Source organism: Podarcis vaucheri (assembly GCF_965113315.1).
Source record: "Podarcis vaucheri genome assembly, chromosome: W".
Taxonomy (NCBI): Eukaryota; Metazoa; Chordata; class Lepidosauria; order Squamata; family Lacertidae; genus Podarcis; species Podarcis vaucheri.
In genome coordinates, this window is record NC_138757.1 from 22,393,109 (window position 1) to 22,537,287 (window position 144,179).

Genomic DNA, 144,179 nt, shown 5'->3' on the forward strand with positions numbered 1-144,179 from the left:
GACAAAATTACTCTGTAGAGACCCTTTTCATAACCCACAAAAATTCCTCTAGCATTCTTTACTCCACCTGGAGCTTCAGTCTTTACATGAGACCCAAAAACCTTAAAATGGGCAACAGAAGGTTTTCTGTGGAATAGCTTTTCAAAAGGAGAACTTCCTAAATCTTTTGAAACCTTTCTCATCCAACTGTAACAAAAACACATTAACGACTCCGCCCAATACTCATGTGGCAAATGTGAACTCAGGAATTGCGCCTTCATGCCACTTTGCAATTCTTTGTTCACTTGCACACAGACACTTTTGTTCCATGCATCTGCTGAAAGAGCTGTCTTGTGCCTTATCCCTTTCTTATCCAGGAAATCCTGAAAATCCTGTAAAAGAAAAACTGGCTTTTCATCTGTGAAAAGACAATCAATGTTAGCATCATGAACATTTTTAACCTTGTCACAAAACTCTTTAAACATTTCTAAGGCTTCTTGTGGTTTCTGCAATATATATACCCACACATAATGAGAGAAATAATCCACACACACAAGATAATATCTTGCATTGCCTCTAGATGGTGCTAGAGGACCAATCACATCAGCATACACTCGCTGAAATGCCCTGTCAACCTCGGTCGCCTTCTTGACGTCCTTCGTCATACCTGCAAGAGAAATCATGTTAGATTCAGATGCATTACAATTTATGCAATCACTTTGATCAAAAGTCAACAAATACAGTCCATCTTTCTCTCTGGCAGAAAGATACAGCTCTCCATCTTTGAAGATTTTGCAGCTTTCTCTATCATAGGACAAAGTCAGTCCTTTCTTTGTGATCTGCGAAACACTCAGCAGATTGAACTTTAAATCAGGAACCAAATACACATTGTTAATAGTCAAGTTCAGACTCTCAAGATACACAGTTCCAAACCCGGTCGCTTTCAGCTCCTGGCCATTGGCCTGTTTCACAGTGAAGCTTTGCTTCTTAAACGTTGAAAACAGATCTCTGTGCGACGTCATGTGTTGCGTGCATCCCGTGTCAAGAACAAAAGTGTTCTCTGTTGAAAATGCGGCTTTTGTTGACAGCAATGCTTTTGCAGGTTTCACCAGGGACTTGGTACGACTTTTGCCTGACGCCTCAGGCTTTGCAGAGCTCCCCTTAGCTCCTTTCTGTTGACGTGGCTTCTTACAATTCCTCTGAAGGTGCCCAGTCTGTCCACAATTGAAACAACGGACAACGTTCAAAGCAACAGCCTGTTCTTCACTTGCAATAGCAGAGGGGGTGCTTGAACTCCGAGCTTCTCTCCCCCTGTCTTTGACATCTATTGCAGCCGTCCTCTTCCGGTTGTGAGCGACGCCATCGCAAGCGGGGATTGCTTCCAGGCGGAGAATCCCGGGTTTTTCGGAGGATTAAGGGGGTCTTTGGGCGCAGTGACCCCCCGAAGTAGTGTCTGGAGGGTGTACAGACACTCAGGCTCCCGCGGAGAGCCAAAACGCAGACCACCCGGCCGCCAGGTAACTCCACGGAGCGAAGAGAGCGGCGGGGAGGAGAAGCGGGCTAAGGGGAAGCCATAGCTAACTCCGGAAAACGAAGCCCCGAGCTTGCCGGGGGAGCTCACAATTCTCGAAACTAAGGAACCCGGGCTTAAAACAATTCCAGGACAAACCAGGGGAATTAAGGAAAGCACCGGTGGATTATATTTACTTACGAGACTAGCACTATCTCCAATCAATTTGTACGCATTGGGGAAGCAAAGTTGCCGAAAGTGAAAGTGTGTCGCCGCTAGCGGCTACAGTTTCTTTCCCCCCTCAAAGCTGCTACAAACTATCTGATACAAACTAACTCTTTGATTGAGAAAGAAGAACTTAAGCTAAAAGGGGGGAACGGAGGGTCAAGAGCTGGAATTCTAAGGTCCTTTTTGGAATTCTGAAAGAGGAAGCTGAAAAGAATAATTGCAACTCCTTTTTTTTTCTTCTCAACAAAAAGGCTGCGTAATAGAGGAAGTGCTTTTGACTCCATTACACGGTCAGTTTTTCGGGCTATTTCTGTTCCTGTCTTTGCCTTGCTCTGCAAAAATCTTTGTTTGGGTGCCTCTTATGTAACCCATTTGGATTTAATTCAAAGTACTGGTCTCTAAATGGCATCAGAGAATTGAGGAATTGGACAGGCAGCTGAAACCCTCATTTTCACTATACCACGGTTTTTTTCCTTTCCCCCCCTTTTTGGTAGTCTACCCAGTTAACTTCAGGAATCCAGGACACCCAGTGGCCAGAAGAGTAACTACAGCTAGGTTATATTTTTCTTCTCAATCAGTCTCAATCATCATATGTGTTTTATCTGACTCCTTTGTTTAAAGACTGAACTGGACTGAATAATTTTACAACTACTTTATAAACTTTACAAGGAATAGCCCAACTGGGGTAGAAGGTTATTATATATATACATATCTTTATTTTTTTTTCTTTTTCTTTTTCTTTTCCCTTTTGTTTTTGCTCCTTCAATTTTGGACTGGGGAAAGAGGACTTGAATTTTGAATCTGGAATCCTTTTTTTTTCTTTCTCTCTCTTTTCTTTCCTTCTTATTATTTATATATACCCATCTGAAATCCTTTACGGCATAACTGGACTATAATTGGAAAAACTACAATATCTAAAGGGACTAGCCTAATTGGTGGCAAGAAGATTTTTTGTTTCTGTTCCGTTCTCTTTCTCTGCTTTTTTCGCCCCCTCTTTTCTCCCTCTTCCCCTTCTCTCTGTGAAACTTTTTGGACGCAATTAGTACTTCACTTGCCATCTGTGCTCCATTTGACTCCCCGGTTGGGAGTCCGAACTAAACCAGGTTTTACAACTACTTTAAAAGAACTTATACGGACTCTCCAATTGGATTTGGGACTGGGAACTATATTACGAAGGTTGTAAGTGAATAAGGTGGGAACTGACATAAAATTGAATAATACTAGGGGGGTGCTAACCGCCGTTAAAGGTTATACTGGAAGGATGTCTCACGTGCCTAAGAAGGGTGCAGAGGGCGGGACACCAGGAGATAGGAGGGGATCTAAACCAGATGCAGATTTCAAGACAGAAATTTTGAAAATGTTTGCTGAAATTAGACAGAGTGAAAAGAATATGGAGGATAAATTGGAGCATGTGAATACAAGAATAGAACAGGTGGATACGAGAATTGGGAAAATGGACCAAAAGATAGAGGAAACTGTAAAAGAGCTAAGAGGTCAAATTAAAGATATTTCCAAAAGAACACAATCTCTGGAAGAAGGAATGAAAAAAACAAGAGCAGAAATGAAGGAAGTGAAACGGGAGGAAGAAAAACTAAAAGTAGGATTATCGGAAGTCAATAAAACACAAGAAGAATTATGGGACGCAATCGCGATGAATGAATTGAGGCAACGGGAGGTGAATCTTAGGTTGAGAGCAGTCCCTGAAATACAAGGTGAAAACATCAGAGAGAAACTGATAATAGAAATAGCACGATGGTTGGCAATACAAAAAGAAGAAGTAGAAAGATCGGTTCAAAACGCATTCAGAATAAGAACAAGAACAACTAGAATAAAGAAAACGCCGGGAGATTGTCTGATTACCTTTAAAGACAAAGATATGAGAAGCCTAATCCTACAAAAAAATAGAGAAAAAAGGCTAAATATTGGTGGGAATTACATAATCATTTTCAAAGATATTCCAGTAAGACTGTTGAAACGAAGAGACCCATATAAGCCATTGGTCCAAATTCTCAAGAAAAACAAGATTGAATTCAAATGGGAGTTCCCTCAAGGGATCTCATTTACCTACAAAAGCAAGAAACATAGACTTATCAACCCGGAGGAAACAAGTAAATTTCAGAGGCGATATAAGGAGTTGATGGTGGAGGAGGAAGAAGAAAGAGGAGCAGTAGGAGGAGTCGATCCACTGGAGAGGAGGTATTGGGCGGAAAAGGAAAGGGAAGACAGAGAACCGGAGGAGGAGGAGGAGGAGGAAGAGGAGGAGGAGGGAGAGGAACAGGAAGAAGCCGGACTATAATCAATTAGATAAATCAATTAGATAAACCAATTAGATAAATAACTTAATTTGGAAAAAGATGGCGCTAAAATTGTGGAATTGGAATATTAACGGAATGAATGACAAGAAAAAACGAAACAAAATTGAACAATGCCTAAAAAAGAAAAATCTTGATATTATCTGCCTCCAAGAAACACACGTGGCAAGGAAGCACAGGAAAATTTTGATTAACAATAGATTAGGAAACGAATTTGTGTCCTCTGATAAAGGGAAAAAGAGAGGGGTTGTATTATATGTAAAAAAGAACATTGAGGCGCAACAAATTTTCAAAGATGAAGAAGGTAGAATAATTGTAATACAGATTAAATGGCAAGGAGAAAAAATAATAATTGTTGGGATATATGCACCTAATGGGAATAAAACTGATTTTTATAAAAACTTGGAAGAGAAATTGTTTGAATACATGGACCAAAAAATGATACTTATGGGGGATATGAATGGGGTGGTCTCGTTGGAAATCGATAGATTTAGAGAAAAAGACGTAAGTAGAGAAGGAAAATTGCCTAAGACTTTCTTTACTATGATAAAAAACTTTAACTTAATTGATATATGGAGACTTCGACATCCGCTGGAGAAGCAATTTACGTTTTATTCGGAACCAAACAAGTCTTTATCAAGAATTGATCAAATCTGGGTTTCCAGTGAGCTAACTCCAAGAATTCGACAGATTGAGATACAACCAAAAACAATATCAGACCACAGCCCAATAAAAATGGAGGTTAAAGGATATGAAGAAAGATCATTCAGATGGCGACTTAATGATTATCTCTTAGCTGATCAGAAGCTTGTTCAGGAGGCTAAGAAAAAATTGATAGACTACTTTACAGATAACATGAATAAAGGCACAAAAACGAGCATAGTTTGGGATGCAAGCAAAGCAGTTATAAGAGGATTCTTTATTCAACAGAATGCGATTAAGAATAAGAACAGGGAGAAAGGGAAGAAGGAGATCTTAAAACAAATAATGGATAATGAAGTAAAATTAACTAAGAACCCAAACAGCTCAAAAATAAAAGAGAATATTAAAGTCCTGCAGGCACAATTTGCAATGATTATTAACAAAGAGGTGGAATGGAACATCAAAAGGCTTCGACAGAAAAACTTTGAATTCGCTAATAAATCCGGCAAATGGCTTGCGTGGCAAATTAAGAAAAGGAAAGAACAAAACACAATTAATAAAATTATCTTAGAGGGAGAAGAAGTTGAGAATCCCAAAGCCATTAGGAAAGGATTTTTGGATTTCTATAAACATTTATATAACAACAGAGAAAAGAATAATACGAAGAAAATAGAAAGATTTTTAAAGGAAAAAGGTGTGAAAAAGATCCCGACAGATAAGAAAGACCGACTGAACGCCCCAATAGTAAATGAGGAAATAATAGAAATAATAAAAGAACTGAAGAAAGGGAAGGCACCAGGACCAGATGGTCTAACATCTAGCTACTACAAAGAACTGAGGCACGCCCTAATAGTACCAATAAAGGAAGTCATGAATAACATACTACAACAACAGGATATCCCCGGAACGTGGAGAGAGGCCTTTATTACACTCATTCCAAAGCAAGACTCTGATTTGACACAAGTAAAGAATTATAGGCCAATATCTCTGTTAAACACAGACTACAAGATTTTTGCTGGAATATTAGCAAAGAGATTAAAGAAGATATTGCAAGAAATAATACATGTAGATCAGGCAGGCTTCCTTCCGGGCAGGCAGATGAGAGATAATGTTAGGAACATAATTAATATTTTGGAATATCTGTCTGTAAGGACTGAGAAGCAAGCCTTATTAATGTTTGTGGACGCAGAGAAGGCTTTCGATAATGTATCGTGGGAATTTATGTTAAAAAATTTAGAAATGATGGAAGTGGGGAATGAATTTTACAACGGAATAAGGGCAATTTATTCGGAACAAAGAGCTAAATTGATTGTGAATAATGTATATACAGAAGAGTTCAAGATATCGAAAGGTACCAGACAGGGGTGTCCTCTCTCGCCGTTACTATTTATAACAGTCCTGGAAGTCCTTCTGGGTTCAGTAAGGAACAACGACAAAATAAAGGGGGTTACAGTCGGCAAAAATGAATACAAGATCAAAGCCTTTGCGGATGACATAGTAATAACGATTGAAGAACCAAAAAACAGCTTAAATGAGGTATTGAAGGAAATAGAAGAGTTTGGCAAAGTGGCGGGATTTACTCTAAATAAGAAAAAAAACAAAACTAATGGCTAAGAATACTGATCTGACTCTGGTGGATGAGTTGCAACGAGAATCAGGAATTGATGTGGCCAAAAAAGTAAAGTATTTGGGAATATGGTTGACCCCCAAAAATATTGATTTATATCAGAATAATTATACTCAGGTGTGGAACGGAATAAAGAAAGATTTAGAAACCTGGGGTAGAATGAAACTGTCCTTCTGGGGCAGAATATCAGCGGTCAAAATGTGTGTGCTCCCAAAGATGATATTTCTGTTCCAGATGATCCCTATAATCAGGGGAATAAGTGTATTTAAAGAGTGGCAAAGAACGCTCTCGAGATATATCTGGCAGGGCAAGAAGCCAAGGATACAATTTAAGCTGTTGACAGACGCCAAAGAAAGAGGCGGTTTTGCCCTGCCAGATCTAAAACTCTATTACGAGGCGTCCTGTCTTTGCTGGCTAAAGGAGTGGATAAAATTAAATAATAATAAATTGTTAGATCTAGAGGGCCATGATAATAGATCGGGATGGCACGCCTATTTATGGCGGGAGAAGAAGAAAATCCACCAAAGTTTCACTAATCATGTTATCAGGGGCTCTATAATAGAGGTTTGGGACAGGTACAAAAATATTCTGGAATTTAAAACTCCGCATTGGTTGTCTCCACTAGAGGTAATGTCGGTAAAAAAAACGAATATGAGATCAAATTGGATAACTTATGGTGAATTGGTAGTGAAAGAGGGGGAGAAATGGAAATTTAAGCCATATGAACAAGTGAAGGATCAGGTCTATGATTGGTTACACTATTTCCAGGCAAATGCAATGTTTAACAAGGATCTAAAAGAAAGGGGATATATGGAAAAAGCGTCTAAATTTCAATTAGATATAATTGACAATGATGTTAAGATAATTTCGAAAATGTACAAAATACTTTTAGAATGGCAAACAAAGGACGAGGAAATCAAGTCGGTCATGATTAAGTGGGCCAGAGATCTTGGTCACAGCATACAACTAGAGGATTGGGAAAAGGTATGGAACGAAAATATGAAATTCACTGCATGTACAGCACTGAAAGAAAATATAATGAAGATGGTGTACAGGTGGTATATCACACCGGCAAAGTTGTCAAAAATGTATAAGACATGTAACAAGTGCTGGAAATGCAAAGAAAAAGAGGGATCTCTCTTCCATATGTGGTGGGATTGTAGGAAGGTGAGGGGCTTCTGGGAATCGATTTATTGTGAATTGAAAAAGATCTTTAAATATTCGTTTGTTAAGAAGCCAGAGTCCTTCCTACTAGGTATAACAGGAAGAGAGATAAAAAGACGGGACTATAAATTGTTCCAATATGCTGCGACAGCGGCAAGAATACTGATGGCCCAGAGGTGGAGACAGGAGGAAATGCCGACTCTGAGCGACTGGAGGATGAAACTTATAGATTACGCGGAATTAGACAAATTGACTGGAAGAATAAGATATCAAAAAGATCAAAAATTCACCGAGGACTGGGGGAAGTTTGCGGCATATCTGGAAACTATATGTGATCAACAAACAACGCTAGTGGGGTTCAAAGAGACTTTGTAATACGGTAAGGAATATTGCAAGATAGGAATAGAGAGGTGTAAACTAATGGTAAACTAGCAATACTATATAGGAAAATGCGAGGAAATAAGAACAATGGATGATTGTGGGAGGTGCTGGTGGAGGCTCAAAAAGTGTAAATATGTAATTATGTTGTAACCAATATAAGTAAATGAAAAACTGAATAAAAATCTAACTGCAAAAAGAAAACAGATCTCTGTGCGACGTCATGTGTTGCGTGCATCCCGTGTCAAGAACAAAAGTGTTCTCTGTTGAAAATGCGGCTTTTGTTGACAGCAATGCTTTTGCAGGTTTCACCAGGGACTTGGTACGACTTTTGCCTGACGCCTCAGGCTTTGCAGAGCTCCCCTTAGCTCCTTTCTGTTGACGTGGCTTCTTACAATTCCTCTGAAGGTGCCCAGTCTGTCCACAATTGAAACAACGGACAACGTTCAAAGCAACAGCCTGTTCTTCACTTGCAATAGCAGAGGGGGTGCTTGAACTCCGAGCTTCTCTCCCCCTGTCTTTGACATCTATTGCAGCCGTCCTGGCTCTCACATTCTGTGAATTCCAACCTGGCGTTGGTGCAGCAGGGATGGGGTTATCAATCACCCCAAAAATCCTCTGATTCTGAAGCAGGGCTTTCATCTTTACAGACCATGAGGAATAATTGTCATTAGTCAGTGGAGGTGGGTAAGGTAAGCCTCCCCCCTTCTTGGTATCCATTTTGAATCCAAGCCTCAGCTCTCACTCTCAAGCCTGTAAAATTCCAAGAGTCTATTGGCTGTTCACTGCGTTGCACTTTGCAGCTAAACGCAGGCTGTTTTGAAAGTCCCTCCAAGAGCAGTGAGATAGCAGACAAAACAAACGCTGGAATTTTTGCCAGTGTTTTTCCAGCCTTTCACAGTCCCAGCCCCTTTTCCGTTGGCTAGTAACTTTCCACTTTACTGACGTTTCGTTGCTTAGCAACTGGCTTATCAAGACTCAGGAATGCGAAGAATGTGGCTCTCTCTCAGTGCTGTTTTCATCCAAAAGCAGACACTCAGTGAACCGAAGAATGCTTCAATTCGCGTTCACTCTCACAGCCATAAAATCACCATACCTTGAGGGAATCCGTTGCTCAGCAAAAACACCTCCTCCGGTGCTCAGCCGTACTTGTAGCTTCCATCCGCACGCTACCATATCTTCCTTATCTCCTTGCAGAGGATGAAGTACGATCCATCAACCTCTCTTGTTGCTTTCATGGATCAAAACCATCGGCTACATGCTACCAGATGTCGGAAATCAAGCCTTTATCAGGAGAAACTGGCAACTCTCCCAGGCACCCGGCTTGGTCTCCTGTTGACCTCCCTGTCTGCTTTCCCAGCAAGATCCAGGCAGAGGTCGCGATAGGTGATCCTTCTCAGCGTGAGAAGAACACCCCCCTCTTTCGTGCCCCCCCCCGGACAGGGGAAAGAGAGAGACAGAAACGTATTTACATGCCTTTATTTCTGTCTTTGCAGCATTACAGAAAACATGACTGCTCTCTTCATACTCCTGCAGTCGAGAGAGAACAAACACTTCCTGTCCAGCTCATATTACACTCTGAGCTAATTCCGGTGCCCTCTGCACTATGAATTGACTGTCCCTCTGTTTCCCACGGAACAGTCCCAACATTCCCATTATGTTTTGTTTTCAAGCTACCAGCAGCTCGCGGCTGCATTGCTTCAATATCGTAACAGGGAGGAGGGTGAACTAATATTGATAAGTTATGAGAAAATAAAATATCACTTTTCTAGTTGGCTAGATTACTTCCAGGTGAATGAAGTGTTCAGACAGGATAAGCAGATAGGCTTTGAAAAGGAGCCTTCAAGATTTGAAAGAGAACTACTGAATAGTAAAACCAAAATAATCGCAAAAATGTATAGACTTCTTTTAGACTACAAAGTAATGGATGAGGAGGTTAAGGCTTCAATGATAAAGTGGGCCCAAGATGTGGGCCGTCCAATTATGCTAAAAGATGGGGGAAACTGATGGAATGTAAATTTGAAATTTACAGCCAGCTATAATATAAGAGAGAACATGATGAAAATGGCTCATAGGTGGTACCTCACTCCTTCCAGATGATCAAGAGTGTATAAAAAATTGGCGAATGCTTATTGGAGATGTGGAGGAAATAACGGTGACATGAGCCACATGTGGTGGACGTGTGAAAAGATTAAGATTTTTTTTTTGCGGGGGGGGGGGGGAATATACGATGAATTAAAAAAGATGATTGGGATAACTTTTATGAAAAAACCGGAGGCATTTCTATGAAGTATTTTAGATAAAGAGATCCCAAAAAATCTAAGAGAGGTATTCTTGTATGCAACCACAGCAGCTCGTATACTTGTGGCCAAGGGATGGAAAGATCACGAGGCTCCAAAAATAACAGATTGGCAAATCAAATTACAGGAATTGGTGGAGACAGCTCAATTGACTAGCGAACTCAGAGGAATCTCAAAGCAAAAATTTGCCGAAAAATGGGATGGTTATACAAGATATGTTCAAAAATACAATAATAGTTTTGATTCCGTGCTAGCATTCGAGTGATAAAGGAACTAAAAGGAGGTGGACAACAATTAAGGATTTATTATGCTTTCAGAATGTATTGGGAAATTTATATAGAAAGGATTATTGTTTTTGTTAGGGTGTGAAACCTAAGACGCTGGCAAGTTAGCAATGTCATGTAACTTTAAGTAGTCAAGCTCGTTAAGTTGTTAAGTTGCTCAGTATATAAAGAGTGTTAGTTTTCTCTGTGTGGTGTGAGGCGTGATGCAAAAATGTCCGAAAGCTCCGGAGGTGTTTCTGTTATCCCTCACCGCGGAGAGGGTGTGTGCCGTCGTTCTGAATGAACACGACAGACTTGCTGTACTGGAAGTGAAGGACAGGGGGAGGGAAGAACAGAGTTCAAATCTCCCCACTGCTATTGGTACTGGAGAGCATGCTGTAGCATTGAGCACTGTCCGATGTCACAATCCTGGACAGGCTGGGCATCTACAGCGAAACTGTACGAAGCCACGCCAGCCAAAAGGAGCTAAGAGCAGCTCTGCGAAGCCTGAGGCGTCAGGCAAAAGCCGTACCAAGTGCCAGGTGAAACCTGCAAAGGCTTTGATGGCGAAAGGAACCACGCCAGATGTTGGGAACGCATATATAATCGACACGGGTTGCACGGTTCATATGTGCCCACACAGAAAACTGTTTTCAACGTTTAAGAAGCAAAGCTTCGCTGTGAAACAGGCCAACGGTCAGGAGTTGGAAGCGACCGGAATTGGGTCTGTGTATCTTGAAAGTCTGAACTTGACTATAAACAATGTGTACCTGGTTCCAGAATTGAGGTTCAATCTGCTGAGTGTGTCGCAGATTGCAAAGAAAGGACTGAAACTGTCCTATGATGATAAGAGCTGCAAGATCTTCAAAGATGGAGAACTGTATCTTACTGCCAGAGAGAAAGATGAACTGTATTTGTTGACTTTTGATCAAAGTGATTACATGAAATGTAATTCTTCTGATTCTAACATAATCTCTCTTGCAGGTGTGACCAAGGACACCAGGAAGGTGACCAAGAAGGTCAACAGGGCATTTCAGCGGGTGTATGCTGATGTGATTACCTTCTAGAGGCGGTGCAAGATTTTACCTTGTGTGTGTGGATTGTTTTACTAATTATTCTTGGGTTTTTATGATGGAGAAAACACAAGAAACCTTAGAAAGGTTTCAGGAGTTTTGTGACAAGGTTAAAAATGTGCATGATGCTAACATTGACTGTCTCTTCACAGATGAGAAGCCAATTTTTCTGTTACAGAAGTTTCAGAAGTTCCTGGATGAGAAAGGAATAGACCACAAAGTTGCTGTTTCGGCGGAAGCGTGGAACAGGGGGGTCTGTGTGAGGGTGAACAAAGAATTGCAAAAGGGGATGAATGCGCAATTGCTGAGTTCACATTTGCCACATGAATATTGGGCGGAGTCGTTAATGTCCTATGTTCACGTGTGGTTGAGAAAAGTCTCAAAAGAGTTGGGAAGTTCTCCTTTTGAGAAGCTGTTCCATAGAAAACCTTCTGTTGCCTATTTTAAGGTTTTCAGGTCTCATGTGAGAACAGATGCTCCAGGTGGAGTAAAGAATGCCAGAGGCATTTTTGTGGGATATGAAAAGGGTCTCTACAGAGTAATTTTGTCTGAATCTGGTCAGGTGATTCTCACAAAGTTTCTAGAGAGTACTCCAGAACAGGAGCGGGTAATAGTAAACACATTTCCCACAGAGGACAATTCAGATGATGATGATGGTGATTTTACTGATTTCACAGATTACAGTGGTACTGATGATGACAGTGATAGCTCAGAGAGCTCAGTTGTAACAGTCATTGAGAGGAAATCTCACACAATGGATAGACCTTCACAGGTGAAGGATGAACCACTGTTTGCCATTGGTACTGGTTCTCAACAAAGTCCAGAGGTTGAACCAGTGAGCAGAGAGGATCAGCACCTCATACGCAGGTCTGAGAGAGTTACAAAGGGTGTACCACCAAAGAGGTACTCAAAAGAGTTTGCTAACTTAGCTGTTGCATGTGTTGCTATTGTTAACAACTCAAAACAGGTTGAAGCTGTGTCTAAGTCAGAGACAAAGACACGACAGAGAGCTGCTAGCCAAGGTAATGCAGAAGCACTCATTCCTTGGAAGCCAGACAACCAGAGAGGTACACTGGTGGAACCAGTGGTGGGGAGTTCCAAGGGTGGAACTGAAACAACAGGGGACTGTTATATGTATAACAACTGTTTGTTTTCTTCTCTGGATTGTGTTTTGCCCATTGATGCTTTTGGGGGAAGTTGTCATGAAAAAGCAGCAATGCAAAAGCCAGTTGCAGGTGGCTGGAAAGCAAAACAGGATGTTGTTGTCTGGAACTGTACTGGTGGGAAACAGGGGCAGTCCATTCTCTGTACTGAGCACCGGATGTTAGCTCAGAGTGTCATCTGACCTGTACTGGAAGTACAGGGGCGGAGTGGTGACTCTACTGCTGGAGTCTGAAGGGTACAGACACGTTTCTCTGTACTGCTGAAATGACAGGAATAAAGACATGTAAATAGGACTCCTGTCTGTCTTTCTTCCCCTCCCTGGGGGAATGCAGGGAGGGAGGAGGAGGAGGGTGTGTTCTCCTCACGTCTGAGGAGGATCGCCGATTTATGACCTTGCCTGCCGGGAGACGCAGACGGGAAGGTCAACAAGTATCTCAGTCGGTTGCCTGGAGTGTGAGGCCAGTTACCTCTGACTGCGAGCTGAGATACTGACAAAAATTCCCTGTGATGATGGGCTTTTTGTTTTGGTTGAAGAGCAGTTAGCAGCAGGTAGATGTTCAACAGGTGAAGCGCAAGCTAAGTGTGTAAATAAGGCTCCTCATACAGGTTGTGCACATCTACTACACAGAAGGTTAGCTCATATATGCTTTAAGTATGTAAGCAAGATGCCAGCTTTAGCTGAGGAGTGTAACATTAAACCCTGTCCAAATTTTCTGGATTGTTGTGCTTGTAAACATGCTAAGGTTAAGACATGTAACTATCCTAGATCTTATAGAGTAAGCAAGAAACCCTTTGAACTTGTGCACACAGACGTGTGTGGCCCTATGCCAGTCAAATCGCTTGGAGGTGCGAGATTTATGCAAATTTTGGTGGATGACTTTTCAAGGGCTAGTTGGGTTTTCTTTCTGAAAGAAAAATCACAAGCAGCTTCCATCCTGATGGATTGGATTGAAGAAGTCGAATGTAAATTTGACACCAGGGTACGTAAAATACAATCAGATCGTGGTGGGGAATATGTGAACCACACGCTGGAGACGTGGTTAAAAAGGAAAGGTATAGTTCATAGACTTACCAATCCCTATTCACCACAGGAGAATGCAGTTGCCGAAAGAAAATTTCGAACATTACAGGAAGCCAGTGCTGCTTTGCTGTTTGATTCTGGACTTCCACAGCGTTTTTGGGCTGAGGCTGCACTGTATGCGAATTATACTTTTAACGGAGTGTACAATAGCACAGTAGGCAACACTCCTTACTTCATGCTATTTGGGGAAAAACCAAAAATTGATCATCTAAGAGTTTTTGGATGTCGTGCTTATGTGCTGGTGCCTAGGGCACAACGTAGGAAAGGCGATCCTAGATCTAAAGAAATGTTTTTCTGTGGTTATCAAGCAAACACAAAAGGTTGGAGATTTGTGAATGTAGAAGGCAATCAAACGAAAATCACAATCAGCAGAAGTGCGGAATTTTGTGAACAGGATGGTTGGAATAAAATTCATGGAAATCCTGACATGCTATTTGATGTGGTGAACAGTAACAATGAAACTCAGGCCCCAGGGCAGGTGTTAGTTCCAGAACAGACTGAGGAATTTGAGTCTGAGGACGAGGGTGAGAAATCGTCTAGTTCACCCAAGTCTGTAAAGTCAGAATCTTCTAGCTCTAAAAGTTCACCTGTACAGCAAGAGAGACGTGTAAAGTCAGAATCAGAAAGTTCTTCAACTACTAGTGACAAACAGGTGACGACTAGTGATTCTGGGTCAGAGGGGAAAACTGAAGGAACATCGCAGGAACTGTTAAGGCGTTCTAAGCGTATCAACAAAGGTAAACCTCCTGAAAGGTACCAAGCTATTAGTGTTTGGGCTGGTTTGGCAAATTGCGAACCTGAAAGTTTTGAGGAGGTTGAGCAATTACCCCAGGAGGAGGCCAGTAGGTGGCGTGAGGCCATGCAAAAGGAGTTGAATTCTATGAAAGAACTGGGTGTGTTTTCCATCACCAAACTGCCAGAAGGTACCAAGGCAGTAAGTTGTAGCTGGGTGTACAGGATAAAGACAACAGCGATGGGGAAACCAGAGTACAAAGCAAGGCTTGTAGCTCGAGGTTTTACGCAAAGAAAGGGGTTACATTATTCCGAAGTCTATGCACCCACTTCAAGGAGTGAAACCCTACGGGCACTATTAGCAGTTGCTGCTCAGAAAGGGTTCAAAGTGAATCAATTTGATGTCTCTACAGCTTATCTTCATTCAGACTTGGCTGAAGAGCTCTATATGGAGCTACCACCAGGATTGAAAGTTGGTAAATCAAATCAGGTATGGAAACTACATAAATCTATTTATGGACTCAAGCAATCTGCTCATAATTGGAATGAGTGTTTGAATGACGTTTTGGTAGGCATTGGTTTTAGCAGGAGCAAGGCTGACAATTGCTTATATTTCAGAAGTTCAGGAGATGCTCAAGAATCTTTGCTTGTTTATGTAGATGACCTGATTTATACTTCAAAGACACAAGAACAAGTAAAAAAACTAGCCAAAGAGTTAAATAAACACTTCAAAGTTAAGATTCTTGGTGATGTGAAGGTCTATCTTGGTGTCCAGATAGATAGGACCAAAAATGGCAGTTTTCTACTGAATCAAAAAGGCAAGATATTGCAAATGTTGAAAAAGTTTAACATGATGGAGTGTGCAGGTGTTAGAACACCAATGGAAATGGGTTTTGTAAAAGACAATGAGTTCATGGATAGTGCTGAATTCAAGCGTGCTGAAATCTTTCAGTCAGCACTGGGAAGCTTACTTCATCTTTCGCAATGGAGTAGACCAGATATTGCTTACGCTGTTAACTTACTCAGCAGAGAAGCTTCGAAACCTAGTGTAAATGCATGGAAAGGAATTCAAAGACTGTTAAGATATTTACAATACACCAAAGATTTTTGCCTTGAATTATCTTCGGAAGGACAAGCATATGGGAGTTGGAACTTAATAGGTTAAGTTGTTCCCATGATGCCTCAGCATTCTGACGTCAGTTTTGGAAGCTGGGAGGAGCTTTCCTGTCTGTTCCTCTCCGGTCGTTGAGAGAGAGAGACGCAGTTCATAATGGCTGCGAGGAGTCCTGGAAATTTCTGAGAAAATGATGCAATAAAGAGCTGTAAATGGACATTACTGTGCTCTGTGTGTTTGTCTGAAACTAAGTGAAGCTACGTGACAGCTTTTACCGCTGTGGGTCACTCTGCTGAGGCTTGACTGGAAGAAGGAGCAGATCGCGCAGAGGAAGTGTGCCGGACCTGCCGAAGCTGCCATAAAGAGCTAATTGCGGATTATAAATCAATTAGCACGTCAAGGACTAATCAAAACATCTACAGGTTATGGACCCTAAATTACCGCTTGTAAAACTGTCACTGGAGGCTGCCGGAAAGCTTTGAAGTTGCGTTCGGATGGCAGTGGAGTTGGCGAAAGCGGAGGTCTGTATTTGAGGCAAGCAGCTAGCTGAAAGACGCAAAGGTTTGCCTGTGCTGAACGCAGCAGAGCTGAGAACAGTGGAAATCGTTTCTCCACGCAGCAGGAGCCGGAAGAGCTGGTGTTTTGTAAGTACAGCTTGGGGCCCCTGGGGAGAACAGGAGAAGCATGGCAGATGGCCAGGAGGTGTTTCAAGCTCCGTTTGAACAGCTTGAAGAGCTCACCACCCAGTCGTGGGAAATCTGGGTCAGAAGGGTGAGAGCCTGGTTTTGGGCAACTGGCTTGTGGGACGTAAGCAAGAAAGAGCCGTCCACAAGCGGACCGGCTGCTGCTGAAAGTGCGGGGCTGGTGGACAGAGATGCAGGAAAGCTGAAGTCTGTTTCTCTGGAGGAGAAGATGCAGAGAGAGAAAGCTGAGAGAGCTGAGATCTGCATGTTGCGGGCAGGTGTGCATGCTAATTTGCAACATCACCTGGAAAGCATTGAATCTGCGTGTGAGGCTTGGCGAGTGCTGAAACGTCTGTGTGAAGACTCAGCAGGAGGCCAAGGGCAGACGGAAGCTGTAAGCCTAGAGATGGCTGGAGCCCCTGTTCCTGATGATTTAGCCTCAAGGAGTGCTAGTGAGCAAGTCGGGGGGGCGGAAAATTCCAAAGGCAAGTTTGAAAAGTTTTCCACTGTGCTTGCTGGAGTGAAGTTCAGAGGGGGCGGATCTGGCAAGGAGTGCTTTTCCGGAAGAAGGAGGGCCAGGCCAGCTGGGAGGAGCCCCGGGCAGCATTTCTCCACTGTTCGTCGTTGCCACGTATGCAATGCAACGGGACATCTGCGTCGAAATTGCCCCCACCGGAGCAAGGAGGCAAGGCAGGATGTTGTCAAGGTCAGCTCCCATGGGAATCAGTCGGGTTTCCATGGCAACCAGCCTGGGAGAGCAGCCAGGCGTGGGACAGAGGCAGGTGGACGTGACAAACATCAGGAGGAAATTTACCAAATAACAGCCAGCATGGCGCTGTTTGAAAACAGCTGTGAGAAAGGCTCAGAGTTTCGTTTCGTTATTGACTCTGCAGCTAATCGCAACTTGATTCCAGAGACCTCTGCTGTCGAGATGTGGAACTGCAAGGCAATTCCGGCCGGGAAAACTGTACTGTTTGCAAATGGACAGAAAAGAAATGTGACTAACGTTACAAATCTCTTTATGTCTATTTTACAGGAAACGTTGGAGTGTTGTACCGTTCCTGGGATGCACCACTGTCTTTTATCTGTGCCTTATTTGTTAAAAAAGGGATTTAAGGTTTCTTTTGAGGATGGCGTCTGCACAATCTCCAAAGGAGGGAGGATGCTTGCCAAGGTTAAAAAGGGGCAGAATGATCTTTTCATTCTTAAAACGTCTCTGGAGGGTGAGGGGAAGGTTGAGAAAGCACAAGCACTGCGTGCTACAATTCCCAATCATGATTCTTGTGTCCATGCTTGGCATGCACGAACAGCTCATGGTTCTGTAGAAGAACTACAGACGCTACCCGAGGTCGCTAACGGTTGCCACATTGTAGAATGTGGATGTGCAATGGATTGTGAAGCATGCAGACATGCAAAGGTAAAAGGGTGCAGTTACCCAAAAGTGGATAGGGTAACCGAAAAACCTTTTGAGCTAGTTCACATAGATCTGTGGGGTCCTGTAAAGGAACCAAGTCTGGGAGGATCAAGGTTTCTGCTCACGATGCAGGATAATTTTACGCAGAATTCTTGGACCCATGGTCTCAAATCCAAGGATGATGCAGCACAGCTGATCAAAGGGTGGATTGAGGGGGTGGAACAAAGGTTTTCCACCAGGGTGCAAACTGTCACAAGTGACAGAGGAGCTCAGTTCACAGGTTCTGCTTTGCAGAAGTTCTTTCGCAAGAAAGGGATACGTCACACAGTGACTTCACCCAATCAGAGGGGGGAGGCAGAGCTCCGATGTCAGGCTCTGGTCCAGACTGCAAAGGTGTTGCTGAAGGATTCTGGGTTGCCACCAAAGTTTTGGCTGGAGGCAATCAGGTATGTGAGCTTCACCTGGAATCGGACCTACAATTCAGTGGTAGGTGACACACCGTTTAGTTTGTTGCATGGCAGGAAACCCCAGATTCATTTTTTGCGCAGGTTTGGTTCGCATGCATCTGTGCCGGTGCCTGAAGTTTTGCAAGGGCCAGATGGAACCAAGTTCCGGAAAATGATCTTCTGTGGGTATGAGCCAGCAGCGCGTGCATGGAGGTTTGCGTTCCCATCAGGTGATCAGAGTAAACTGCTGATCAGCAAACACGCTGAGTTCTATGAGGAGGATGGAAGGTCAAAGACTCCTGTCAAGCGTGATGTTCTATCAGAATGTCTTTCTGATTCAGAACAGGAAGGTTCTGAGGGGGAGGAAGAAGAGGCTGAGTCTGCTGATGACGATCAGGTCACTGACCAAGGTCTGGAGCAGGGTGGGGCATCTCCACAAGGTGTTAAAAGAGAGGCCAAGAGTGAGCCTAGTTCTCCAGTGAGTGTGATGGAGAGGATTCAAAGATGTGTTAAGTCAGAGGGGGAATCCAGAGATGCTGAGTACACACATGATAGTGATGGTGAACCAGGAGAAGCATCTGGGTTTGTGCCCAGGCGATCCAGTCGCACAACGAAGGGTGTTCCGCCGGAAAGATACCAAGCCACAGGTGCGTTGGTAAGTTTCGCACAGTGTGAACCTGAGAGTTACGTGGATGTTCCACAGGTATTGTCAGAATGTGTGGCAGAGGGGGTATGGGAGTTGGAACTTAACAGGTTAAGTTGTTCCCATGATGCCTCAGCATTCTGACGTCAGTTTTGGAAGCTGGGAGGAGCTTTCCTGTCTGTTCCTCTCCGGTCGTTGAGAGAGAGAGACGCAGTTCATAATGGCTGCGAGGAGTCCTGGAAATTTCTGAGAAAATGATGCAATAAAGAGCTGTAAATGGACATTACTGTGCTCTGTGTGTTTGTCTGAAACTAAGTGAAGCTACGTGACAGCTTTTACCGCTGTGGGTCACTCTGCTGAGGCTTGACTGGAAGAAGGAGCAGATCGCGCAGAGGAAGTGTGCCGGACCTGCCGAAGCTGCCATAAAGAGCTAATTGCGGATTATAAATCAATTAGCACGTCAAGGACTAATCAAAACATCTACAAAGCACAGATTACTTGTTGGGCAGATAGTGATTGGGCAAATTTAAAGGATAGAAAATCAGTGTATGGCTGTGTAATAAAATTTGGTAACTCTCTGATTGGGTGGAGATCCAAGAAACAGAACCTGATTACTTTGTCGTCAACAGAAGCTGAGTTCTGTGCCTTATCTGAGTTATGTAGAGATCTAGAATTTTACAAATGCTTGGCACAAGAGATGTATGAAAAGGCCATCATTCCAATCACTGTATGGGGTGATAATCAACCGTGTCTTAAGTTAGCACAAAATGGGCAGTTTAAAGGTCGTACAAAACATTTGGATATCCGCTTTCAAAATGTTTGTCAAACGGTAAAAGCAGGAATTGTTAAATTAAATTACTGTCCCAGTCATGAAAATCAAGCTGATGGTTTTACAAAACCGCTTAGGTTTCAGCGGCATGAAAACTTTTGTGAAGAAATGGGTCTGAAGTAATTTTGTTCTTTGTATTGCCAGCGAGAGGGGGTGTTAGGGTGTGAAACCTAAGACGCTGGCAAGTTAGCAATGTCATGTAACTTTAAGTAGTCAAGCTCGTTAAGTTGTTAAGTTGCTCAATATATAAAGAGTGTTAGTTTTCTCTGCGTGGTGTGGGGCGTGAAGCAAAAATGTCCGAAAGCTCCGGAGGTGTTTCTGTTATCTTTCTGCAATAAACCTGTCTTTGGAAAGACAGGCTTCCCTGTGTCGTTATTTCTTTGCTGCTGAGACTTTGAAGCTTGTACTGCAACAGGAATCTCTGCACTGGACTTAATTAATGCTCTGCAAAGCGAGCCGTTGCTGATGGCGCAGCGGAAGCGTTTACTGGACCAGTACACAAACTCTCTTAGTTTTGTGTACATTCCATTGTAAGAATGGAAACAGAGCCAGAGCCAGAGCCACAGCCTAAGTCTGAAACAGTCCTTGATAGAGTGCCAGAGCCAGAGCGAGACCCTGAATCAGTGCCAGAACCAAGCCCTCATTCAGAACCAGAGCCTGAGAAAGAGCCAGAACCAGAGCAACAGCCACAGCCTGAGTCTGAAACAGTGTTTGATACAGCGCCAGAGCCTGAAACAGAGACACAGCCTGAAACAGAACCTGAGCCTGGTTATTAGCATGGCAGTTAAAGAAGAGAGAGGCAGAAAGGCTTATAGAGTTAAGTGCAAAGGCAAGATAATAAACAACCCTAAAGAAATAGAGAAACAATTTCTCGAATTCTTTAGAGAAATCTATAAGGAAGGAAATGAAACAACAGAAGAAGTTAAAGAACATTTAGAACAGAACTGTCTTCCGAAACTTACTAAAGAACAAAAAGAACTGTTGAATGCCCCTATTACATCGTACGAAATGCAAAGAGCAATTAAGGAAGCAAAGATAGGAAAGCCACCAGGGCCAGACGGCCTACCGGCAATATATTATAAAAAAATGGAGGATTTACTGTCTGACCCATTAAGAAGTATCATGAACAACATCTTAAAAGACGGAAGCATGCCGGATTCTTGTTAAGACAGCCTTATTGCATTAATTCCAAAACAGGGAACGGACAATCTACTTATTAACAACTATAGGCCTATCGCACTTCTAAATAACGATTATAAATTATATGCAAATATTTTGGCCAAAAGATCAAAAAAAGGCTTCCAGATGATGATACACAAGCTGGCTTTTTGCCCGGGAGGCACATTTATAGCAACACGAGAAACATTATAAACTTGTTAGTGTATTTAGACTTAAGAATAGAAAAGAAGGCAGTCTTAATGGCTATAGATGCAGAAAAAGCTTTCGACAGGGTACCCTGGAAATTTATGAGAGGTCTATTACACCATATGGATTTTGGTATACAGTATATAAAAGGGATTGAAGCAATATAATCAAAACAAAGAGCTAAAATCATAATCAATGGAAATTTATCACAGGAGTGTGAAATCAGTAAAGGGGTCAGACAAGGTCGCCCACTATCCCCCTTAATTGTCATATTAACATTGGAAGTTTTATGTAACCAAATTAGGGAAGAAGAAGAAATAAAAGGGATTATGCTGGGAAACAGAAGTTACAAAATGAGGGCATTTGCTGACGATTTAATTATAACTACGGAGCAACCAAAACAGAGTTTAAGAAAGGTGTTGGAAATAATATATGGCTATGGTAAATTTGCGGGGTTCAAAATGAATTTAAACAAGACAAAACTATTAGTTAAAAATATGTCGCCAGATGAAAAAGCAGAATTAGAACAAATAATACACATTAAAATCTACCCCAAAATCAAGTATTTAGGATTATGGATAACACCAAAGAACATTAACTTATATGAAGATAATTATACCAATTGTTGAAAAGATATCAAAAGACAGTTGGAGACATGGACAAGGTTAAATTTATCATTCCTGGGCCGTATTTCGGTAATTAAAATGAGAGTTTTACCGAAGCTACTCTTTCTATTCCAAACGATTCCAATTACAGGAAAGACCAGCAGTATCAACAAGTGGCAAAAAGAAATTTCTAAATTTTTGTGGAAGGGTAAAAGACCAAGAGTAAAGCATAAGATATTAATAGATACTGTAGAAAGAGGTGGCTACGGGTTACCGGATTTGAAGCTATATTACGAAGCCTCATGTCTTCTCTGGTTGAAAGATTGGTATTTATTTTAAAATTGGGATATTTTAGATCTAGAAGGTCATGACACCCGTTTTGGGTGGCATGGCTATCTTAATTATGGGAAAATAAAGAGGCATAGGAGTTTTTCAAATCATATAATAAGAAATGCGATATATAAGGTATGGGGAAAATACAAAAGATATTTGGAACAGAAAACCCCAAGATGGAACTCTCCACTAGAAGCAATCGCTGTTAAAACAAAGCAACAACATCAAAGAGAACTGGGGAACCTCCGGGTTAGCGCCTCCGGCAATGGCGGATTTCCTCTGACCGGGAGGAATCCGCTACGTGAAACTAGGGTCTGGACCACCACGAAGAGGCGGAGACCCACTAAAAACCACAGGCGGGAGAAGCCTGTGGACGTAGGATTCGGCTGGCACCTTTAGCGCCTCCCCTACTCGTGGGGAAACCCGGGTTCGGGGATCTGGAGCGACGTGGGGTGAGCGGCGCGGTGCTTCGAATCGACTGCTCTTTTCACGGAGTGAAGCAGCATTGCTGTTGCCGGAGTGCGCTGACTTTTTCCTGTGCACAATTGGACTTTAAACAACTACCCGTGAGTAGAACGGAAAATTGGATTATGAAACATCTTAATTTGGCACCGAAGCGGGAAGGTCTAAACAGGAAGTCCACCTTCCGCTTTTGTAAATAGATTGAAGCGAAGAAATTGCAAGCTAAAGTCTGGAAAATCGTTTGTAAAGGACTAAATTTCCATCTGTTAAAACTACCAAACCCCCCTTGGAAGCAGGAGAAGAGGGGGGAAATCTTAGACTGTTTAAACCTGCAGGAGAGAGAGTAAAGGAAGATAAATTTCCACCGTCTTGAACCAGGGAACGGGGTGTCAGAGACAGACACTTTGGGGAAGTTCATTGACTGTGAAGAAAACGTTTTTTGACAGATAGTTAAAAAAGAGAAACATATTGATTCCAATGTTTCCTTTTGCACTTAAAAGGAACAAAATATCTGAAAAATGAAAGGAATTTTGTTGCTGGATCTGCTTTTAAAAAGTCGGATGCAAACAGAAATTGTTTCCTCTAGAGGGAGCTTGTGAAACTGTTGCTGGAATCAATCTGGGGAATTCTACAGCTGCGGAGATTAAAGATTGTGAGAACCAGACATTTGACCTTGAATAAGAATGTGCCCAGAAGAAGTTTTAGTGCTTGCTTTTTGCAAGACAAGTGCTTTACTGGAACAGCTACATGAGAAGATGGATTTGATGACTGTTGCAGTTAGCAATTTTGGACAAACAGTGAATACCTATATAGAAACCAAGCAGGAACCAATCCAGGAACTTGCTTTGACAGGGCAAGTTGTGCAGGAGACAAAGGAGGAGGTTGTTGCTGAACCTCAAGTAATAGAAATGGAGCAAGTTGTGCAGAAGACAAAGGAGGAGGTTGTGGCTGAACCTCAAGTAACAGAAATGGAGAGAGTCGCAGCCTTGCAGGAACATAAGTTGTTGTCTCTGACGACTGAACCTGGAGAAAGTCAGATTTGGAGAGATGGAGTACTGTTTGGTTTGGAGATGGGAAGCTGGATAGATCCACCTATGCAGGGATGTTTTGACTTTTGGGATCTGGTTTTGGGCCAGGGGGAGTTTGGGGTTGTGGGGGCCCTTAACCTTGGAGGGACTTTGAAATATGCCTTCAAATATCTTTTGGATTTCAGTGCTGACTATGTAGAATGGGCTGACCTGTCGAGAAGGGATAAAGATACTGTCAAGTTGGAGTTTCCCCGAGATCTACCCCTCAGTGAGAAAGGAAGGAAATTAAGAATAAGATCAGCAGAAGACAAAGTAAAGTGCAGGTATAAATATTAAGAAGACCTGCAGAAGGGACATGGAAAAGACTTAAGAGCCTCGGATAGAAGGTCACCAGGTTGATGGACTCGATGGAAGGGATAGAAAGGACTGACAAAACCCGAGACCAGGAAGAAGAGACGATGGATGAAGATTAGAAGAAAGTTTAAAAATGGGAGAAGAGTCGGTGGAAGAAGATTGGAAAAAATTTAAAGTATATTTACAAAAACATTGCAAAATTAATGAATGTTAGAAGGATGCTGGAATGAAGTTATATGGTTTTAGCAGAAATGTAATAAAGAATTAAGTAAAAGCTGATTGATAATGGGCCAAAATGAAAAATTTAAGGTTAGACCGTTAAGATAAATTATAGAACAAAAATTGAGATAGATGGAAAGAATTTGCTGAAACAATTAATTGAACTAGAATACAAAAAAGGGAGGTGCGAGGAGGTCAATGAAACAAGTAAATGAAAGGTAAAGATATGGAATATTGGATGTGTGTTTCAGTGTTATTGTTTCTTTTTGCTGTATTGTTGTATTGCTTTTCTATGTCTTTCTTTTTATGTATTGTAATGTATGCCCTGTTAAATTTTTTGTTGTTTTTTTCTTTTTTCTGTAATTTTTAAAACCTTAATAAATATCATTAAAAAACCAAATATAAATATATATAAAAAAACAAAGAGAACTGGATAAAGTATAACACAATATTAAGGGGGGAGGGGGAGGGTCAACTAATATTGATAAGTTATGAGAAAATAAAAGATCACTTTTCTAGTTGGCTAGATTACTTCCAGGTGAATGAAGTGTTCAGACAGGATAAGCAGATAGGTTTTGAAAAGGAGCCTTCAAGATTTGAAAGAGAACTACTGAATAGTAAAACCAAAATAATCGCAAAAATGTATAGACTTCTTTTAGACTACGAAGTAATGGATGAGGAGGTTAAAGCTTCAATGATAAAGTGGGCCCAAGATGTGGGCCGTCCAATTATGCTAAACGATGGGGAAAACTGATGGAATGTAAATTTGAAATTTACAGCCAGCTATAATATAAGAGAGAACATGATGAAAATGGCTCATAGGTGGTACCTCACTCCTTCCAGATGATCAAGAATGTATAAAAATTTGGCGAATGCTTGTTGGAGATGTGGAGGAAATAACGGTGACATGAGCCACATGTGGTGGACGTGTGAAAAGATAAAGATTTTTTTTTGGGGGGGGAATATACGATGAATTAAAAAAGATGATGGGGATAACTTTTACGAAAAAAAACAGAGGCATTTCTATGAAGTATTTTAGATAAAGAGATCCCAAAAAATCTAAGAGAGGTATTCTTGTATGCAACCGCAGCAGCTCGTATACTTGTGGCCAAGGGATGGAAAGATCACGAGGCTCGAAAAATAACAGATTGGCAAATCAAATTACAGGAATTGGTGGAGACGGCTCAATTGACTAGCAAACTCAGAGGAATCGCAAAGCAAAAATTTGCAGAAAAATGGGATGGTTATTGATACGGAAGGAGAGAGGGGGGGCAAGCATCTCCCCCCATCGCTTCCTGAACGGGCCCGAGGCGATGACCTCGACCGTGCCCAACTCTGCTCAGAAACCCCAGCCCCCACATCGTTACACAAGCACCACACTATACCCCTGCCTTGCTAATAAAAGGCTCCTTTTCCTTTCTCTATGCGGGCGTAATAAGCCCCGATCTTTTCTATGCCTTCCTCTCGCCCTATTCCTAACGTGAGTAGACCGTATCATAATGTGTTCCCATTCACTATACTGAGCTCCGCTTTAGCCAATCACGGCCATGCATTCACCCTGCAGCAGCTAGCTCAGGGAGCTCTTGCACGCCTCATTTCATTCCTGACAAGCTGCTGACGGCCCCCCGCCGCGAGAACAATGGATCCGAAACTAAGAACCTCGTAAAACTGTCAAAATCCAGTTACAATGTATCCAGTCTGTATCCGTTTGTCAAAAACCTGGCTACAATGTATCCACCTTGCCTCTACTTTCTCCCTACGATACGGAAGGGTTTAGAAATAATGGAAATCTTTAGAAATTGATATAAAATCAGCCGTAATTCCGATTTTCCTGCTCTCGGTGTCATTCAACTCAGTTCCTCCAGGACTCCATGATGCTGCCCCTACTTCCATAATCTCCGAAGCGGCGGATCACGTACGCAGGAACTTCCTAATCCAGTCTGATCGTTTCGATCAACCCTTCCTCTGGGCAATATTAGGTGACAGACTATGCATGTCTCTGACCCATTGTCTTGCCACCACCGGTACTCAATAAATGCTTATCTATGTATATTTCTTCCTCCGCATATTCCCCCTCCCTCATCCGAAATGCTAATGAATGTAATCCCACCCCCTCCATAATGTACTCATGACGTTTCTAATGTATTCATGATGTAAGTCACGAAACATGACCTTCCCATAATGTATTCATGACGTTTCCTGCACTGTATTCTGGGTTGTGGAGGGAACTTTTAAAAATCCATGTCACCCCATACTCGGGGTTCAATGCCATTTTGAACCTGTTGCGCAATAAACTCGGATCTTCGTATTTTGCTCCTGCGTCCGGCTGAGCTCCTTTCTTCTCCGCTAGGACCCGCGGACTCTGTCCGACGAGCTGGGTGGCTGTGCCTTCACGCACCCAGAATTTACCCTAACATTTGGCGCCCAACGTGGGGCGGAAGCGTTCTCCCGTGTTGCTGACCGGGGGCCCCGAAATCTTCAGCCGGCACCGGGCCATTTGCTCGGGAAGATCCTTTGGACCTCCGGCCATCTTCCGGGCGGTAATCGGAAGCCCCAGAGTTCAGTCGGGGAGCAAAGAGGGATCCAGCCGGCCTCTTCAATCCCGGGATCAACGTTGAAGACGCGTGAGTATAGGAGAAGAAATCCAGTGCACTGGTGGGAAGGGGGTGGAAGTCTCCTGGCAACTGAATTCTCTGCCCTCCTCTCTATCGCTCCTTCTTGCCTTTCTCTTTGTCCGGTTAGTGAGAGAGACCGTGGACCGCTGCTCAACCCGAAAGGGGGGTTCTGAGCTCTATCTCTTTTCCTTAAAATCTCCAGCCAGCCGCACCAATTGGGAGTCCGAAAGTAAGACGGAGAGAGCCGACTTGAAAGATAGCCGACTCTCCGCAACGGACATCCCAGTTGAAAGCAAGGGGTTGGAGCTCTCTTTCCGAACTTCTCTAGCGCCCGGCAAGGGGGCGGGAAGTGGTCTTGCTTTCTGTCACCAATCCCAGCCGCACCGGTCGGGCCACGTAACACGTGTATCGTGCGTGAGCCCGCTTCCGAAAGCAAGGGGGATTTTCCGTTCGAAAACCTGTCCAGGGATCACCCGATCTGGCATCGCACTACGCGGGCGTCCAGTAGGGCCCCTTTTCCTGAGAGTGTGACGATAGGTAGGAGGTTGCCAGGAGGGGTTGCCCACGGGAATTGGGCGGGACCGGCAGAGTGGAAGAGAACCCCAGGTTATAGGAAATAGGAGTAAGGAAATAAGGAAATCGGAAAGGGAACATAAGAAACCAGGTAGATAGAGCTCTCAAACCCTTCGCGAAGGAAGTTGCTAAGCAGCTAGACCCCTCCCTACTATATACCCCTACGTTAGGTATAATACTCCCTAGGACACCCCACGCCAAACCTTACCAGCCCCCCCTCTTCTTTCTTTCTGTCTAGACACGCGCAAATAAAATGGGTACCCAGGCCTCTAAACATGAACGGGCTCACTCTGGGAGGAAGGCTTCAAGGAAGCCATCCGAGTCCCAGAGAGACCCCGACTCCCCTCTTGAATTCGTCATCTCCTATTGGAAATCTATTCCCGGGCACAAGTTGCTGTCGAGGCAGAAGTTAGAAGATCTTTGTAGAGACGCTTGGCCCGCCGGAACTGCCTCCGCGAAACCAGAGTTACGCTGGCCAAAGGGGGGCTCTTTTAATGAAGACCGTCTACAACATCTTAGAAAATACTTGTTAGAAGAAAAACCCCGTCAATTGGAATATCTGGCCACCTTCGAGACGGTCAAGGGGTTGCTCCAAGGCACGAAGGGAGCAACGACCTACCAACTGCCTATCTTAAGTCATGGAAGGTCATCTTTACCCCCCCCATACGAGGGATACCCTGGGGAAGACTCCACGGAACAAGCGCTCATCCCCTTCTACTATAGGCAAACCATTCCACCCGCCCCAGGGGATCGCTCGGATAGCGATGAGAGCACACAGGAACCAGGGGCACGGGGGGGCACGAGCCCACGAATAACCAGGCAGCGAGCTAGAGAGATACAGAGCGCTACCTCAGAAGGCTCAAACCTTGTAGCCCTGGGACAGCGAGCTAAAGAGATACTAGACGCCACCTTGAGAGACCCCAGCCTTTTAGAAAAACTCAAAGAGACCCCGGGGACATCCAAACAGACGGAACCCGCAGCCGTCCAGATGCCCTTAAGGGCCTTGCCGATCCCACCCCTGCAACCGGACGGACCTCCCCGGATGGTATACACGCACCAACCATTCTATACGGCAGACCTGGTAACCTGGTCAAATCAAATGCCGTCTTTAAGAGATGACCCGGATAAATGTCACCGTCAGGTCAGCGCTATTTTCTCCACCCACAAGCCGACTTGGCCAGACGTTCACGTCCTCCTGAACGCCCTCTTCAATGAGGCTGAGAAAGCAGATATCCTGACAAAAGCCGGGGAGGCGATTGAACTCCCGAACTATCAGGCAGGACGTCCACAAGATGTAGAGCCACTTACGGCTCAGTGCTTGCGCACCGAGCCGACTTGGGACTACAATACAACTGATGGCATCTGGTGTCTGGACCTATTTAAAAAGGCAATTTTAGACGGCATTAAGGCCGCCGGACAACGTACTGTCAACTGGACGAAAGTCCAGACCGTGTTGCAAGGGGCCAGCGAACACCCATCTGATTATTACACCAGGCTGATCTCAGCCATCAAAACCTGGGGGGGAATCGACCCCGAAAACCCCCAACACGAGGTCATAATTAAGGGTTTCTTTAAAGACCAAGCCTGCCCTGATATAAGAAAGGCCCTGAACTTACAAATAGGATAAGATGGCAAAAGTATTAGCGAAATCCTCTCCATTGCTAAATCAATCTATAATTCTCGAGATGAGAGAAAAAAGAAAGACTCCAAGCCTGAAATTGATCAGATTCTTGCTCTCAGCATGGAACTGAACCCCCATAGAGGAAGAGGTTTCAGCCGAGGGAAAGGGGTCCGGGGAGGAGGACCCCTGAACCCCCGGAGGCCATGGGGGCCTGCCACCGGAGGATGTTTTTATTGCCAGGAAGAGGGACACATAAAAAGGTTCTGTCCCTACCTCAATAATAATATGTCTTACGGGACGCGCTCCAACACGACCCACGGGTATGGGAACCAACCGCCTCTTACCTATACCCCTCAAGCAGCTCCTGCCCCTTACAACCCGCAAGTACCTCCAAGTATACCCGCTCAAAACCAGAGACCTCAACCAGGACCAAGAGCCCAAATGCCCGCCCTAAACCCACCAGCCGACCATTGGACCAACGCCACTGCGCCACCCCTACACCCCCCCAACCAACCACCACCGGATGACCAGGAAGCATATTGACAATTAGAGGGAGATCCCGACCAAACTCAGACCATATGCCCAGTCCTTACGTTATCCGCGGAAGACCCATTTTGTACCATAGATATAGACGGTTACCCATATCAGTGCCTACTGGATACTGGAGCCACGTATTCCACCCTAACCGATAGCCACCTGGAACCGGGCTCAGAGACCAGAAAAGTTATGGGTCTGGATGGGATCCCCCGCACTTGCGCACTTTCACGCCCGACTAAAGTTACTCTTGGACCCTTACTGGCCGAACACACCTTCCTCTTGACCAGCAGCCCTGTAAACCTCCTCGGAAGGGACCTCCTTTGTAAATTGAACGCAACAATCAAATGTTCTAAGGAGGGTATCTATTTATACATGCCGGAGGATTCCATCCCCGCATTTCAGGGAATAATGGAGGAAGCGAGGACAGACAGGCAGTTCCCGGAACTCCCACCTGAACTGGAAAACGATTTACCCCCCTCCCTATGGGGCACCGAATCGACTTCAGTGGGTCTCTTACTATCAGCGGTCCCAGTAAAAATCACTTATAGGACTGACCTACCCTTTCCATGCACTAAACAATATCCTTTACCCAAGGAAGCCATCGAGGGACTAAACCCCATGATAGAGGACTTCCTCGAAAAGGGGATCTTGGTTCCTTGCGCATCCCCATGCAACACCCCAGTTCTCCCCGTTAAGAAGCCATCTGCGGAAGGAGCCCCAGTCCGATACCGCTTTGTCCAGGACTTAAGACTTGTGAATCAATTCGTAATACCCCGCCACCCGGTGGTGGGCAACCCGAATTCCCTCCTGAATGCCATACCGGCTGACACAAAATGGTACACTGCTGCGGACCTATGCTCCGCCTTCTTTAGCATACCCTTGGACCCAGCCAGCCAATTCCTCTTCGCCTTCACCTGGGGACCCAGTCAATTAACCTGGACGAGGTTACCCCAGGGGTACGTGGAGTCACCCGCAATCTTACACCAATCACCCGCCATATTACACCAAGATTTACAAGATATACGCCTCCCTTCTGGTTCCGTCCTCCTCCTCTACGTAGATGATCTTCTTCTATGCTCCACCAATGAGGAAGCATGTAAAAGGGACACCAAATACCTCCTTGCCGAACTAGCGCGAAAAGGACACAAGGTGTCACCAAAAAAGTTGCAGTATTGCAAGCAAGAAGCAAAGTACCTCGGACACATTCTAGGAATAGGTACCCGAAGCTTAGCCACTGATAGAATAGAAGCTGTCACAAAAATCCCTCTCCCCAAAACAAAACGACAACTACGGGGATTCCTAGGGATGGCTGGCTTCTGCAGAGCTTGGATCGCGGGTTATAGTGAGATAACCAAGCCTCTGACGGCCATGACCCGGCAAGACCACCCAGACACCTTGATCTGGGAAGAGGAAGCACATAAATCCTTCGAACGCTTAAAGCGGGAATTAAGATCCGCCCCTGCCTTAGGCCTGCCAGACTACAGAATTCCTTTCAACCTCTTCATACACGAGCAAATGGGGGTAGCTTCTGGCGTCTTGACCCAACCTTTCCGAGATACAGAGAGACCGGTAGCCTATTACAGCCTTCAGCTGGATAACACTGCGAAAGGGGCAGTAGGTTGCTTGAAAGCTATTGCGGCTGCCGCAATCCTCCTTGAAAAGGCCCAAGAAACGGTCCTAGGACATGAGATCACCATCCATGTTCCCCACTCCGTCTCCACCCTCCTAACCCTCAAAGGCTGCCACCACTTCTCAAACTCCCGCCTCAACAGATATGAAGCTCTCCTACTAACCCCGTCCAACGTCACCATAAAACGGGTCAATTCCCTCAACCCAGCAACCCTGCTCCCCCTCCCTGATGATGGTACCCCACATCATGATTGCGCTACGATAGTCCGCCAGGCGGAGAAACCCCGGGAAGACTTAGACCACATCCCTTTAGAAAACCCGGACGTCATACTCTACACCGACGGCAGCTCGAAAGTTATTGATGGGGAAAGGAAAACTGGATACGCAGTGGTTTCCGATTTCGAAGTCGTAGAGTCAAATCCGATAAATCCCCAGTACAGCCCTCATACGTGCCTGCGAAATTAGTGAAAGTAAAAGAGCGACCATTTACACGGATAGCAAATACTGTTTCGGACTTGTACATACCACTGGTCAAATTTGGCTCCAAAGAGGTTTTTTGACTGCCGCCGGCTCACAAATTTCACACGCCGCACTAGTCGAGAGACTGTTGACAGCAATCCACCTACCCACTGCAATAGCCGTAGTACACTGTAAAGCGCATACGAAAGGGAAAGACCCAGTCTCAAAGGGAAATAGACGTGCTGATAAGGCAGCACAAGCGGCTGCACTCCGCCCACCGCGAAATGAGTCTGAATTCCAAGCATTACAAATACCCCTAAATGTAGATCCCTCACAAATGTACCATGCTGCCCCTGACGAAGAAAAGACCATGTGGGAATCCTTAGGCGCAGTTAACCAAGCTGGAGTCTGGACCCTCCCCGATGGCAGAACCGTCCTTCCAAAAGCGTGGACTCCAAAATTGGTGAGGGTCCTCCACCAGCAAACACACTGGGGAAAAGAAAGGTTAATCGAACACGTTAAGAGATCCTGGTTTGCTCCAGGATTAGCTGCCGCAGCCACTGCAGCCTCCAAGAATTGTGCTACCTGCGGCGCGTTCAACCCAAAACGCGAACCCAAAAGGCCGCCAGGGGCCAGACAATGGGCCTTTGTCCCTTTTGAGAGTCTGCAATTAGATTTCATAGATTTGCCACAATGCCAGGGTTTCAAACATGCCTTGATCATAATAGACCAATTCTCCTCATGGGTGGAAGGGTTCCCCTGCCGAAAAGCCACTGCCTCAGTAGTTGCCAGAGCGCTCCTTCAAGACATTATACCCCGATACGGAATACCCCGCCGCTTAGACAGTGACAGGGGAACCCACTTCACCGCAGAAATAGTACAACTAGTCGCCAGAGCCCTCCAAATAAAGTGGGACTTACATACCCCTTACCACCCACAATCTTCTGGTCAAGTGGAACGGATGAATCAGGAGATAAAAATACAGTTGGGAAAGCTCTGCCGAGTTACGGGACTGAAATGGGTGAATGCACTTCCACTAGTTCTACATAACGTTCGAAGTGCCCCAACTGGACCATTAAAACTGTCACCGTTCGAACTCCTGTTTGGGAGACCCCCTCCTGTGTACAATACCCTATACCCCCTTTCAGAACTCGAGATGGGGGAAACAGAGCTCACTAATTATGTCATTCAGCTCCAGACACAGCTAAAGCGTCTCCACCACTACGCAGCCGTCGAGGGACAGAACCTACCCATCGACGTCCAAGCCCACTCCTTTAATCCAGCGGACTGGGTTCTAGTCAAGGTATATCCGAAATTGCCCCTACAACCAATTTGGGAAGGACCTTACCAGGTACTTCTGACTTCACCAACCGCTGTAAAAGTGGGGGAGAAGGCCGCGTGGATACATCACACGAGGTGCAAGTCGGCACCACCTCCCCTGGAGACTCAGGACAGCCACGGGGAGGATTACACCTTCGACTCCCCGCCTCCCCCGCCAACCTCCTACATCGACGACGACGAGGAACTAACTGTACCAGATCGGGGCCAGAATCGGGCCCAACAGACCGGACCTGCTGATCGGGGCCAAAGTCGGGCCCTACAGACCGGACCTGCTGATCGGGGCCAAAGTCGGGCTCTACAGACCAGACCTGCTGATCGGGGCCAAAGTCGGGCTCTACAGACCGGACCTGCTGATCGGGGCCAAAGTCGGGCTCTACAGACCGGACCTGCTGATCGGGGCCAAGGTCGGGCTCTACAGACCGGACCGGACGCCACACCACCCAACTGGACATCTGAAATCGTCCCAGACACCGACGCCCTCAAGCTACGTCTCAAACGCTGTAACACCTCACTGACAGCGCGCTTTGACAGCTCCGTTGACAGCTCCACTGACAGCGCGCTTTGACAGCTCCGTTGACAGCTCCACTGACAGCGCGCTTTGACAGCTCCGCTGACAGCTCCACTGACAGCGCGCTTTGACAGCTTCTTTGACAGCTCGTCTGATAGCGCTTTCCCACGGCCTCTCGACTTCCTTATACCCCATGCTTCCCCATCCCCGAACTCCGACCATGAACTTCTTCATTTTTCTTCTCTACCAGACTTTGACCTACTCCTCGGCCATGCCAACTGATCATTGCACTGGCTTACCCACGGATTACCATTTCCTGGACTATCACCGACTCGAGACGGGTGGAAAGTCAAACCCTGATCGAATGGGGGACTTTGACTTTTGCCTCCCCGAGTCTCGGACATTGCTACGACATTCCCTCGTACCCCGGCTGACTGACAACGAGTATTGGGAACTCTTCATCCGGGACCAAACCCTACACCGAATTGGGTCAGCCGCAGTCACCCTCGACCATTCTTGCTACCGCCTCACCTGCAAGAACGGGACCCATTTCCTTTTCACCAACGGGGAACTTTTGAGGAACCCAAACTGGACCGAAATCGAAAAAGGGGGGGCTACACCATCCTACACCGACGCAACCAATCCCTCCGACAACTTGATTTTCGGATTCCAATGTCTCCTCATGACCCCGCAACCCCGAAAACCTCAATTACAAGGACTTTGCGTAAGAAGGTTCTGCTGTCTTTGGAACCTCGGAGTTGCCCACGATTGGAGAGGGGCAGAATACCTAGAGGGTTGGTACCATCCAGCACATCCCTCACGCTCCCCCACATGGGATAACGTTGGACCTTTGCGATGTGGGGGCATAGCCAAAGACAGGCGCCTCCTAAATACCACCGACCCCCTTCATCCACTCGGCACGGCACCACGGAAACTCGGCGCTGACCCTTCCCTCCCAGGAGAAGATCTCCTTTCTTCCTGGGAACAGAACTCTTATATTAGACTCATCGGCCAGGTGGCCAAGGAGACACCTTACCCTAAATGCTGGATCTGCGCCCATGCGCCTAGCCACCTTCAACAGAGCCTTCCCCTCGTTCCAGTCCCAGTTACCATAGAACAATTCCGGTCAGGGGACGTCGCCTCCTGGAACCTGACCGCGCTGAACTTGACCCACCAATACCTTTACCTCACTGGCCCGACTAAGGGTCCACTCTGCCGCACCTTCGCCGGGGAAGGGACCTTCATCGGCTCCAGTACCTGTGCGTCCAACTTAGAACTCTTATCCACCGGCCATGTCACCATCACGGACATGACAGGATCCCGAACCTTCCCAAACCTCACCCTTGCCTGGGCCACTGTCATCGGCCAACCCCCACTCTGGCAGCCTCAACCCGCCGACGCAATGTTACTGCAAGCCTTCGCCTCAGGGAGAATGGAGTCCTATCTCAGCGGCTTGTTTTGGGTATGTGGCCATCGTGCATACACCTGGGTGAGCCCCCATATGTCCGGATCCTGCTTTGTCGGGTACATCGTTCCTGGCATAAGAATAGTACCACATCTACCCCCTGGGAGGCAGAGAAATAAGAGAGAAGAAAAACAGCTGTCTGACTTATCCGATGTCGCTGCTAACGGGGAAACCGTGGGTCGAGCACTCTTTCCTGCTTACGGGGCTGGATCCAACCACGTTGACATCCTTCGAATTACTGACATCCTCCTCAAATTCATGCAGGAGGCAACTGAAATCACGGACTCCCTGATGTCAGAACTGTCTGAGGTGAGACAGCTAAGTTTACAGACGAGGATCGCTACGGACTTTCTGCTGTCTAGCCAAGGAGGGACGTGCGCCTTAATAGGTACCGAGTGCTGCACGTATGTAACTGACCAAACTTTAAACATTACTGGACATTTGAATAACATCCACGAATTGGCAGGGAGACTAAACGCGATACAACACGAGGGACTGTCTGACGTCGACTTGTGGGGATGGCTGCCCAAGCTGGGGTGGCTCCGACAACTGGTCAAGGTCATATTGCTCACCATTCTTACCGCTGCCTTTTGCATCTCAGTGCTCTGCTGTGCCATGCATTGTGTCTCTCCTTGCTGCTCTCTCCTCCGCTTCCCCGCTCAATCCACTCCTCTTTCCTTTCGAGCCTATTCCCGCTCTCGCAACGCTCCTGTCTTTCCTGAATATGTGCAAATGAGACACCTGGGAGAAGGGGAGTATGAAATCACAGGGGTATAGGGTGCGGAGAAAGGATTTGCAAGTTCTTGCAGAACTTTGATGCAAATCTATCTCCGAATGGGGGACTGATACGGAAGGAGAGAGGGGGGGCAAGCATCTCCCCCCATCGCTTCCTGAACGGGCCCGAGGCGATGACCTCGACCGTGCCCAACTCTGCTCAGAAACCCCAGCCCCCACATCGTTACACAAGCACCACACTATACCCCTGCCTTGCTAATAAAAGGCTCCTTTTCCTTTCTCTATACGGGCGTAATAAGCCCCGATCTTTTCTATGCCTTCCTCTCGCCCTATTCCTAACGTGAGTAGACCGTATCATAATGTGTTCCCATTCACTATACTGAGCTCCGCTTTAGCCAATCACGGCCATGCATTCACCCTGCAGCAGCTAGCTCAGGGAGCTCTTGCACGCCTCATTTCATTCCTGACAAGCTGCTGACGGCCCCCCGCCGCGAGAACAATGGATCCGAAACTAAGAACCTCGTAAAACTGTCAAAATCCAGTTACAATGTATCCAGTCTGTATCCGTTTGTCAAAAACCTGGCTACAATGTATCCACCTTGCCTCTACTTTCTCCCTACGATACGGAAGGGTTTAGAAATAATGGAAATCTTTAGAAATTGATATAAAATCAGCCGTAATTCCGATTTTCCTGCTCTCGGTGTCATTCAACTCAGTTCCTCCAGGACTCCATGATGCTGCCCCTACTTCCATAATCTCCGAAGCGGCGGATCACGTACGCAGGAACTTCCTAATCCAGTCTGATCGTTTCGATCAACCCTTCCTCTGGGCAATATTAGGTGACAGACTATGCATATCTCTGACCCATTGTCTTGCCACCACCGGTACTCAATAAATGCTTATCTATGTATATTTCTTCCTCCGCATATTCCCCCTCCCTCATCCGAAATGCTAATGAATGTAATCCCACCCCCTCCATAATGTACTCATGACGTTTCTAATGTATTCATGATGTAAGTCACGAAACATGACCTTCCCATAATGTATTCATGACGTTTCCTGCACTGTATTCTGGGTTGTGGAGGGAACTTTTAAAAATCCATGTCACCCCATACTCGGGGTTCAATGCCATTTTGAACCTGTTGCGCAATAAACTCGGATCTTCGTATTTTGCTCCTGCGTCCGGCTGAGCTCCTTTCTTCTCCGCTAGGACCCGCGGACTCTGTCCGACGAGCTGGGTGGCTGTGCCTTCACGCACCCAGAATTTACCCTAACAGTTATACAAGATACGTTCAAAAATACAATAATAGTTTTGACTCCGTGCTAGCATTTGAGTGATAAAGGAACTAAAAGGAGGTGGACAACAATTAAGGATTTATTATGTTTTCAGAATGTATTGGAAAATTTATATAGAAAAGATTATTGTTTTGTGTACATTTCATTGTAAGAATGGAAACAGAGCCAGAGCCACAGTCACAGCCTCAGTCTGAAACAGTGCTTGATAGAGTGCCAGAGCCAGTCCTTTATAGAGTGCCAGAGCCCTGAATCAGTGCCAGAACCAAGCCCTCATTCAGAACTAGAGCCTGAGAAAGAGCCAGAACCAGAGCAACAGCCACAGCCTGAGTCTGAAACAGCCCTTGATAGAGAGCCAGAATCAGAGAATCAGAATCAGAGTCAGAAGCAGATCTTCGGTAAAGACGTGGTCTGGTCTTAGCGCAACTGCTCCTCCCACCCGCGATAATAGAGATTGGGTGTTCCAATACATCCCCCCGTAGGGAACCTGCCCCAGCCATTCTGTTGGCTGAGGCCCCCTCCCAGGCAGCCCTGACCCTTTCCCCTTAAAAAGCAAAATACAAACTATACAATAACCTAAAAAAATAGTAAAAGAAAAACAAAGCAAGAAACAATTATGCTAAACTTAAAATAATCCCCGCCCCAACTAAACATTTGTCCCACCCCAGAAAGAAAATAACAACAACAACAAACCACCGTTTGAGGTGCAACAGAGACACAGCCAGAGACAGAGCGAGACCCTGAATCAGTGCCATAACCAAGCCCTTATTCAGAACCAGAGCCTGAAAAAGAGCCACTGGCCGAACAAGAGCAGCAGCCACAGCCACAGCCACGAGCCACAGCCTGAGTCTGCAACAGTACTTGATACAGTGCCGGAGCCTGAAACAGAGACACAGCCTCAAACAGAGCCTGAGCCTGAAACAGAGGCAGAGCCACAGCAACAGCCTGAGTCTGAAACAGTCCTTGATCGAGTGCCAGAGCCAGAGTGAGACCCTGAATCAGAGCCAGAGCCAGAGCCTCATTCAGAGCCAGAGCTGAAAGAAAGCCAGAGCCAGAGCCAGAGCTGAAAGAAAGCCAGAGCCAGAGCCAGAGCCAGAGCCAGAGCCAGAGCCAGAGCCAGAGCCAGAGCCAGAGCCAGAGCCAGAGCCAGAGCCAGAGCCAGAGCCAGAAATAGGGCCGGAGAACAAAACATAGCTGCAGCCACAGCCTAGAGCAGGTGTCTGCAACCTTTAAGACAAAAAGAGCCACTTGTACCCGTTTCCGAAAAAACAACAACAACTGAGAGCCGCAAAAACATTGCAACATTTAAAACAAATATAACACTGCATATATTGTTTCTGGCCTTAATGCTATATATACAGGATCGTGCAGTCAGCTGTCAATCTCAAGAAAAAAGGACAAATTAATAGCTAATTAAAATATTTAATTTACAACGAGGTAACCAGGTTAATGGGACTTTTGCTCCTGAACCTCAGTGCTCAGTGTCTGCACATCAGGGCTGTAAGACGTCACCTTCATTTTCACACAGGCTTGCAAGCTGTCATCTGTGAGGCGTGATCGGTGTTTGTTTTTAATATAGTTCATGTTGGAGAAGACCTGCTCACATACATATGTGGAAGAGACCACAAGGGCCATCGAGTCCAACCCCCTGCCAAGCAGGAAACACCATCAGAGCACTCCTGAGATATGATTGTCAAGCCTCTGCTTAAAGACCTCCAAAGAAGGAGACTCCACCACACTCCTTGGCAGCAATTCACTAAACTTTCACCAAACTTTCCCCTGCTTAAGTTTAAAAAGGGGCTTCGCTTAAAAAGGGGCTTCAGGCAACTAACTCCACGTGGAATTCCATGCGACCGCGACTGCATAATCAATGCCACAAAATGCCAAAGAAAATTAACCAGGGCCCCAGTGAACCATAAATCATAATCAGTGCCTGATGTAAATAATAATTAATAATGAGGGCCCAATGTCATCCTCGTCATTATAAAAATAATCCCTCTCTTCGCGCCGCCCAGCCTCCCAAGAAAAAAACCCCACTTCAAACGGTCACAAAGCACAAATTCCACACGACCGCAACTTGCTATGCCCAATAACCAATGCCCCAAAATGCCATAGAAAATTAATCAGGGCCCCAGTGTACCATAAATCATAATCAGTGCCTGATGTAAATAATATATAATAATGAGGCATTCGTCATTATAAAAATACCTTTTTTGACACTTTTTATTATTTCTTTGTTTGACCCCTCAGAATTACTCCTCCTCATAGAAATAAACATTAAATTAACAAGTTACCTTTTTTTGAGTGTGTGTTCTTCACTCCCCTTCAAAATAGTGACCAGTGTATATGCCCCCTTTCAATGCAGCCTGCTTACAAAGGCGGGACGACAAAGACCAGCAATAAGCTGTTGCATAACGTTCCCCAAAAACTTTCCCCTGCTTAAGTTTAAAAAGGGGCTTCAGGCAACTAACTCCCACGTGGAATTTCTAGAGATGGCGGCCGCCTCAGAAGACCACATGGGCAGATAAGATGGCTGCTGGGACGATCCGGTTACCCAGCAACAGCACAGCTGATTCCGACGCTTTTGAAAGCAGCTGGCAAAGCAAATGTTGGAGCTCCGAAGCCACAATGCTGCGCATGTGACCAAATAGCGAGGACTTACTTTGCTAGAGACAAGCCCCGACGCTACCACAAGCCTCCCTCTCTTCGCGGCGCCCAGCCTCCCAAGAAAAAAACCCCACCTCAAACAGTCACAAAGCACAAATCAGTAAACATAATAAACATTAAATTAACAAGTTACCTTTTTTTGAGTGTGTGTTCTTCACTCCCCTTCAAAACAGTGACCAGTTTTGAACAGTGGCTTCAGGCAACTAACTCCTCCGCCTCCTCCCCTCGCGCCCTCCCCTCGCCCCCACCCCTCGCCTCCTTCCCTCGCCTCCTCCCCTCGCGCACTCCCCTCGCGCACTCCCCTCGCCTCCTCCCCTCGCGCCCTCCCCTCGTGCCCTCCCCTCGCCCCCGCCCCTCGCCTCCTTCCCTCGCGCCCTCCCCTCGCGCCCTCCCCTCGCCCCTCGCCTCCTTCCCTCGTGCCCGCCCCTCGTCTCCTTCCCTCGCGCTCTCCCCTCGCACCCTCCCCTCGCGCCTCCGCCCCGGAGCCGCAGCAAAGGCTTTAAAGAGCCGCATGCGGCTCTGGAGCCGCAGGTTGCCGACCCCCGGCCTAGAGCCACAGCCTGAGTCTGCAACAGTACTTGATACAGTGCCGGAGCTGGAGCCAGAGCCAGAGACACAGCCAGAGCCAGAACAAAACCCTAATTCAGAACCAGAGCCTGAAAGAGAGCCAGATAGATAATACTTTATTCGGCTATAAGCCCACAAGGTAAAACAAATCAATAGATAAAAATCAATAGATAAAATCAATAGCATTTTACAATCTAAAATATCAACTAAAATATTTCAACGCATACTCTCTAGATATACCGTGTTATGGCCTTGAAGATAAAGATGGTGCATAGAGTTTACTCAATTTTTAATAGTCATGCAGCATTCCATGAAGTCTTTTATATGACAGAACTGAGATCAGGAATCTAGCAACCTGTAAAGTTCTATAAGAGTCAATGTCCTGGAGTAGATAAGCTAGATGTAATTCAGGTGGTTTAGCAGACATTTCCAGAATGATTGAACTCAGGATCCTTGATCGGGGAACATTATATAATGGGCAATTAAACAAGATATGATAAAGGGATTCTATCGATTTGTTGTCACATGCGCACAAAACAGAGATTTTACCGTTGGAAAATCTATTGCTCAGCACATTTGAGGGGAACATATTAAATCTGGCTCTAACAAATGCGAATCTATGCGACGCAACCGATAAAGTAGACAGATATCGCGGTATCTGGGACATAGATGTAATGCCCTGATATATCGGGGAAGAAAGAGAGCCAGATCCTGAAACATAGCTGTGTCAGAGGCAGAGGAAGAGCCATCATGAGACCCTGAATCAGAGTCAGAACCAGATCTTCATTCAGAACCAGACCCTGAAAGAGAGCCAGAGCCACAGACAGAGCCACAGACGGAGCCTAGAGCCTCAGCCTCAGCCTCAGCCTGAAACAGTGCTTGATACAGTGCCAGAGCCTGAAACAGAACCAGAGCCACAGCTACAGCCATAGTGCCACAGCCTGAGTCTGCAACAGTGTTTGATACAGCGCCGTAGCCTGAAACAGAGACACAGCCTGAAACAGAACCTGAGCCTGGTTATTAGCATGGCAATTAAAGAAGAGAGAGGCAGAAAGGCTTATAAATAGAGTTAAGTGCAAAGGCAAAATAATAAACAACCCTGAGGACTTCCGGTCGGCGCCATCGGTTAATGGCGGATTTCCCTCCGAGCTCCGGAGGGGGTCTGCTTTACAAGTTCGGGTCCTGCCGCTACGGCGAAGCGGGGACCCTCAAAAATTACAGGCGCGGAAGCCTGTGAACAAGGAGACTCGGTGGGCACCATTGCGCCCCCCCGAAATCGCAAGGGAGCCTTTTTAAAGGCTCCGGAATGGCAGCGGGGAGAGAAGCGCGGTGCTGAGAGTCGTCACCCAGTTTGTGAAGCGAAGCCGCATCGCCATAACCGGAGAGCGCCGATTCCTTCCTGAAAATTGGATTACAAATTAAAACCTGTAAGTAAGACTGAGACCTAATTTGGATTTACAATTACCCTTTGGAAATTTGGCTGAAAATGGGATTGGTTTAAAGCAAGGAAGTCAGCCTTTCCCGGACCGCAAAAGGATAAAGCAAAGAAGGATAAAAAGCTGCAACCGTTGAGAGACCTTAAAGAACTAAGGGAATTAGACATAAACTGTGAATTTCCCCCCTTTTGGCAGGCAGGAGCAAAAGGGGGAGGAATTTGTGATTTTAACCTGCCGGAAAAAGACTTAAAAAAACTTTTACCGCTGTGTCAAACACCCCTGAAACGGACTGCCGGGGTAAGGAAGCCGGAGAGAGAGAACTGTCAGTGAGTTAAATGGATACTTGGAATGCTACATTGTTTTAAACTACTTAGCTCAGGAGAGATATTAAATTACTGGTTTGCTAAACTCTGAAAATACAGGAATTGTTACAATTGACTATTGGGAAACTTTAGGGGAATTAGTGACTGTAAGACATTCTGTTTAGCTTTGGAAACTTTCTTCCCCTAGAGGACACTTTGATAATTGTTGCAGTTTGGATTGTAACTACTAAGGCAGTGGAAATTTCCTCTGAAAAAGAACTAGCAGGTGGGAGAGTGACCTTGGCTAGGCATGAGTGCTGCATCAGAAGAGACAACAACCAGATCTGGGAGACAATACAAGACAAAATCTTCACAACAGCGTAGAGTTTCAGCTTCAGGCATCCCAGTGGCACCAGCTGCAACTGGTCAGACAAAAACAATAATGACATCAGACCCTGTAACACAAGCTTTAGTCAAGATAAATGAGTCTTTGGAATCTCTGACAAAGCAGGGAGCTGAAAACAGTAAAAAATTGACAGAACTCTCAATAAAGTTGGATCAGAACACACAAAGTGTGAATGAATTAGGGAAAAGAGTGACGTCTAACACAGAATCTATTAATAAAATCTTAGAGGACTCTGCCAACATACGTAAAATTGCAGAAGAAGCTAAAGTCTCAGCTGATGAGGCCAAAGTCTTGGTGGACGCTACACAGGAAAAAATAGCACCAGTTTGCAAAAAGTTAGAAGATCACACATTGGCCCTGTCTATGCTTGAATTGCAGAGGAGAGACAGGAATTTAAGATTGCGAGCAGTGCCTGAAAGTGAGGGAGATAACTTGGTGGACTTCCTTTCTAAAGGATTTTTGGATTTTTGGCAACAGGAGTTGGAAAAGGAAGAAATTAATATTGTGACTGCCTTCAGACTGGGTAGAGCGCAAGGCAGGAAGAAGCCAAGGGATTGCCTGATAACCCTAGGATCAAGAGAGGAGAGAGACAAAATACTGAGCCTGCATTATCAAAGAACACTTGAGATTGAAAATTCTTTTGTGGAGATTTTTAAAGACATCCCAAAGGAAATACTGGATGCAAGAAAACTCAATAAAGAACTGGTTGGATTGTTGAAGAAGAACGACGTACTTTTCAGGTGGGAATTCCCGCAAGGCCTATCTTTTAAATTTAAAGGTAGGAAAATAAGGATAAGATCAACAGAAGACCGAGATCAATTTCTGAATCACTATAGGGAAGACCTTCTGAAAGGAACAGTTGGAGGGGAACTAACATCAGAAACGAAAGACGCAACAGACATCTTAAATTTGACGTTTGGATTGAAATCACCGACAGAAGAAGAACAACTACTCGGAGCGACAGGAGGCAAATAGCTTCAGGATGGCCCTGCAACTTCTAAGCTGGAATTGTAACGGACTTAACCTTCCGCGAAAGAGAAAAAATGTATTTCACCTATTGAAAAAAGAACAGTTGGACTTAATTTGTTTACAGGAAACTCATATAACAAGATTGCATAGGAAACTACTCGTCAATAAGAGACTAGGTCAAGAATTCATCTCATTGGACAAAGTTAAGAAAAGAGGAGTGGTAATCTATGCAAAGGAAAAGCTTTCCCCGAAGTTTATTTTTAAAGATGATCAAGGAAGATATTTGGCAATTGAAGTGCAAGTTCAAGGTGAAATTTTTTTGATACTAGGGATCTACGCACCCAATGAAGGGAAGTCAGAATTCTTTAAGAAGTTGCATGAGACATTATTGGACTATTTGGACTACAATGTAATTATGATAGGAGACATGAATGGAGTGGTATCTACTAATATGGACAAAGCACAAAGACAGGTGATCTCCAGAGATGGGAGATTACCAAAGACTTTTTTTGAAATGACTGAAAATATGGACTTGATTGACATTTGGAGAACAAGGAACCCTCTCGAGAGAGAGGGAACCTTCTTCTCTGAAGCAATGATGACCTGGACCAGAATCGACCAAATCTGGATTACTAGTGGGTTGGCTCCAAAGATTAAGAAAGTGGAAATCTGCCCAAAGACTTGCTCCGACCATAACGCCGTGAAGATGGAAATGAAATTTACAACAACTGGTCAATTCAGATGGAGGATGAATGACACCCTGATTCGAGACGAGGAGATCCACAGAAAGGCCCAAAAAACCTTAAAGGACTATTTTGAAATAAATTTAAAAACTGATGTAGAAAAAAGAGTGATCTGGGACGCAAGCAAAGCAGTGATGCGAGGATTTTTAATTCAACAAAATTCAGTAAAAAAGAGAAAGCAAAATGAGAAGAAGGATAAGATTTTGGAAAGGATTAAAGAAGGAGAAAAGAAATTGAGATCAAAACCAAAGTCCCAGGAGATTTTGAGAGAGATTAAGCTATACCAGACACAATATATGGAACTGATGAATCAAGAGATTGAATGGAAGATAAAGCAAATGAGACAAAAGACATTTGAATCTGCTGACAAATGCGGTAAACTTCTGGCTTGGCAATTGAAGAAAAGACAGAAATTAAACACAGTCACAAGCCTAGAAGTGGATGGAAAGAGTATATATAAACCCAATGAGATTAGAAATTGTTTCGTGAGTTATTTTAAAAAATTATATGCACAAGGACCACAGAAGGAGGAAGACATAGATAAATTCCTCAAAAAATATGGATTACAAAAAATCTCTCATCAAAGCAAAGTGGATCTAAATCAGAGAATAACAGAACAAGAGATAGAGGGTGCCATTCAAAACATGCAACTGGGCAAATCTCCAGGACGGATGGAGACTTCCAGATATTATAAAGCATTGAAGGAGTGGTTGGTGCAACCGTTAAAGGAAGTCTGTAATGAGATCTTAGAGGGGAAAAGGGCGCCAGAATCGTGGAAAGAAGCGTATATCACACTCATACCAAAAACAGAGACTGAAAAGACTCAACTTAAGAACTATCGCCCAATATCATTACTTAATGTGGATTACAAAATTTTTGCAGACATTTTGGCAAAAAGATTGAAAAGAGTGTTGATGGAGAAGATTCATAGGGACCAAGCAGGCTTTCTCCCAAAAAGGCATTTATCAGACAACGTGAGGAATATAATAGACATCTTGGAACTATTAGAGGTGAATATAAATACTAAAGCAGTTCTGATCTTTGTGGACGCGGAGAAAGCCTTTGACAACATCTCTTGGAGTTTTATGAAAAAGAATCTTCATGGGATGGGGGTAGGCCAAGGATTTGAGAATGGTATGGGTGCCATATACTCTGAACAAAAAGCAAAGCTGATTGTAAATAATGTGATAACTGAAGAACTTAATATAGAAAAAGGAACACGACAGGGGTGCCCTATTTCCCCATTACTTTTTATTTCTGTCCTGGAGGTGTTGCTAAATATGATTAGAGACGACCAGCAGGTAAAAGGGGTACAGGTCGGAGCTAAACATTATAAGCTAAAGGCTTTTGCAGATGACTTAGTATTAACCTTACAAGAGCCAGACACTAGTACAAAAAGGGTGTTGGAATTAATTGAAGAATTTGGTCAAGTGGCCGGATTTAAACTGAATAAACAAAAGACTAAAGTTTTTTTGGGGGGGAATTAACAGTCATGGAGAGGGAGAAGTTCCAGAATGAAACAGGTTTGGCAGTGGTTAAGAAGGTGAAATACCTAAGGGTTCATTTGACATCTAAGAATTTGAACTTGTACAAAGATAACTATGAGAAATGTTGGTCAGAAATTTAAAAAGATCTAGAAATATGGTCAAATCTGAAATTGTCATTGTTAGGCCGAATTGCAGTTATTAAGATGAATGTATTGCCTAGAATGTTATTTTTGTTTCAAACTTTGCAAATTATTGACAAGATGGACTGTTTCAAGAGGTGGCAGAAGGACATTTCGAAATTTGTCTGGCAGGGCAAAAAGCCCAGAATTAAATTTAAAATACTAACGGATGCAAAGGAAAGAGGGGGATTTGCCCTGCCGGACTTAAAATTGTACTATGAATCAGCAGCGTTTTGCTGGTTGAAAGAGTGGATGCTCCTCGAGAATACAGATATCTTGGATTTAGAAGGTTTTAATAATACATTTGGTTGGCATGCATATCTATGGTATGACAAAATTAAGGTGCACAAGGCCTTTAAAAATCATATTGTTAGAAAAGCATTATATAATGTTTGGATAAGATATAAAGACCTGTTGGAAAACAAAACCCCTAGATGGTTGTCACCCTTGGAGGCTAAAGCGTTGAAAAAAATTAATATGGAAGCCGAATGGCCAAAGTATTGGGAAATTTTGGAACAAGATGGAGAAAAGTTGAAGTTACAGAGTAATGAGAAATTGAAACCCAAAGTACTAGACTGGCTCCATTATTATCAAATAATGGAGGTTTATAAACAAGACAGGAAAATTGGCTTCCAGGTGGAAAAATCAAAATTAGAAACTGAATTGTTAGAACCCAATACTAAGAACTTGTCAAGAATGTATAACTTGCTGCTGAAATGGAACACACAAGATGAAATAGTCAAATCAGCTATGATTAAGTAGGCACAGGACATTGGTCATAATATTATGTTTGCTGACTGGGAATGGTTGTGGAACACCAGTATAAAATTTACGGCATGTAATGCCTTAAAGGAAAATATTATGAAAATGATCTATAGGTGGTACATGACCCCAGTCAAGCTAGCAAAAATTTACCATTTGCCTGACAATAAGTGTTGGAAATGTAAAGAAACTGAAGGTACTTTTTATCATCTTTGGTGGACGTGCCCGAAGATTAAGGCTTTCTGGGAAATGATATATAATGAATTGAAAAAGGTACTTAAATGTACCTTCCCTAAGAAACCAGAGGCCTTTCTCTTGGGCATCGCCTGCCAATTGGTGTCAAAGAAAGATAGAACATTCTTTATGTATGCTACAACAGCAGCAAGAATACTCATCGCAAAGTATTGGAAGACACAAGACCTACCCACACTGGAAGAATGGCAGATGAAGGTGATAGACTATATGACATTGGCTGAAATGACTGGCAGAATCCGTGATCAGGGGAAAGAGACGGCGGAAGAAGATTGGAAGAAATTCAAAATCTATCTTAAGAAATATTATAAAATTGATGAATGTTAAAATGTTGAGGTTCATTAGAATGATAAGGAGATTACAGCGATAAAAGATTAAGTTAAAGAAAAGAATAATGAAGGAATATATTTGTCAAGATTAAATTTAGGATTTGCTGAAACAATTTTGGAACTTTGGATGCAGAAAGGGGAGGTTTGGGGGAGTCCGAGAAGTGAGGTTTACGAAAAAAAAGGATATGAAATTATACATGTTCGTTTGTGTTATATATTTGTTTGTATTGTCTATAAAAAATTGTAAAACTAATAAAAAAAATTATAAAAAAACAACAAAATAATAAACAACCCTAAAGAAACAGAGAAACGATTTCTCGAATTCTTTAGAGAAATCTATAAGGAAGGAAATGAAACAACAGAAGAAGTTAAAGAACATTTAGAACAGAACTGTCTTCCGAAACTTACTAAAGAACTGTTGAATGCCCCATTACATCGTACGAAATGCAAAGAGCAATTAAGGAAGCAAAGATAGGAAAGCCACCAGGGCCAGACGGCCTACCGGCAATATATTATTAAAAAAAATGGAGGACTTACTGTCTGACCCATTAAGAAGTATCATGAAAAACATCTTAAAAGACGGAAGCATGCCGGATTCTTGTTAAGACAGCCTTATTGCATTAATTCCAAAACAGGGAACGGACAATCTACTTATTAACAACTATAGGCCTATCGCACTTCTAAATAACGATTATAAATTATATGCAAATATTTTAGCCGAAAGATCAAAAAAAGGCTTCCAGATGATGATACACAAGGACCAAGCTGGCTTTTTGCCCGGGAGGCACATTTACAACAACACTAGAAACATTATAAACTTATTAGCGTATTTAGACTTAAGAATAGAAAAGAAGGCAGTCTTAATGGCTATAGATGCAGAAAAAGCTTTCAACAGGGTATCCTGGAAATTTATGAAAGGTCTGTTACACCATATGGATTTTGGTATACAGTATATAAAAGGGATTGAAGCAATATAATCCAAACAAAAAGCTAAAATCATAATCAATGGAAATTTATCACAGGAGTGTGAAATCCGTAAAGGGGTCAGACAAGGTCGCCCACTATCCCCCTTAATTTTCATATTAACATTGGAAGTTTTATGTAACCAAATTAGGGAAGAAAAAGAAATAAAAGGGATTATGCTGGGAAACAGAAGTTACAAAATGAGGGCATTTGCTGACGATTTAATTATAACTACGGAGCAACCAAAACAGAGTTTAAGAAAGGCTTTGGAAATAATATATGGCTATGGTAAAGTTGCGGGGTTCAAAATGAATTTAAACAAGACAAAACTGTTAGTTTAAAATATGTCTCCAGATGAAAAAGCAGAATTAGAACAAATAATACACATTAAAATCTACCCCAAAATCAAGTACCGTATTTTTCGCTCTATAACACGCACCTGACCATAACACGCACATCGTTTTTAGAGGAGGAAAACAAGGGAAAAAATATTCTGAATGAAACAGTGGACGTATCATTTTTGTGCTTCATGCTGTGGCCACAGACATGTGATCTGATGGTGAATTTGGGGTGACCCAGTGCAAAAATCCTGAGGATCCATGTGGACCCATACTTTTTAACCACGTTTTTGCACCATTGCAGCCCCAGGCAACAGTGGGTGCGTGATTTTTTTTGGGGGGGACAGGCTGTAGTCATGGACATGCTATGTGCTCTGATGGGGAATTTTGGCTGACCCAATGCAAAGATCCTGAGGATCCATGTGGACCCATACTTTTTAACCACGTTTTTGCACCATTGCAGCCCCAGGCAACAGTGGGTGCGTGATTTTTTTTGGGGGGGACAGGCTGTAGTCATGGACATGCTATGTGCTCTGATGGGGAATTTTGGCTGACCCAATGCAAAGATCCTGAGGATCCATGTGGATCCATGCTTTGTAACCACGTTTTTGCACCATTGCAGCCCCAGGCAACAGTGGGTGCGTGATTTTTTTTGGGGGGGGGACAGGCTGTAGTCATGGATATGCTATGTGCTCTGATGGGGAATTTTGGCTGACCCAATGCAAAGATCCTGAGGATCCATGTGGATCCATGCTTTGTAACCACGTTTTTGCACCATTGCAGCCCCAGGCAACAGTGGGTGCATGATTTTTTTTGGGGGGGGCAGGCTGTAGCCATGGACATGCTGTGTGCTCTGATGGTGAATTTGGGGTGACCCAATGCAAAGATCCTGAGGATCCATGTGGATCCATGCTTTGTAACCACATTTTAAGTGGGGAGGGAAGGAAAAACACAGAAGGCTAAGAATGCAGGAGAGGGCTATAACGTGAGGAAAGGAAGGCAAAAGTTTCCCCCCACCCACCCACACAAGCCAGCCAGCGTGTGCTCTCTCTCTCTCTCTCTCCCTCTTTAAATGGAAGAAAGCATATTTGAATGCTGTGTGTCTCCAAAAACAAAAAGCAGGAAGTCAAATCAGAATTTTAAGCCGAACCTGTAATCTCTCTTCCCTTCACAAACATTGTTCCTCCGGAGCAGGGAGAGGATAGAAGGACGGACGCTCTGCTTTTCCTCTCTTCTTGCCTGGAGGGGAGGGGCTTCCCCTGCTCTTTGTTCCGTTTGAGCAAACACAGCAAGGAAACAGAAGCGGGTGGGCAGTAAGACCCTGAGGCAGAATGCAGGAAAGCAACAGCTTCCTCTCTCACGGAGCTCCCTTCTCCCTGAAGCGCGGTTTGATTTTTGCCTCATTTTTCGGCTCCAGGGACCACACATTCGCTGCATAACACGCACAGACATTTCCCCTTCCTTTTTAGGAGAAAAAATCTGCGTGTTATAGAGCGAAAAATACGGTATTTAGGATTATGGATAACACCAAAGAATATTAACTTATATGAGGATAATTATACCAATTGTTGGAAAGATATCAAAAGACAGTTGGAGACATGGACAAGGTTAAATTTATCATTCCTGGGCCGTATTTCGGTAATTAAAATGATAGTTTTACCGAAGCTACTCTTTCTATTCCAAACGATTCCAATTACAGGAAAGACCAGCAGTATCAACAAGTGGCAAAAAGAAATTTCTAAATTTTTGTGGAAGGGTAAAAGACCAAGAGTAAAGCATAAGATATTAATAGATACTGTAGAAAGAGGTGGCTACGGGTTACCGGATTTGAAGCTATATTACGAAGCCTCATGTCTTCTCTGGTTGAAAGATTGGTATTTATTGAAAAATTGGGATATTTTAGATCTAGAAGGTCATGACACCCATTTTGGGTGGCATGGCTATCTTAATTATGGGAAAATAAAGAGGCATAGGAGTTTTTCAAATCATATAATAAGAAATGCTATATATAAGGTATTGGGAAAATGTAAAAGATATTTGGAACAGAAAACCACTAGAAGCAATCGCTGTTAAAAAAAAGCAACAACATCAAAGAGAACTGGATAACGTATAACACAATATTAAGGGGGGAGGAGGAGGGTCAACTAATATTGATAAGTTATGAGAAAATAAAAGATCATTTTTCTAGTTGGCTAGATTACTTCCAGGTGAATGAAGTGTTCAGACAGGATAAGCAGATAGGTTTTGAAAAGGAGCCTTCAAAATTTGAAAGAGAACTACTGAATAGTAAAACCAAAATAATCGCAAAAATGTATAGATTTCTTTTAGACTACAAAGTAATGGATGAGGAGGTTAAGGCTTCAATGATAAAGTGGGCCCAAGATGTGGGCTGTCCAATTATGCTAAAAGATGGGGGAAACTGATGGAATGTAAATTAGAAATTTACAGCCAGCTATAATATAAGAGAGAACATGATGAAAATGGCTCATAGGTGGTACCTCACTCCTTCCAGATGATCAAGAATGTATAAAAATTTGGCGAATGCTTGTTGGAGATGTGGAGGAAATAACGGTGACATGAGCCACATGTGGTGGACGTGTGAAAAGATTAAGATTTTTTTGGGGGGGGGATATACGATGAATTAAAAAAGATGATGGGGGTAACTTTTACGAAAAAACCGGAGGCATTTCTATGAAGTGTTTTAGATAAAGAGATCCCAAAAAATCTAAGAGAGGTATTCTTGTATACAACCGCAGCAGCTCGTATACTTGTGGCCAAGGGATGGAAAGATCACGAGGCTCCAAAAATAACAGATTGGTAAATCAAATTACAGGAATTGGTGGAGACGGCTCAATTGACTAGCAAACTCAGAGGAATCTCAAAGCAAAAATTTGCAGAAAAATGGGATGGTTATACAAGATATGTTCAAAAATACAATAATAGTTGTAGAGCCAAAGCCAGAGCGAGACCCTGAATCAGTGCCAGAACCAAGCCCTCATTCAGAACCAGAGCCTGAGAAAGAGCCAGAGCCAGAACCAGAGCAACAGCCACAGCCACAGCCTGAGTCTGAAACAGCCCTTGATAGAGAACCAGAATCAGAGAATCAGAATCAGTGTCAGAACCAGATCTTCGGTAAAGACGTGGTCTGGTCTTAGCACAACTGCTCCTCCCACCCGCGATAACAGAGATTGGGTGTTCCAATACATCCCCCTGTAGGGAACCTGCCCCAGCCATTCTGTTGGCTGAGGCCCCCTCCCAGGCAGCCCTGACCCTTTCCCCTTAAAAAGCAAAATACAAACTATACAATAACCTAAAAAAATAGTAAAAGAAAAACAAAGCAAGAAACAATTATGCTAAACTTAAAATAATCCCCGCCCCAACTAAACATTTGTCCCACCCCAGAAAGAAAACAACAACAACAACAAACCACCGTTTGAGGTGCAACAGACACACAGACACAGCCAGAGCGAGACCCTGAATCAGTGCCATAACCAAGCCCTTATTCAGAACCAGAGCCTGAAAAAGAGCCACAGGCCGAACAAGAGCAGCAGCCACAGACACAGCCACGAGCCGCAGCCTGAGTCTGCAACAGTACTTGATACAGTGCCGGAGCCTGAAACAGAGACACAGCCTCAAACAGAGCCTGAGCCTGAAACAGAGGCAGAGCCACAGCAACAGCCTGAGTCTGAAACAGTCCTTGATCGAGTGCCAGAGCCAGAGCGAGACCCTGAATCAGAGTCAGAGTGAGACCATGAATCAGAGCCAGAGCCAGAGCCTCATTCAGAGCCAGAGCTGAAAGAAAGCCAGAGCCAGAGCCAGAGCCAGAAATAGGGCTTGATACAGGGCCGGAGCGCAAAACATAGCTGCAGCCACAGCCTAGAGCCACAGCCTGAGTCTATAACAGTACTTGATACAGTGCCGGAGCTGGAGCTGGAGCTGGAGCCAGAGTCAGAACAAAACCCTAATTCAGAACCAGAGCCTTAAAGAGAGCCAGATCCTGAAACATAGCTGGGTCAGAGGCAGAGGAAGAGCCATCATGAGACCCTGAATCAGAGTCAGAACCAGATATTCATTCAGAACCAGACCCTGAAAGAGAGCCAGAGCCACAGACAGAGCCACAGACGGAGCCTAGAGCCACAGCCGAGATCCACAGCCACAGCCGAGATCCACAGCCTGAGTCTGAAATAGTGCTTGATAGAGTGCTGGATCCTGAAACAGAGACACTGTCTGAAACTGAGCCCGATGCTTAAACGTAGCCAGGGGCAGAGGGAGAGGCAGAGCCTGATACAGTGCTTGATACAGCATAGGAGCCTGAAGCAGAGACACAGCCAGATCCAGAGACGCAGCCATAGCCAGAACAAAACCCTAATTCAGAACCAGAGCCTGAAAGAGAGCCAGAGCCAGAAACAGTGCTTGATAGAGTGCCAGAGCCTGAAACAGAGGCAGAGGCAGATACAGGGCTTGAAACAGCGTCGGAGCCTGAAACAGAAACAGCGTGAAACAGAGACAAAGGCTGAGACACAGGCCGAGCCTGAAATAGAGCTAGAATAAGTGCTAGAGTCAAAGACTGAGACAAAGCCTAATAATGAGCAGAAGCCTGAGCCTGAGCCTGAGCCTGAAACAGTGTTTGATACAGCGCCAGAGCCTGAAACAGAGACACAGCCTGAAACAGAACCTGAGCCTGGTTATTAGCATGGCAATTAAAGAAGAGAGAGGCAGAAAGGCTTATAAATAGAGTTAAGTGCAAAGGCAAAATAATAAACAACCCTAAAGAAATAGAGAAACGATTTCTCGAATTCTTTAGAGAAATCTATAAGGAAGGAAATGAAACAACAGAAGAAGTTAAAGAACATTTAGAACAGAACTGTCTTCCGAAACTTACTAAAGAACAAAAAGAACCGTTGAATGCCCCTATTACATCGTACGAAATGCAAAGAGCAATTAAGGAAGCAAAGATAGGAAAGCCACCAGGGCCAGACGGCCTACCGGCAATATATTATTAAAAAAAATGGAGGACTTACTGTCTGACCCATTAAGAAGTATCATGAATATAGTGGTTGGGAGTTACTCGTGCGTAAACGTTCCCACTTGGAAGCTTGGTTGCATATTTTAAACCGTTTTGACTGCACAGCCCATCTCAGCGTGGCTGCCTCAGTCGCTAGCAGACTCTGTCTGTGGGCGTTTCTTAAACCTTTGCCAGCATAATAGCTGTTTGACACCCAATTGTCTCCGCGTCTCATTGCGCGGAAGTCTTCTGCGCAGGGAGGGCGTGGGTAGTGGAGGACCAGTGCTCTCCTCACTGACTTCCAAGGAAGAATCCTGGAGCCCTTCCACCTCCTCTGCCATTTGCTCTCCTGGATCCTTGGTGTTACGCTGATTTCCTTCCCCCTCTATCAAGCTACGTCTCCCCCTTGTGCTGGTACCTTCCCCTGCAGAACCGGAGAGCCTCTCCTTCTCCCGTTGCTCTGATGTCAGTTCCCTGACATCCACCTCCCCTCCAGGACCCCCCACCCCCTGCTCGCCCGGTAGAATCGATTTCTCTCTCTTCTTCGGCCGACGAGACGGGGAAACCCCGGAAGGAACTGTCACCATCCTCAGTGGATTCGAAACCCTCTTCCCACCTGCTTTGGTTCCCACCCACGGGATGAACCTCCCAGTCCGATTCTGCCTCGGATTCTGAATACCCCTCGAAACCCTCTTCGTCATCTGTGGTTCCAAATTGTTCCTCCCAGAACCTCTCCAAGGGTTTGGGCTTCTCCGGGAACCGGCGGTGGAATACTTCCACCATATACCTGTCATCGACGGCTTCCGCTGGAACCCACGTGTTTTCTGACCCGGGCTCCCCTTCCCAAGCCACCAAGTACTCCACCTGACGACCTCGCCACCTCGAATCTATTATTTCCGTGGCCGAGCACTGGTGTTCCCTTTCTTCTACTTGCGGTTGTGGGGGGACTCCTACCTCTCGCCCCGGGAATTCCCGCCCCTCCCTGTGTGGTGAGAGCAAGGACCTGTGGAACACAGGGTGTATTTTCATACTGTCGGGCAACTTGAGCTTGAATGCTACGGGGTTTACCTGTTGTATTACCTCGAATGGCCCCAGCGGTCGGGGCTGCAACTTCTTGCACCCCCCTTTAAAGGGTAACCCTTGGGTGGACAACCACACCCTGTCCCCCACCCGTATGGTTTCCCCTTCCCTGCGGTGCTTGTCTGCCTGCTTCTTGTAAACAGCCTTGGCCCTCTCTAAGTTCATCTTAAGTTGCTGGTGTAGGGCTTCCATTTCTTCCACGAACTGCTCCGCCGCGGGTACACTCCAGTTTTGCTCCTCACCCCCCGGGAAGGCTCTGGGATGGCATCCATAATTGGCCATAAACGGACTCATTCCTGTAGACACGTGTTCTGCGTTATTGTACGCAAATTCAGCCAGCGCTAGTTTCTCTACCCAGTCGTTCTGCCTCTCGCTGACGTAGCAGCGTAAGTATTGCTGGAGTATACTATTTGCCCTTTCCGCTTGCCCATTGGTCTCTGGGTGCTTTGCTGTCGAGAACCCCACCTCGACTTGCAGCAAGCTCATAAGCTTCCTCCAGAACCGGGAGGTAAATTGTTTTCCGCGGTTGGAGATAACCCTCAAGGGGGCGCCATGCAAACTGATAATGTGCTCTACGAACAAACGTGCCGTCTCTTCCGCCGTAACCGCATGTGAACAGGCTATGAAATGGCACATTTTGCTCAGTAAGTCGACTACTACCATGACCGCTGTTTCCCCCCGTGATTTGGGCAAATCAGTCATAAAATCAATGGACACCACCTCCCAGGGTTTGCTCGGTGTGGGTAAGGGTTCCAGTAAGCCTGCTGGTACCGCCCGCTCCCCTTTTGCCCTTTGGCAATGGTCGCACCCTCGTACATATTCCCGTACATCCTCCCTCACCCGTGGCCACCAGAACTGTCTGGTGGCCAGCATCATCGTTTTGTGCTGTCCAAAGTGCCCCGCTGTGGGGTTGTCGTGGAATTGTTTGAGTACTCTTTCCCTTAGGGCTTCCCCTGGTACATACATAGCCCCTCTATAGTACAACACCCCTTCTTTCTCCTCAAACCCTTCTGGTGCCTCTCTCCCATCTCGTAGCTCCCTGATTTTAGTTCGTGCGAATTCATCATTCCTAGTAAGCCCTGCCGGTTCTCTTTTCCCCACTAGGGTTTCCCCACACACCCATCGGTCCTCAGGTATGATGTGTCGTGTCTCCGGCGGCCCCTCTCCTTCGAAGTACTCTGGCTTCCGCGAGAGAGCATCCGCTCTCACGTTTTCCTCCCCGGGCACATACTGGATTTCGAAGGAAAACTTGGAGAACTCCTGCGCCCAGCAAATCTGTCTCTGGTTGAGTACGCGTGCAGTCCTCCAGTACTCTAGGTTCTTGTGATCGGTGCACACCTGGATTCTGTGTTGCGCCCCTATCAGTAGATGGCGCCAACGACGAAAGGCAGCGTAGCTCGCGAGCAGTTCTCGGTCATACACGGTATAGTTTTGCTCCGACTTGCTCAGCTTCCTCGAGAAAAAGGCACACGGTTTCCATTCCTGTTTGCTCCGCCCTGGCTGCAAAAGGACCGCCCCTATGGCTCTGTCTGACGCGTCGGTCTCCAACCTCAGGGGTTTCTCCAAGTCTACGTGTAATAGTTGCTCTTCCGATGCGAACGCCTTTTTCAATCTTTCAAAGGATTGCTGAGCTTCCTCCGTCCACACGAACTTCTTTTTGCTACTGAGACAGTCCGTGATGGGTGCGGTCAAATGGGCGAAGTTCTTGATGAACTTCCTGTAGAAGTTGCTGAAACCTAGGAACCTTTGTACGTCCTTCCGTGTTTTGGGGGGTTTCCATTCCAACACTGCTTGCACCTTGCTTGGGTCCATCGCTAAGCCCTTGTCAGACAACTTGTACCCCAGAAACTCCACTTCTCTGGCATGAAACTGACATTTCTCTAGCTTGACCCACAACTGGTGTTTCTGCAATCGTTGTAGCACTTCCCTAATGTCTCGTACATGTTGCTCCTCGCTTTCCGAATAAATCAATACGTCGTCCAGGAAGGCCACACAGTTCTTGTAAAGCAGTGACCCCAACACGTGGTGCATGAAAGCTTGAAAACAGGCGGAGCCTGACTGTAATCCAAAAGGCATAACTAAATATTCAAAGGCCCCTAGTGGGGTGAACATGGTGGTCTTCCATTCACCCCCTCCCTCATCCTGATCAAGTTGTAAGCCCCCCTGAGGTCTAGTTTGGTAAAAATCTTTCCCTTCCTCACTCTCGTCAAAATGTCGTCAATTCTGGGCATTGGGAAAGTCACGGGTTCCGACACCAAATTTACGGCCCTGAAGTCCACTACAAGCCTGGGTTTATCCGTGTCTTTTTTGTCCACAAAAACACCGGATTACCTCCCACTGCTTTCAATTCTCTTATGAATCCTCTCTTTAGGTTCTTGTCAATAAACTCCCGTAACTCCTTCATCTCCCTGTCCGACATGGCATACAGCTTACCAACCGGCAGCTGCGCCCCTGGGAGCAAGTTGATTTGGCAGTCAAAGGGCCTGTGGGGTGGTAGCCTATCTGCCTCCTTCTCACTGAAGACCTCCCTCAGATCAGCATATTGTGGCGGCACCTCCCCTTTCCGTTCCACTGCCATTCCTGCCACTCGGGCTACACTCATCCTTGGTGTTTCCCCTCCTAGGCAGTGCTCCAGGCAGTAGGCTGACCCAAAGCTGACTGTCCTCTGATGCCACGCCACCACGGGATCATGTTGTGCTAGCCAGCTCATCCCTAATATTATTGGGGGCCCCGCTAGTGAGGCAACGTGAAAGGCGATCGTCTCTGAGTGCCTAGACACCCTCATTCTCATTGGTGGGGTCTGGTGTGTCACTTCCCCTCCTAGAAGCTCCCTCCCATCAATGGTGGTTACTTGCAAGGGGAAATCCAAAGGTAGCAAGTGAAGCTGGTGCTCTAATGCAAAGTCCTTGCTGAAGAAATTGCAGGAGCTGCCTGAATCCAGCATCCCCTGAACCTTGACTGGGTGCCCATTCGGGAGTTCTAGCACCACCTCAATGGCTATAGCTGCCTTTGGGGAATCTGGTTTGGGCACCTTTACTGGTTGCTGGCCTGGCTGCTGTGCCCGTTAATTGGCAGCCAAGCGTTCCCGTTTCCCTGCTCCTGTGTCTGTTGCACCTCCTCCTCACCCCCCACGGCTCCCACCATTCCTTGCCAGGCCTTTCTTTGTGGGCAGACTCTGGCAAAATGTCCTGGCCGCTGGCAGAGGAAACAATTCTTGGTCGTTTTTACGTCAATATCGCTTAAAAAGCAAAATACAAACTATACAATAACCTAAAAAAAAGTAAAAGAAAAACAAAGCAAGAAACAATTATGCTAAACTTAAAATAATCCCCGCCCCAAGCCCTCATTCAGAACCAGAGCCTGAAAAAGAGCCACAGCCCGAACCAGAGCAACAGCCACAGCCACAGCCTAGAGCCACAGCCTGAGTCTGCAACAGTACTTGATACAGTGCTGGAGCCTGAAACAGAGACACAGCCTCAAACAGAGCCTGAGCCTGAAACAGAGGCAGAGCCACAGCCTGAGTCTGAAACAGTCCTTGATAGAGTGCCAGAGCCAGAGCGAGACCCTGAATCAGAGTCAGAGTGAGACCATGAATCACAGCCAGAGCCAGAGCTGAAAGAAAGCCAGAGCCAGAGCCAGAAATAGGGCTTAATACAGGGCCGGAGCGCAAAACATAGCTGCAGCCACAGCCTGAGTCTATAACAGTACTTGATACAGTGCCGGAGCTGGAGCTGGAGCTGGAGCTGGAGCCAGAGCCAGAGACACAGCCGGAGCCAGAACAAAACCCTAATTCAGAACCAGAGCCTGAAAGAGAGCCAGACCCTGAAACATAGCTGGGTCAGAGGCAGAGCCATCATGAGACCCTGAATCAGAGTCAGAACCAGATCTTCATTCAGATCCAGACCCTGAAAGAGAGCCAGAGCCACAGACAGAGCCACAGACAGAGCCACAGACGGAGCCTAGAGCCACAGCCGAGATCCACAGCCACAGCTGGATCCTGAGTGCTGGATTCTGAAACAGAGACACTGTCTGAAACTGAGCCTGACGCTTAAACGTAGCCAGGGGCAGAGGGAGAGGCAGAGCCTGATACAGTGCTTGATACAGCATAGGAGCCTGAAGCAGAAACACAGCCAGATCCAGAGACACAGCCAGAGCCAGAACAAAACCCTAATTCAGAACCAGAGCCTGAAAGAGAGCCAGAGCCAGAAACAGTGCTTGATAGAGTGCCAGAGCCTGAAACAGAGGCAGAGGCAGATACAGGGCTTGAAACAGCGTCGGAGCCTGAAACAGAGAAACAGCGTGAAACAGAGACAAAGGCTGAGACACAGGCCGAGCCTGAAATAGAGCTAGAATAAGTGCTAGAGCCAAAGACTGAGACAAAGCCTAATAAAGAGCAGAAGCCTGAGCCTGAAACAGTGCTTGATACAGTGCCAGAGCCTGAAACAGAACCAGAGCCACAGCTACAGCCATAGTGCCACAGCCTGAGTCTACAACAATGTTTGATACAGCGCCAGAGCCTGAAACAGAAACACAGCCTGAAACAGAACCTGAGCCTGGCTATTAGCATGGCAGTTAAAGAAGAGAGAGGCAGAAAGGCTTATAAATAGAGTTAAGTGCAAAGGCAAAATAATAAACAACCCTAAAGAAATAGAGAAACGATTTCTCGAATTCTTTAGAGAAATCTATAAGGAAGGAAATGAAACAACAGAAGAAGTTAAAGAACATTTAGAACAGAACTGTCTTCCGAAACTTACTAAAGAACAAAAAGAACTGTTGAATGCCCCTATTACATCGTACGAAATGCAAAGAGCAATTAAGGAAGCAAAGATAGGAAAGCCACCAGGGCCAGACGGCCTACCAGCAATATATTATAAAAAAATGGAGCACTTACTGTCTGACCCATTAAGAAGTATCATGAACAACATCTTAAAAGACGGAACCATGCCGGATTCTTGGAAAGACAGCCTTATTGCATTAATTCCAAAACAGGGAACGGACAATCTACGTATTAACAACTATAGGCCTATCGCACTTCTAAATAACGATTATAAATTAGGTGCAAATATTTTAGCCGAAAGATCAAAAAAAGGCTTCCAGATGATGATACACAATGACCAAGCTGGCTTTTTGCCCGGGAGGCACATTTATAGCAACACTAGAAACATTATAAACTTATTAGCGTATTTAGACTTAAGAATAGAAAAGAAGGCAGTCTTAATGGCTATAGATGCAGAAAAAGCTTTCGACAGGGTATCCTGGAAATTTATGAAAGGTTACACCATATGGATTTTGGTATACAGTATATAAAAGGGATTGAAGCAATATAATCAAAACAAAAGGCTAAAATCATAATCAATGGAAATTTATCACAGGAGTGTGAAATCAGTAAAGGGGTCAGACAAGGTCGCCCACTATCCCCCTTAATTTTCATATTAACATTGGAAGTTTTATGTAAACAAATTAGGGAAGAAAAAGAAATAAAAGGGATTATGCTGGGAAATAGAAGTTACAAAATGAGGGCATTTGCTGACGATTTAATTATAACTGCGGAGCAACCAAAACAGAGTTTAAGAAAGGCGTTGGAAATAATATATGGCTACGGTAAATTTGCGGGGTCCAATTTGAATTTAAACAAGACAAAACTATTAGTTAAAAATATGTTGCCAGATGAAAAAGCCGAATTAGAACAAATAATACACATTAAAATCTACCCCAAAATAAAGTATTTAGGATTATGGATAACACCAAAGAATATTAACTTATATGAAGATTGTTAGGATATTTCCGTTCCACCTTAAAAGGCAGCAGGATGTTTGTGTCACAGCCTGCGTATTTCCTGTTTTCACAGGATGTTTCTGTTGTGTCTTTTGCTTTCGTTTTCTCACTCTCTGTGTCTGGAGACACTGACGCAGGCAGTCATGTCTTTCTTTGTTCTGATCAACGCTGAATAAAACTTGTAAATAATGCTCTACTGAGTGCGACTTTTGCTGTGCATTATCTGCTGATAGAGTGTGCATGAGCTCTAGAATGTGGCAAGATATTTTCTAGAAACTCATGTCGCTAATTGCTGATTCTGCGTGCCTACGGGAGATCGATGGATCGTCCGGCACTCGGCTTGGGGCCATGATGGACTTTGTCTCCCTGGCAGTATCCCAACAACAGGTTATGGGCCCAGATTCACAGCACTTACAGGAGAGTAAGACTGCGACAGACTGCTGAAAGGTATGTGGAGGAAAAGCGAAAGTGAGGCTTTTCGTTTGCCGCGGCAAGAGCTTTTGATGTCCAGCAGGCCTAATTGGCCTGGGAGCCGAGCCAAGCAGGCTTCGTGATTAATGGGCTGCCGATATAAGAAGCCTCTGAAGTGAATAAGATTCACGGCTCAAGTAAAAAGCTGGAATGGAGTTTTTCCAAGCTTCTGAGGCTGCTGAGTGCCCAAAGTTAAATCGGCACAATTATAAAACCTGGGCAAAAATGGTGTGAGAGTTTGCTGCGTCAGTTTGGAGTGTGGCATACTGTGTCTGAAGCCCCTCCAGTTCCTCTGACAGATAGATGGAGAGCCCAGAATTCGAGGGCCATTGACATAATAGTCTTGTCCGTCTCTCTGGAGGAAATTAAAATATTAGCTGGCAACGTGACTGCACATAAGATGTGGAATGCTTTGAAGATAGCCCAACTGCCAGTCATCCCAGCCCAGAGTTTGACTGCATCGGAGGTCCTGGCTGTTTCCCAGAATGCGAGTGAATGCAGGGATGCTGAGGGCACCGGTTGCAAGCTGCAGGGGGAGCTGACTGTGATGTCATCCCAGGCAGCATTCCAGCCTCCAGGGGGAGCCAAGGAGTCGGCAGCTGAGAACTCTGTTTCTCATGGGAGCCAAGGTCATCCTCACAGATACCGGAAGGCCAGAAGTAAACAGAGGCAGATGCCTGCAGATGGCCAGAAGCAGAGGGAGGGTGAAGAGCCCACGCCAGTGGAAAACAAGGCTTTGTTTGCTGGCACAGCTTCACCAAAGGCTAAAGGCATGTCTGATGGCCAGGAGCAGGGGGGCAAGCTGCAAAAGCCCACGCCGGTGGAAAACAAGGTTTTGCTTGCTAGAAAGACTGCTCCAAAGGCCCAGGGCAGGTTTGTTATTGATTCGGGGTGTATCCGCCATGTCTCAAAAGACCGCCATCTCTTTATCTCCTTCAAACCTCAAGAAGGTGAGCTCCACCTGGCTGATGGAAAGATGTTGCGAATCGCAGGAGAAGGGACTGTGAGACTGGCAAGTCTGCACACTACCATCAAAGATGTACTATATGTTCCAGGTGCTGCAGACAATTTGCTCAGTGTCCCACAGCTTACTGGGCGTGGTTTTGAGATTTCCTTCAAGAGGAGCGTCTGTGTCATCAGAAAAGGCAAAGAGGACATTTTGCATGCAAAGTTTATCGATGGTTTGTTCTGTACAACTTATGATGACAATGGTGCTGTTGCTGTGTCTAATGCTGATTCTTGTTGTGTTGCACAAACTAACAAAGTTCTTCATGCAGGATGCATTCACGATGCACACAGAAGGTTTTGTCACCTCTCTTGGAAGGCACTGGCCAAGATGCCAGAGATGGTTGAGGGTTTGAACATCAAACCCTGTAAGTTTCACATGAAATGTGTATCTTGTGCAGAGAACAAGGTGAAGGTTGCTCCAAAAGGCAAGGAGTCTAGCAGGCAGGCTTCCAAACCCTACCAGCTAGTGCACGCAGACCTGGTAGGTCCACTTGTGCCCTCTTTGGGGGGAGCAAGGCACTTCATGGTTCTAATTGATTCTTTTTCCAGGTACATTCATGTGTTTATGCTCGAGCAGAAATCGCAAGCGTTTCCTAAGTTCAAGGCATTCTGTGCTTGGTTGGAGAATGTTCACGGTAAACGTATTGGCTGTCTCTTTACTGATCGGGGCGGGGAGTTCACTTCTCAGCAGTTTGAAGCTTTCCTGACTGAGAAGGGAATCCAGCATGACTTGTCAACGCCTAGATCGCCATGGATGAATGGACTTGCGGAGCGAGCAAATCAAATGTTGCTGCAAGGACTGAAAACCTTGTTGCATGATGCCAATCTCCCTGATAAGCTTTGTGGGGAGGCTCTGTCGAATTTTGTTTACACTTTTAATCGCACATTGTCATCACCTATTGGTTGTACCCCCTATGAGAAGATGTTTGGTAAGAAACCCAACATCAAGCACATGAGAATATTTGGTTCTGACAGTGGGTACACACCCCACAGAGCAACAAGCTTGGGAAGCGTGGGGCACATGGTTTGTTCATGGGGTACGAAAAAGGTGCATACAGGGTATGGATGACCGACTCTAAGTCCATTAAGTTCACAAAGAGTGTTGAGTACAATCCCAAGTGGGGGGGGGGAATGTGGGAATTTTCCAGAGTTACCCAGAGGAGGATGAAGGTGATGTGAAGAAAGCAGATAATGTTGAGGCAGCTGAGGAAGCTGAGGATGATGATGATGATCAGAGTTCGGATTCCAGCTCAGTGGGTGGCGCTGCTGCTGATGTCAGTGACAGTGATGACACAGCAGACTACAAGAGCGCAAAGGCCTCAAGCAGACCATCTGATGCGTCTGACAATGAACTGGAAGAACCACTGTTCACCATTGGTCACTTTTCTCCTAAGAAAGAGGAGATGAGTCCAGAAGACTTGCGTCTAGTACGCAGATCTGAAAGAGCCACAAAGGGCAGACCTCCAAAGAGATTTGCTGATGAGTTTGCTAAGACAGCAACTGCTGTTCTTAGTAGCTCAGAGAAGGTATGGGAACCTTCAAGCTTCAAAGAGGTTCAGGAGTTAACCTCTAAAGATGCTGAGCCTTGGCTTAATGCCATGAAGGCTGAAGTTGATTCCTTGAATAGGAACCAAACTTGGGAACTGGTACCGGTAGTCCCAGGAATGAGACTGGTTGGCAGCAAATAGGTCTTCAAGGCCAAGACAGACCAGAATGGCAAGGTTGTCAGACACAAAGCCAGATTGGTTGCCAGAGGTTTTTCACAGGTACCAGGACAGGATTACCACGAGACCTGTTCACCCACAGTCAAATATGAGAGCATTCGGCTGATGCTCAAGATCGCTGCGGAGGAGAAACTGCATGTTTCCCATCATGACATTAATACAGCTTTTTTGTACGGGATTTTGGGGGAGGAGCTGTTTATGCTTCCACCTGATGGGATGCAGATACAGAAGGGAATGGTCTGTAAACTGCAGAAATCCTTATATGGTCTCAAGCAGAGTGCCAGGTGTTGGAACACAAAGCTCACTGAGACATTGCTTTCTCTAGGTTTTCACCAGGGCAAAGCTGATCCATGTGTGTTTGTCAAGGAGGAGGGGCAAAACAAACTGTATTGTTTATGTTTTGTTGATGATCTTCTGATGTTTTGGAAGAATCAGGCTTTTTATCAAAGCACACTAGCTCAGCTGAAGGAGCACTTTGACATGAAGGATCTTGGTGAGGTATCCAACTATCTTTCTCTTCAGGTGGAGAGGGACCAAGCAGGTAATTTTCTGGTACACCAAACACAGAAAATTGCTGATGTATTAACCAGGTTGAATTTGGTTGATGCAAACCCAGCAGACACACCGATGGTGACAGGTTACCAGGTAGACAGTACTGCTGAAGTGTTTTCTGACACTACGCTGTACAGATGCATTCCAGGCAAGTTGAATTTCATTGCTAGATGTTCAAGACCCGACATAGCTGTAAGCACTAACCTGCTTAGCAGACATGCTAACAATCCTACTGTTCAGGATTGGAAAGCTCTGAAGCGCATAGCCCGCTATTTGAAAGGGACTTTGCACTACAGGCTGAGGTTCACCACTCAGAAGACTGGAGGTCTTGAAATCTTTGCAGATGCAAGTTTTGGAAGTGACACCACGGATGGTACTAGCACTTCTGGAGTATGCTACATGTACAACCACTGCCTGTTTGACTGGTTGTGCAGGAAGCAGACGACAGTAAGCCTAAGTTCCTGTGAAGCAGAACTCAATGCTCTGTCATTTTCACTCATGGATTGTGAATGGTTGATGCAACTGTTTAAGGACATCAGAGTTTCTGTGAAATGTCCTGTACAAGTGTATCAAGACAATAGATCGTGTTTGGCTTTGCTGAACTCAGAGAGTTGCAAGCAAAGAACCAAGTACGTGCAGATTAAGCTACATCGTGCAAGAGAGTGTATTCAGAAAGGACTCATTCAGGTGTCCTACATGCCAGGAAATGAAATTCCTGCTGATCTGTTGTCTAAGGTTGTTAACAGAGAACAACTTAAGGTTTACGTACAAAGGTTGCAGTTGGGTTGAACCACAGGTACTACAGGTTACACGGAAAGGGGGAGGATGTTAGGATATTTCCGTTCCACCGTAAAAGGGAGCAGGATGTTTGTGTCACAGCCTGCGTATTTCCTCTTTTCACAGGATGTTTCTGTTGTGTCTTTTGCTTTCGTTTTCTCACTCTCTGTTTCTGGAGACACTGACGCAGGCAGTCATGTCTTTCTTTGTTCTGATCAACGCTGAATAAAACTTGTAAATAATGCTCTCCTGAGTGCGACTTTTGCTGTGCATTATCTGCTGATAGAGTGTGCATGAGCTCTAGAATTTGGCAAGATATTTTCTAGAAACTCATGTCGCTAATTGCTGATACTGCGTGCTTACGGGAGATCGATGGATCGTCCGGCAGACGGCTTGGGGCCATGATGGACTTTGTCTCCCTGCCAGTATCCCAATTGTTGGAAAGATATCAAAAGACAGTTGGAGACATGGACAAGGTTAAATTTATCATTCCTGGGCCGTATTTCGGTAATTAAAATGATAGTTTTACCGAAGCTACTCTTTCTATTCCAAACGATTCCAATTACAAGAAAGACCAGCAGTATCAACAAGTGGCAAAAAGAAATTTCTAAATTTTTGTGGAAGGGTAAAAGACCAAGAGTAAAGCATAAGATATTAATAGATACTGTAGAAAGAGGTGGCTACGGGTTACCGGATTTGAAGCTATATTACGAAGCCTCATGTCTTCTCTGGTTGAAAGATTGGTATTTATTTTAAAATTGGGATATTTTAGATCTAGAAGGTCATGACACCCGTTTTGGGTGGCATGGCTATCTTAATTATGGGAAAATAAAGACACATAGGAGTTTTTCAAATCATATAATAAGAAATGCTATACATAAGGTATGGGGAAAATACATAAGATATTTGGAACAGAAAACCCCAAGATGCAACTCTCCACTAGAAGCAATCGCTGCTAAAAAAAGCAACAACATCAAAGAGAACTGGATAACATATAACACAATATTAAGGGGGGGGGGAGTGTGAGGAATCAAGCCTTTATCAGGAGAAACTGGCTTGGTACGACTTTTGCCTGACGCCTCAGGCTTTGCAGAGCTCCCCTTAGCTCCTTTCTGTTGACGTGGCTTCTTACAATTCCTCTGAAGGTGCCTAGTCTGTCCACAATTGAAACAACAGACAACGTTCAAAGCAACAGCCTGTTCTTCACTTGCAATAGCAGAGGGGGTGCTTGAACTCCGAGCTTCTCTCCCCCTGTCTTTGACATCTATTGCAGCCGTCCTGGCTCTCACATTCTGTGAATTCCAACCTGGCGTTGGTGCAGCAGGGATGGGGTTATCAATCACCCCAAAAATCCTCTGATTCTGAAGCAGGGCTTTCATCTTTACAGACCATGAGAAATAATTGTCATTAGTCAGTGGAGGTGGGTAAGGTAAGCCTCCCCCCTTCTTGGTATCCATTTTGAATCCAAGCCTCAGCTCTCACTCTCAAGCCTGTAAAATTCCAAGAGTCTATTGGCTTTTCACTGCGTTGCACTTTGCAGCTAAACGCAGTCTGTTTTGAAAGTCCCTCCAAGAGAGATAGCAGACAAAACAAACGCTGGAATTTTTGCCAGTGTTTTTCCAGCCTTTCACAGTCCCAGCCCCTTTTCCGTTGGCTAGTAACTTTCCACTTTACTGACGTTTCGTTGCTTAGCAACTGGCTTATCAAGACTCAGGAATGCGAAGAATGTGGCTCTCTCTCAGTGCTGTTTTCATCCAAAAGCAGACACTCAGTGAACCGAAGAATGCTTCAATTCGCGTTCACTCTCACAGCCATAAAATCACCATACCTTGAGGGAATCCGTTGCTCAGCAAAAACACCTCCTCCGGTGCTCAGACGTACTTGTAGCTTCCATCCGCACGCTACCATATCTTCCTTATCTCCTTGCAGAGGATGAAGTACGATCCATCAACCTCTCTTGTTGCTTTCATGGATCAAAACCATCGGCTACATGCTACTAGATGTCGAAAATCAAGCCTTTATCAGGAGAAACTGGCAACTCTCCCAGGCACCCGGCTTGGTCTCCTGTTGACCTCCCTGTCTGCTTTCCCGGCACGATCCAGGCAGAGGTCGCGATAGGTGATCCTTCTCAGCGTGAGAAGAACACCCCCCTCTTTCCTGCCCCCCCCCCGGACAGGGGAAAGAGATAGACAGAAACGTATTTACATGCCTTTATTTCTGTCTTTGCAGCATTACAGAAAACATGACTGCTCTCTTCATACTCCGGCAGTCGAGAGAGAACAAACACTTCCTGTCCAGCTCATATTACACTCTGAGCTAATTCCAGTGCCCTCTGCACTATGAATTGACTGTCCCTCTGTTTCCCACGGAACAGTCCCAACATTCCCATTATGTTTTGTTTTCAAGCTACCAGCAGCTCGCGGCTGCATTGCTTCAATATCGTAACAGGGAGGAGGGTGAACTAATATTGATAAGTTATGAGAAAATAAAATATCACTTTTCTAGTTGGCTAGATTACTTCCAGGTGAATGAAGTGTTCAGACAGGATAAGCAGATAGGTTTTGAAAAGGAGCCTTCAAGATTTGAAAGAGAACTGCTGAATAGTAAAACCAAAATAATCGCAAAAATGTATAGACTTCTTTTAGACTACAAAGTAATGGATGAGGAGGTTAAGGCTTCAATGATAAAGTGGGCCTAAGATGTGGGCCGTCCAATTATGCTAAAAGATGGGGGAAACTGATGGAATGTAAATTTGAAATTTACAGCCAGCTATAATATAAGAGAGAACATGATGAAAATGGCTCATAGGTGGTACCTCACTCCTTCCAGATGATCAAGAATGTATAAGAAATTGGCGAATGCTTGTTGGAGATGCGGAGGAAATAACGGTGACATGAGCCACATGTGGTGGACGTGTGAAAAGATTAAGATTTTTTTTGCGGGGGGGGGGGAATATACGATGAATTAAAAAAGATGATGGGGATAACTTACGAAAAAACCGGAGGCATTTCTATGAAGTATTTTAGATAAAGAGACCCCAAAAAATCTAAGAGAGGTATTCTTGTATGCAACCGCAACAGCTCGTATACTTGTGGCCAAGGGATGGAAAGATCACGAGGCTCCAAAAATAACAGATTGGCAAATCAAATTACAGGAATTGGTGGAGACGGCTCAATTGACTAGCAAACTCAGAGGAATCTCAAAGCAAAAATTTGCAGAAAAATGGGATGGTTATACAAGATATGTTCAAAAATACAATAATAGTTTTGATTCCGTGCTAGCATTCGAGTGATAAAGGAACTAAAAGGAGGTGGACAACAATTAAGGATTTATTATGCTTTCAGAATGTATTGGGAAATTTATATAGAAAGGATTATTGTTTTTGTTAGGGTGTGAAACCTAAGACGCTGGCAAGTTAGCAATGTCATGTAACTTTAAGTAGTCAAGCTCGTTAAGTTGTTAAGTTGCTCAGTATATAAAGAGTGTTTGTTTTCTCTGCGTGGTGTGGGGCGTGAAGCAAAAATGTCCGAAAGCTCCGGAGGTGTTTCTGTTATCTTTCTGCAATAAACCTGTCTTTGGAAAGACAGGCTTCCCTGTGTCGTTATTTCTTTGCTGCTGAGACTTTGAAGCTTGTACTGCAACAAGAATCTCTGCACTGGACTTAATTAATGCTCTGCAAAGCGAGCCGTTGCTGATGGCGCAGCGGAAGCGTTTACTGGACCAGTACACAAACTCTCTTAGGTTATGGCTCCTTCTACGTTTCTACAGCTGTATTGTGTGCAGAGAAAGTGAAAGCAGCTTTCGGATGAGAGAAGACCGGCTTGGTCGTAAATCCACCTCTTAAAGGAACTGAGAGGCTGCAGAAAATTGAGATAGCTGCGTAAGTGAAGATTTACAGCTTCATTAGCTGCAAAAGGCTAGCTTGACCTCCCGTTGTGTTTGTGTTTTGTTAATAAAAACAGAGGACGGTGGTAGGTTGCTAGTGAAGAGATGGAGAAAAAAAAAGTTTAAAAGGCTTCAGAGGAGGCTGGAGGCGTCTGAAAAGTGAGTAAAACAAATCCCAAGGGGAAAGAGAAGAAAGGGCACACAGAGGGAGTAGCAGCGGACCCCAAGAATGGCAGTGGAAAATTTCCAGGTTCCCTTTACAAAGTTGAACTCTGCTAATTACGTGCAGTGGTCTAAGAGGGCTCAAGTCTGGTTGGAAGCCAAAGAAGTGTGGGCTGACTATGTCCAGAGGCGAAAGCCGTTTGTGGCTGTTGCAGCAGATGCCACAGCAGAGCAACAGGCTGCTGCACATGCTCAGAACAGGGAACATGATAAAATGGACACTAAAGCTAGATGCATGTTGATGGTATCGATAGAGGATTCCCAATTACCTCATGTGGAAAATTTAAGGTCTGCATTTGAAATTTGGGAAGCTCAAATAATGGAGGTTTTCAAACAAGACAGGAAAATTGGCTTCCAGGTGGAAAAATCAAAACTTGAGACAGAATTGTTAGAACCCAATACTAAGAATTTGTCAAGAATGTATAACTTGCTGTTGAAATGGAATACACAAGATGAAACAGTTAAATCAGCTATGATTAAGTGGGCACAGGACATTGGTCATAATATTATGTCTGCTGACTGGGAAAGGTTGTGGAACACTGGTATTAAATTTACGGCATGTAGCGCCTTAAAGGAAAATGTGATGAAAATGGTCTATAGGTGGTACATGACCCCAGTTAAGCTAGCAAAAATTTACCATTTGCCTGATAACAAATGTTGGAAATGTAAGGAAACTGAAGGTACTTTTTATCACCTTTGGTGGACATGCCCGAAGATTAAGGCTTTCTGGGAGATGATATATAATGAAATGAAAAAGGTATTCAAATATACCTTCCTTAAGAAACCAGAGGCCTTTCTCTTGGGCATTGTCGGCCAATTGGTGCCAAAAAAGGATAGAACTTTTTTCATGTATGCAACAACAGCAGCAAGAATACTGATCGCAAAGTATTGGAAGACACAAGATTTACCCACCTTGGAGGAATGGCAGATGAAAGTGATTGACTATATGACATTGGCGGAAATGACGAGCAGAATTCGTGACCAGGGAAAGGAGGCTGCGGAAGAAGACTGGAAGAAATTTAAGATTTATCTTAAGAACTATTATAAACTTGATGAAGTTTAGATTGTCGAGATTTTACAGAAAGAAAGGGTTGCAGTAATATAAGAATAGATCAAGAAAGGACTATGAGGAATTAGGATGGGAAAAAACACTTATAAGTTGCTAAAAAATTTGGACATGAGGATGCAGAAAGGGGAGGTATGGGGAAGTCCGAGGAAAGAAGTTTATGAAAGGATATTTTGAAATTATATTTCTTTGTTTGTCTGTTTTTTTTTATGTTTGTTTGTTATAAAAACTTTTGTAAAACTAATAAAAATCTTATAAAAAAAAAAAAATGAAATTTGGGAAGCTCTTAGGCAAATTCACCATAGAGCCACGCCCGGAGAGAAGGTGAACATTATACGTGCTTTGTATGAGTTGAAATTGAAGCCAGGGGATAGTGTGGTTGAACACACGTCACAGATGACTGAGTATTTCAACCGACTGTCATCTTTAGGTGTGAATTTTCCTGAAAATATTAAAGTTTATACTCTGCTTAGCAGCCTACATGCAGGGTTTGAAAACTTAGTACTAACTTTACAAGTTTTGCCAGAGGACCAGCTGAATATGAATTATGTGACTGGTAGATTGTGTGAACAAGAATATCAACATCATCGAAAACGTATTGATAATTCAAATACCCCAAGGGTTGGATGTTCAGATAATTCCCAGCGTGGGGAAACTAGCAGGCAGAGCTGTAAGGAAGCCTCACAAGTGTCTGCTATGGCCAGCAAGTCATGTTTTCGATCTGGCAGCAGGTTTCATTTGATAGCAAAGTGTCCAGAAAAGCAACAGGAATTTCAACAGTCCAAGGCCAGTTTCCGGAGTTACAGGGGAAGACGACGTGAGAACTACAAGAATCAACGATCCAGAGGGGGAGCAGGTGCTGATAAGGGACTATCTGCAATGGCAGCACAACAGAGTCCTAAAAGGAGCCAACAAACTTTGAAGTGGATAATTGACAGTGGAGCAAGTCACAGTTTAGTTTCAGCGACATCTAGTGGCCGCTTGATGAACTGCAAGACATTGCCAGTTGCAAAAACCGTGACTATAGCAGACAATAGTAAACGAGAAATGAACCTTAAAGGCACAATTTATGTTAACTGTTTGCAAACTAACCTTCCTGTTTTTGTTCTTCCAGGAATGAAGAATGGACTTTTGAGTGTGTCATGCCTGGTAAAAAGTAGTTTTAAGGTTGAGTTTGAAAATGATGTGTGCACCATTTCGAAACAGGGAAAGGAGCTAGTTAAAATTGTCAGGAAAAAGCAGCAATGCAAAAGCCAGTTGCAGGTGGCTGGAAAGCAAAACAGGATGTTGTTGTCTGGAACTGTACTGGTGGGAAACAGGGGCAGTCCATTCTCTGTACTGAGCACCGGATGTTAGCTCAGAGTGTCATCTGACCTGTACTGGAAGTACAGGGGCGGAGTGGTGACTCTACTGCTGGAGTCTGAAGGGTACAGACACGTTTCTCTGTACTGCTGAAATGACAGGAATAAAGACATGTAAATAGGACTCCTGTCTGTCTTTCTTCCCCTCCCTGGGGGAATGCAGGGAGGGAGAAGGAGGAGGGTGTGTTCTCCTCACGTCTGAGGAGGATCGCCGATTTATGACCTTGCCTGCCGGGAGACGCAGACGGGAAGTTCAACAAGTATCTCAGTCGGTTGCCTGGAGTGTGAGGCCAGTTACCTCTGACTGCGAGCTGAGATACTGACAAAAATTCCCTGTGATGATGGGCTTTTTGTTTTGGTTGAAGAGCAGTTAGCAGCAGGTAGATGTTCAACAGGTGAAGCGCAAGCTAAGTGTGTAAATAAGGCTCCTCATACAGGTTGTGCACATCTACTACACAGAAGGTTAGCTCATACATGCTTTAAGTATGTAAGCAAGATGCCAGATTTAGCTGAGGAGTGTAACATTAAACCCTGTCCAAATTTTCTGGATTGTTGTGCTTGTAAACATGCTAAAGTTAAGACATGTAACTATCCTAGATCTGATAGAGTAAGCAAGAAACCCTTTGAACTTGTGCACACAGACGTGTGTGGCCCTATGCCAGTCAAATCGCTTGGAGGTGCGAGATTTATGCAAATTTTGGTGGATGACTTTTCAAGGGCTAGTTGGGTTTTCTTTCTGAAAGAAAAATCACAAGCAGCTTCCATCCTGATGGATTGGATTGAAGAAGTCGAATGTAAATTTGACACCAGGGTACGTAAAATACAATCAGATCGTGGTGGGGAATATGTGAACCACACGCTGGAGACGTGGTTAAAAAGGAAAGGTATAGTTCATAGACTTACCAATCCCTATTCACCACAGGAGAATGCAGTTGCCGAAAGAAAATTTCGAACATTACAGGAAGCCAGTGCTGCTTTGCTGTTTGATTCTGGACTTCCACAGCATTTTTGGGCTGAGGCTGCACTGTATGCGAATTATACTTTTAACAGAGTGTACAATAGCACAGTAGGCAACACTCCTTACTTCATGCTATTTGGGGAAAAACCAAAAATTGATCATCTAAGAGTTTTTGGATGTCGTGCTTATGTGCTGGTGCCTAGGGCACAACGTAGGAAAGGCGATCCTAGGTCTAAAGAAATGTTTTTCTGTGGTTATCAAGCAAACACAAAAGGTTGGAGATTTGTGAATGTAGAAGGCAATCAAACGAAAATCACAATCAGCAGAAGTGCGGAATTTTGTGAACAGGATGGTTGGAATAAAATTCCTGGAAATCCTGACATGCTATTTGATGTGGTGAACAGTAACAATGAAACTCAGGCCCCAGGGCAGGTGTTAGTTCCAGAACAGACTGAGGAATTTGAGTCTGAGGACGAGGGTGAGAAATCGTCTAGTTCACCCAAGTCTGTAAAGTCAGAATCTTCTAGCTCTAAAAGTTCACCTGTACAGCAAGAGAGACGTGTAAAGTCAGAATCAGAAAGTTCTTCAACTACTAGTGACAAACAGGTGACGACTAGTGATTCTGGGTCAGAGGGGAAAACTGAAGGAACATCGCAGGAACTGTTAAGGCGTTCTAAGCGTATCAACAAAGGTAAACCTCCTGAAAGGTACCAAGCTATTAGTGTTTGGGCTGGTTTGGCAAATTGCGAACCTGAAAGTTTTGAGGAGGTTGAGCAATTACCCCAGGAGGAGGCCAGTAGGTGGCGTGAGGCCATGCAAAAGGAGTTGAATTCTATGAAAGAACTGGGTGTGTTTTCCATCACCAAACTGCCAGAAGGTACCAAGGCAGTAAGTTGTAGCTGGGTGTACAGGATAAAGACAACAGCGATGGGGAAACCAGAGTACAAAGCAAGGCTTGTAGCTCGAGGTTTTACGCAAAGAAAGGGGTTACATTATTCCGAAGTCTATGCACCCACTTCAAGGAGTGAAACCCTACGGGCACTATTAGCAGTTGCTGCTCAGAAAGGGTTCAAAGTGAATCAATTTGATGTCTCTACAGCTTATCTTCATTCAGACTTGGCTGAAGAGCTCTATATGGAGCTACCGCCAGGATTGAAAGTTGGTAAATCAAATCAGGTATGTAAACTACATAAATCTATTTATGGACTCAAGCAATCTGCTCATAATTGGAATGAGTGTTTGACTGATGTTTTGGTAGGCATTGGTTTTAGCAGGAGCAAGGCTGACAATTGCTTATATTTCAGAAGTTCAGGAGATGCTCAAGAATCTTTGCTTGTTTATGTAGATGACCTGATTTATACTTCAAAGACACAAGAACAAGTAAAAAAACTAGCCAAAGAGTTAAATAAACACTTCAAAGTTAAGAATCTTGGTGATGTGAAGGTCTATCTTGGTGTCCAGATAGATAGGACCAAAAATGGCAGTTTTCTACTGAATCAAAAAGGCAAGATATTGCAAATGTTGAAAAAGTTTAACATGATGGAGTGTGCAGGTGTTAGAACACCAATGGAAATGGGTTTTGTAAAAGACAATGAGTTCATGGATAGTGCTGAATTCAAGCGTGCTGAAATCTTTCAGTCAGCACTGGGAAGCTTACTTCATCTTTCGCAATGGAGTAGACCAGATATTGCTTACGCTGTTAACTTACTCAGCAGAGAAGCTTCAAAACCTAGTGTAAATGCATGGAAAGGAATTCAAAGACTGTTAAGATATTTACAATACACCAAATATTTTTGCCTTGAATTATCTTCGGAAGGACAAGCACAGATTATTTGTTGGGCAGATAGTGATTGGGCAAATTTAAAGATAGAAAATCAGTGTATGGCTGTGTAATAAAATTTGGTAACTCTCTGATTGGGTGGAGATCCAAGAAACAGAACCTGATTACTTTGTCGTCAACAGAAGCTGAGTTCTGTGCCTTATCTGAGTTATGTAGAGATCTAGAATTTTACAAATGCTTGGCACAAGAGATGTATGAAAAGGCCATCATTCCAATCACTGTATGGGGTGATAATCAACCGTGTCTTAAGTTAGCACAAAATGGGCAGTTTAAAGGTCGTACAAAACATTTGGATATCCGCTTTCAAAATGTTTGTCAAACGGTAAAAGCAGGAATTGTTAAATTAAATTACTGTCCCAGTCATGAAAATCAAGCTGATGGTTTTACAAAACCGCTTAGGTTTCAGCGGCATGAAAACTTTTGTGAAGAAATGGGTCTGAAGTAATTTTGTTCTTTGTATTGCCAGCGAGAGGGGGTGTTAGGGTGTGAAACCTAAGACGCTGGCAAGTTAGCAATGTCATGTAACTTTAAGTAGTCAAGCTCGTTAAGTTGTTAAGTTGCTCAATATATAAAGAGTGTTAGTTTTCTCTGCGTGGTGTGGGGCGTGAAGCAAAAATGTCCGAAAGCTCCGGAGGTGTTTCTGTTATCTTTCTGCAATAAACCTGTCTTTGGAAAGACAGGCTTCCCTGTGTCGTTATTTCTTTGCTGCTGAGACTTTGAAGCTTGTACTGCAACAGGAATCTCTGCACTGGACTTAATTAATGCTCTGCAAAGCGAGCCGTTGCTGATGGCGCAGCGGAAGCGTTTACTGGACCAGTACACAAACTCTCTTAGTTTTGTGTACATTCCATTGTAAGAATGGAAACAGAGCCAGAGCCAGAGCCACAGCCTAAGTCTGAAACAGTCCTTGATAGAGTGCCAGAGCCAGAGCGAGACCCTGAATCAGTGCCAGAACCAAGCCCTCATTCAGAACCACAGCCTGAGAAAGAGCCAGAACCAGAGCAACAGCCACAGCCACAGCCACAGCCACAGCCACAGCCTGAGTCTGAAACAGCCCTTGATAGAGAGCCAGAATCAGAGAATCAGAATCAGAGTCAGAACCAGATCTTCGGTAAAGACGTGGTCTGGTCTTAGCGCAACTGCTCCTCCCGACCGCGATAACAGAGATTGGGTCTTCCAATACATCCCCCCCGTAGGGAACCTGCCCCAGCCATTCTGTTGGCTGAGGCCCCCTCCCAGGCAGCCCTGACCCTTTCCCCTTAAAAAGCAAAATACAAACTATACAATAACCTAAAAAAATAGTAAAAGAAAAACAAAGCAAGAAACAATTATGCTAAACTTAAAATAATCCCCGCCCCAACCCAGAAAGAAAATAACAACAACAACAACAACAACAACAAACCACCGTTTGAGGTGCAACAGAGACACAGCCAGAGACAGAGTGAGACCCTGAATCAGTGCCATAACCAAGCCCTCATTCAGAACCAGAGCCTGAAAAAGAGCCACAGCCCGAACCAGAGCAACAGCCACAGCCACGAGCCACAGCCTGAGTCTGCAACAGTACTTGATACAGTGCCGGAGCCTGAAACAGACACAGCCTCAAACAGAGCCTGAGCCTGAAACAGAGGCAGAGCCACAGACGGAGCCTAGAACCACAGCCGAGATCCACAGCCTGAGTCTGAAATAGTGCTTGATAGAGTGCTGGATCCTGAAACAGAGACACTGTCTGAAACTGAGCCTGACGCTTAAATGTAGCCAGGGGCAGAGGGAGAGGCAGAGCCTGATACAGTGCTTGATACAGCATAGGAGCCTGAAGCAGAGACACAGCCAGATCCAGAGACACAGCCAGAGCCAGAACAAAACCCTAATTCAGAACCAGAGCCTGAAAGAGAGCCAGAGCCAGAAACAGTGCTTAATAGAGTGCCAGAGCCTGAAACAGAGGCAGAGACAGATACAGGGCTTGAAACAGCGTCGGAGCCTGAAACAGAGAAACAGCGTGAAACAGAGACAAAGGCTGAGACACAGGCCGAGCCTGAAATAGAGCTAGAATAAGTGCTAGAGCCAAAGACTGAGACAAAGCCTAATAAAGTGCAGAAGCCTGAGCCTGAAACAGTGCTAGATACAATGCCAGAGCCTGAAACAGAACCAGAGCCACAGCTACAGCTATAGTGCCACAGCCTGAGTCTGCAACAGTGTTTGATACAGCGCCAGAGCCTGAAACAGAGACACAGCCTGAAACAGAACCTGAGCCTGGTTATTAGCATGGCAATTAAAGAAGAGAGAGGCAGAAAGGCTTATAAATAGAGTTAAGTGCAAAGGCTAAATAATAAACAACCCTAAAGAAATAAACGATTTCTTGAATTCTTTAGAGAAATCTATAAGGAAGGAAATGAAACAACGGAAGAAGTTAAAAAACATTTAGAACAGAACTGGAATGGAGTTTTTCCAAGCTTCTGAGGCTGCTGAGTGCCCAAAGTTAAATCGGCACAATTATAAAACCTGGGCAAAATGGTGTGAGAGTTTGCTGCGTCAGTTTGGAGTGTGGCATACTGTGTCTGAAGCCCCTCCAGTTCCTCTGACAGATAGATGGAGAGCCCAGAATTCGAGGGCCATTGACGTAATAGTCTTGTCCGTCTCTCTGGAGGAAATTAAAACATTAGCTGGCAACGTGACTGCACGTAAGATGTGGAATGCTTTGAAGATAGCCCAACTGCTAGTCATCCCAGCCCAGAGTTTGACTGCATCGGAGGTCCTGGTTGTTTCCCAGAATGCGAGTGAATGCAGGGATGCTGAGGGCACCGGTTGCAAGCTGCAGGGGGAGCTGACTGTGATGTCATCCCAGGCAGCATTCCAGCCTCCAGGGGGAGCCAAGGAGTCGGCAGCTGAGAACTCTGTTTCTCATGGGAGCCAAGGTCATTCTCACAGATACCGGAAGGCCAGAAGTAAACAGAGGCAGATGCCTGCAGATGGCCAGAAGCAGAGGGAGGGTGAAGAGCCCACGCCAATGGAAAACAAGGCTTTGTTTGCTGGCACAGCTTCACCAAAGGCTAAAGGCATGTCTGATGGCCAGGAGCAGGGGGGCAAGCTGCAAAAGCCCACGCCGGTGGAAAACAAGGTTTTGCTTGCCAGAAAGACTGCTCCAAAGGCCCAGGGCAGGTTTGTTATTGATTCGGGGTGTACCCGCCATGTCTCAAAAGACCGCCATCTCTTTATCTCCTTCAAACCTCAAGAAGGTGAGATCCACCTGGCTGATGGAAAGATGTTGCGAATCGCAGGAGAAGGGACTGTGGGACTGGCAAGTCTGCACACTACCATCAAAGATGTACTATATGTTCCAGGTGCTGCAGACAATTTGCTCAGTGTCCCACAGCTTACTGGGCGTGGTTTTGAGATTTCCTTCAAGAGGAGCGTCTGTGTCATCAGAAAAGGCAAAGAGGACATTTTGCATGCAAAGTTTATCGATGGTTTGTTCTGTACAACTTATGATGACAATGGTGCTGTTGCTGTGTCTAATGCTGATTCTTGTTGTGTTGCACAAACTAACAAAGTTCTTCATGCAGGATGCATTCACGATGCACACAGAAGGTTTTGTCACCTCTCTTGGAAGGCACTGGCCAAGATGCCAGAGATGGTTGAGGGTTTGAACATCAAACCCTGTAAGTTTCACATGAAATGTGTATCTTGTGCAGAGAACAAGGTGAAGGTTGCTCCAAAAGGCAAGGAGTCTAGCAGGCTGGCTTCCAAACCCTACCAGCTAGTGCACGCAGACCTGGTTGGTCCACTTGCGCCCTCTTTGGGGGGAGCAAGGTACTTCATGGTTCTAATTGATTCTTTTTCCAGGTACATTCATGTGTTTATGCTCGAGCAGAAATCGCAAGCGTTTCCTAAGTTCAAGGCATTCTGTGCTTGGTTGGAGAATGTTCACGGTAAACGTATTGGCTGTCTCTTTACTGATCGGGGTGGGGAGTTCACTTCTCAGCAGTTTGAAGCTTTCCTGACTGAGAAGGGAATCCAGCATGACTTGTCAACGCCTAGATCACCATGGATGAATGGACTTGCGGAGCAAGCAAATCAAATGTTGCTGCAAGGACTGAAAACCTTGTTGCATGATGCCAATCTGCCTGATAAGCTTTGGGGGGAGGCTCTGTCGAATTTTCTTTACACTTTTAATCGCACATTGTCATCACCTATTGGTTGTACCCCCTATGAGAAGATGTTTGGTAAGAAACCCAACATCAAGCACATGAGAATATTTGGTTCTGACAGTGGGTACACACCTCACAGAGCAACAAGCTTGGGAAGCGTGGGGCACATGGTTTGTTCATGGGGTACGAAAAAGGTGCATACAGGGTATGGATGACCGACTCTAAGTCCATTAAGTTCACAAAGAGTGTTGAGTACAATCCCAAGTGGGGGGGAAATGTGGGAATTTTCAAGAGTTACCCAGAGGAGGAGGATTGTGATGTGAAGAAAGCAGATAATGTTGAGGCAGCTGAGGAAGCTGAGGGTGATGATCAGAATTCGGATTCCAGCTCAGTGGGCGGCGCTGCTGCTGATGTCAGTGACAGTGATGACACAGCAGACTATAAGAGCGCAAAGGCCTCAGTCAGACCATCTGATGCGTCTGACAATGAACTGGAAGAACCACTGTTCACCATTGGTCATTTTTCTCCTAAGAAAGAGGAGATGAGTCAAGAAGACTTGCGTCTGGTACACAGATCTGAGAGGGCCACGAAGGGCAGACTTCCAAAGAGATATGCTGATGAGTTTGCTAAGACAGCAACTGCTGTTCTTAGTAGCTCAGAGAAGGTGTGGGAACCTTCAAGCTTCAAAGAGGTTCAGGAGTTAACCTCTAAAGATGCTGAGCCTTGGTTTAATGCCATGAAGGCTGAAGTTGATTCCTTGAACAGGAACCAAACTTGGGAACTCGTACCGGTAGTCCCAGGGATGAGACTGGTTGGCAGCAAATGGGTCTTCAAGGCCAAGACAGACCAGAATGGCAAGGTAGTCAGACACAAAGCCAGATTGGTTGCCAGAGGTTTTTCACAGGTACCAGGACAGGATTACCACGAGACCTACTCACCCACAGTCAAATATGAGTGCATTCGGCTGATGCTCAAGATCGCTGCGGAGGAGAAACTGCATGTTACCCATCATGACATTAATACAGCTTTTTTTGTACGGGGTTTTGAACGAGGAGCTGTACATGCTTCCACATGATGGGGTGCAGATACAGAAGGGAATGGTCTGTAAACTGCGGAAATCCTTATATGGTCTCAAGCAGAGTGCCAGGTGTTGGAACACAAAACTCACTGAGACATTGCTTTCTCTAGGTTTTCACCAGGGCAAAGCTGATCCATGTGTCTTTGTCAAGGAGGAGGGGCAAAACAAACTGTATTGCTTATGTTTTGTTGATGATCTTCTGATGTTTTGGAAGAATCAGGCTTTGTACCTTTCAGGGAACTGCCATCAGAGGCAAGAGGAGAAGTAAGACGCTCCAGTTACGCAGGGGAGGGAACTAGCAAGGAGAGAGAGAGAGTCCACGGGGGAAGGAAATCCAGGGGACACCAGGGAGAAAGGGGAAGTTGAGAGTACGGCGGAGGGGAGGCTCAGAGACTCTTCCAGTGAAATCAGCGCGCACGGGGTTTCAATCTCCGGCGAAGTTCGCAAGAAAGAGGGGGAAACGACCAGGAAGTGTTTTCTCTGCCTACAGCCAGGACATTTTGCCAGAGTCTGCCCTCAGAGAAAGGCGTGGCAAGGAATGGTGGGGGCCGCTGGGGGAGAGCAGGAGCAGGGAAACGGCAAGGCTTGGCTGCAGGAGAGCGGGCACAGCAGCCAGGCGAGCAACCAGTGAAGGTGCCCAAACCAGACCCCCCCCCCGGGCAGCCATAGCCATAGAGGTGGTGTTAGAGCTCCCCAACGGACACCCTATTAAGGTGAAGGCATTGCTGGATTCTGGCAGCTCTTGCAACTTCTTTAGCAGGGATTTTGCACTAGAACACCAACTCCAGGTGGTGCCTCTCGAACACCCCCTGCAAGTAACAACCATTGATGGGAGAGAACTCTTGGGAGGGGGGAAGTGACCCACCAGACCCCTCCCATGAAAATGAGGGTCTCCAGACACACTGAGACAATTGCCTTTCACGTTGCCACATTAGCAGGGCCACCAATCATACTGGAAATGAGCTGGCTGGCACTGCACGATCCAGTAGTGGGGTGGCACCAGCGAACAGTCACCTTAGGGTCAATTCACTGCGTAGAGCACTGCCACGAAGGGGAAACCCCGAGGATGGCAGTAGCCAGGGTGGCAGGGATGGCGGTGGGAGAAAAGGTGAGAGTACCACCTCAGTATGCAGACCTGGAAGAAGTCTTCAGCGAGAAAGAGGCGGATAGACTACCCCCTCACAGGCCCTTTTACTGCCAGATCAACCTACTCCCAGGGGCTCAGTTACCAGTGGGTAAGCTGTACACCATGTCGGACAGGGAGATGCAGGAGTTGCGGAAGTTCATTGACAAGAACCTGAAGAGGGGCTTTATACGAGAATCAAGGGCGGTGGGGGGCAGTCCAGTGTTCTTTGTGGACAAAGGAGACTCCAAGGAGCCCCGCTTGGTCGTAGATTACCGGTCCGTCAACCGGGTATCGGAACCAGTGACCTTCCCAATGCCCAGGATTGATGACATTTTGGCCAGGGTAAGGAAAGGGAAGGTTTTTACCAAGTTGGACCTTCGAGGGGCGTACAATTTGATAAGGATGAGGGAGGGGGATGAATGGAAAACCACGATGTTCACCCCTCTGGGGGCCTTTGAGTACCTCATGATGCCCTTCGGATTACAATCGGGTTCCAGCACACTTCAAGCATTCATGCACCATGTGCTGGGGTCCCTGCTGTACAAGAATTGTGTGGCCTTCCTGGATGACGTGCTTATCTACTCAGAGAACAAGGAGCAGCATGTAAAAGATGTCAGGGAAGTGCTGAAAAGGGTGCAGGAGCACCAGCTGTGGGTCAAACTGGAGAAATGCCAATTCCACGCCCGAGAGGTGGAGTTCCTGGGTTACAGGTTGTCAGACAAAGGCCTGGCAATGGACCCAGGCAAGGTGCAGGCAGTACTAGAATGGAAGGCTCCCAAGACCCGGAAGGACGTGCAGAGGTTCCTGGGGTTTGGAAACTTCTATAGAAAGTTCATCAAGAACTTTGCCCACCTAACGGCACCCATAACTGATTGTCTCAGCAGCAAGAAGAAGTTTGAATGGACAGCAGCAGCTCAGGAGTCTTTTGAAAAGCTAAAGAGGGTGTTCGCTTCGGAGGAGCAACTCTTACACGTGGATCTGCGGAAGCCTATGAGGGTGGAAACAGACGCGTCAGACAGAGTGGTCGGAGCCATGCTGCTCCAGCCAGGAAATCGATCAGAGTGGAAGCCGTGTGCCTTTTTTTTCTAGGAAGCTGAACAAGTCAGAGCAGAACTACACAGTGTATGACCGGGAATTACTGGCAATTCATGAAGCCTTTCGACGTTGGAGACATTTCCTGATAGGCGCGAAGCACAAGATCCAGGTGTGCACGGACCACAAAAACCTGGAATATTGGAGGACTGCTTGAGTTCTCAACCAAAGACAGGTGCGATGGGCACAGGAGTTTTCCAAGTTCTTCTTTGAAATTCAGTATGTGCCCGGAAAAGAAAACGTCAGGGCAGACGCCCTCTCCCGTAAACCAGAGTACGTGGAAGGAGAGGGAGAGCCAGAAGCACGACATGTGATACCCGAGGACCGGTGGGTGGGGGGGGGGGAGTGTTGATAGGGAGACAAGAACTAACCGGGTTGACGAGGAATGACGAGTACGCACAAACTAAAATCAGGGAGATACGAGACGCAGAAGAAAATCAGGGGGGTTTTGAGGAAAAGGAGGGGGCGCTGTACTATAAGGGAGCATTGCACATACCAGAAGGGGACTTGAGGAGAAAAGTACTCAAACAACTACATGATAACCCCACGGCGGGACATTTTGGTCAACACAAAACCATGTTGCTAGTCACCAGGCAGTTCTGGTGGCCAAGAGTGAGGGAAGATGTGAGAGAATACGTAAGGGGGTGCGAGCGCTGCCAGAGGGCTAAAGGGGAGAGGGCACCACCCGCGGGGTTACTGGAGCCCTTACCCACCCCGGAAAGGCCATGGGAGGTGGTATCCATAGATTTTATGACCGATTTACCCAAGTCCAGGGGGGAAACAGCAGTCATGGTGGTAGTGGACTTGATGACCAAAACGTGCCATTTTATTGCTTGCTCGCATGCAGTGACAGCAGAGGAGACAGCTAGGCTGTTTATAGATCACGTTTTCAGGTTGCATGGCGCCCCCTTGAGGGTTTTGTCCGACAGAGGCAGACAATTTACTTCCAGATTCTGGAAGAAGCTCATGGGCCTGCTGGAGATCGAAGTGAGCTTCTCGACGGCCAGACACCCGGAGACCAACGGACAAGCAGAAAGAGCTAATAGCGTACTTCAGAAGTACCTTCGCTGCTACGTCAACGAAAGGGGGAACGATTGGGTGGAAAAGCTAGCGCTGGCCGAATTTGCATACAATAACGCTGAACATGTGTCCACGGGGATGAGTCCCTTCATGGCGAATTATGGGTGTCACCCCAGGGCCTTCCCAGGGGAGGGGGAGGGGAGGTGGAGTGTGCCGGCGGCCGAACAATTTGTGGAAGAAATGGAAGCTTTACACCAACAACTTAAGGCTAACCTGGAGAGGGCTAAGGAAGTATACAAGAGGCAGGCAGACAAGCACCGAAGAGAAGGGGAGACTATAAGGGTTGGGGATCAGGTGTGGTTGTCAACCAAAGGGTTACTGTTCAAAGGGGGGTGTAAGAAATTACAGCCGAGACGACTGGGACCCTTTGAAGTAACGCAGCAGGTAAATCCGGTGACCTTTAGACTAAAATTGCCCACCAACATGAAGCTACACCCGGTGTTCCACAGGTCCTTGCTCTCACCGTACCGGGAAGGGTGGGAATTGCAGGGAGGAGAAAGAGAAATCCCCAGGCATCCACGGGTGGAGGAAAGGGAATTCAGTGGTCAGGCAGCGGAAATCCTCGATTCAAGGTGGAGAGGGAGAAGGGTGGAATATTTGGTGGCCTGGGAAGGGGAACCAGAGTCAGAAAAAGCTTGGGTTCCTGCGGAAGAGATCAGGGATGAGTATCTGCAGGAGGAGTTTCATAGCAGGTTCCCAAGGAAGCCCAAACCCCTTGGAAGATTCTGGGGAGAGCAATTTGGCACCACGGAGGATGAAGAAGAGTTTGAGGGGTGGCCAGCCTCAGAAGAGGAGGAAGGAGGGACTTCCGGGTTAGCGCGAACAGCTAATGGCGGATTCCCTCCGAGCTCCGGAGGGAATCGGCTCCGCTGGAGACGGGTCTTGCCGCGACAGCGACGCGGAGACCCTTTAAAACCGCAGGCGCGGATGCCTGCGGACCTGGTGACTCGGTGGGCACCTTAAACGCCCCCTCTGACCCACGAAGAGACTTTTTAAAGGCTTCGGAGAGGGTACGGAGAGCGGCGCGGTGCTGGGAGTAGACCGCTACCCCAGTGGAGCGAAGCCGTGTGCCATGGCTGAAGAGCGCTGACTTTTTCCCCTGAATTCGGCTGGAAAAGAAATAACCCGTGAGTAAAGCGGAATTTGGACTTTAAAATATTTATTCGTGAATTCGGTACGACCGGGGTGTGTGTTAAAGGGAAGTCCGCACCCCCCCTTTTGCAGACGATCTAAAGCAACAATAGAAGAACTAAGCTGGAGAGCCTACCCTTTGTGGGGTGAGTTAAAAATGATATTAACTTCCACGATTTGGCTAAAGGAAATTTTGAGCTGGAGTGTAAGAGTGGAATTTTAGAAGTTTTCTTTCTGTTGTGTACAACCCCCCCTCCCGTGCCCGGGAGCGTCCTGTGTTTGAGTCTGTGGAAGAGGAATACGGAGTTTGACAGCTGTCAAAGCTGTCAAACGGGCAGTTTAAAGCTGAAAAATTGTTATTTAAGATCTCTCTGGACTAAAATGAGCTACAATTGAACTAAAATTGTTGGAAACAAAGAAACAGCAACGAGTCAGAGGTTTGTTGGAAAAAGATTACTAAGTAACCAGATTCCCTCTAGGGGGAATTCTGTGACATTACAAAGGCTGCGGATGGAAAGTTACTAGCTGAAATCGAAAGAATGTTTTATTTGGTGGGAATTTTACAAGAGCAGAGTCTGGCTATGAATAAACAACTCACGACCTTGACTTCTGGAATAAGCAGCTCTGCTGAATGTATTGAGGACTTGAATGAGAAAGAATCTGCAGCTGAATTGGAAATGATATCTCAAGAAGTGGAGGAGACTAAACAAGGAAAGGAGAAAGTACAGATGGAAAGTACCAACCAGAAGCTTACACTAGTGGAGTATAAGCAAGGAGACTTTTGGACCACATGGATTACAAATCTGCGAAAGATGCTAAAGATGAAGGAGGAGGCCCCTGGAGTACATGGAATACAGGAACTTAAAACAAAGAAGAAATATGATTGGGGCCTCCACTCTGAAGATGAATGGCTTGTGGAACTTTTGCAGCAGTTGTTCTTAAATACTCTTTTGGGAAGAAAACCTGGTTTGATGGGGATAGAACTCCTTCGAGATTCGACGACCAACATAAAGGACTACCAACAAGACCGGCGGAGAGGGACTGAAAGAGACTTGAAAGCCTCGGATGTGAGGAATCCAGGCTAAGAACTGTTATTCTGGACACGTATTGGGGAAGGGACGAAAATCGGGGATGGGAGGGAGGGGAAAATAGAACTTTAAAAACACCTATGACTTTTGGGTTTAGTTAATATGACTTTCATCGAATACAAAATGGGAAATCGATGGAAGGGAATTTGAGTCCAACTTAGGAAAGAACTTACTTTTCATAAAAGATGTAATATTAAGATGGTAAAGAGGAGAAATAATTTGTCGACATAATTATGGGAATTGGGATGCATGAAGGGGGGTGGGGGGAAGTCAAGGAACAAGGTTAAGAAAGTAGGATTTTTGAAACTATACATGTTTTTGTCTTTGTCTTTTTTGTGTGTGTCATGTCTTTATAAAATGTGAAAAGCCAATAAAAAATTTTATAAAAAAAAAGAAGAGGAGGAAGGAGGGGAAGCCGAAGGAGAGGAATCCGACTGGGGAGATTGGGCAGCGGAAAGAGATAGCAACAGATGGAGAGCAGTGTTTGAATCCTCTGAGGAAGGGGATAGCTCCTTCCTGGGGTTTCCCGCATCGCCGTCCAAGGAACGGACGGGAGAGGGGGAGGGCCCTGGGAGGGAGGTGGATGTCAGGGAACTGCCATCAGAGGGAAGAGGAGAAGTAAGACGCTCCAGTTACGCAGGGGAGGGAACTAGCAAGGAGAGAGAGAGAGAGAGAGAGAGAGAGTCCACGGGGGAAGGAAATCCAGGGGACACCAGGGAGAAAGGGGAAGTTGAGAGTACGGCGGAGGGGAGGCTCAGAGACTCTTCCAGTGAAATCAGCGCAGAGAGCACAGGACCTCCGCTTGGCACGCCCACGCTGCGCAGAAGGCTTCCACGCAGAGAATCTAGGAGGAGACTTGGAGTCAAGCAACTTTTATGTTGGAAGAAATTTAGGTCCTGCCCACTGACGGATTCTGCCAGTGACTAAGACAGTCGCGTTTCAAGGGCTGTCAAACCAGGGAAAGTTTTAGCTATACGAATAGCTTGGAGCAGTTTGCAGTTTACGCACAAGCAACCCCAAATCCCATTACAGTACCAAAGCACCCTAGCTCAGCTGAAGGAACACTTTGACATGAAGGATCTTGGTGAGGTATCCAACTATCTTTCTCTGCAGGTGGAGAGGGACCAAGCAGGTAATTTTCTGGTATACCAAACACAGAAAATTGCTGATGTGTTAACCAGGTTGAATTTGGTTGATGCAAACCCAACAGACACACCGATGGTGACAGGTTACCAGGTGGACACTACTGCTGAAGTGTTTTCTGACACAACGCTGTACAGATGCATTCTAGGCAAGTTGAATTTCATTGCTAGATGCTCAAGACCTGACATAGCTGTAAGCTGTAACCTGCTTAGCAGACATGCCAACAATCCTACGGTTCAGGATTGGAAAGCTCTGAAGCGCATAGCCCGCTATTTGAAAGGGACTATGCACTACAGGCTGAGGTTCACCAGTCAAAAGACTGGTGGGGTCTTGAAATCTTTGCTGATGCAAGTTTTGGAAGTGACACCACAGATGGTACAAGCACTTCTGGAGTATGCTACATGTACAACCACTGCCTGTTTGACTGGTTGTGCAAGAAGCAGACAACAGTGAGCCTAAGTTCCTGTGAAGCAGAACTCAATGCTCTGTCTTTTTCACTCATGGATTGTGAATGGTTGATGCAACTGTTTAAGGACATCAGAGTGTCTGTAAAATGTCCTGTACAAGTGTATCAAGACAATAGATCGTGTTTGGCTTTGCTGAACTCAGAGAGTTGCAAGCAAAGGACCAAGTACTTGCAGATTAAGCTACATCGTGCAAGAGTGTGTATTGAGAAAGGACTCATTCAGGTGTCCTACATGCCAGGAAATGAAATTCCTGCTGATCTGTTGTCTAAGGTTGTTAACAGAGAACAACTTAAGGTTTACATACAAAGGTTGCAATTGGGTTGAACCACATGTACTACAGGTTACACGGAAAGGGGGAGGATGTTAGGATATTTCCGTTCCACCTTAAAAGGGAGCAGGCTTTGTGAGTCACAGAGTCTGCGCATGTCCTGTTCACGGGATGCTTATGTTTGCTGTTGCTTTCGATTTCTCAGTCGGTCGGAGACACTGACTCAGAACGGTCATGTTTTTCTTTGTTCTGATCAACACTAAATAAAGTCTGTAGATATGCTCTCCTGCTGTGCATCTTCTGCTGTGTGCATTATCTGCTAATAAAGAGTGTGCACGAGCCCAGGAATGTGGCAAGGTATTTCCAGGAAACTCGTGTCGCTAGAAGCTGCGTGACTGCAGGGATCGATGGATCGTCCGGCAGCCGGCTTGGGGCCATGATGGACTATATCTCCCTGGCAGTATCCCAACATAATTGTCATTAGTCAGTGGAGGTGGGTAAGGTAAGCCTCCCCCCTTCTTGGTATTCATTTTGAATCCAAGCCTCAGCTCTCACTCTCAAGCCTGTAAAATTCCAAGAGTCTATTGGCTGTTCACTGCGTTGCACTTTGCAGCTAAACGCAGGCTGTTTTGAAAGTCCCTCCAAGAGCAGTGAGATAGCAGACAAAACAAACGCTGGAATTTTTGCCAGTGTTTTTCCAGCCTTTCACAGTCCCAGCCCCTTTTCCGTTGGCTAGTAACTTTCCACTTTACTGACGTTTCGTTGCTTAGCAACTGGCTTATCAAGACTCAGGAATGCGAAGAATGTGGCTCTCTCTCAGTGCTGTTTTCATCCAAAAGCAGACACTCAGTGAACCGAAGAATGCTTCAATTCGCGTTCACTCTCACAGCCATAAAATCACCATACCTTGAGGGAATCCGTTGCTCAGCAAAAACACCTCCTCCGGTGCTCAGCCGTACTTGTAGCTTCCATCCGCACGCTACCATATATTCCTTATGTCCTTGCAGAGGATGAAGTACGATCCATCAACCTCTCTTGTTGCTTTCATGGATCAAAACCATCGGCTACATGCTACCAGATGTTGGAAATCAAGCCTTTATCAGGAGAAACTGGCAACTCTCCCAGGCACCCGGCTTGGTCTCCTGTTGACCTCCCTGTCTGCTTTCCCGGCAAGATCCAGGCAGAGGACGCAATAGGTGATCCTTCTCAGCGTGAGAAGAACACCCCCCCTTTCCTGCCCCCCCCCCGGACAGGGGAAAGAGATAGACAGAAACGTATTTACATGCCTTTATTTCTGTCTTTGCAGCATTACAGAAAACATGACTGCTCTCTTCATACTCCTGCAGTCGAGAGAGAACAAACACTTCCTGTCCAGCTCATATTACACTCTGAGCTAATTCCGGTGCCCTCTGCACTATGAATTGACTGTCCCTCTGTTTCCCACGGAACAGTCCCAACATTCCCATTATGTTTTGTTTTCAAGGTACCAGAAGCTCACGGCTGCATTGCTTCAATAGCGTAACAGGGAGGAGGGTGAACTAATATTGATAAGTTATGAGAAAATAAAAGATCACTTTTCTAGTTGGCTAGATTACTTCCAGGTGAATGAAGTGTTCAGACAGGATAAGCAGATAGGCTTTGAAAAGGAGCCTTCAAGATTTGAAAGAGTACTACTGAATAGTAAAACCAAAATAAGGAGGAGGTTGTTGCTGAACCTCAAGTAATAGAAATGGAGCAAGTTGTGCAGAAGACAAAGGAGGAGGTTGTGGCTGAACCTCAAGTAACAGAAATGGAGAGAGTCGCAGCCTTGCAGGAACATAAGTTGTTGTCTCTGACGACTGAACCTGGAGAAAGTCAGATTTGGAGAGATGGAGTACTGTTTGGTTTGGAGATGGGAAGCTGGATAGATCCACCTATGCAGGGATGTTTTGACTTTTGGGATCTGGTTTTGGGCCAGGGGGAGTTTGGAGTTGTGGGGGCCCTTAACCTTGGAGGGACTTTGAAATATGCCTTCAAATATCTTTTGGATTTCAGTGCTGACTATGGAGAATGGGCTGACCTGTCGAGAAGGGATAAAGATACTGTCAAGTTGGAGTTTCCCCGAGATCTACCCCTCTGTGAGAAAGGAAGGAAATTAAGAATAAGATCAGCAGAAGACAAAGTAAAGTGCAGGTATAAATATTAAGAAGACCTGCAGAAGGGACATGGAAAAGACTTAAGAGCCTCGGATAGAAGGTCACCAGGTTGATGGACTAGATGGAAGGGATAGAAAGGACTGACAAAACCCGAGACCAGGAAGAAGAGACGATGGATGAAGATTAGAAGAAAGTTTAAAAATGGGAGAAGAGTCGGTGGAAGAAGATTGGAAAAAATTTAAAGTATATTTACAAAAACATTGCAAAATTAATGAATGTTAGAAGGATGCTGGAATGAAGTTATATGGTTTTAGCAGAAATGTAATAAAGAATTAAGTAAAAGCTGATTGATAATGGGCCAAAATGAAAAATTTAAGGTTAGACCGTTAAGATAAATTATAGAACAAAAATTGAGATAGATGGAAAGAATTTGCTGAAACAATTAATTGAACTAGAATACAAAAAAGGGAGGTGCGAGGAGGTCAATGAAACAAGTAAATGAAAGGTAAAGATATGGAATATTGGATGTGTGTTTCAGTGTTATTGTTTCTTTTTGCTGTATTGTTGTATTGCTTTTCTATGTCTTTCTTTTTATGTATTGTAATGTATGCCCAGTTAAATTTTTTGTTGTTTTTTCTTTTTTCTGTAATTTTTAAAACCTTAATAAATATCATTAAAAAAACCAAATATAAATATATATAAAAAAAACAAAGAGAACTGGATAAAGTATAACACAATATTAAGGGGGGAGGGGGAGGGTCAACTAATATTGATAAGTTATGAGAAAATAAAAGATCACTTTTCTAGTTGGCTAGATTACTTCCAGGTGAACGAAGTGTTCAGACAGGATACGCAGATAGGCTTTGAAAAGGAGCCTTCAAGATTTGAAAGAGAACTACTGAATAGTAAAACCAAAATAATCGCAAAAATGTATAGACTTCTTTTAGACTACGAAGTAATGGATGAGGAGGTTAAAGCTTCAATGATGTGGGCCGTCCAATTATGCTAAACGATGGGGAAAACTGATGGAATGTAAATTAGAAATTAACAGCCAGCTATAATATAAGAGAGAACATGATGAAAATGGCACATAGGTGGTACCTCAATTGACTAGCAAACTCAGAGGAATCTCAAAGCAAAAATTTGCAGAAAAATGGGATGGTTATACAAGATACGTTCAAAAATACAATAATAGTTTTGACTCCATGCTAGCATTTGAGTGATAAAGGAACTAAAAGGAGGTGGACAACAATTAAGGATTTATTATGTTTTCAGAATGTATTGGAAAATTTATATAGAAAAGATTATTGTTTTGTGTACATTTCATTGTAAGAATGGAAACAGAGCCAGAGCCACAGTCACAGCCTAAGTCTGAAACAGTCCTTGATAGAGTGCCAGAGCCAGTCCTTGATAGAGTGCCAGAGCCCTGAATCAGTGCCAGAACCAAGCCCTCATTCAGAACCAGAGCCTGAGAAAGAGCCAGAACCAGAGCAACAGCCACAGCCACAGCCTGAGTCTGAAACAGCCCTTGATAGAGAGCCAGAATCAGAGAATCAGAATTAGAGTCAGAACCAGATCTTCGGTAAAGACGTGGTCTGGTCTTAGCGCAACTGCTCCTCCCACCCGCGATAACAGAGATTGGGTGTTCCAATACATCCACCCGTAGGGAACCTGCCCCAGCCATTCTGTTGGCTGAGGGCCCCTCCCAGGCAGCCCTGACCCTTTCCACTTAAAAAGCAAAATACAAACTATACAATAACCTAAAAAAATAGTAAAAGAAAAACAAAGCAAGAAACAATTATGCTAAACTTAAAATAATCCCCGCCCCAACTAAACATTTGTCCCACCCCAGAAAGAAAATAATAACAACAACAACAACAACAACAAACCACCGTTTGAGGTGCAACAGAGACACAGCCAGAGACAGAGCGAGACCCTGAATCAGTGCCATAACCAAGCCCTTATTCAGAACCAGAGCCTGAAAAAGAGCCACAGGCCGAACAAGAGCAGCAGCCACAGCCACGAGCCACAGCCTGAGTATGCAACAGTACTTGATACAGTGCCGGAGCCTGAAACAGAGACACAGCCTCAAACAGAGCCTGAGCCTGAAACAGAGGCAGAGCCACAGCCACAGCCTGAGTCTGAAACAGCCCTTGATAGAGAGCCAGAATCAGAGAATCAGAATTAGAGTCAGAACCAGATCTTCGGTAAAGACGTGGTCTGGTCTTAGCGCAACTGCTCCTCCCACCCGCGATAACAGAGATTGGGTGTTCCAATACATCCACCCATAGGGAACCTGCCCCAGCCATTCTGTTGGCTGAGGGCCCCTCCCAGGCAGCCCTGACCCTTTCCACTTAAAAAGCAAAATACAAACTATACAATAACCTAAAAAAATAGTAAAAGAAAAACAAAGCAAGAAACAATTATGCTAAACTTAAAATAATCCCCGCCCCAACTAAACATTTGTCCCACCCCAGAAAGAAAATAACAACAACAACAACAACAACAACAAACCACCGTTTGAGGTGCAACAGAGACACAGCCAGAGACAGAGCGAGACCCTGAATCAGTGCCATAACCAAGCCCTTATTCAGAACCAGAGCCTGAAAAAGAGCCACAGGCCGAACAAGAGCAGCAGCCACAGCCACAGCCACGAGCCACAGCCTGAGTCTGCAACAGTACTTGATACAGTGCCGGAGCCTGAAACAGAGACACAGCCTCAAACAGAGCCTGAGCCTGAAACAGAGGCAGAGCCACAGCAACAGCCTGAGTCTGAAACAGTCCTTGATCGAGTGCCAGAGCCAGAGTGAGACCCTGAATCAGAGCCAGAGCCAGAGCCTCATTCAGAGCCAGAGCTGAAAGAAAGCCAGAGCCAGAGCCAGAGCCAGAGCCAGAGCCAGAGCCAGAGCCAGAGCCAGAGCCAGAGCCAGAGCCAGAGCCAGAGCCAGAGCCAGAGCCAGAAATAGGGCTTGATACAGGGCCGGAGCGCAAAACATAGCTGCAGCCACAGCCTAGAGCCACAGCCTGAGTCTGCAACAGTACTTGATACAGTGCCGGAGCTGGAGCCAGAGCCAGAACAAAAGCCTAATTCAGAACCAGAGCCTGAAAGAGAGCCAAACCCTGAAACATAGCTGGGTCAGAGGCAGAGGAAGAACCATCATGAGACCCTGAATCAGAGTCAGAACCAGATCTTCATTCAGAACCAGACCCTGAAAGACAGCCAGAGCCACAGCCAGAGCCACAGACGGAGCCTAGAGCCTCAGCCTCAGCCTCAGCCTCAGCCTGAAACAGTGCTTGATAGAGTGCCAGAGCCTGAAACAGAACCAGAGCCACAGCTACAGCCATAGTGCCACAGCCTGAGTCTGCAAAAGTGTTTGATACAGCGCCGTAGCCTGAAACAGAGACACAGCCTGAAACAGAACCTGAGCCTGGTTATTAGCATGGCCATTAAGGAAGAGAGAGGCAGAAAGGCTTATAAATAGAGTTAAGTGCAAAGGCAAAATAATAAACAACCCTAAAGAAATAGAGAAACGATTTCTCGAATTCTTTAGAGAAATCTATAAGGAAGGAAATGAAACAACAGAAGAAGTTAAAGAACATTTAGAACAGAACTGTCTTCCGAAACTTACTAAAGAACAAAAAGAACTGTTGAATGCCCCTATTACATCGTACGAAATGCAAAGAGCAATTAAGGAAGCAAAGATAGGAAAGCCACCAGGGCCAGACGGCCTACCGGCAATATATTATAAAAAAATGGAGGATTTACTGTCTGACCCATTAAGAAGTATCATGAACAACATCTTAAAAGACGGAAGCATGCCGGATTCTTGTTAAGACAGCCTTATTGCATTAATTCCAAAACAGGGAACGGACAATCTACTTATTAACAACTATAGGCCTATCGCACTTCTAAATAACGATTATAAATTATATGCAAATATTTTGGCCAAAAGATCAAAAAAAGGCTTCCAGATGATGATACACAAGCTGGCTTTTTGCCCGGGAGGCACATTTATAGCAACACGAGAAACATTATAAACTTGTTAGCGTATTTAGACTTAAGAATAGAAAAGAAGGCAGTCTTAATGGCTATAGATGCAGAAAAAGCTTTCGACAGGGTACCCTGGAAATTTATGAGAGGTCTATTACACCATATGGATTTTGGTATACAGTATATAAAAGGGATTGAAGCAATATAATCAAAACAAAAAGCTAAAATCATAATCAATGGAAATTTATCACAGGAGTGTGAAATCAGTAAAGGGGTCAGACAAGGTCGCCCACTATCCCCCTTAATTGTCATATTAACATTGGAAGTTTTATGTAACCAAATTAGGGAAGAAAAAGAAATAAAAGGGATTATGCTGGGAAACAGAAGTTACAAAATGAGGGCATTTGCTGACGATTTAATTATAACTACGGAGCAACCAAAACAGAGTTTAAGAAAGGCGTTGGAAATAATATATGGCTATGGTAAATTTGCGGGGTTCAAAATGAATTTAAACAAGACAAAACTATTAGTTAAAAATATGTCGCCAGATGAAAAAGCAGAATTAGAACAAATGATACACATTAAAATCTACCCCAAAATCAAGTATTTAGGATTATGGATAACACCAAAGAACATTAACTTATATGAAGATAATTATACCAATTGTTGAAAAGATATCAAAAGACAGTTGGAGACATGGACAAGGTTAAATTTATCATTCCTGGGCCGTATTTCGGTAATTAAAATGAGAGTTTTACCGAAGCTACTCTTTCTATTCCAAACGATTCCAATTACAGGAAAGACCAGCAGTATCAACAAGTGGCAAAAAGAAATTTCTAAATTTTTGTGGAAGGGTAAAAGACCAAGAGTAAAGCATAAGATATTAATAGATACTGTAGAAAGAAGTGGCTACGGGTTACCGGATTTGAAGCTATATTACGAAGCCTCATGTCTTCTCTGGTTGAAAGATTGGTATTTATTAAAAAATTGGGATATTTTAGATCTAGAAGGTCATGACACCCGTTTTGGGTGGCATGGCTATCTTAATTATGGGAAAATAAAGAGGCATAGGAGTTTTTCAAATCATATAATAAGAAATGCTATATATAAGGTATGGGGAAAATACAAAAGATATTTGGAACAGAAAACCCCAAGATGGAACTCTCCACTAGAAGCAATCGCTGTTAAAAAAAGCAACAACATCAAAGAGAACTGGGGAACCTCCGGGTTAGCGCCTCCGGCAATGGCGGATTTCCTCTGACCGGGAGGAATCCGCTTCGTGAAACTAGGGTCTGGACCGCCACGAAGAGGCGGAGACCCACTAAAAACCACAGGCGGGAGAAGCCTGTGGACGTGGGATTCGGCTGGCACCTTTAGCGCCTCCCCTATTCGCGGGGAAACCCGGTTTCGGGGATCCGGAGCGACGTGGGGTGAGCGGCGCGGTGCTTCGAATCGACTGCTCTTTTCACGGAGTGAAGCAGCATTGCTGTTGCCGGAGTGCGCTGACTTTTTCCTGTGGACAATTGGACTTTAAACAACTACCCGAGAGTAGGACTTCCGGAGGCGGCGCGAAACAGCAATGGCGGTCCTCTTCGGTCTCTGAAGAGGGGCTCCGCGGAAAAGGGTCGTGCGCTGCGGCACAGCAACGACCCATTAAGAAAAACCACGGGCAGAGTGAGCTCGTGGCCGTGGGACTCGGCGGGCACCGGGAGCGACCCCAGAAACGGTGAAGGAGCCTCGTAAGGGGCTCCGGAACGTGGAAGGGGGAGCGGTGCTGTGAGTTCATCGCTCTTTCTGCGGAAGCGAAGCCGTGCGGCTGCTGCTGATGAGCGCTGTCCTTTCTTCCTGGAACATCAGGCTTCAAAACTCTACACTCGTGAGTAAGGATTTACAAGAACTTATTTGAGACAAAATTTTTCAAAAAATTCGGCTGAAAACGGGAGGTGAAAACAGGAAGTCCGCCTTCCGATTCTGCTAAGATCAAAGCAAAAACCTTTGCTGTCATAATCGCGCAAATTGGAACTTGTTTATTTGAAAGGGAAAAGGACTAAGTTGTTGGTGAGTGAACTGATTTGAACTGAAACTTTTCCTCTCCTTTATTAAGTGGATTACAAAAGCTAAATAACCAAATCGTTGGGCTGCCAGGACAATAAGAGCTGTCAAACTGCAGAAACTGTAACTAATTCTGGATGTGCTACTGTTGAGCGTTATTGGATACAAATAAGAGACTGTTACTTGCACCAATACTGAAACTTTGTTGTACTTTGGGAAAGCTCTGTAAGTTTAAAGGGACATTGAAGGTACCTCTTTAATCTTTTTTCTTTTTTGGGCTGCTGTTTAATGGTGGAAAAAGTTTCTTTTCCCACTGAATTACAGGGGAGCTCCCTCTAGTGGATTTAGGACTAACAAATCTCTGGGAACTGCACTTTATTTGGACTATCTTCTGGGTGGTTGTTTACATTCTGGATTATTTTTCCCATGGGACTTACAATTTGACCTTGACGCATAGACAGCTGTGGAATGAGTGGTACAAGGAAAACAAGGGCAGCCAAAACAAAAGCAGAGTAATCTGCTCAACAACTGCTACAAACAACATTGACTGTACAGCCACGTAGATCTTCTGTTCCTACTATTTTAACACTGAAAGAAGGAGAAGTTGTGCAGCCAGCCCAAGAGCCAGCCTTAAAAGATATGGCTTCAGGGGGGGTTGACCCAGTTTCTAAACAAATTTTGGACCAGCTGGCAGCTTTAAATACAAAGTTTGATCAAGTCACAACTACTATCAACAAGCTGACTGAACAAGTCTCTCAAAATACACAAGTAATTGGAAACCTTCAAACAACAACTATAGAAAATCGGAAATTGGCTGTAGAAGCAAATCAAAAAGCAGAAGAAGCCAACAAGAAGGCCGAGGAAGTGAGAAGGGAAGTAAGGCCATTGTGCAGGCAAATTAGTGAACAGCAGGCCTATCTGTCTATGGTGGAACTGAAAAATCGGGAAAATAATCTTAGATTACGAGCAATACCAGAACTTGAACAAGACGATTTGATTGGTTTTTTGACATCAGAATTATCAAAGTTCTGGGCCATAGAAGAAGATAAGGACTTTAAAATTGTCACCGCTTTTAGATTGGGAAGAGTGGTGAGGAAGGATAGAGCTAGAGATTGCCTGATCATTTTGAGATCTAGGCAAGAAAGTGACAAAATATTAGGCCTACTGTCAGGGCTGCCTCAGGTCTCAGCTCACAAAAGACCAACGCCAGGCTCTTCTTATATACAAGGATGTTTATTGCAGTTCATTATCGGTTCCACAACAGAGGCGCGCAGCCCCGCGTCTCTTAGGCTAGACGTTTGAAGTCCCCTCTGAATCAGTCCCGCCCCTACACCAGCTTAAGAGGCTTGTGCTAGTCCACCTCTTCCTGTCTTTCCTTTTCCGCAGGGTCTTTCTGCCCCCCTGGGTTCCTTCCCTCCTGCTCTCTCCTGAAGCGGATTCCTCAGATGCCTGTTCCCCCCTCCTTCGTGCTTTGGGGCCAGGCTCCTCCTCCGGGCTCTCTCCATTTCCGCGCGCCTCCACATTTGAACTTGGCGCGCGTTCGCTACCCCTGACCTTCCTCTTGACACTTACACTACTCCCTGTACTACTCTCCGCCTCTTCCGGCAGGACGTCCTGCCCCGATCTCCTTCCCCTGTCTCCATCCTGCTCCGCTCCGTGTGTCACACTGGGAACTCCACTCTCTTCACTTCGTTCCTGCTGGGAAGCCGGCCCCAATCTCCCACTCCTACTCGGGGTTTCCCTGCTGCTTCCCTGCTCCTGGCAGGTCCCCCCTGTGACCCCCCTTGGCCTGACTAGGGGCGCCCCCTTCTGGGAATCCTCCGATTCACTTGAGAGACTCATGGAAGACCTCAAGTCATTGTCATCCTCTTCCTCACTGTCCTGGGATTCTTCCCCATCGCTCTCCGTCTCCCCCCTCACCTGTGCCTCTGTCTCTGAACCCCTGACATCCATCCCCCCTCGAAGCCCCCCCTTCCCCCCTCCCGCTGCTCGGGCGCAGGCTCCGGGGGCTCCGTCATTGCGGAGGTCGCTGCCGGACACAGGTCGTCGACGTCGATCTCCTCTGCTTCCAGTTCATTGTTTGTGTGCTCGAACCCATGGTCCTCTCCCAACATGTTCACGTCCTCCCCTCCCCCTGTTGCCTGGGTGGGGTTTGCTTGCCAAGGACCCATCCGCCACCTCGTGCGCCAGTCCTCTTCTGGTTGGTCGTCCCACCAGTAAGAAGGGTCAGTGTCCACCCCCGAACACGATCCCCTTGGAGGGCTCGACTCTGGCGTCGTCTCCTCTGCGGAGGAGAACCCTCGGAAGGTGCTGGCGGAAAGTGTGGGCGTAAAAAGCCAATCGTCGAAAAACTGTGCTGGCATGGGCCTGTGTGGGAAAAGGGCATGGAACTCGTCCTTGAGGAGGGGTTCGTCCAAAGCGTAGTCCGGCACCCAACTGTTGGCGCTGACCGGGGCGCCCTCCCTGGCGAGAAAATATTCTACTCCCTCTTCCCCCCATCTCGAGTCCAGAATCTCTGTGACCTCGTTGATTGGTTCGTCCCTAGGTGACCTCCCCCTCTTGGGTGACTCTCTGCTCGGTTCTGGTGCCGTCCCTGACTCCTGAAACCTGTGTGGGGCCCTGTAAGGGGTGAGCACCGACCTATGAAAGACCGGGTGCATTCTGGAACCTTCGGGGAGGGCCAGTCGAAACGCTACGGGATTGATCCTGGCCTCAACTTGGTACGGCCCTAGTTGCCTGTGTCCTAGCTTCTTCTTAGCTAACGACTTGGCCGGCATTGCCTGGGCCGCTAACCATACCCAGTCTCCCACCTGGATGTCTACCCCCTCCCTCCTGTGTTTGTCTGCCTGCACCTTATAGGCCTGTTTGGCTAGCTCCAAATGTCTCCGTAGCTCATTGTGGACCTCTTGCAATTCTGCTGCGAAATGGTCGGCTTCCTGTGGCGCCCCCTCCCCCGTCGTTACGAGCCCCGGGAAGGTTCTGGGATGCCGTCCATTGTTAGCGAAGAACGGCGTCACCCCCGTCGACGCGTGCTTCGTGTTGTTGTAGGCAAACTCAGCCATCGGCAGGTAATCCACCCAAGCCGCGGGTCGCTGATTGGCGTAACATCTCAGGTACTGCTGCATGACCGCGTTGACCCTCTCCGCTTGGCCGTTGGTCTGCGGATGTCTCACCGACGACAGGTTGATTTTGACGTGCAGAATCCCTAGGAGCTTCTGCCAGAAGCTGGACACAAACTGGCGCCCCCTGTCGGACAGAATGGACCGTGGCAAGCCATGCACCTTGAACACGTGGCCGATGAACAGTTTGGCGGTCTGCTCCGCTGTCGCCACCTTCACGCAAGGAATGAAATGCGCCATCTTGGTGACCAGGTCTACAACCACAAGCACCGCCGTCTTGCCTCGCGAACTGGGCAGATCAGTGACAAAGTCCAGCGCCACCCTCTCCCACGGTTGCAGTGGCGTCTCCAGCGGTTCCAGCAGTCCCGCTGGCTTCTGGTGCACTGGCTTGGACCTTTGGCATGTGTCACACCTGGCGACGTACTCCGCGACCTCCCCTCGCATCGGGGGCCACCAAAAGTCTCTGGCCACTAATTCCGTCGTCTTTTCCTTGCCGAAGTGGCCAGCGCTGGGTGCGTCGTGCAACTGCTGCAGAACCTTCGCGCGGAGATCGTCTCCCGGAACGTAGAGAGCACCCTTACGGGTCAGCAGGCCGTCGCGTATCTGGAACTCGTCGTCCTTCGCCGTGCCTCTCCGCACCTCTTCCATTTTGGACTGTGCGAACGGATCCGCCTGCAACGCGCGCCGCACCGCCTCCAGGTCCACGGCGGCTGAAGCGCACGCCCACGCCTGTGGTGCAAAAATGTGCTTGGCTGCCGCCGGTGCCGCTTCCTCGAGATACTGTGGTTTCCTGGAGAGCGCATCTGCTATGACATTGTTGTCGCCTGGGATGTACTCTATCCTGAAATCGAAATCCGCAAAGAACTCCGCCCAGCGTATGTGCCTCTGGCTCTGTAGCTTCGCCGTGCGCCAGTACTCTAGGTTCTTGTGGTCCGTGCAGACCTGCACGGTGTGCTTGGCTCCGATGAGAAAGTGCCTCCATGCCTTGAAAGCTGCGTGGATGGCCAGCAACTCCCTGTCCCAGATGGTGTAGTTCTGTTCCGACTTGCTGAGCTTCCGGGAGTAGAAAGCACAGGGCCTCCAGTACCCCTGCGGGTCTTCCTGCAAGAGGACGGCCCCCACCGCTCTGTCAGATGCGTCTGTTTCCACCCTCATGGGCCTGCCGGGATTCACGTGTAACAGCTGTTCTTCGGACGCAAAGAGACTCTTAAGTCTCCTGAAGGACTGCTCCGCCTGGTCCGTCCAGGTGAACTTCTTCTTGGAGTTGAGAGTGTCCGTGATAGCTGCCGTCTCCCTGGCGAAACCCCTGATGAACTTGCGGTAAAAGTTGGCGAAACCGACGAACCTCTGGACCTCCTTCCGCGTTCGCGGGCTCTTCCAGTCCAACACCGCGCGGACCTTGGCGCTGTCCATGGCTAGTCCCCTGTCGGACAGCCTATAGCCCAGAAAATCCACCTTCGTCACGTCGAATTGGCACTTCTCCAGTTTGGCGTAGAGCCTGTGCTCCCGTAGCCTCTGCAGGACTTCCTTAACGTCGCTCTCATGAGCCTCTGGCGATTCCGAGAAGATAAGAATGTCCTCAGGGAAACATACGCACTTCTTGTAGAGGAGTCCCGCTAGCACGTGATGCATAAAAGCTTGGAAAAAGTGGGAGCCATTTTGGAGACCAAACGGCATAACTCTGTATTCGTAGGTGCCCAACGGTGTGAACATGGCCGTCTTCCACTCATCACCCTCTCGCACGCGTATGAGATTGTATGCGCTGCGGAGATCCAACTTGGTGAAGATCTTCCCTTTCCGCACCGTTCCGAGCAGGTCGTCAATCTTGGGCATGGGGAAGGCTGCAGGCTTTGTTTTCGAGTTTATGAACCTATAGTCTACGATCAATCTTTTTTGGGGCGTGTCCTTCTTCTTCACGAAAAACACAGGACTGCCCCCTACAGCCTTCGATTCTCGGATGAATCCCCGCTGCAGGTTGTGAGCTATGAACTCCTTGAGCTCCTGCAGCTCGTCCTCGGACATGGAATACAGCTTCGCAGTCGGTAGCGTTGTCCCTGGCAAGAGGTCAATTGCGCAGTCGTAGGGCCGGTGGGGTGGCAACTGGTCAGCCTCCTTCTCGCAGAAGACCTCCAAAAACCCCTTGTACTTGAGGGGTACAGCTTGCGCCATGCTGAGTCTCAGCTGCTGCCCTTCCTCTGGGCCCTCCTCCTCTTGACCGGTCTGGATGCAATGCTGCGCGCAGTATGACGAGCCGAAGGTGAGCTGCCGCTGGTACCACGCCATGGTTGGGCTGTGCCTATCCAGCCAACTCATGCCTAACACTATAGGCGTGTCTGACAGGCGGGTGACGTTGAAACTGATGATTTCTCGGTGATTGCCAATCTGCATCACCATGGGTGGCGTCTGTTGCACCACCTGCCCACCCAGCAACTTCCTGCCATCCACCGTGACGACGTTCAAAGGCAGCGTGGCTGGTAGGAGCTCTATGCGATGCTGCTTGACGAAGTGCACCCCCACGAAGTCTGCGTTGCTCCCACTGTCAATTGTAATGGGGACTTATAGGGTGCGTCCATTAGGTAGTTGGAGAGTTGCAGTGAGCTGCACCACTGGCTTAGATGGCAGGGGGTCTGTAGGCTGCAAAAACGCTGGGGACTGCCCTACTGACTTGCCTGGCTGTGCCCCAGCATTTCTGCTTCCAGCCAGGCATTGCCGTTTCCCTGAAATTGCTCTTCATGTTGTGCTGCTGCAGTTACTGTTGCTAAGGCTGCAGTGTGCTGCCGGAGCCTCTGGGGACACTCTTTGGCCATGTGCGTCCCACTGTCACAGATGTAACACTTCCTGTTCCCTCTAGGAGGCTTTGTCTTGACTGCTCCGGACGCTGGGGCTCCAGCTGCTGACTGAGCCTTTGCACTCCCCAGTTCCATCGGTTCCTCCCCTGCCTGCAGCTGAGGTGAGGGACGCGTACGTCCTGGATCTCTGGGAAGGAAAGGAGGCACTCTAGACGGTGCGTGAAGCTGGCTACCCCCCTCATCGCGCCAAGGGCGTTCTTCATGGCGTACTCCAATGGCAAGCGCCCGCTGCACCACGTCTGCCAGGGTTTTAGGTCTGTCCCCCCGTGCCAGTTCGTCTTTCACAGGGCCAGAGAGTCCCTCCCAAAACAAGTCTCTGGCTGCCAGAGAATCTTTCTCCCATCGCAGCACATTCAGCAAGGCGAAAAAGCGAGCATGGTACTGACGTACTGAAGCCTTGCCTTGCCTTAAACCATGGATCTGCTGGCGTGCCACATCCACATCCACGCTAGACTGAAAGCAAGCGTCCATGCATTTGATAAATTCATCAGAGTTCCTTCGAGCAGGGCAATCCTCGCGCCACAGATTGCGCAGCCAAGCCCTCGCTTCCCCATGCAAGTGGGACACAATGAAACCCACCTTCTCCTCCTCATCTTTAAAGTCGTCGCGAAGCAAATGCAACGCATATTCTACGTCTGCTTTAAAACTGGGGTACTGCTTCAGGTTCCCATCGAAGTGGGCTACCAAGTTGCCTCCTCTTCTGCCCAGTGCTACTCCAGCAGCTTTGGCCCCCGGGAACCCCACCTGGCATGCATGATCCCACCTGGCTTGCAGATCTTGGCACCGCTTTTCCGCCTCTTCCCCCCTCTTCTGGGAGACCACTACCTCAGTGGTAAGCTGAGAGACTGCGTTGCGTAGCTCAGCTATCTGCTGCTCCATACTCATGGCTGCCAAACTTCGTGAGCTTTGCAAAAAAAATTTTTGCGTATCTTTGGGAGGGGACTTACTGTCAGGGCTGCCTCAGGTCTCAGCTCACAAAAGACCAACGCCAGGCTCTTCTTATATACAAGGATGTTTGTTGCAGTTCATTATCGGTTCCACAACCGGAGCGCGCAGCCCCGCGTCTCTTAGGCTAGACGTTTGAAGTCCCCTCTGAATCAGTCCCGCCCCTACACCAGCTTAAGAGGCTTGTGCTAGTCCACCTCTTCCTGTCTTTCCTTTTCCGCAGGGTCTTTCTGCCCCCCTGGGTTCCTTCCCTCCTGCTCTCTCCTGAAGCGGATTCCTCAGATGCCTGTTCCCCCCTCCTTCGTGCTTTGGGGCCAGGCTCCTCCTCCGGGCTCTCTCCATTTCCGCGCGCCTCCACATTTGAACTTGGCGCGCGTTCGCTACCCCTGACCTTCCTCTTGACACTTACACTACTCCCTGTACTACTCTCCGCCTCTTCCGGCAGGACGTCCTGCCCCGATCTCCTTCCCCTGTCTCCATCCTGCTCCGCTCCGTGTGTCACACTGGGAACTCCACTCTCTTCACTTCGTTCCTGCTGGGAAGCCGGCCCCAATCTCCCACTCCTACTCGGGGTTTCCCTGCTGCTTCCCTGCTCCTGGCAGGTCCCCCCTGTGACCCCCCTTGGCCTGACTAGGGGCGCCCCCTTCTGGGAATCCTCCGATTCACTTGAGAGACTCATGGAAGACCTCAAGTCATTGTCATCCTCTTCCTCACTGTCCTGGGATTCTTCCCCATCGCTCTCCGTCTCCCCCCTCACCTGTGCCTCTGTCTCTGAACCCCTGACACCTACATTTTAAAAAAGCATTGGTGATTCAGGGTAAAAAAGCAGAAATCTACAGAGATATCCCGAAACAACTTTTGGACTTAAGAACTATATATAAGGACTTAGCAGGACTACTGAGAAACAACACAATTCCCTACAGGTGGGAGTTTCCCCAATGATTATCTTTCAATTTCAAAGGAAAAAAAGTTAAAATCAAAACAGCAGAAGACCAACTAAAATTCTTGAACGACCACGGAGAGGACCTTCGGAAAGGAGTAGCAGGAGCCTGGCCACCACCTTTGCCTGAATCAACACCTGTTCCACCTCCGGGTCTGGACGAAAAGGAAGACACATCCCTACAGGACTCTTAGATTGATCCAGGATGTCTCTGCGGCTTTTTAGTTGGAATATACATGGTGGGAATTCCCCGGAAAAAAGAAGAAGGATCTTTCACATATTGAAAAAAGAAAAATTGGACATTATCTGCTTGCAGGAAACCCATGTGACCAGGCTCCATAGGAAAGTGTTAATCAATAAAAGACTAGGCCAAGAATTTATTTCATCAGACAAAGTTAAGAAAAGAGGCGTAGTGATTTACGCAAAGGAGAACCTGTCACCGAAATTTTTGTTTAAAGATGAGCAAGGAAGAATTTTGGCAGTTGAGATACAAACACAAGGAGAAAAGTTTCTGATAGTAGGAATCTATGCACCAAATGAAGGGAAGTCGGAATTCTACAAGAAGCTGCATGAGATATTGCTGGACTATCTGGACTATTCCAACATCATTATGATGGGAGATATGAATGGGGTGGTCTCTACTTACATGGATAAGTCACAAAACCAAAATTTAACTAAAGATGGCAGACTACCTAAAACTTTTTTTGAACTGACTGACAGTATGGATTTGATTGACATCTGGAGGACAAAGAACCCCTTAGGTAAAGAAGGAACATTCTTTTCTGAGGCTCACTTGTCATGGACAAGAATCGACCAAATATGGATATCTAGAGGGCTGGCACCTAAGACTATAAAAGTGGAAATCTGCCCAAAAACCTGCTCCGACCATAACGCACTGAAAGTGGAATTGAGACTTACTCCAGCCGGTTCCTTTAGATGGAGAATGAATGACACTCTATTAAGAGATCAGGAGATTGTGAAAAAGGCCCAAAAAACCTTAAAAGATTATTTTGAAATAAATTTGAACACTTCGGTGGAAAAGAGAACAATCTGGGACGCAAGCAAAGCAGTAATGAGAGGGTTTCTGATACAACAGAACACAATCAAGAAAAAACTCTGGAATGGAAAAAAGGATAAGATATTAGAGAAGATAAGAGATGGAGAGAAAAAATTGAGACTAAAACCAAAATCCAAAGAGATTCTGAGAGAAATCAAGTTTTATCAAGCACAATATGCGAAATTAATAAATCAAGAAGTGGAATGGAAAATTAAACAAATGAAACAAAGATCATTTGAATCGGCGAATAAATGTGGGAAACTGCTAGCATGGCAGTTGAAAAAGAGACAAAAATTGAACTTTATTACCAATCTGGAGGTTGAAGGGGAAAATATACAGAAACCGGAAGAAATAAGAAAGTGTTTCCAGAAATATTTCAAAAAACTTTACACGCAAGGGCCTCAGGAAGTGACTGAGATAGACCAATTTTTAAAAGTTAACGGACTGCCAAAATTATCCCAAGAAAAGAAAACAATCTTGAATTACAGAATAACACAACAGGAAATCAAGAGTGCCATTCAGAATATGCAACTCGGCAAATCTCCAGGACCAGATGGACTTACCTCCAAGTACTATAAGACTTTAAAAGACTATTTGATACAACCATTAATGGAGGTTTGTAACCAGATCATGGAAGGGAGGAAGGCACCGGAAACGTGGAAAGAAGCTTTCATCACATTGATTCCTAAACTGGAGACTGAAAAGACTCAATTAAAGAACTACCGTCCCATCTCACTCCTTAATGTGGATTACAAAATATTTGCAGACATTATGGCAAGTAGGCTTAAAAAAGTGTTAAATGAAGTAATTCATAAGGACCAGGCAGGCTTTCTCCCAGGCAGACATTTGTTTGACAACACTAGGAACATTATTGACATTTTGGAACTTTTGCAAACCAACATTAACACTAAAGCAGTGTTAATTTTCATTGATGCGGAGAAGGCCTTTGACAACATTTCTTGGAAGTTTATGAAGAAAAATCTGGAAGGGATGGGAGTGGGATGGGGGTTCGAAAATGGCATAGAAGCAATCTATTCAGAACAAAAAGCTAAATTGATAGTGAACAATGTGGTGATAGAAGAGTTTAAAATTGAAAAAGGAACACGACAGGGGTGTCCTTTATCCCCTCTTTTATTTATCTCAGTCCTGGAGGTGCTTTTGAACATGATTAGGGAGGACCGGTTGGTACAAGGGATACAGGTCGGAGTGAAACAATATAAATTGAAAGCTTTTGCAGATGATTTGGTTTTAACATTACAGGAGCCAGAATCTAGTACAAAAAGAGTTTTAGAACTGATTCATGAGTTTGGTCGGGTGGCGGGATTCAAGTTGAACAAGCAAAAAACCAAGGTTTTGGGTAAAAATTTGACACCTTTAGAAACAGATGAGTTTCAGAGGGAAACAGAATTAACTGTGGCTAAAAAAGTGAAATACCTGGGGGTCAACTTGTCCTCCAAAAATTTGAACTTATTTAAGGACAACTATGAAAAATGTTGGTTAGAAATTAAAAAGGATTTAGAAATTTGGTCAAGATTGAAACTTTCCTTGTTGGGTAGAATTGCAACGGTAAAAATGAATGTATTGCCAAAGATGTTGTTTCTGTTTCAAACCCTACAGATTGTGGACAGAGTGGAATGTTTTGGCAAATGGCAGAAGGATATTTCGAAGTTTGTTTGGCAGGGCAAAAAGCCCTGAATAAAATTTAAAATACTAACTGATGCAAAAGAAAGAGGGGGGTTTGCCCTGCCAGACTTAAGGTTATATTACGAAGCTGCAGCCTTCTGCTGGATGAAAGATTGGTTACTTTTAGAGAACACCGATGTCCTGGATCTGGAAGGGTTTAATAACTCTTTAGGATGGCATGCATATTTGTAAAGACTCATAAAATGTTCAAAAACCATATTGTCAGAAAAGCAATATTTATGGTCTGGACAAAATACAAAGACTTATTAGAAGCTAAGACCCCGAGGTGGTTATCACCAGTGGAGGCCAAAGCCCGAAAAAAACCCAATATGGAGGCCGGCTGGCCGAAATATTGGGAAATAATAGAAAAAAGTGGAGACAATTGGAGGTTACAGAGCTATGAAAAATTAAAGTATAAGTTGCAAGACTGGTTTCATTATGCTCAAATTCATGAGGTTTTTAAGTTGGATAAAAAAACAGGATTCCAGGTGGAAAAATTGAAACTAGAGACAGAACTGTTAGAACCAAAGACTAAGGTACTTTCGAGAATGTATAACTTGCTGCTTAAATGGAACACTCAGGATGAGACTGTCAAATCAGCCATGATAAAATGGGCCCAAGACATTGGGTACAACATTATGTTTGAAGACTGGGAAAGGTTATGGACCACTGGTATGAAATTCACGGCATGTAGTGCCTTGAAAGAAAATATTATGAAAATGATATACAGGTGGTACATGACCCCAGTCAAGCTTGCTAAAATATACCATTTGTCTGATAATAAATGTTGGAAATGTAAGGAGGCTGAAGGGACATTCTTTCACCTCTGGTGGACCTGTCCAAAAGTGAGGGCCTTCTGGGAAATGATCTACAACGAATTAAAAAAGGTATTTAAGTATACCTTTCCCAAGAAACCAGAGGCCTTCCTTTTGGGCATTGTCGGCCAGAAAGTGTTAAAGAAGGATAGAACGTTTTTTATGCATGCAACAACAACAGCAAGAATACTCATCGCAAAGTACTGGAAGACACAAGATTTACCCACACTGGAAGAATGGCATATGCAATTGGTGGAATATATGGAACTGGCCGAAATGACTGGCAGAATCCGAGATTGGGGAGAAGAGACGATGGAGGAGGACTGGAAAAAATTCAAGGATTACTTACAAAAACATTATAAGTTATATGAATGTTAAGAATTTGCATGATTTAGAAAATCTAGCTCCAGCAATAAGATTTGGTATATTGGAAATTAAGTCATAAACATGAAAGGATCAATGTTTAAAATAACATTGTATTTATTTCAGGGCAAAAGTAAATTGATAATAAGTATTTTGAACCTAAAAGAGAATTATTTGAAAGTATTAATAACACATGAAACAAGGTATTAATTTGCTGACATTTTTATTGTAAAGAAAGCAGGGTGAGGGAGACGTGGGGAAGTCCAGTTGGTTATGAAAAAATGTATTGGAAAGTTGGATTTTTTTTATTCTTCTTTTCTTTTTTCTTCCTTTGTTATCTCGTTGTATATCTGACTTTACATCTGTATCTGGAAAAAAGCAATAAAAATATTTTTTTTTAAAAAAAAATAATAAACAACTACCCGTGAGTAGAACGGAAAATTGGATTATGAAACATCTTAATTTGGCACCGAAGCGGGAAGGTCTAAACAGGAAGTCCGCCTTCCGCTTTTGTAAATAGATTGAAGCAAAGAAATTGCAAGCTAAAGTCTGGAAAATCGTTTGTAAAGGACTAAATTTCCATCTGTTAAAACTACCAAACCCCCCTTGGAAGCAGGAGAAGAGGGGGGAAATCTTAGACTGTTTAAACCTGCAGGAGAGAGAGTAAAGGAAGATAAATTTCCACCGTCTTGAACCAGGGAACGGGGTGTCAGAGACAGACGCTTTGGGGAAGTTCATTGACTGTGAAGAAAACGTTTTTTGACAGATAGTTTAAAAAGAGAAACATATTGATTCCAATGTTTCCTTTTGCACTTAAAAGAAACAAAATATCTGAAAAATGAAAGGAATTTTGTTGCTGGATCTGCTTTTAAAAAGACGGATGCAAACAGAAATTGTTTCCTCTAGAGAGAGCTTGTGAAACTGTTGCTGGAATCAATCTGGGGAATTCTACAGCTGCGGAGATTAAAGATTGTGAGAACCAGACATTTGACCTTGAATAAGAATGTGCCCAGAAGAAGTTTTAGTGCTTGCTTTTTGCAAGACAAGTGCTTTACTGGAACAGCTACATGAGAAGATGGAATTGATGACTGTTGCAGTTAGCAATTTTGGACAAACAGTGAATACCTATATAGAAACCAAGCAGGAACCAATCCAGGAATTTGCTTTGACAGGGCAAATTGTGCAGGAGACAAAGGAGGAGGTTGTTGCTGAACCTCAAGTAATAGAAATGGAGCAAGTTGTGCAGAAGACAAAGGAGGAGGTTGTGGCTGAACCTCAAGTAACAGAAATGGAGAGAGTCGCAGCCTTGCAGGAACATAAGTTGTTGTCTCTGACGACTGAACCTGGAGAAAGTCAGATTTGGAGAGATGGAGTACTGTTTGGTTTGGAGATGGGAAGCTGGATAGATCCACCTATGCAGGGATGTTTTGACTTTTGGGATCTGGTTTTGGGCCAGGGGGAGTTTGGAGTTGTGGGGGCCCTTAACCTTGGAGGGACTTTGAAATATGCCTTCAAATATCTTTTGGATTTCAGTGCTGACTATGGAGAATGGGCTGACCTGTCGAGAAGGGATAAAGATACTGTCAAGTTGGAGTTTCCCCGAGATCTACCCCTCAGTGAGAAAGGAAGGAAATTAAGAATAAGATCAGCAGAAGACAAAGTAAAGTGCAGGTATAAATATTAAGAAGACCTGCAGAAGGGACATGGAAAAGACTTAAGAGCCTCGGATAGAAGGTCACCAGGTTGATGGACTAGATGGAAGGGATAGAAAGGACTGACAAAACCCGAGACCAGGAAGAAGAGACGATGGATGAAGATTAGAAGAAAGTTTAAAAATGGGAGAAGAGTCGGTGAAAGAAGATTGGAAAAAATTTAAAGTATATTTACAAAAACATTGCAAAATTAATGAATGTTAGAAGGATGCTGGAATGAAGTTATATGGTTTTAGCAGAAATGTAATAAAGAATTAAGTAAAAGCTGATTGATAATGGGACAAAATGAAAAAATTAAGGTTAGACCGTTAAGATAAATTATAGAACATAAATTGAGATAGATGGAAAGAATTTGCTGAAACAATTAATTGAACTAGAATACAAAAAAGGGAGGTGCAAGGAGGTCAATGAAACAAGTAAATGAAAGGTAAATATATGGAATATTGGATGTGTGTTTCAGTGTTATTGTTTCTTTTTGCTGTATTGTTGTATTGCTTTTCTATGTCTTTCTTTTTATGTATTGTAATGTATGCCCAGTTAATTTTTTTGTTGTTTTTTTCTTTTTTCTGTAATTTTTAAAACCTTAATAAATATCATTAAAAAACCAAATATAAATATATATATATATATAAAAAGAGAACTGGATAAAGTATAACACAATATTAAGGGGGGAGGGGGAGGGTCAACTAATATTGATAAGTTATGAGAAAATAAAAGATCACTTTTCTAGTTGGCTACATTACTTCCAGGTGAATGAAGTGTTCTGACAGGATAAGCAGATAGGCTTTGAAAAGGAGCCTTCAAGATTTGAAAGAGAACTACTGAATAGTAAAACCAAAATAATCGCAAAAATGTATAGACTTCTTTTAGACTACGAAGTAATGGATGAGGAGGTTAAAGCTTCAATGATGTGGGCCGTCCAATTATGCTAAACGATGGGGAAAACTGATGGAATGTAAATTAGAAATTAACAGCCAGCTATAATATAAGAGAGAACATGATGAAAATGGCACATAGGTGGTACCTCAATTGACTAGCAAACTCAGAGGAATCTCAAAGCAAAAATTTGCAGAAAAATGGGATGGTTATACAAGATACGTTCAAAAATACAATAATAGTTTTGACTCCATGCTAGCATTTGAGTGATAAAGGAACTAAAAGGAGGTGGACAACAATTAAGGATTTATTATGTTTTCAGAATGTATTGGAAAATTTATATAGAAAAGATTATTGTTTTGTGTACATTTCATTGTAACAATGGAAACAGAGCCAGAGCCACAGTCACAGCCTAAGTCTGAAACAGTCCTTGATAGAGTGCCAGAGCCAGTCCTTGATAGAGTGCCAGAGCCCTGAATCAGTGCCAGAACCAAGCCCTCATTCAGAACCAGAGCCTGAGAAAGAGCCAGAACCAGAGCAACAGAACCGTTGCGCAGGTTGCTAACTGTCCGTGCCGATCCAAACGTCCTTCCTCCTCTTTGGCCGGTAGCAGAGCGATCACAGCGGTTAGAAGCAATTGCAGTGTGTGAGTAATAATTCAGAACAAACACAAGGCGTTCCTTATCTTCTTAGCCTTTAATCATGTAGCATAACAGCATAAATCAGACCCGGCGAAACCTCGCACATTCTTCCTCTCGCATAGCGTATGAGACACAGACAGACTTGAACACTCAGAGCAAACCACTCCCGTAAGTGTGTGTGACCACGCCTCAGGAATGTGAGACGTCACTCAGAACTCTTTAACCCTGTGAGTTCTGAAACCCTTAACACCCCCTCTCGTCTTGCATCCTGAGGGAAACTGAGGACCCCTATTTACAGACCTCTTTGAGTTCAACTCACCTCCCATTGCCTTTTGCCTCCCACTGGCATCTATCCCAGGCAATTGTTGAATCCCTTCCACACTCCCAGAATCACACTGTGCGAAACCAACCCACGCACTGGTGACCTGAAACCTCTCAGGTGGAATCCTCTTTGTGGTGCGAGTTGACCGCCTGAGCACAACCTCGGGTGCTCCTCCTGACCCACTGGGATCAGCAAGTGTGTCTCCTAGCACAGAAGACTCCCCCTCTGATTTGCTGCGTCTTTGGGCCTTCTGCACTTGGCTAACAGGAGATGAAGGCTCACTCTTGGGTTCTCTCTTAACAGCCTGTGGAGAAACCCACCCCTGTGCTTGACCTTCATCAGCAACCTGGTCTTCGGCAACAGGCTCCAACTCTGTTTCTCCTTCCTCCCTTTCCTCCCCCTCAGAATCAGACAGACATTCTGAGAGAACATCAGGACCATCCCTAGGCCGTGACCAACCACCCTGCTCACAGAACTCAGCATGCTTGCTGACCAGCAGCTTGGTCTGATCACCCTCTGGGTATGCAAACTTCCACCCATTTGTTGCAGGATCATACCCACAGAAGATCATTTCCTGGTACCTTGGACCACCCTCCTTCCGTTGAGCTGTTGGTATTGGCACTGAAGCCCTGGAACCAAACGCACGGAAGAAATGCACCTGTGGCTTTTGCTTGTGCAACAGAAAAAACGGTGTGTCACCTACAGCGTGATTGTAGGACCTGTTAAAAACAAAGCTGGCAAATTTCCAAGCTTCACTCCAAAAGCTCTGAGGCAGCCCAGAGTCACACAGTAAAACCCTGACAGCTTCAGCCAGTGTTTCACTCCTGTGCTCTGCCACGCCTCTCTCTTGAGGAGCCTTTGCATCTGTCACCTGGTGACGAATTCCCTTTTGCTTGAAAAACTCCGTCAGAGGAGACCCAGTGAACTGTGACCCACGGTCGCTCCTGAACCCTTGCACTTTGGTGGAGAACCTTAGTTCCACCTCCGCAACCCAATCCTGGATAAGTTGCGCCGCCTCCCCCTGCGTTTTGAGAGAGAAAGACCATCCGTTCTGAGAAAAATCATCTGTCATCGTCAGCACAAACCTGGCCCCACCCAGACTCTCACACTTCATGGGTCCTGCAAGGTCTGTGTGAACAAGTTCAAAAGGTTTTGTGGTTACCCTCTTTACCCTGGGATAACTGCACCTTTGTACCTTTCTGCATGCCCTGCACTCTAGGGATTCCTCACATGGTGTGATTTTGCAACCCTTGGTGCAGCCGGGCAACCTCTGAACATCTTCCAAACAAGCATGAGACATTCTCTTGTGCCATACATGAACACATGAATCATGGCTGGGAACACTAGCACACTGCGCCTGTGCTTTTCCAGCATTCCCCCCACCCTCCAGAGGTGTTTCCAGAACAAAGAGATTGTTCTTGCATTTCATGTTGACAAGCTGTTTCCCCCCTCTGAAAATGGAACAGGCATCATTTTCAAAGCAAACTTTGTACCCTTGCTTTACAAGAGCAGGTACAGATAACAGGCAACAATGTATCCCCGGCACAATGAAGCACTCCAGCTCCGCCTGCAAAAAGGAAAGATAAACATTTGCAACGTTAGAAACTGGCTTTTGTGTCCCATTAGCAAACGTAACAGTTGTCCCAGCTGAAACAGCCCTGCAATTCCGCAGCCCCCCAGCAGGTGGCGTTCCAATCAGGTGATGACTGGCACCGGAATCCACCACCCACTGCAACACTCTGTCCTTGCTGGAGTTGTTCTGTAGCGTTGCCATGGCAACAAACGTCCCGCTGCCCCTGTCCTTGGCAGCCTCTGTAACCGCAACTCCTTCCGTTGCCCTGAAGACTGGACTTATCTCAGCGTTCCCAGACAGCTCTGCAGCACTTATCTCCCTCTGCAGCAGATGGCTGGCCTTGAAGCCTCTAGCTCTGTCCAGCTTCCCAGGCTTCGACCTACGACGCAAACAACTCTTGGCAGCCTTTGGAAAAAGAGGCTTTTCTGAGCTTTTACTGCTCACCGCCCCCCCCCCACTTCCCACAGGGCTCCCAGGACGCTTTCCTGCACCCCCTCTGATGGGTAAAGGGCTCCCAGCAGCTTGCCTCTCTCCAAGCTCCTCACGCAGACATGTTTCAGCACCCACGCAGCTTTTAGACCCTTCGCCCCCCTCAGGGGCTCCACAGCTTTTCCCAGCTGTGCACCGGCTTCCACGAAGGTGGTCAGCGCCATCTTGCCTTTCCTGTTCTGATGCAGCCATCTCCCGGCCCTTGCTTCCGCCTCCAGCTTCACAAGCTTCCTGGAGTGCTAGCCAAGCGGCCTCTGGCTTCCTGGCACCCAGAACAATAGGCTTCAGATCAGCAGCCACGTTCTCAGCCAAAAACGCAAGCACACGCTTCTCAGCTTCACGTTGGCCTGCAACCGCCCCAGCTGCCTTAGACATCGGCTGGACCATTTCCCAGAGCCTGGCTCCGACTAAGGACAACTCTGCTAAATAGCTCCACTCCAGCCACGTTTGGCTGGTCAACTTCGCACATGGCAGCTCAAGCTCAAAGCCATGTTCCTGGGACTGAGCCATCTCCTCCCCGGGGTAAGCGTACTCACGACTGGCAGCAGCCTCCTCCGGCCTCCGGCAGATCGGCTCCTCCTCCCAGCAAGCTCCTTTCAGCATCAGAAACAGCTCTAGCTGGCCCCAGCAACTTCACAGCTGGCTTGCTGGCTTCCCCCACACGTGGGACGTTCCTGCAACAGCTTCAAAGCGTTGGCAAACTGCCCATAACCTATGGCGGCCAAGAGGGCCAAACATGGAGTCCGGCACTCTTCCGTTGCGCAGGTTGCTAACTGTCCGTGCCGATCCAAACGTCCTTCCTCCTCTTTGGCCGGTAGCAGAGCGATCACAGCGGTTAGAAGCAATTGCAGTGTGTGGGTAATAATTCAGAACAAACACAAGGCGTTCCTTATCTTCTTAGCCTTTAATCATGTAGCATAACAGCATAAATCAGACCCGGCGAAACCTCGCACATTCTTCCTCTCGCATAGCGTACGAGACACAGACAGACTGGAACACTCAGAGCAAACCACTCCCGTAAGTGTGTGTGACCACGCCTCAGGAATGTGAGACGTCACTCAGAACTCTTTAACCCTGTGAGTTCTGAAACCCTTAACAGGAGCCTAGAGCCACAGCCGAGATCCACAGCCACAACCGAGATCCACAGCCTGAGTCTGAAATAGTGCTTGATAGAGTGCTGGATCCTGAAACAGAGACACTGTCTGAAACTGAGCCCGATGCTTAAACGTAGCCAGGGGCAGAGGGAGAGGCAGAGCGTGATACATTGCTTGATACAGCATAGGAGCCTGAAGCAGAGACACAGCCAGATCCAGAGCCAGAACAAAACCCTAATTCAGAACCAGAGCCTGAAAGAGAGCCAGAGCCAGAAACAGTGCTTGATAGAGTGCCAGAGCCTGAAACAGAGGCAGAGGCAGATACAGGGCTTGAAACAGCATCGGAGCCTGAAACAGAGAAACAGCGTGAAACAGAGACAAAAGCTGAGACACAGGTCGAGCCTGAAATAGAGCTAGAATAAGTGCTAGAGCCAAAGACTGAGACAAAGCCTAATAAAGAGCAGAAGCCTGAGCCTGAGCCTCAGCCTCAGCCTCAGCCTCAGCCTCAACCTCAACCTCAACCTCAACCTCAACCTGAGCCTGAGCCTCAGCCTCAGCCTCAGCCTCAGCCTGAAACAGTGCTTGATACAGTGCCAGAGCCTGAAACAGAACCAGAGCCACAGCTACAGCCATAGTGCCATAGCCTGAGTCTGCAACAGTGTTTGATACAGCGCTGGAGCCTGAAACAGAGACACAGCCTGAAACAGAACCTGAGCCTGGTTATTAGCACGGCAATTAAAGAAGAGAGAGGCAGAAAGGCTTATAAATAGAGTTAAGTGCAAAGGCAAAATAATAAACAACCCTAAAGAAATAGAGAAACGATTTCTCGAATTCTTTAGAGAAATCTATAAGGAAGGAAATGAAACAACAGAAGAAGTTAAAGAACATTTAGAACAGAACTGTCTTCCGAAACTTACTAAAGAACAAAAAGAACCGTTGAATGCCCCTATTACATCGTACGAAATGCAAAGAGCAATTAAGGAAGCAAAGATAGGAAAGCCACCAGGGCCAGACGGCCTACCGGCAATATATTATAAAAAAATGGAGCCTTGGGGCACAGAAGGTTAACCCTTCTGTAGATTGTAAAGCAATTAGCAGGAGTACACAGTACTCCTTTACTGTTTACTGTCGAGAGAGCAGTAAACAAGTCCCACACGTTTCTTCTGTCCTACTATCCCTTTATTTGCTAAAATATAGTGTGTTTACAATTAATAAAGACCATCAGATTCAAGCTGCATTTTCTCTGCGTCCTTCTCTCTCAGTGCAGCGGCTGAACTCCTTTCGGTTCCCACTCAGCTCACAGCATTCCAAGCTGCTTTCGTCACGTCCTGGCTTACTTCCCTTGTAAGCGCCTCCTCTAAGGCTTGAGGAACAGAAGGTTAACCCTTCACTACACCCAACAAGCCAGACCGCTAGATGGCACCAGCGAGTTGGCGGCTCCACTGTCGATTATTACAGTAAGAAAGTCTTGTTGTTGTCATTCCTGGGTCGTCAGGGCAACAATTTTCTCACTACCCCCCTCCTTGGGGCTTCTGAAGATGTCCTCTCTGGTTGTCACAGCAACAGACTCCCCCCGGCAGGAAGACTTGCCCACGACCTTCACAGCTTCCGTAGATGCAACTCTCTCAGTTGCCATGGTGACCGGACTTGTCTCGGCGTTCCCACACAACTCCACAGCTCTTATCTCTACTTGCTGCAGGTGGCCGGCCTTGAAGCCTTTAGCTCTTTTCAGCTTCCCAGGCTCCGACTCACGACGTAAACAACTCTTAGCAGCTTTTGGAGAAAGAGGCGTCTCTGAGCTTTCACTGCTCACTGCCCCCCCACTGCTCACGCGGCCTCCAGGACGTTTTCCTGCACCCCCTCTGGTGGGTAAAGGGCTCCCAACACTTGGCCTCTCTCCTGGCTCCTCACACAGACACGTTGCAGCATCCAAACAGCTCCCAGGCTCAGCAAAAGCACCAGCAGCATTGCCAGCAACAGCAACAGTCCCTTCGCCCCCCTGTGGGGGCTCCCAGCTCCTCCCAGCTGTGTATCGGCTCTCAAGAATGTGGCCGGCGCCATCTTGCCTCTCCCTTTCGGATGCAGCCACTTCTCGGCCCTTGCTTCCCACCCCAGCTCCACAAGCTTCTCGGAGTGCTAGCCAAGCGGCCTCTGGCCTTTTTGCACCCAGGACAACTGGCACCAGCTGAGCATCCACATTTTCTGCCAAAAAAGCAAGCACACACTTCTCAACTTCACTTTGCTCTGCAGCCCTCTTAGCCTCTGCTTTAACAGCTGCATTCTGTGGAGGCTGCACTACGTCCCAAAGCTGCTCCCCCACCAGCAAAAGCTCCACTTGAAAGCTCCACTGCAGCCAATTTTGGCTAGTCAGTTTCTGACATGGCAGTTTAAACTCAAAGCCATGTGCACGGGGCTGAGCCATTGCTTCCCTTCCCTTCTGTTGGCCTCTTGCAAAAGTACTCACTCTGCAGCCAAACCGGGCACTCCGGACGACGTGGCTCCCAGCTCCCACTCCGTCAGCCTCCTCCGATCTGCCCTCTGCTCTCTTTGAAGCCTTGGCAGTCAATCAAGCTGACGTTCAGTCCTTTTAAAGTCTTCCAAGCCCTTTCTCACACGCTTCACGTTCACCCATAACCATGTTCGGTAGATTTATTGCTTTATTGTTCGGCGCCCAGCCACGCTTCCCCTGGGAGCCTCTGTAGATCGTAAAGCAATTAGCAGAAGTACACAGCGGGGTGTGTCGAGAGAGCAGTAAACAAATCCCACACGTTTCTTCTGTCCTACTATCCCTTTATTTGTTCAAATATAGTGTGTTTACAATTCATAAAGACCATCAGATTCAAGCTGCATTTTCTCTGCGTCCTTCTCTCTCAGTGCAGCGGCTGAACTGCTTTCGGTTCCCACTCAGCTCACAGCATTCCAAGCTGCTTTCGTCACGTCCTGGTTTACTTCCCTTGTAAGCGCCTCCTCTAAGGCTTGAGGCACAGAAGGTTAACCCTTCACTACACCCAACAAGCCAGAATCAGAGAATCAGAATCAGAGTCAGAACCAGATCTTCAGTAAAGACGTGGTCTGGTCTTAGCGCAACTGCTCCTCCCACCCGCGATAACAGGGACTGGGTGTTCCAATACATCCCCCCGTAGGGAACCTGCCCCAGCCATTCTGTTGGCTGAGGCCCCCTCCCAGGCAGCCCTGACCCTTTCCCCTTAAAAAGCAAAATACAAACTATACAATAACCTAGAAAAATAAAGAAAAAAACCCTAGAAAAAAAGAAAAACAAAGCAAGAAACAGTTATGCTAAACTTAAAATAATCCCCGCCCCAACTAAACATTTTTCCCACCCCAGAAAGAAAATAACAACAACAACAATAACAACAACAACAACAAATCACCGTTTGAGGTGCAACAGAGACACAGCCAGAGACAGAGCGAGACCCTGAATCAGTGCCATAATCAAGCCTTCATTCAGAACCAGAGCCTGAAAAAGAGCCACAGCCTTAACCAGAGCAACAGCCACAGCCACAGCCTGAGTCTGAAACAGTCCTTGATAGAGTGCCAGAGCCAGAACCAGAGCGAGACCCTGAATCAGAGTCAGAGGGAGAACATGAATCAGAGCCAGAGCCAGAGCCAGAGCCAGAGCCAGAGCCAGAAATAGGGCTTGATACAGGGCCGGAGCGCAAAACATAGCTGCAGCCACAGCCTAGAGCCACAGCCTGAGTCTGCAACAGTACTTGATACAGTGCCGGAGCTGGAGCTGGTGCCAGAGCCAGAGACACAGCCAGAGCCAGAACAAAACCCTAATTCAGAACCAGAGCCTGAAAGAGAGCCAGATCCTGAAACATAGCTGGGTCAGAAGCAGAGGAAGAGCCATCATGAGACCCTGAATCAGAGTCAGAACCAGATCTTCATTCAGAACCATACCTTGAAAGAGAGCCAGAGCCACAGACAGAGCCACAGACGGAGCCTAGAGCCACAGCCGAGCTCCACAGCCACAGCCGAGATCCACAGCCTGAGTCTGAAATAGTGCTTGATAGAGTGCTGGATCCTGAAACAGAGACACTGTCTGAAACTGAGCCTGACGCTTAAACGTAGCCAGGGGCAGAGGGAGAGGCAGAGCCTGATACAGTGCTTGATACAGCATAGGAGCCTGAAGCAGAGACACAGCCAGATCCAGAGACACAGCCAGAGCCAGAACAAAACCCTAATTCAGAACCAGAGCCTGAAAGAGAGCCAGAGCCAGAAACAGTGCTTGATAGAGTGCCAGAGCCTGAAACAGAGGCAGGCAGAGGCAGATACAGGACTTGAAACAGCGTCGGAGCCTGAAACAGAAACAGCGTGAAACAGAGACAAAGGCTGAGACACAGGCCGAGCCTGAAATAGAGCTAGAACAAGTGCTAGAGTCAAAGACTGAGACAAAGCCTAATAATGAGCAGAAGCCTGAGCCTGAGCCTGAGCCTGAGCCTGAGCCTGAGCCTGAGCCTGAGCCTTAGCCTGAGCCTGAGCCTGAGCCTGAAACAGTGCTTGATACAGTGCCAGAGCCTGAAACAGAACCAGAGCCACAGCTACAGCCATAGTGCCACAGCCTGAGTATGCAACAGGATTTGATACAGCGCCCGAGCCTGAAACAGAGACACAGTCTGAAACAGAACCTGAGCCTGGTTATTAGCAAGGCAATTAAAGAAGAGAGAGGCAGAAAGGCTTATAAATAGAGTTAAGTGCAAAGGCAAAATAATAAACAACCCTAAAGAAATAGAGAAACGATTTCTCGAATTCTTTAGAGAAATCTATAAGGAAGGAAATGAAACAACAGAAGAAGTTAAAGACCATTTAGAACAGAACTGTCTTCCGAAACTTACTAAAGAACAAAAAGAACCGTTGGATGCCCCTATTACATCGTACGAAATGCAAAGAGCAATTAAGGAAGCAAAGATAGGAAAGCCACCAGGGCCAGACGCCCTACCGGCAATATATTATATAAAAAAATGGAGGACTTACTGTCTGACCCATTAAGAAGTATCATGAATATATTGGTTGGGAGTTACTCGTGCGTAAACATTCCCACTTTGAAGCTTGGTTGCATATTTTAAACCGTTTTGACTGCACAGCCCATCTCAGCGTGGCTGCCTCAGTCGCTAGCAGACTCTGTCTGTGGGCGTTTCTTAAACCTTTGCCAGCATAATAGCTGTTTGACACCCAATTGTCTCCGTGTCTCATTGCGCGGAAGTCTTCTGCGCAGGGAGGGCGTGGGTAGTGGAGGACCAGTGCTCTCCTCACTGACTTCCAAGGAAGAATCCTGGAGCCCTTCCACCTCCTCTGCCATTTGCTCTCCTGGATCCTTGGTGTTACGCTGGTTTCCTTCCCCCTCTATCAAGCTAGGTCTCCCCCTTGTGCTGGTACCTTCCCCTGCAGAATCGGAGAGCCTCTCCTTCTCCCGTTGCTCTGATGTCAGTTCCCTGACATCCACCTCCCCTCCAGGACCCCCCACCCCCTGCTCGCCCGGTAGAATCGATTTCTCTCTCTTCTTCGGCCGACGAGACGGGGAAACCCCGGAAGGAACTGTCACCACCCTCAGTGGATTCGAAACCCTCTTCCCACCTGCTTTGGTACCCACCCACGGGATGAACCTCCCAGTCCGATTCTGCCTCGGATTCTGAATACCCCTCGAAACCCTCTTCGTCATCTGTGGTTCCAAATTGTTCCTCCCAGAACCTCTACAAGGGTTTGGGCTTCTCCGGGAACCGGCGGTGGAATACTTCCACCATATACCTGTCATCGACGGCTTCCGCTGGAACCCACGTGTTTTCTGACCCGGGCTCTCCTTCCCAAGCCACCAAGTACTCCACCTGACGACCTCGCCACCTCGAATCTATTATTTCCGTGGCTGAGCGCTGGTGTTCCCTTTCTTCTACTTGCGGTTGTGGGGGGACTCCTACCTCTCGCCCCGGGAATCCCGCCCCTCCCTGTGTGGTGAGAGCAAGGACCTGTGGAACACAGGGTGTATTTTCATACTGTCGGGCAACTTGAGCTTGAATGCTATGGGGTTTACCTGTTGTATTACCTCGAATGGCCCCAGCCATCGGGGCTGCAACTTCTTGCACCCCCCTTTAAAGGGTAACCCTTGGGTGGACAACCACACCCTGTCCCCCACCCGTATGGTTTCCCCTTCCCTGCGGTGCTTGTCTGCCTGCTTCTTGTAAACAGCCTTGGCCCTCTCTAAGTTCATCTTAAGTTGCTGGTGTAGGGCTTCCATTTCTTCCACGAACTGCTCCGCCGCGGGTACACTCCAGTTTTGCTCCTCATCCCCCGGGAAGGCTCTGGGATTGCATCCATAATTGGCCATAAACGGACTCATTCCCGTAGACACGTGTTCTGCGTTATTGTACGCAAATTCAGCCAGCGCTAGTTTCTCTACCCAGTCGTTCTGCCTCTCGCTGACGTAGCAGCGTAAGTATTGCTGGAGTATACTACTTGCCCTTTCCGCTTGCCCATTGGTCTCTGGGTGCCTTGCTGTCGAGAACCCCACCTCGACTTGCAGCAAGCTCATAAGCTTCCTCCAGAACCGGGAGGTAAATTGTTTTCCGCGGTCGGAGATAACCCTCAAGGGGGCGCCATGCAACCTGAAAATGTGCTCTACGAACAAACGTGCCGTCTCTTTCGCTGTCACCGCATGTGAACAGGCTATGAAATGGCACATTTTGGTCAGTAAGTCGACTGCTACCATGACCGCTGTTTCCCCCCGTGATTTGGGCAAATCAGTCATAAAATGAATGGACACCACCTCCCAGGGTTTGCTCGGTGTGGGTAAGGGTTCCAGTAAGCCTGCTGGTACCGCCCGCTCCCCTTTTGCCCTTTGGCAATGGTCGCACCCTCGTACATATTCCCGTACATCCTCCCTCACCCGTGGCCACCAGAACTGTCTGGTGACCAGCATCATTGTTTTGTGCTGTCCAAAGTGCCCCGCTGTGGGGTTGTCGTGGAATTGTTTGAGTACTCTTTCCCTTAGGGCTTCCCCCGGTACATACATAGCCCCTCTATAGTACAAAACCCCTTCTTTCTCCTCAAACCCTTCTGGTGCCTCTCTCCCATCTCGTAGCTCCCTGATTTTAGTTCGTGCGAATTCATCATTCCTAGTAAGCCCTGCCAGTTCTCTTTTCCCCACTAGGGTTTCCCCACACACCCATCGGTCCTCAGGTATGATGTGTCGTGTCTCCGGCGGCCCCTCTCCTTCGAAGTACTCTGGCTTCCGCGAGAGAGCATCCGCTCTCACGTTTTCCTCCCCGGGCACATACTGGATTTCAAAGGAAAACATGGAGAACTCCTGCGCCCAGCGAATCTGTCTCTGGTTGAGTACGCGTGCAGTCCTCCAGTACTCTAGGTTCTTGTGATCGGTGCACACCTGGATTCTGTGTTGCGCCCCTATCAGTAGATGGCGCCAACGACGAAAGGCAGCGTAGCTCGCGAGCAGTTCTCGGTCATACACGGTATAGTTTTGCTCCGACTTGCTCAGCTTCCTCGAGAAAAAGGCACACGGTTTCCATTCCTGTTTGCTCCGCCCTGGCTGCAAAAGGACCGCCCCTATGGCTCTGTCTGACGCGTCGGTCTCCAACCTCAGGGGTTTCTCCAAGTCTACGTGTAATAGTTGCTCTTCCGATGCGAACGCCTTTTTCAATCTTTCAAAGGATTGCTGAGCTTCCTCCGTCCACGCGAACTTCTTTTTGCTACTGAGACAGTCCGTGATGGGTGCGGTCAAATGGGCGAAGTTCTTGATGAACTTCCTGTAGAAGTTGCTGAAACCTAGGAACCTTTGTACGTCCTTCCGTGTTTTGGGGGGTTCCCATTCCAACACTGCTTGCACCTTGCTTGGGTCCATCGCTAAGCCCTTGTCAGACAACTTGTACCCCAGAAACTCCACTTCTCTGGCATGAAACTGACATTTCTCTAGCTTGACCCACAACTGGTGTTTCTGCAATCGTTGTAGCACTTCCCTAATGGCTTGTACATGTTGCTCCTCGCTTTCCGAATAAATCAATACGTCGTCCAGGAAGGCCACACAGTTCTTGTAAAGCAGTGACCCCAAGACGTGGTGCATGAAAGCTTGAAAACAGGCGGAGCCTGACTGTAATCCAAAAGGCATAACTAAATATTCAAAGGCCCCTAGTGGGGTGAACATGGTGGTCTTCCATTCACCCCCTCCCTCATCCTGATCAAGTTGTAAGCCCCCCTGAGGTCTAGTTTGGTAAAAATCTTTCCCTTCCTCACTCTCGTCAAAATGTCGTCAATTCTGGGCATTGGGAAAGTCACGGGTTCCGACACCAAATTTACGGCCCTGAAGTCCACTACAAGCCTGGGTTTATCCGTGTCTTTTTTGTCCACAAAAACACCGGATTACCTCCCACTGCTTTCAATTCTCTTATGAATCCTCTCTTTAGGTTCTTGTCAATAAACTCCCGTAACTCCTTCATCTCCCTGTCCGACATGGCATACAGCTTACCAACCGGCAGCTGCGCCCCTGGGAGCAAGTTGATTTGGCAGTCAAAGGGCCTGTGGGGTGGTAGCCTATCTGCCTCCTTCTCACTGAAGACCTCCCTCAGATCAGCATATTGTGGCGGCACCTCCCCTTTCCGTTCCACTGCCATTCCTGCCACTCGGGCTACACTCATCCTTGGTGTTTCCCCTCCTAGGCAGTGCTCCAGGCAGTAGGCTGACCCAAAGCTGACTGTCCTCTGATGCCACGCCACCACGGGATCATGTTGTGCTAGCCAGCTCATCCCTAATATTATTGGGGGCCCCGCTAGTGAGGCAACGTGAAAGGCGATCGTCTCTGAGTGCCTAGACACCCTCATTCTCATTGGTGGGATCTGGTGTGTCACTTCCCCTCCTAGAAGCTCCCTCCCATCAATGGTGGTTACTTGCAAGGGGAAATCCAAAGGTAGCAAGTGAAGCTGGTGCTCTAATGCAAAGTCCTTGCTGAAGAAATTGCAGGAGCTGCCTGAATCCAGCATCCCCTGAACCTTGACTGGGTGCCCATTCGGGAGTTCTAGCACCACCTCAATGGCTATAGCTGCCTTTGGGGAATCTGGTTTGGGCACCTTTACTGGTTGCTGGCCTGGCTGCTGTGCCCATTGATTGGCAGCCAAGCGTTCCCGTTTCCCTGCTCCTGTGTCTGTTGCACCTCCTCCTCACCCCCCACGGCTCCCACCATTCCTTGCCAGGCCTTTCTTTGTGGGCAGACTCTGGCAAAATGTCCTGGCCGCTGGCAGAGGAAACATTTCTTGGTCGTTTTTACGTCCTTTCCCTCTCTCTTGCGACTTTCGCTGGAGCTTGAAGCCTCCCGGGCGCGCGCACTCCCTATTTCCATTGGCTCCGCCGGCGGGGAAGGCTCCCTTGGTATCTTAGGAATGCGGTAGTCATGACAACGCTGCTCTCTGCCTTCCTGCCTTTCCTGGGCCCGCGCTTCCTGCCTCACACCAATCGCACGTGCAGCTTTGGTCAGCTGGTCCATGGACTGTGGGCAGGGTGCGCGCAAAAGCTCATCCTTGACCGTTGGTGACAACCCCTCCTCAAACAACATTTGTATGGGTTCAGAGTCCAGCTGCCACCCGAGACGGTGAACTATCATTGCAAAACGTGACCAGTAGTCTCTAACTGACTGGTCTCCCTGTTTACAGCTCATCAGTTCCCGTTTTGTCACACTTTCCTCAATATCGCTGGCAAACATCGCGTCCATCGCCTGATAGAATTTCCGTACGTCCCGCATGGCTGCATTCTGCGTCGCCATCAGGGGCCTGATCCATGCCCTAGCCCCATCCTCCAGGTGACCCACGATATAAGCCACTCGCGCTTCATCGTCTGCAAAATCGCTATGCTGCAATTTCAAGGCGTATTCTATTTCTGTTCTAAACGCCCCATAATCTTGAGGTCTCCCCCCAAACTTATGCACCAGTCCCGGTACCTTCCTTGCTATGGGGGTTGGCTTGCTCTGGGCATCTTGAGACCGTCGTTCGTCCAGCCTCGCTGTCAAGAGGGCTATGTGCTGTTCCAATTCGCGGTTTCTCTCCACCAGCGATTGTCCTCCTGACTTCTCCTATCTCACTCATGATGCCGCCTGCTTGTTGCGTACGAGCAACTTTCGGTGGGAGTTAGTGGTTGGGAGTTACTTGTGCTTAAACCTTCCCACTTTGAAGCTTGGTTGCATAGTTAAAACCGTTTTGATTGCACAGCCCATCTCAGCGTGGCTGCCTCAGTCGCTAGCAGAATCTGTCTGTGGGCGTTTCTTAAACCTTTGCCAGCATAAAAGCTGTTTGACACCCAATCGTCTCCGCCTCTCATTGTGCGGAAGTCTTCTGCGCAGGGAGGGCGTGGGTAGTGGAGGACCAGTGCTCTCCTCACTGACTTCCAAGGAAGAATCCTGGAGCCCTTCCACCTCCTCTGCCATTTGCTCTCCTGGATCCTTGGTGTTTCGCTGATTTCCTTCCCCCTCTATCAAGCTACGTCTCCCCCTTGTGCTGGTACCTTCCCCTGCAGAACCAGAGAGCCTCTCCTTCTCCCGTTGCTCTGATGTCAGTTCCCTGACAATGAACAACATCTTAAAAGACGGAACCATGCCGGATTCTTGGAAAGACAGCCTTATTGCATTAATTCCAAAACAGGGAACGGACAATCTACTTATTAACAACTATACTTGACATTTGCCTAAGGATGTGTTCTAGATTCCCCCCTCTGAGGGATCCTGAGCTGTCCCTGCCTTGGACTCTGTCCCTGTGGTGGACCCTGTTGCTCTGGACCGTGGTCCCCAGCAACAAGTTCCTCTTCCTCCTCAACATCTGAGTCATATAACTGCTGCGAAATCATGTCTGGATTAGCGTGCAGACGTTTCCAACCAGCTTGCTCACAGAATTCAGCGCTATTGCTGATAACCAACCTAGACTGTTTTCCACTTGGGTACGCAAACCTCCAGGCCTTTGAGCCAGGCTCATACCCTACAAAGATCATTCTTTTAGATCTTGGCTCACCTTTCTTGCGTAGAGCCTTTGGAATAAGAACCCAAGCCTCACAACCAAACACACGGAGGTGTCAGGAAAAAGCAGCAATGCAAAAGCCAGCTGCAGGTGGCTGGAAAGCAAAACAGGATGTTGATGTCTGCAACTGTACTAGTGGAGAAAGGGGGCAGTCCATTCTCCGTACTGAGCACCGGATGTTAGCTCAGAGTGTCATCTGACCTGTACTGGAAGTGCAGGGGTGGAGCGGAGGCTCTACTGCCGGAGTCTGGAGGGTACAGACACGTTTTCTCTGTACTGCTGAATGACAGGAATAAAACATGTAAAAAGGACTCCTGTCTGTCTTCCCCCCCCCCCGGGGGGGGAGTGCAGGGAGGGAGAGAAGGAGGAGGGTGTGTTCTCCTCACGTTTGAGGAGGATCGCCGATTTACGACCTTGCCTGCCGGGAGACGCAGACGGAAGGTCAACAAGGATTCCAGCCGAATGCCTGGAGTGAGGCCAGTTCACCTCTGACCCCAGCTGGAATCCTGACAACTGGTAGCAATTCCGGTGGTTCTGATCCATGGAAATCTGCACGAGAGGTGGATGGATTGTTTGCCATCCTCTGCTGAAAAAAGTCAAGCGTCTGCGTGCAGCCAGAAGCTCAACAGACGGCTGGTGGAAAGAGGAGGTGTTTTTCCAAGCAACGGAGCCAAAGGTATGCTGCGTTTCGGGCTAAAAGTGTGAACGCAGATTGATTTATTCTCTGGTTCACGGGAGCTGCGTTTGGGAAAAACAACAGCTCTGAGAGAAGAGGCCTGCAACTTGGAAGCTCAGCCTGCATTCCAGAATTTTTTTGTGGTTGATAAGCTTTCGTGGAAAAGGGGCTGGACTGGCAAAGGGGCTGGACTGTGAGGCTGGGAAAAGCAAAACAAAACCACGGAGTGTTTTGGCTAGAAACTTACGAGCTCTTGGAGGGGACTTTCCATAGCAGCCAGCGTTTAGCTGCCAGGTGCCAAGAGCGTAAACAGCTTGCAGTTTGCCTGCCAGAGAAGGCAGGAAACAACTGTTGGATTTTAGAGCTTACTTGAGAGTGCGAGCTGAAGGCTTGGATTAAAAATGGATGCCAAGAAGGGGGGAGACTTGCCTTGTCCATCTCCCCTGACTAGAGACAATTATTCATCATGGTCTGGATGGATAACTACCCCAGAAGGGGTGAGCCAAGATGATGCTGGCCAAGTTCCTAAGAGCTCATCGAAAGCTGAGGAGAGCTTTGACCCCAGAAGGGGGAGTGAAGGAACTGTTGCTGAAGGAACTGTTGCTGTTCCTGTTCAAGAAGCAATGGATGTTGCTGACAGGGGGAGGGAGGAACAGAGTTCTGACTCCCCCACTGATGATGCTACTGGAGAGCGTGCTGTAGCATTGAGCGCTGTCCGATGTTACAATTGTGGACAGACTGGGCATCTACAGAGGAACTGTAAGAAGCCACGCCAGCCAAGAGGAGCAAAGAGCAGCTCTACGAAGCCTGAGGCGTCAGGCAAAAGCCGTACCAAGTGCCAGGTGAAACCTGCAAAGGCTTTGATGGCGAAAGGAACCATGCCAGATGTTGGGAACTCGTTTGTAATCGACACTGGAGCGACGGTTCATATGTGCCCCCACAGAGAACTGTTTTCAACGTTAAAGAAACAAAGCTTCGCTGTGAAACAGGCCAACGGTCAGGAGCTGGAAGCGACCGGGATTGGGACTGTGTATCTTGAGAGTCTGAACTTGACTATAGACAAGGTTTACCTGGTTCCAGAACTGCGGTTCAATCTGCTGAGTGTGTCGCAGATTGCAAAGAAAGGGCTGAAACTGTCCTATGATGCTAAGAGCTGCAAGATCTACAAAGATGGAGAACTGTATCTTACTGCCAGAGAGAAAGATGGACTGTATTTGTTGACTTTTGATCTAAGTGATTACATGAAATGTAATTCCTCTGATTCTAACGTAATCTCTCTTGCAGGTGTGAGCACCAGGAAGGTGACCAAGAAGGTCGACAGAGCATTTCACCGGTTGTATGCTGATGTGATTGGTCCTCTAGAGCCATCTAGAGGCGGTGCAAGATTTTACCTTGTGTGTGTGGATTGTTTTACTAATTATTCTTGGGTTTTTATGATGGAAAAACCACAAGAAACCTTAGAAAGGTTTCAGGAGTTTTGTGACAAGGTTAAGAATATGCATGATGCTAACATTGACTGTCTCTTCACAGATGAGAAGCCAATTTTTCTGTTACAGAAGTTTCAGATGTTCCTGGATGGAAAAGGCATAGACCACAAAGTTGCTGTTTCAGCCAAAGCGTGGAACAGGGGGGTCTGTGTGAGGGTGAACAAAGAATTGCAAAAGGGGATGCATGCACAATTGCTGAGTTCACATTTGCCACATGAATATTGGGCGGAGTCGCTATTGTCCTATGTTCACGTGTGGGTGAGAAGAGTCTCAAGAGAGTTGGGAAGTTCTCCTTTTGAGAAGCTGTTCCATAGAAAACCTTCTGTTGCCTATTTTAAGGTTTTCGGGTCTCATGTGAGAACAGAAGCTCCAGGTGGAGTAAAGAATGCCAGAGGCATTTTTGTGGGATATGAAAAGGGTCTCTACAGAGTAATTTTGTCTGAATCTGGTCAGGTGATTCTCACAAAGTTTCTGGAGAGTGCTCCTGAACAGGAGCGGGTAGTAGTACACACATTTCCCACAGAGGACAATTCAGATGATGATGATTTCACAGATTACAGTGGTACTGATGATGACAGTGATAGCTCAGAGAGCTCAGTTGTAACAGTCATTGAGAGGAAGTCTCACACAATGGATAGACCTTCACAGGTGAAGGAGGAACCACTGTTTGCAATTGGATCTGGTTCTCAACAAAGTCCAGAGGTTGAACCAGTGAGCAGAGAGGATCAGCACCTCATACGCAGGTCTGAGAGAGTTACAAAGGGTGTACCACCAAAGAGGTACTCAAAAGAGTTTGCTAACTTAGCTGTTGCATGTGTTGCTATTGTTAACAACTCAAAACAGGTTGAAGCAGTGTCTACGTTAGAGACAAAGACACGACAGAGGGCTGCCAGCCAAGGTAATGCAGAAGCACTCATTCCTTGGAAGCCAGACAACCAGAGAGGTACACTGGTGGAACCAGTGGTGGGGAGTTCCAAGGGTGGAACTGAAACAACAGGGGACTGTTATATGTATAACAACTGTTTGTTCTTTTCTCTGGATCATGTTTTGCCCATTGATGCTTTTGGGGGAGGTTGTCAGGAAAAAGCAGCAATGCAAAAGCCAGCTGCAGGTGGCTGGAAAGCAAAACAGGATGTTGATGTCTGCAACTGTACTAGTGGAGAAAGGGGGCAGTCCATTCTCCGTACTGAGCACCGGATGTTAGCTCAGAGTGTCATCTGACCTGTACTGGAAGTGCAGGGGTGGAGCGGAGACTCTACTGCCGGAGTCTGGAGGGTACAGACACGTTTTCTCTGTACTGCTGAATGACAGGAATAAAACATGTAAAAAGGACTCCTGTCTGTCTTTCTCCCCCCCCCCCGGGGGAGTGCAGGGAGGGAGAGAAGGAGGAGGGTGTGTTCTCCTCACGTTTGAGGAAGATCGCCGATTTACGACCTTGCCTGCCGGGAGACGCAGACGGAAGGTCAACAAGGATTCCAGCCGAATGCCTGGAGTGAGGCCAGTTCACCTCTGACCCCAGCTGGAATCCTGACAACTGGTAGCAATTCCAGTGGTTCTGATCCATGGAAATCTGCACGAGAGGTGGATGGATTGTTTGCCATCCTCTGCTCAAAAAAGGCAAGCGTCTGCGTGCAGCCAGAAGCTCAACAGACGGCTGGTGGAAAGAGGAGGTGTTTTTCCAAGCAACGGAGCCAAAGGTATGCTGCGTTTCGGGCTAAAAGTGTGAACGCAGATTGATTTATTCTCTGGTTCACGGGAGCTGCGTTTGGGAAAAACAACAGCTCTGAGAGAAGAGGCCTGCAGCTTGGCAGCTCAGCCTGCATTCCAGAATTTTTTTGTGGTTGATAAGCTTTCGTGGAAAAGGGGCTGGACTGGCAAAGGGGCTGGACTGTGAGGCTGGGAAAAGCAAAACAAAACCACGGAGTGTTTTGGCTAGAAACTTACGAGCTCTTGGAGGGGACTTTCCATAGCAGCCAGCGTTTAGCTGCCAGGGGCCAAGAGCGTAAACAGCTTGCAGTTTGCCTGCCAGAGAAGGCAGGAAACAACTGTTGGATTTTAGAGCTTACTTGAGAGTGTGAGCTGAAGGCTTGGATTAAAAATGGATGCCAAGAAGGGGGGAGACTTGCCTTGTCCATCTCCCCTGACTAGAGACAATTATTCATCATGGTCTGGATGGATAACTACCCCAGAAGGGGTGAGCCAAGATGATGCTGGCCAAGTTCCTAAGAGCTCATCGAAAGCTGAGGAGAGCTTTGAGCCCAGAAGGGGGAGTGAAGGAACTGTTGCTGAAGGAACTGTTGCTGTTCCTGTTCAAGAAGCAATGGATGTTGCTGACAGGGGGAGGGAGGAACAGAGTTCTGACTCCCCCACTGATGATGCTACTGGAGAGCGTGCTGTAGCATTGAGCGCTGTCCGATGTTACAATTGTGGACAGACTGGGCATCTACAGAGGAACTGTAAGAAGCCACGCCAGCCAAGAGGAGCAAAGAGCAGCTCTGCGAAGCCTGAGGCGTCAGGCAAAAGCCGTACCAAGTGCCAGGTGAAACCTGCAAAGGCTTTGATGGCGAAAGGAACCACGCCAGATGTTGGGAACTCATTTGTAATCGACACTGGAGCGACGGTTCATATGTGCCCGCACAGAGAACTGTTTTCAACGTTAAAGAAACAAAGCTTCGCTGTGAAACAGGCCAACGGTCAGGAGCTGGAAGCGACCGGGATTGGGACTGTGTATCTTGAGAGTCTGAACTTGACTATAGACAATGTGTACCTGGTTCCAGAACTGCGGTTCAATCTGCTGAGTGTGTCGCAGATTGCAAAGAAAGGGCTGAAACTGTCCTATGATGCTAAGAGCTGCAAGATCTACAAAGATGGAGAACTGTATCTTACTGCCAGAGAGAAAGATGGACTGTATTTGTTGACTTTTGATCAAAGTGATTACATGAAATGTAATTCCTCTGATTCTAACGTAATCTCTCTTGCAGGTGTGAGCACCAGGAAGGTGACCAAGAAGGTCGACAGAGCATTTCACCGGTTGTATGCTGATGTGATTGGTCCTCTAGAGCCATCTAGAGGCGGTGCAAGATTTTACCTTGTGTGTGTGGATTGTTTTACTAATTATTCTTGGGTTTTTATGATGGAAAAACCACAAGAAACCTTAGAAAGGTTTCAGGAGTTTTGTGACAAGGTTAAGAATATGCATGATGCTAACATTGACTGTCTCTTCACAGATGAGAAGCCAATTTTTCTGTTACAGAAGTTTCAGATGTTCCTGGATGGAAAAGGCATAGACCACAAAGTTGCTGTTTCAGCCGAAGCGTGAAACAGGGGGGTCTGTGTGAGGGTGAACAAAGAATTGCAAAAGGGGATGCATGCGCAATTGCTGAGTTCACATTTGCCACATGAATATTGGGCGGAGTCGCTATTGTCCTATGTTCACGTGTGGGTGAGAAGAGTCTCAAGAGAGTTGGGAAGTTCTCCTTTTGAGAAGCTGTTCCATAGAAAACCTTCTGTTGCCTATTTTAAGGTTTTTGGGTCTCATGTGAGAACAGAAGCTCCAGGTGGAGTAAAGAATGCCAGAGGCATTTTTGTGGGATATGAAAAGGGTCTCTACAGAGTAATTTTGTCTGAATCTGGTCAGGTGATTCTCACAAAGTTTCTAGAGAGTGCTCCAGAACAGGAGCGGGTAATAGTAAACACATTTCCCACAGAGGACAATTCAGATGATGATGATGGTGATTTTACTGATTTCACAGATTACAGTGGTACTGATGATGACAGTGATAGCTCAGAGAGCTCAGTTGTAACAGTCATTGAGAGGAAATCTCACACAATGGATAGACCTTCACAGCTGAAGGGTGAACCACTGTTTGCCATTGGTACTGGTTCTCAACAAAGTCCAGAGGTTGAACCAGTGAGCAGAGAGGATCAGCACCTCATACGCAGGTCTGAGAGAGTTACAAAGGGTGTACCACCAAAGAGGTACTCAAAAGAGTTTGCTAACTTAGCTGTTGCATGTGTTGCTATTGTTAACAACTCAAAACAGGTTGAAGCTGTGTCTAAGTCAGAGACAAAGACACGACAGAGAGCTGCTAGCCAAGGTAATGCAGAAGCACTCATTCCTTGGAAGCCAGACAACCAGAGAGGTACACTGGTGAAACCAGTGGTGGGGAGTTCCAAGGGTGGAACTGAAACAACAGGGGACTGTTATATGTATAACAACTGTTTGTTTTCTTCTCTGGATTGTGTTTTGCCCATTGATGCTTTTGGGGGAGGTTGTCAGGAAAAAGCAGCAATGCAAAAGCCAGTTGCAGGTGGCTGGAAAGCAAAACAGGATGTTGTTGTCTGGAACTGTACTGGTGGGGAAAAAGGGGCAGTCCATTCTCTGTACTGAGCACCGGATGTTAGCTCAGAGTGTCATCTGACCTGTACTGGAAGTACAGGGGCGGAGTGGTGACTCTACTGCTGGAGTCTGAAGGGTACAGACACGTTTCTCTGTACTGCTGAAATGACAGGAATAAAGACATGGGGGAATGCAGGGAGGGAGAAGGAGGAGGGTGTGTTCTCCTCACGAGGAGGATCGCCGATTTATGACCTTGCCTGCCGGGAGACGCAGACGGGAAGGTCAACAAGTATCTCAGTCGGTTGCCTGGAGTGTGAGGCCAGTTACCTCTGACTGCGAGCTGAGATACTGACAAAAATTCCCTGTGATGATGGGCTTTTTGTTTTGGTTGAAGAGCAGTTAGCAGCAGGTAGATGTTCAACAGGTGAAGCGCAAGCTAAGTGTGTAAATAAGGCTCCTCATATAGGTTGTGGACATCTACTACACAGAAGGTTAGCTCATATATGCTTTAAGAATGTAAGCAAGATGCCAGATTTAGCTGAGGAGTGTAACATTAAACCCTGTCCAAATTTTCTGGATTGTTGTGCTTGTAAACATGCTAAGGTTAAGACATGTAACTATCCTAGATCTGATAGAGTAAGCAAGAAACCCTTTGAACTTGTGCACACAGACGTGTGTGGCCCTATGCCAGTCAAATCGCTTGGAGGTGCGAGATTTATGCAAATTTTGGTGGATGACTTTTCAAGGGCTAGTTGGGTTTTCTTTCTGAAAGAAAAATCACAAGCAGCTTCCATCCTGATGGATTGGATTGAAGAAGTCGAATGTAAATTTGACACCAGGGTACGTAAAATACAATCAGATCGTGGTGGGGAATATGTGAACCACACGCTGGAGACGTGGTTAAAAAGGAAAGGTATAGTTCATAGACTTACCAATCCCTATTCACCACAGGAGAATGCAGTTGCCGAAAGAAAATTTCGAACATTACAGGAAGCCAGTGCTGCTTTGCTGTTTGATTCTGGACTTCCACAGCGTTTTTGGGCTGAGGCTGCACTGTATGTGAATTATACTTTTAACAGAGTGTACAATAGCACAGTAGGCAACACTCCTTACTTCATGCTATTTGGGGAAAAACCAAAAATTGATCATCTAAGAGTTTTTGGATGTCGTGCTTATGTCCTGGTGCCTAGGGCACAACGTAAGAAAGGCAATCCTAGGTCTAAAGAAATGTTTTTCTGTGGTTATCAAGCAAACACAAAAGGTTGGAGATTTGTGAATGTAGAAGGCAATCAAACGAAAATCACAATCAGCAGAAGTGCGGAATTTTGTGAACAGGATGGTTGGAATAAAATTCATGGAAATCCTGACATGCTATTTGATGTGGTGAACAGTAACAATGAAACTCAGGCCCCAGGGCAGGTGTTAGTTCCAGAACAGACTGAGGAATTTGAGTCTGAGGACGAGGGTGAGAAATCGTCTAGTTCACCCAAGTCTGTAAAGTCAGAATCTTCTAGCTCTAAAAGTTCACCTGTACAGCAAGAGAGACGTGTAAAGTCTGAATCAGAAAGTTATTTAACTACTAGTGACAAACAGGTGACGACTAGTGATTCTGGGTCAGAGGGGGAAACTGAAGGAACATCGCAGGAACTGTTAAGGCGTTCTATGCATATCAACAAAGGTAAACCTCCTGAAAGGTACCAAGCTATTAGTGTTTGGGCTGGTTTGGCAAATTGCGAACCTGAAAGTTTTGAGGAGGTTGAGCAATTACCCCAGGAGGAGGCCAGTAGGTGGCGTGAGGCCATGCAAAAGGAGTTGAATTCTATGGAAGAACTGGGTGTGTTTTCCATCACCAAACTGCCAGAAGGTACCAAGGCAGTAAGTTGTAGGTGGGTGTACAGGATAAAGACAACAGCGATGGGGAAACCAGAGTACAAAGCAAGGCTTGTAGCTCGAGGTTTTACGCAAAGAAAGGGGTTACATTATTCCGAAGTCTATGCACCCACTTCAAGGAGTGAAACCCTATGGGCACTATTAGCAGTTGCTGCTCAGAAAGGGTTCAAAGTGAATCAATTTGATGTCTCTACAGCTTATCTTCATTCAGACTTGGCTGAAGAGCTCTATATGGAGCTACCACCAGGATTGAAAGTTGGTAAATCAAATCAGGTATGGAAACTACATAAATCTATTTATGGACTCAAGCAATCTGCTCATAATTGGAATGAGTGTTTGAATGACGTTTTGGTAGGCATTGGTTTTAGCAGGAGCAAGGCTGACAATTTCTTATATTTCAGAAGTTCAGGAGATGCTCAAGAATCTTTGCTTGTTTATGTAGATGACCTGATTTATACTTCAAAGACACAAGAACAAGTAAAAAAACTAGCCAAAGAGTTAAATAAACACTTCAAAGTTAAGAATCTTGGTGATGTGAAGGTCTATCTTGGTGTTCAGATAGATAGGACCAAAAATGGCAGTTTTCTACTGAATCAAAAAGGCAAGATATTGCAAATGTTGAAAAAGTTTAACATGACGGAGTGTGCAGGTGTTAGAACACCAATGGAAATGGGTTTTGTAAAAGACAATGAGTCCATGGATAGTGCTGAATTCAAGCGTGCTGAAATCTTTCAGTTAGCACTGGGAAGCTTACTTCATCTTTCGCAATGGAGTAGACCAGATATTGTTTACGCTGTTAACTTACTCAGCAGAGAAGCTTCGAAACCTAGTGTAAATGCATGGAAAGGAATTCAAAGACTGTTAAGATATTTACAATACACCAAAGATTTTTGCCTTGAATTATCTTCGGAAGGACAAGCACAGATTACTTGTTGGGCAGATAGTGATTGGGCAAATTTAAAGGATAGAAAATCAGTGTATGGCTGTGTAATAAAATTTGGTAACTCTCTGATTGGGTGGAGATCCAAGAAACAGAACCTGATTACTTTGCCGTCAACAGAAGCTGAGTTCTGTGCCTTATCTGAGTTATGTAGAGATCTAGAATTTTACAAATGCTTGGCACAAGAGATGTATGAAAAGGCCATCATTCCAATCACTGTATGGGGTGATAATCAACCGTGTCTTAAGTTAGCACAAAATGGGCAGTTTAAAGGTCGCACAAAACATTTGGATATCCGCTTTCAAAATGTTTGTCAAACGGTAAAAGCAGGAATTGTTAAATTAAATTACTGTCCCAGTCATGAAAATCAAGCTGATGGTTTTACAAAACCGCTTAGGTTTCAGCGGCATGAAAACCTTTGAGAAGAAATGGGTCTGAAGTAATTTTGTTCTTTGTATTGCCAGCGAGAGGGGGTGTTAGGGTGTGAAACCTAAGACGCTGGCAAGTTAGCAATGTCATGTAACTTTAAGTAGTCAAGCTTGTTAAGTTGTTAAGTTGCTCAGTATATAAAGAGTGTTAGTTTTCTCTGCGTGGTGTGGGGCGTGAAGCAAAAATGTCCGAAAGCTCCGGAGGTGTTTCTGTTATCTTTCTGCAATAAACCTGTCTTTGGAAAGACAGGCTTCCCTGTGTCGTTATTTCTTTGCTGCTGAGACTTTGAAGCTTGTACTGCAACAAGAATCTCTGCACTGGACTTAATTAATGCTCTGCAAAGCGAGCCGTTGCTGATGGCGCAGCGGAAGCGTTTACTGGACCAGTACACAAACTCTCTTAGTTTTGTGTACATTCCATTGTAAGAATGGAAACAGAGCCAGAGCCAGAGCGACAGCCTAAGTCTGAAACAGTCCTTGATAGAGTGCCAGAGCCAGAGCGAGACCCTGAATCAGTGCCAGAACCAAGCCCTCATTCAGAACCACAGCCTGAGAAAGAGGCAGAACCAGAGCAACAGCAACAGCCACAGCCTGAGTCTGAAACAGCCCTTGATAGAGAGCCAGAATCAGAGAATCAGAATCAGAGTCAGAACCAGCTCTTCGGTAAAGACGTGGTCTGGTCTTAGCGCAACTGCTCCTCCCACCCGCGATAACAGAGATTGGGTGTTCCAATACATCCACCCGTAGGGAACCTGCCCCAGCCATTCTGTTGGCTGAGGCCCCCTCCCAGGCAGCCCTGACCCTTTCCCCTTAAAAAGCAAAATACAAACTATACAATAACCTAAAAAAATAGTAAAAGAAAAACAAAGCAAGAAACAATTATGGTAAACTTAAAATAATCCCCGCCCCACCCCAGAAAGAAAATAACAACAACAACAACAAACCACCGTTTGAGATGCAACAGAGACACAGCCATAGACGGAGTGAGACCCTGAATCAGTGCCATAACCAAGCCCTCATTCAGAACCAGAGCCTGAAAAAGAGCCACAGCCCGAACCAGAGCAACAGCCACAGCCACGAGCCACAGCCTGAATCTGCAACAGTACTTGATACAGTGCCGGAGCCTGAAACAGAGACACAGCCTCAAACAGAGCCTGAGCCTGAAACAGAGGCAGAGCCACAGCCACAGCCACAGCCTGAGTCTGAAACAGTCCTTGATTGAGTGCCAGAGCCAGAGCGAGACCCTGAATCAGAGTCAGAGTGAAACCATGAATCAGAGCCAGAGCCAGAGCCTCATTCAGAGCCAGAGCTGAAAGAAAGCCAGAGCCAGAGCCAGAGCCAGAAATAGGGCTTGATACAGGGCCGGAGCGCAAAACATAGCTGCAGCCACAGCCTAGAGCCACAGCCTGAGTCTGCAACAGTACTTGATACAGTGCCGGAGCTGGAGCTGGAGCCAGAGCCAGAGCCAGAGACACAGCCAAAACCAGAACAAAACCCTAATTCAGAACCAGAGCCTGAAAGAGAGCCAGACCCTGAAACATAGCTGGGTCAGAGGCAGACGAAGAGCCATCATGAGACCCTGAATCAGAGTCAGAACCAGATCTTCATTCAGAACCAGACCCTGAAAGAGAGCCAGAGCCACAGACAGAGCCACAGACGGAGCCTAGAACCACAGCCGAGATCCACAGCCTGAGTCTGAAATAGTGCTTGATAGAGTGCTGGATCCTGAAACAGAGACACTGTCTGAAACTGAGCCTGACGCTTAAATGTAGCCAGGGGCAGAGGGAGAGGCAGAGCCTGATACAGTGCTTGATACAGCATAGGAGCCTGAAGCTGAGACACAGCCAGATCCAGAGACACAGCCAGAGCCAGAACAAAACCCTAATTCAGAACCAGAGCCTGAAAGAGAGCCAGAGCCAGAAACAGTACTTAATAGAGTGCCAGAGCCTGAAACAGAGGCAGAGACAGATACAGGGCTTGAAACAGCGTCGGAGCCTGAAACAGAGAAACAGTGTGAAACAGAGACAAAGGCTGAGACACAGGCCGAGCCTGAAATAGAGCTAGAATAAGTGCTAGAGCCAAAGACTGAGACAAAGCCTAATAAAGAGCAGAAGCCTGAGCCTGAAACAGTGCTTGATACAGTGCCAGAGCCTGAAACAGAACCAGAGCCACAGCTACAGCCATAGTGCCACAGCCTGAGTCTGCAACAGTGTTTGATACAGCGCCAGAGCCTGAAACAGAGACACAGCCTGAAACAGAACCTGAGCCTGGTTATTAGCATGGCAATTAAAGAAGAGAGAGGCAGAAAGGCTTATAAATAGAGTTAAGTGCAAAGGCAAAATAATAAACAACCCTAAAGAAATAAACGATTTCTTGAATTCTTTAGAGAAATCTATAAGGAAGGAAATGAAACAACGGAAGAAGTTAAAAAACATTTAGAACAGAACTGGAATGGAGTTTTTCCAAGCTTCTGAGGCTGCTGAGTGCCCAAAGTTAAATCGGCACAATTATAAAACCTGGGCAAAATGGTGTGAGAGTTTGCTGCGTCAGTTTGGAGTGTGGCATACTGTGTCTGAAGCCCCTCCAGTTCCTCTGACAGATAGATGGAGAGCCCAGAATTCGAGGGCCATTGACGTAATAGTCTTGTCCGTCTCTCTGGAGGAAATTAAAACGTTAGCTGGCAACGTGACTGCACGTAAGATGTGGAATGCTTTGAAGATAGCCCAACTGCCAGTCATCCCAGCCCAGAGTTTGACTTCAGCGGAGGTCCTGGCTGTTTCCCAGAATGCGAGTGAATGCAGGGATGCTGAGGGCACCGGTTGCAAGCTGCAGGGGGAGCTGACTGTGATGTCATCCCAGGCAGCATTCCAGCCTCCAGGGGGAGCCAAGGAGTCGGCAGCTGAGAACTCTGTTTCTCATGGGAGCCAAGGTCATTCTCACAGATACCTGAAGGCCAGAAGTAAACAGAGGCAGATGCCTGCAGATGGCCAGAAGCAGAGGGAGGGTGAAGAGCCCACGCCAATGGAAAACAAGGCTTTGTTTGCTGGCACAGCTTCACCAAAGGCTAAAGGCATGTCTGATGGCCAGGAGCAGGGGGGCAAGCTGCAAAAGCCCACGCCGGTGGAAAACAAGGTTTTGCTTGCCAGAAAGACTGCTCCAAAGGCCCAGGGCAGGTTTGTTATTGATTCGGGGTGTACCCGCCATGTCTCAAAAGACCGCCATCTCTTTATCTCCTTCAAACCTCAAGAAGGTGAGCTCCACCTGGCTGATGGAAAGATGTTGCGAATCGCAGGAGAAGGGACTGTGAGACTGGCAAGTCTGCACACTACCATCAAAGATGTACTATATGTTCCAGGTGCTGCAGACAATTTGCTCAGTGTCCCACAGCTTACTGGGCGTGGTTTTGAGATTTCCTTCAAGAGGAGCGTCTGTGTCATCAGAAAAGGCAAAGAGGACATTTTGCATGCAAAGTTTATCGATGGTTTGTTCTGTGTCTAATGCTGATTCTTGTTGTGTTGCACAAACTAACAAAGTTCTTCATGCAGGATGCATTCACGATGCACACAAAAGGTTTTGTCACCTCTCTTGGAAGGCACTGGCCAAGATGCCAGAGATGGTTGAGGGTTTGAACATCAAACCCTGTAAGTTTCACATGAAATGTGTATCTTGTGCAGAGAACAAGGTGAAGGTTGCTCCAAAAGGCAAGGAGTCTAGCAGGCCGGCTTCCAAACCCTACCAGCTAGTGCACGCAGACCTGGTTGGTCCACTTGCGCCCTCTTTGGGGGGAGCAAGGTACTTCATGGTTCTAATTGATTCTTTTTCCAGGTACATTCATGTGTTTATGCTCGAGCAGAAATCGCAAGCGTTTCCTAAGTTCAAGGCATTCTGTGCTTGGTTGGAGAATGTTCACGGTAAACGTATTGGCTGTCTCTTTACTGATCGGGGCGGGGAGTTCACTTCTCAGCAGTTTGAAGCTTTCCTGACTGAGAAGGGAATCCAGCATGACTTGTCAACGCCTAGATCGCCATGGATGAATGGACTTGCAGAGCGAGCAAATCAAATGTGGCTGCAAGGACTGAAAACCTTGTTGCATGATGCCAATCTCCCTGATAAGCTTTGGGGGGAGGCTCTGTCGAATTTTGTTTACACTTTTAATCGCACATTGTCATCACCTATTGGTTGTACCCCCTATGAGAAGATGTTTGGTAAGAAACCCAACATAAAGCACATGAGAATATTTGGTTCTGACATGTGGGTACACACCCCACAGAGCAACAAGCTTTGGAAGCGTGGGGCACATGGTTTGTTCATGGGGTACAAAAAAGATGCATACAGGGTATGGATGACCGACTCTAAGTCCATTAAGTTCACAAAGAGTGTTGAGTACAATCCCAAGTGGGGGGGAAATGTGGGAATTTTCCAGAGTTATCCAGAGGAGGATGAAGGTGATGTGAAGAAAGCAGATAATGTTGAGGCAGCTGAGGAAGCTGAGGATGATGATCAGAGTTCGGATTCCAGCTCAGTGGGCGGCGCTGCTGCTGATGTCAGTGACAGTGATGACACAGCAGACTATAAGAGCGCAAAGGCCTCAGTCAGACCATCTGATGCATCTGACAATGAACTGGAAGAACCACTGTTCACCATTGGTCATTTTTCTCCTAAGAAAGAGGAGATGAGTCAAGAAGACTTGCGTCTGGTACACAGATCTGAGAGGGCCACGAAGGGCAGACTTCCAAATAGATATGCTGATGAGTTTGCTAAGACAGCAACTGCTGTTCTTAGTAGCTCAGAGAAGGTGTGGGAACCTTCAAGCCTCAAAGAGGTTCAGGAGTTAACCTCTAAAGATGCTGAGCTTTGGCTTAATGCCATGAAGGCTGAAGTTGATTCCTTGAACAGGAACCAAACTTGGGAACTGGTACCGGTAGTCCCAGGGATGAGACTGGTTGGCAGCAAATGGGTCTTCAAGGCCAAGACAGACCAGAATGGCAAGGTAGTCAGACACAAAGCCAGATTGGTTGCCAGAGGTTTTTCACAGGTACCAGGACAGGATTACCACGAGACCTACTCACCCACAGTCAAATATGAGAGCATTCGGCTGATGCTCAAGATCGCTGCGGAGGAGAAACTGCATGTTACCCATCATGACATTAATACAGCTTTTTTGTACGGGGTTTTGAACGAGGAGCTGTACATGCTTCCACATGATGGGGTGCAGATACAGAAGGGAATGGTCTGTAAACTGCGGAAATCCTTATATGGTCTCAAGCAGAGTGCCAGGTGTTGGAACACAAAACTCACTGAGACATTGCTTTCTCTAGGTTTTCACCAGGGCAAAGCTGATCCATGTGTCTTTGTCAAGGAGGAGGGGCAAAACAAACTGTATTGCTTATGTTTTGTTGATGATCTTCTGATGTTTTGGAAGAATCAGGCTTTGTACCTGTCAGGGAACTGCCATCAGAGGGAAGAGGAGAAGTAAGACGCTCCAGTTACGCAGGGGAGGGAACTAGCAAGGAGAGAGAGAGAGAGTCCACGGGGGAAGGAAATCCAGGGGACACCAGGGAGAAAGGGGAAGTTGAGAGTACGGCGGAGGGGAGGCTCAGAGACTCTTCCAGTCAAATCAGCGGAGAGAGCACAGGACCTCCGCTTGGCACGCCCACGCTGCGCAGAAGGCTTCCACGCAGAGAATCTAGGAGGAGACTTGGAGTCAAGCAACTTTTATGTTGGAAGAAATTTAGGTCCCGCCCACTGACGGATTCTGCCAGTGACTAAGGCAGTCGCGTTTCAAGGGCTGTCAAACCAGGGAAAGTTTTAGCTATACGAATAGCTTGGAACAGTTTGCAGTTTACGCACAAGCAACCCCAAATCCCATTACAGCAATCCGTCAGTCCTCTCGTTGCTTGTGCGGAGAGCAGCAGAGGCAGCGTCATGAGTCAAGCTGGAGGAGCAGGCGCCGGAGAGGGGGCCAGGAAGGAACCAACGCTCGAAGAGAGAAACAGAGAGTTGGAGCAGCAACCGGCTATATTAGTGGCAAGGCTGGATGAAAGGCGGACTCAGGATGCCCAAGGGAAGAACTCCCCCATCACAAGGAAGGTACCGGGACTAGTGCAGAAGTTTTCAGGCAACCCCAGAGACTATAATGCATTTAAGACAGAAGTGCAATATGCGCTGGACCTGCAGTATGAGGACTTTGTAGATGATGGGGGGAGGGTCGCTTTTGTGATAGGGCACCTGGAAGGCGGGGCCAGAGAATGGATTAGGCCCTTAATGGCATCGGAGAATGCCGCCTTAAAGGACTTGAGGAAATTTTTTAGCGCCATGGACCATATGTTCTCAAGTGATGTGGAGCAAAGCGTGACACGCAAGGAGCTGATGGCGTGCAAACAAGGGAACCAATCAGTGAGAGAGTACTGGTCACGATTTGCCATGCTAATCCACAAACTCGGGTGGGAACTGGGTTCCGAACCAGTACAAATGCTATTTGAGGAAGGCTTATCCTCTTGGGTAAAAGATGAACTTTCCCACTCGCCCCGCCCGCAATCGATGGACCAGCTGACTAAAATGGCGCTTGCTGTGGGAGTACGCCAAGAGGCGTGCGCTCTGGAAAGGCGGGAAGGGAGAGCGGAGCGTTGGCATGACAATCGCATTCCAGACGTGCCTGAGCCACCTGCACCGCCCGCACCGCCCGCGGAACCAATGGAAATTGGAGGAGTGCGCGCGCATGGGATTTCAAACTCCGGCGAAGTTCGCAAGAAAGAGGGGAAAACGACCAGGAAGTGTTTTCTCTGCCTACAGCCAGGACATTTTGCCAGAGTCTGCTCTCAGAGAAAGGCGTGGCAAGGAATGGTGGGGGCCGCTGGGGGAGAGCAGGAGCAGGGAAATGGCAAGGCTTGGCTGCAGGAGAGCGGGCACAGCAGCCAGGCGAGCAACCAGTGAAGGTGCCCAAACCAGACCCCCCCCCGGGCAGCCATAGCCATAGAGGTGGTGTTAGAGCTCCCCAACGGACACCCTATTAAGGTGAAGGCATTGCTGGATTCTGGCAGCTCTTGCAACTTCTTTAGCAGGGATTTTGCACTAGAACACCAACTCCAGGTGGTGCCTCTCGAACACCCCCTGCAAGTAACAACCATTGATGGGAGAGAACTCTTGGGGGGGGGAAGTGACCCACCAGACCCCTCCCATGAAAATGAGGGTCTCCAGACACACTGAGACAATTGCCTTTCACGTTGCCACATTAGCAGGGCCACTAATCATACTGGAAATGAGCTGGCTGGCACTGCACGATCCAGTAGTGGGGTGGCACCAGCGAACAGTCACCTTAGGGTCAATTCACGGCGTAGAGCACTGCCACGAAGGGGAAACCCCGAGGATGGCAGTAGCCAGGGTGGCAGGGATGGCGGTGGGAGAAAAGGTGAGAGTACCACCTCAGTATGCAGACCTGGAAGAAGTCTTCAGCGAGAAAGAGGCGGATAGACTACCCCCTCACAGGCCCTTTGACTGCCAGATCAACCTACTCCCAGGGGCTCAGTTACCAGTGGGTAAGCTGTACGCCATGTCGGACAGGGAGATGCAGGAGTTGCGGAAGTTCATTGACAAGAACCTGAAGAGGGGCTTTATACGAGAATCAAGGGCGGTGGGGGGCAGTCCAGTGTTCTTTGTGGACAAAAGAGACTCCAAGGAGCCCCGCTTGGTCGTAGATTACCGGTCCATCAACCGGGTATCGGAACCAGTGACATTCCCAATGCCCAGGATTGATGACATTTTGGCCAGGGTAAGGAAAGGGAAGGTTTTTACCAAGTTGGACCTTCGAGGGGCGTACAATTTGATAAGGATGAGGGAGGGGGATGAATGGAAAACCACGATGTTCACCCCTCTGGGGGCCTTTGAGTACCTCGTGATGCCCTTCGGATTACAATCGGGTTCCAGCATATTTCAAGCATTCATGCACCACGTGCTGGGGTCCCTGCTGTACAAGAATTGTGTGGCCTTCCTGGACGACGTGCTTATCTACTCAGAGAACAAGGAGCAGCATGTAAAAGATGTCAGGGAAGTGCTGAAAAGGGTGCAGGAGCACCAGCTGTGGGTCAAACTGGAGAAATGCCAATTCCACGCCCGAGAGGTGGAGTTCCTGGGTTACAGGTTGTCAGACAAAGGCCTGGCAATGGACCCAGGCAAGGTGCAGGCAGTACTAGAATGGAAGGCTCCCAAGACCCGGAAGGACGTGCAGAGGTTCCTGGGGTTTGGAAACTTCTATAGAAAGTTCATCAAGAACTTTGCCCACCTAACGGCACCCATAACTGATTGTCTCAGCAGCAAGAAGAAGTTTGAATGGACAGCAGCAGCTCAGGAGTCTTTTGAAAAGCTAAAGAGGGTGTTCGCTTCAGAGGAGCAACTCTTACACGTGGATCTGCAGAAGCCTATGAGGGTGGAAACAGACGCGTCAGACAGAGTGGTCGGAGCCGTGCTGCTCCAGCCAGGAAATCGATCAGAGTGGAAGCCGTGTGCCTTTTTTTTCTAGGAAGCTGAACACGTCAGAGCAGAACTACACAGTGTATGACCAGGAATTACTGGCAATTCATGAAGCCTTTCGACTTTGGAGACATTTCCTGATAGGCGCGAAGCACAAGATCCAGGTGTGCATGGACCACAAAAACCTGGAATATTGGAGGACTGCTTGAGTTCTCAACCAAAGACAGGTGCGATGGGCACAGGAGTTTTCCAAGTTCTTCTTTGAAATTCAGTATGTGCCCGGAAAAGAAAACGTCAGGGCAGACGCCCTCTCCCGTAAACCAGAGTACGTGGAAGGAGAGGGAGAGCCAGAAGCACGACATGTGATACCCGAGGACCGATGGGTGTGGGGGGGGGAGTGTTGATAGGGAGACAAGAACTAACCGGGTTGACGAGGAATGACGAGTACGCACAAACTAAAATCAGGGAGATACGAGACGCAGAAGAAAATCAGGGGGGTTTTGAGGAAAAGGAGGGGGCGCTGTACTATAAGGGAGCATTGCACATACCAGAAGGGGACTTGAGGAGAAAAGTACTCAAACAACTACATGATAACCCCACGGCGGGACATTTTGGTCAACACAAAACCATGTTGCTAGTCACCAGGCAGTTCTGGTGGCCAAGAGTGAGGGAAGATGTCAGAGAATACGTAAGGGGGTGCGAGCGCTGCCAGAGGGCTAAAGGGGAGAGGGCACCACCCGCGGGGTTACTGGAGCCCTTACCCACCCCGGAAAGGCCATGGGAGGTGGTATCCATAGATTTTATGACCGATTTACCCAAGTCCAGGGGGGAAACAGCAGTCATGGTGGTAGTGGACTTGATGACCAAAACGTGCCATTTTATTGCTTGCTCGCATGCAGTGACAGCAGAGGAGACAGCTAGGCTGTTTATAGATCACGTTTTCAGGTTGCATGGCGCCCCCTTGAGGGTTTTGTCCGACAGAGGCAGACAATTTACTTCCAGATTCTGGAAGAAGCTCATGGGCCTGCTGGAGATCGAAGTGAGCTTCTCGACGGCCAGACACCCGGAGACCAACGGACAAGCAGAAAGAGCTAATAGCGTACTTCAGCAGTACCTTCGCTGCTACGTCAACGAAAGGGGGAACGATTGGGTGGAAAAGCTAGCGCTGGCCGAATTTGCATACAATAACGCTGAACATGTGTCCACGGGGATGAGTCCCTTCATGGCGAATTATGGGTGTCACCCCAGGGCCTTCCCAGGGGAGGGGGAGGGGAGGTGGAGTGTGCCGGCGGCCGAACAATTTGTGGAAGAAATGGAAGCTTTACACCAACAACTTAAGGCTAACCTGGAGAGGGCTAAGGAAGTATACAAGAGGCAGGCAGACAAGCACCGAAGAGAAGGGGAGACTATAAGGGTTGGGGATCAGGTGTGGTTGTCAACCAAAGGGTTACCGTTCAAAGGGGGGTGTAAGAAATTACAGCCGAGACGACTGGGACCCTTTGAAGTAACGCAGCAGGTAAATCCAGTGACCTTTAGACTAAAATTGCCCACCAACATGAAGCTACACCCGGTGTTCCACAGGTCCTTGCTCTCACCGTACCGGGAAGGGTGGGAATTGCAGGGAGGAGAAAGAGAAATCCCCAGGCATCCACGGGTGGAGGAAAGGGAATTCAGTGGTCAGGCAGCGGAAATCCTCGATTCAAGGTGGAGAGGGAGAAGGGTGGAATATTTGGTGGCCTGGGAAGGGGAACCAGAGTCAGAAAAAGCTTGGGTTCCTGCGGAAGAGATCAGGGATGAGTATCTGCAGGAGGAG